A 121,945-nucleotide genomic window follows, 5' to 3' on the forward strand; every position below is an offset into this window, starting at 1 on the left:
TGTGGATAAGTGTGCCATTGGTATTAGAGAAAAGACTCTGCCAGCGAAGCTAACAGTGTTATGTGTGTAGAGTTCCAATATTAGCATATTTAGCTTCAACATGTAATATGTTGAGTTTTAATGCCATGCATATAGAATTCTGGTGTTCAACATGTTAAACAATAAAACTTACCATGTTGAACTACGATATTAACTCGTTAGGGCTTTGGTGCCAATTTGGAATGGATTGATGATCAAAGAGTAGAAGTGAACATAGATAATCATGAGTGGGTAATTGTATTTCTACCCTATGGTATAAAGAGTCCGAACTTTGCGGGTCTCGTTTGCGAGTTACTCCGCGATTTCTCTCCGATGTTCAACAATGATGAATGTCCGAGAGTGTACACTTGTGTGCTTGGCTTATGTCTAAGCCAAGCTCATATCGAGTCCGAGCTGGGAATATCCGGATAGTGTAGATGTTTCTACTTTAGTCGCGAGTCTATGCTAGGATGCATAGGTTATCGTGTGCTAAACCTATTGGCGATCCAAGATGAGAATTCCTTATTGAGAACTGACAACTTGTTCAGTCAACTCAAGAAGCTTCAGTATTCTTGGGAATTGATTTTCTTTCGAGATACTATTGACTATTGGCGCGAAAGAAAATGTGCCAAAGTTAGCGATCCATATATGGTATGACCATTATGAGTTTTTGGTGATGCCATTTGGATTGATAAATACACCGCTAGTATTTATGGACTTGATGAATCAAGTGTTCCATGGGTACCTAGACATATGAGTAGCTGAGTGTACCATTGACATGTTAGTTCATTCAACTAGTCGTGTCGAGCATGGAAAACACTTGGTACCAGTGAGGGAAGTGCTTAGTAAAAGAGATTCTTCTCCAAGCTTATGAGAGGTGAACTTTGGTTGATGAAGTGTTATTCTTGGTTTATGTAATGAACGAGAATGGACACGTAGTCAACACAATAGAACAAGAACATATAGTTGCACCTGTGCTGAAACTACCCTTGAAAATTGTTGGGGATGTGGCTTGCACAAATACACCACAATATGCGGGGATGCACCCTTGTGTAATAACAAGGGTATAACCAATGCTACTTATCAACTGTGGATCAGGAGTAGCGTTGTTCTCCTTATGGTTCGCAGATGATAGCTAATAACTATGCTCTACCATTTTGTGGGCAATGCCTCTATGGTGAAGTGTGTGGAATTTACACTTATCACCCAAGTTTTGATGCACTTTTGTGTTGAGAGACGGAAACGTAAGACAACAATGATGGCTTGTTGTGCTAAGAGATCTTGATAGCAAGATGTCCTAACGTGTAACTTAAGCCACTGTCACGGCTAAAGCACTAAGTGGAAATCTCGTGATGGCGAGATTGTTTCAAAGTGCATTAGGATTGTTAGCTTGACGTACCCTCCGCAAGCAGACTGCTGATCCGACAGATCTATTTAGACATTTGAGGATACGACTAAGTTGTGTGTGTAGGATTTCATAGAGTTGGTTGTCATATCCGTCATTAGTTGTAAACTTGTATCGCACGTAATGTCGTAAGGCTGCAAACGATGAACGCCACTTCATTTGGTATGAAGTTGGAGTGAAACGATTAGCGAGCTTTGAAGTGGTGCATGTTTCTAGGGAAGATTACACTCGTTCAAAGTGAATATTCACTACATAGTGATGGTACACTATGTGGATAAACATCGCCGTAAATATGTGATTCAAATTGGTGATCTTGTGAAATGCAAGGTGTCGCCAATGCAAAACATGTAATGCTTTGGGCAATATGGATGTGCTCAATACATGATATATTGAGTCATCCTTAATGTTAAATGTGAGTCTGTTGTGTAAGGTTTGAAAAGAATGCTCTCGGGTGCTGGGGGGAAAATGGGGCCAAATGAACAGTATGCTATTTTAAAACCGGTCATGTGGCCTATTGGGCCGATGTCGATCGATCGATTATAAAATCGATCGATCACATCTCGATTAATCGAAACAAAAATAGATCGATCGAAACCCCTTTTAATGAAAGAAATAAAAACAGATCAATAAAAAGCATAAAAATAACAAGCATGAAGTATAAACACTCAAACAAAATAAATGGGGTGCCTCCCAGGAGCGCTAAGTTTAAAATTTTCAGCCAGACCCTTCAAAACTCACTGCTAATAAAAGGATTGGTGTTTGGCAATGGTTGGGCAAAATTTATCGTTTCATGCCCATTCCAATTCGGATCCTTAAGACATAGTGGATATGGCACTTCAGGTTTATAGTGGGTCTTAAGGAACGGTGTGGTGGAGTGTGGTGCTTCGGTAAACACTCCCTTACCCCTGGCAAGTTTTGTCTTTCTAATTGCTCTATTGGTTTGGTCTTTGTCTCTCCCACCTTTGGATTAATGACTACCCCTCCACTCCTAGGATTAGTAATTGGAGCACTAGAACACTTCCCTTGCTCTCTCTCGTTAAATGATTTAGCTAGTTGTCCAAGTTGGACTTCTAGCTTTGCTATAGACTGAGAGTGGGAATTTAGAATCTGAGTTTGAGACTCAAATTTACTGAGACTGGTCAACACATTTTCCTCAAATGTAGAATTTCTAGGTGGTGGAAGGGCTGATTGCTATTTTGGGTTGGGAGGACGACTATTAGGTGGCGGCTGATAAAATTGATTGTTGGACTGTTGATATGCTTGGTTTTGCAGTCCATTAAACTATGGAACATTTGGCCGCCACATATTACTATTGTTTCTCAAACCTGGGTTATAAGAATTATTAAAATGATCACTACCCAATCTAGAGAAAGCTGCATTCATCTGCTCAATAGGAGGCTCAAAAAATTGTCCAACAATAGGACAATTTCCGGCCTGATGTGATGGGTCGGAGCAAAATGAACATGCATCATGTGGTGTGTGTATATGAGATGCAGTCGCAGGAACAAAACCAGATGCAAGTAATTGATCTAACTTTCTAGATAAGGCATCCACTTTGGCATTCAAGTCCAAAGGTTGGGATACCTCATAGAGAGTTTGGCTCTTAGCATTTGTCCTACAACCGGATGATGAATGGTGTAAAGAATTTTCAGATAGATTTTCAAAAAGTGTCCACGCATCATCCTCACTCTTCAACTTAAAAGTACCCCCACATGAGGCATCTACCATCTATCTATGAGGCTCAGTCAAGCCATAATAGAAGCATTGTACTAACTGTCACTTGGGAACAGCATGATGTGGACATTTTCGTAAAAGGTCCTTCATCCTCTCCCAAGTCTCATGAAATGGTTCTCCCTCTATTTGCGAAAAACCAGTTATGGATTTTCGTATATGGTTGGTTTTCCCGATGGTAAAATACTTTTTAAGGAATTCGTGTTGCATCTGAGCCCAAGGAGTAATAAAGTTAGTCTCTAATGAAGTCAACCAATACTTAGCTTTTTCTTTCAGAGAGAACGGAAACAGGCTCATCCTTAAAGCATGATCTGAAAAATTCTGCAACCTTATGGTGGAGCAGTTTTTAATAAATTCATCTAAATGCTTATAAGGGTCCTCGGTATTAAGTCCGTAAAACAATGGAAGCATTTGAATGAATCCGGACTTAATTTCAAAATGAGCTGCCGTAATGTCCGGCAACTGAAGGCTTGAAGTAGGTGTGTATGTTGAGGGAAAATAGTGATCCCTCAACAGCACAGGCTTTGGTTCTTCAGCCATTGGTGATTTAGAATGGGCTCTTAGACGTGAGTTCTGTTTGGATCTACTTCGTCTAGAAATCCGCTCTAAGTTTGGGTTGTATGGAAAAATAGACAATGATAATGAACGACAACCAAACATGCACCAACAAAAATTAATCTATATATATACAAGGTATAGAAAAGAAATAAAATGAAAAAGGCAGAAAAACTAACTGATTCTGCAGTGAGGTAGTGTAGCAGCAGCTGGAGTGCTACTGTAGGAGAAGTTGCTCAATCGAACTTTAAGACTAACACCCCATAGATTATAATGTTAGGCGCAAGGCTTGACAACATGATTGAATCAATTTTGTGAGAACATGTCTTATGGTACGTCGAGTCTAGACGACTCCGTACGTGGATTTTTAAATTTATAAGTTTTACCACTTCGCAATAGTACGAATCAATTGTACTATAGTAAAGGTTATCGAACCACAGAGATTAGGAATTGTTTTGCATAACATGATACTTAAAGAGCGTATTTAACTTAAATTAAAAAAAATAAAAATAAAGTAAAGGTTGTAGAATTGAAGCTACAACAAGTAAAGTGAAGAAATAAAAGCGGAAAATGAAAACAAACTTAAAGGAAACGTAGGGTATTGATCTCATCTAATCCTCAACCAATGAATGCTTAAAGTTTATATGGATCTTCCTAACATGCATGATATGAGCGCGTAATGGGCGTCAACCACTACGACGACCTCAACATGAAAATACTTTCGTTAGGATGTAGTTATAAAGCACCTAGTTTTACATCAAACAACTCCACATAAAGATTTAAACTATAATTTAAAAACGTTTACTCTACCAAAGGTGTGGAGTGATTAATACTCCCTAGCTTACTACTCTATAAAACATCCTAATAAGCATACACGATACATGAAAACCCTAATTAGGCCATAATGATAAAGTATCTAGTTTCACACCGATCTATTTCACGTAAAAGTTACACTATAATTGAAAAGCATTTTAGACTACCAAAGGTGTGAAATGACCGGAGTTCTCTAGCATATCCTATAAGGTGACTCTAATAGGCAAACACACATTATGTCAAATAGAACCATTGCAAAAGATATCGTTCTCTTTCAGGAACGTTGATTTTACTCATGAAATCTAAGAAAACTCATAGACAAGCTTAACTCTTTTTCATGAACAAGTAGAGTGGAATCTTAAAAACAAAACCTTTAAGCATGGGTTTTGAGATCCTCTAACCCTTCACAATCATCAAACAAATCTAGAAAATCCTAAGAACATCAAGAACACTTCATGGTTTTTGGAAAAGATTTTGATCAAACCCTAAGAACTAATTTAGCTATGCATAAGCGAATCTAAGCTGAGCATAAAATCTATGAAAAACAGTAAAGAAACAATAAGAAAATGAACTAAAACAGTAGATTAAAGCTTCTAAAATTCGGATTACAAGAAAGACAAGAAAAGAGAATACAAAACTAAACTAGAACATGAAATTTAAAGGAAGAACAACATAAGAATTAAGCTCTCTAGATTTTGGTCAAGAGAGTTGCATCAAAGGAAACTAAAAATACAAGAAATTAAGTTGATACACTTAAGCAAATCCGAAATCCCCAAAAGATGCATACTTAAACCCTAAATCCTAATCTCATATATATAGAGATTTAATTTACAAAGGTAACATCAAAGATCGATTTTTGGCCGCACAAAATAGTGTTGGCATCCTCTGTGAACCGCCTAAATTGGACTAATTTCATCCACACAAAGCATGTCGACATCCAAAGATTTTCTCGGAAAATATCCAGGTTTGATTGATCGACTTCGTGGCTGCATAAATAATAAATCGATCGATGATCGATCGATTTTCTTCGACTAATAATGCGATCGATCGATTTCTTTACTGAAGAAATAATCGATCGATCGATTTGCCTTGTTCAATTTTTCATCTTTTCATGATCAGTCTCAAACTCTGAAAATGACCAAATTGCCCTTGATGTATTTTCAAGTCTAATTCAAGTGTTTTGAACTAGATTTCAACTAAGACCAGAAAATAAGATATAAAACAAAACTACAACAAAACGTTATATATACAACACAAACTAGGTCTAACAAATGAAAATTAAGGGGTCTTGAATCGAATAATTCAAGACTTATCATCTTAGTCTAGGAACGTCTTAGTCTAGGGGTTGAGAACACAATTGTCTGTCATGTAAGGTTTTCACACGTTAGGCTAGGGCAATGGTTTTAAAAAAAAAAAGAGTACTTCCATTTCAGGTTTTCGAACGTCTTGGACTCCCTTGCCTGTCATGTAATTATGTAAGTCATGTATAGACGTGTAGAGGTGTGTGCATGCGTGTAGAGGAAGATTTCTTCTCTCAAAAACAAAATTTTCTCCCTTTCATGAATGAATTTTTTTTTCTTTTTTCTGACTTTTATTTTTTACTAAGATATGTGTCTGTAAGCTTTACTTTTGAGAATTTTTTTTTTTTAATTTTTTATTCTATTACTTTTAAGAAGTTTTACTTGTCTGTCAGCTTGATCAGGACTCCTTTCTTTTTTTTCTTTTTCTTTTTCTTTTTTTTTTTCTTTTTTTTTCTTTTTTTTTTTTTTTTTTTTTTTCTATTACCAACAACTCTCTTGTCTGTCATATTAGGATAAGGACAATTTATTATTATTATTATTTTTTATTTATTTTTATTTATTTTTCACTTTCTTCCATGCATCTTCCATGTTCCCTCTATTTCTTTCTTTGCCATTTTCATTTTCAACTTCATACGCTGGCTATTATACTACAGCTTGCTACATGAGCCATAAGGTGACTATTTCCTGAAGAACAAGAACCAGCCATCTGTTTTTTTTCATTAGCGTCTTTCTCATTTGCGTCTTCCCCATCTGCTCTCTTTCATTTGCATCTTTATTTTTCTCATCAGTCAGACCGATTTGGTCTGAAAACAAAATAACTGCAAATCGCCCGTTAAAAAGAAGTAGGTGAAATTACCGACTTCACCGACAAAATCGGGACGGTAGGCTAAAAAGCCCTTACCGTCCCCGATTCCCTTGATACCCACCGCTACCCATATCTCTTAAGAAGGAAGCAAGAAAGAAAATGAAAGAATCGTGTCTCTCTCCATCTGTTTCGTATCCCTCTGTCTCACTCTCTTTTTTAAATTAGAATTGAATTTTTATTCTATTTGTGAAGTTTGAAGTTTGACTTTTTAGAAAAAAAAAAAAATTAAATTAAATATAATTTGTTTAAAAAAATAATAAAATATAATTTATTTTTTAAAACAATTGAATAAAATATTATTTATTTTCGAAAAAAAAGTAGAATTAAAATTATATTTTGTTTCCAAAATTGAAAATTCTGTTGCCATTAAAGGGAAAATGATTTATATAAGAAGAAGACCAATCAAAAGAGAAATAGAGAGAATAAAAGAATCTGTGAGTCATGATAATAATCATGACTGAGGGTGAGTCACGTAGAGTAGAGAATATATTCCCTGATCTGCTGTAATCCATAGATACAATTAATCTGTGAATATTTTACATTGGGTCCTTTTTATTTAATTTGTCTTACTAAAGTCATTATTTTAAGCCCGTTTTGAATTCAGTTCATTCATTATAAATATTATTATCCCAATAATATTATATTATTGACAATATCATTATACTAAATAATATTGTGTCAATAATAAATATTATATACCAATAATATTATTAATTAACTCACTTAAATAACCAGTCTGTCTATTTAATAACTCAGTAATATTTATTAGAGTCTAATAATATTCTTAGTTGTTGGGTGTGAGTCATTGCATGAGTCATAGCATGCAATGATTAATCATACAACCATTTTAGGACAGGTGGCACGTGCTTATGCTCTCATCAGAGCAATGTCGATCGAGCGACAGAATGTGACTATCGTTCAACATGTCAATCGAGTGACAGTTATTGTTGGTCGAGCGATTGGTCGAGCAAGAAGTCGATTGATCGATAGAAGTGATCGATCGTTCGGTTAAAAGTGGTCGATCGAGCGACTAAAAGTGTGGATTGATCGCCACGAATCTTAAATTCTGTTTAAGACGTTATGTCTTAAAATCTAGAGCGTTACAGTTTCTCCTCCAATGTTGGCAGTGATGGTGTTACTGTTGTTTGTGTTTATTCCCTAGTTTCTTCTATTTTTTACAGTGTGTCTTTGTATTGCACAAATGTTTGCTAGACTAATTTGTAAGAGAGGCTCAAAATGGTGTTCATGTAATATTTGTGTATTGTTTAGGCAGTTGCTTCAAGTCAGACTTTGTTTCTAGCTTAGGATATAGGGGTCTTGTACCTCTTTTCTGTCTCTGTAATGCATTCTGGCTTTGTTTAGTAATAAAAGTAGCTTCGGTATTGTTCAAAAATAAAATAAAATAATGAAGCGACTTTTAAAATTACAATTTGATGTGTGATTGATCAAATAGTGAATTTAATCAAATTGTGATTTTAAAAGCCACATCATTATTTGATGGACACTTGATAAAAATTTATAGCACGTGTAGAATTATTCATATAAACGCATATCACATCACACATTGTTAACAATAGTTATATATTATACTTATATTATAGTTACTTAGTTATATAAAATATATTAGATTTACTACTTGCTCACCAGGGCCGGCTCAATAAATTTTGGGGCTTTAAGCGAAAAATTTAAGTAAAATCTTTTATTTAAAATTAAATACTATTTAATTTAAAAAAATAAAGCTATAAAACTTGATTTGTCAAAGGTCAATTTTTTAAAAGAAAGGAAAAAGAAAGAAGAGAGGGACATGGATTGTCTAAAGCAAGGCTTCTTTCAAAAAGTCACCCTTTTTTTTTTCTTTTTTTCTTTTTTTTTTAAGGAAAGATCATTCTTTCAATTAACAAGATAAGAGTACATAACAATCTAATATATAGGTGTGAATTCAACATCACCATGAAGGTGAATACCCCACCTGAGCCAAACCAGACTCAGACTCTAATAAACAGTTGCTAAACAAAGAAACTAGCCAAAACAGAATGATGCCTACTTCGTGAGATACAGCTACCCCTTGCTCTGGGAGTAGGTCAGCCATTCCGTACTAAACCAATGACTAGGATAATCTGACCTAAGAGCAAACTGTCTAAACTAGAACAAAACAGGGAAACCAGATACAATAGGCTAGACATTACAAGAACACACATTAGGACCTCTCAAAACAATAAAGCACAACCCAACCCAACACAAGATAAGAGGCCTGGTCTAGCAAAAAGCCACTAAACAACCCAAGCAATATCAACCCATTGCAAAGAAACCCTGCAAAAAGACAAGAATATACAAATCCACACAGAAAAATCCAACCACTGCCCTTGCCTAAGTTGGCGCATTCAAGGCACACACCAAGGGAGACCCCAGCAGAACCCGACCACCATGAACCACCACCAACCGCCACAAACCAGGCATGAGAAATGAAGCACAACCCTCATGCACAGATATAGGAAACTTTGCGCGTGCAGGCTTGCGCCGGTCAGGGAATGGAGACGCGACCACAGCTTGAGACGGCTGGACCGAAAAACGGCGGCGAAAGCAGCTAGGGGGCGCGTAACAAGAGATCTCCGGTGAAAACATACAGATCTGGCTCTCAAAAAAACCTTAATCACACTACCATAGAAGACGATAAACACTGGGGACTCGAGAAAACAACCAGATTCAACCCAACAAAGTCACTAGAGATAATCTGACGGAGAAAACAAAAAGAAAACAAAGAAAAACACAATATTCAACTCCACAACTCCGAGGAGTCAGGAGACAAAAACCACCACCTGATCTAGTCAGGGGGGACTAAAACCATCATCCACTGGTTAAGCCAGGGAGGGACAAAATCTCCAAAGCTCTACGAGCTTGGAGGACAAAAGACAGAGAATAGGGAGGCGTGAAACCTCCCTCCCCTGTCAAGCAAACTCTGAAATCACTCTCTCTCTCTCTCTCTCTCTCTCTCTCTATAAAGATGAGAGCTTCTCCCTTCTGGTTAGTGTTTTGTACTTCCACAAACTTATTAATATATCTTGGTTGAAAAAGAGAGGGACGTGGAATCTTTGATTGTCTAAAGCAAGACTTTGTTAAAGGAAGTCACTTTTTTTCAATATATATTGCTTGATGTTGATACGGTTTTTGGTATGGTGATGTGTTGTCTTGTCTTTTGGGAGATCTGTAAAATAATAAATAGCTTGTCAAGGGTGTCGATTGACCCCACTCTGATGCCTAAGTCAGTTTTAATAGTAAACTCAGAGACTATAAAGTAATTTTATACCTAGGTAGCAACTTATTTATAGGCACACAATTATGAGATTATTGGAGTGTTCTGATGTAATTCTATTAGAAGTCTTATGAATGATTGTTTGGTTACATATACTGAGAATGATATATTTAAAACTATCAGCAATGAATAAATTATGCAACGATTTCAAGGTATATATGAAGACTCGTAGAGGAAAACAGAATAAATAAACACTAGGTGTGACAAAATAAATTGTAAGTTACATATTTATTTTTGTTTATTTTTTTGATTAATTTCAGATTTTTTTTTTTTTCATTTATCAAATTGAAAGAAATAAATCTTGACCACCCGTCAACCAAAATCCTAGTTCCGCCACTGCTAGAACCCAAGTCCTATAGTTTATCATTCACCTAATTAAGCTTAAGCATAACCATTGGGTTATAATGTTTAAAGTTATCACTACAATTGTTTTGTTTTATATTTAATTATTGAGAAATGTTATAGCTCTTTTTAGCATTTTTTTTTTATGTCTTTTTAGAATATGTGGATTTAATTTTTTTTTTATTTCAAAAATTTGATTTCATATATCACTTTTTGAGATAATTTTTTTTTTATTAAATTCATATGATTGAGAAGGACATTAAAAAAACGCTAGAATGAGCTATATAATTTATCTTCATTTTTAATGTGTTGACACTGTTGTGCTTTTTTTTTTTTTTTTTTGAACATCCCCTTCACTAGAAGAGAATAGCCCCAAAAGGGGATTACAATGATACAAAGGACATCACAAATACAAGATTAAAAAGAGAAGGCGAAAGCACAGCCCAAAGGCCATCACAGTGACCAAAGATGACGAATCTCCACCCATTAAGTTAGGATAAAACCTGACTTGAAGCAGCTATCAAATACAATAGCTATCAAAGACATGAACTTACATTTAGGCCTCTCAAAAACAATAAAGCACAACCCATCTAAAGATAAGAGGCCTGGTCTAGCTAAAAGCCACCTAAAAGCCCATACAAAATCAGCCCATTGCAATGAAAAGCAAGAATATACAAAAACCAAAAAGAAAAACATCCTCTGCTATCGCCGAAAAAAGAGTCGATCATCGCCTGAGTCGGCGCGTGCTAGCTAGCGAGGGAACTGCATGCATTAGAGTCTCTCTATTTTGTTTTCAATGACTATAAAGCTGGTTTTTGAAACTTTGGTACCATCGATAAGGATATAAACCGAAAGTTCAAGATCCATTTCCATGTGATTACTCACTTTCAACTTGCCTTTACTCTCTCTCTCTCTCTCTCTCTCTCTCACCCTCCCAAGCCGTGGCCATCTCTTTCTTCTTCTTCCTATGTTGCCTCTCTTCTTCTTCTTCCCACCACTTTTTCAATTTCTTTCTAAATAACTCGATTTAAACCCACTGCCCCGACATGCTATATTTGGGTGATGTTGTACCTTCTATTAATGGAGCCATTGAAATGATCAACAAATATAGATATGTATGCCGAGTAGGTTGCGCCATCTATGCTAAGAGGGTGCCGCTCTGGGACTCTGATACAAAAAAGCTCACTAACTTTACTACACATTACTCCTTCAGTATCAACACCCAAGGCGCTCCCTATTATGCCAGTGGGCTAGCATTCTTCTTGGGAGAATACCAGTCTTTTTTATGAAATTGATCTCAGGGAGATTCTTGCTGAGTGGGTCACAAATGGATTTTCAGCCACTAAAAGTCAGTATGGAGAGCTAGTTAAAATTCAATCATGGGAATTCAGTTCAAGTTTAGACATTAAGGAAAAAAAAATGGAAATAATGCAAAAAGAAAGAGATTAGTGGTTGGTTTAACAGTTTCGGGTGGTGTTCTGATAGCAGGGGCAATTACAACATTTGTAATATTGTGGGCATGGAAGGGAAAGAAGAAGGGAATGGCAGATACAGTGAACTTAATATCGATAAACAACGACCTAGAAAGAGGAGCGGGACCAAGAAGGTTCTATTATAACGAGCTTGCTTCAGCTACCTACAACTTCTCAAATGAGAGGAAGTTGGGTGAAGGAGGGTTTGGTGTTGTTTACAAAGGGTATTTAACTGATTTAGACATGCTAATCGCTGTGAAGAAAATTTCAAGGGGGTCTAAATAGGGGAAGAAAGAATACATCACCGAGGTGAAGATCATTAGCCGGCTGAGGCACTGGAATCTTGTGCAACTCATAGGCTGGTGTCATGACAGAGGTGAGTTCCTACTTGTCTACGTGTTTATGCCAAATGGTAGCCTTGATGCTCACCTCTTTGGGAAGAGGAATCCTAACAAAGAGCCTTTTACCATCTATCTATTTGAATCTTATTAACACAATAATTACATAACAATGATGGCTTTACAAAGAATAAGTGACACGAACATCACGAGCTATACTAGACCTATAAAATAGTAGACAACCTTTGGTTTGACAATTACAACTGTCGCGGCGAGCTTCAGTCATAATATCTCAAGTATACTACTACCAAACCATCAACTATACCGAAGTACCTGCAGCCAAAGGAACATCATCTACACAGTTGTGGTGGTATCCACATCCGCATAGGTGGAAGAATGAGTCCACCGCCTCAGTATAAAACATAGGGATGTAAACGAAGTAAAGCTACCCGTGAGCTCGCTCGAGTAGATAGGTAAATTGGGTATCAAGTTACCTTATTATCATTTTTAACTATAAGTCTTATAGTTGTTTATCCATTTGAGCTAAGTGTATTCGGTCCATATATATATATATATATATATGATGCTTATTAATGCCAAGCACAACCCCAATACACTTGGGTATTCCATAATACATGAATAGGTGCATTAATCATTTAATCACGTAACTAAATAAATCGGAACCTATTTATGTGTTTCTATAAGCTTACTAACTTATACTTATCAACTTAAGGCTATTTGGGTAATTTACAACTCTTTGTTATTCTAGTCTTAACCGCTATATTTAATACTCACTCTTTATTAATTACAAACCATCTAAGTAGTTTAGATTATAGGACTTTATCCTTATTTAACATATTGATCTAGCAACTCTTATTAGATTAGATTACGATCACACTTTGAATATATTCTTTTACTAAATCTTGAGACATATACATAGATTTTCTATAAAAATTACATAGACACATACATTTGCAACTTTAACTTCTATCCCTAATTGGTCGTATAACAAAAGACCTACATACATTAAATCCAACATTAAAACTTCAATTCTTCTCTAATAACCAACCTAACCAAGCAAACATCCCCTTCAACGACACTTCCTTACACGGCCAGCCAAGGGATAACAATTCTAAGCCCATCAACAACCAATTAACAAACTACATTCCGATCTCCAAATAAACTCTCAAATTTCTAAGTACCAATAAATCTATTATAGAGTCAATCTTCCAATAAAACAACTCAAGGGTCAATAACACTTAGAAGGCTACCCATCCATTAAAATCCATATTCGTACGGCTGGTAACACCAACATATTACAAATCCAACACTTCCACCTTCAAGTCCAATCACTACCATTTAGCCAAACCATCAAGGAGGTACCAAAATCCCAACAACTAACACACCATATACACTGTCGATCCAGAATAACCCACAAAATTACAACATCAAAACCCACCCATAATCTGCTGAGTGGCAAAAACAGGGGAAGAACACCAAAAATTCATCAATCTCAAAATACCCAGAATATACTAATAATAACTCAACAAGAAATCGTAAAAATAACCTGGAGGATTTTCTCAAAAATCCACCGTAAAATCGGTGAGGTTGGCCAAAGAGTGGATCACCGGATAAACTAGCTCAGCCGGCCGGAAAACGCCTCTGCTTCGCTGGATTTCATGCCCTTAGACGACCCACAGGTGCCTTCTACTTCGACTCGCCGCTGCACTGTCGGGGGATCGGCCCTCTGGTCCCCAATTTCTTTCTCAAGCCTCGCAGGTCATGGTTTCTTCTCCCGACGTCTCAGCCTCTCTCAATCTCCCGATCATCTCTGTCACGGTCTCTCTCCCTCTCAATCTCTCGTGGTGTCTAAGCTGAAGTGAAGAGGAAAGGGAAGGGAAGGTAGCACACGAGGGAAGAGGAAGAGAAGAGGAAGAAGAGAGAAGGGAAAAAGAAAGGGAAAACTTCACAAAAGGGTATCAAACTATTGTGCTTCTTCAATTAAGGGTTTCGATGTAGCAAAACGTTCAATTGAGTACATGCATTTATCAAAACCGTTCAATGCTAGGTATTCCGTCAACCTCCGTTCTAAATCGATGACAAAAGTAGAGTCACGTGACTTCCACGTGATTTTTAAGGGCAAAGTACCCGTTTTGCCCCTCATCTAAAACGCAAGACAAAACACATTAAACGCAACATACTAAACTTAGCTTAAAACGACAAACAACATCGCATGAAACACAACCCATCTCCATGCACCGTTTTAGCCCATCTCCTTCCAAAAACTTCAACTCAAAGCCTACTTCCCGTCTACCTCGTCATTCTCAAGCTTCAACCAAGAGCAACCAAGACTTCAAGACAGGGTTGGCGTCCATCTCAGAGAAGGTCCACCTTAGAGACGCCGGCGTCCATGGCCGTCGTTCTCAGAGGACGCTGGCCAAGCTGTATTTCGGGTCCTCTGTATTTCGAATCTCAGAGGACGCCGGCCAAGGTTCAATCTCCATCTCTCTCGCTCTTCGCTCTCTCCGTTTCTCTTAGATAGTGTGCGAGGTGATCATCATCACAGCAACCCAAACATATCTCAGCCGACACACACACACACACGGTTAGAACATGGGGGATCATCTCCAAAACAGGGGAACAACCCAAAACATCACAGTATCGAAAACTGCACACACCTGAACATCACACGGCTGGAATACAACACACCCAAAACATCATCAACCGAACCCAAAATATTCAATTTCATCAAGCATCACAAAATAATAGAGGATCCCCACAAAAACCAGAATGATCCCTCAAATCAGTAAAATTACCAGAAAACTCCTCAAATCAGTAACAGAGGATCCCCACAAAAATTGTCGGAATCAGCCTCATCCGCCTAAAGTTGGTCTCTAAACCGCCGAGAACCGTATCTCAAGCCACCAGAAACCCATGAATGACGACCACCAGAGACCCACAAAAAATCTAGTCTCTCTCTCATCCTCTGGGTCACTCTCGGGTTGCTAGGCCGAAGAAGACAATGTCTGGGATCCAGGGGGCTATTAATACGGTGTCGTCTTGGGGGCTATTAAAAACCCTTTGTGAAGTTTGATACAATGACGTTTTGAATGTGGGATATCTTTTTGTAGTTTTGTGTATATGAGCATTTTCTTAAGGGGCATAATAGGAAGAACGCTCTTAAAATCACATGGAAGTCACGTGACTCCACTTCCGTTATCGATTTAGAACGGAGGCTGACAGAATACCTAACATTGAATGGTTTTGATAAATGCATACACTCAATTGAACGTTTTGCTACATCGGTACCCTTAATTAAAAAAACAATATAGTTTGATACCCTTTTGTGAAGTTTCCCCAAAAAGAAAGAAAGAGGGGGGAGGGGGGGTGCTGATGCGGGTGTGAGGTTGAGGGGGAGAAATATCTCCCCAAGTAATCCATAGCCACACACGTGGCTATGGATAAGGCCAAGCTTTGGTCTTATTTAATACTAGCCTCTATCCTTTCTAAATTGCACTATTATCCCATCTTATTTTATTCATTTCTCAAATAATTATTACTCAACCTCATTTTGCTCAATATCATTACAACTTAACCCTACAATTAATTACTCACTACATTAGGACTCATTATTGGTATTTCATTTCCTAATGACCCATTAGTAGTATTTTATTATTTTATCTTAAACTCATTTTATTTTAGATAACATAAATATTATCACTTAAAACCTAATTATTAATCTCATCTTATTCAATAAATATAAATCATTAAATGCTAAATACCTTATTTATTTTCTTGGTCTTTACGGAATCAGTATGGGAGAGGAGATCTTCTTTTGGCAATGGATAGGAAGCTGCAAAATGATTTTGACGAAAAACAAGTGGAGTGCTTGATGATTGTTGAACTTTGGTGTGCTCACCCAGATCGAAGTCTTAGGCCCTCCATTAGGCAAGCAATTCACGTTCTTAATTTTGAAGCAACAATGCCAAATCTTCCAACACAGATGCCTGTTCCCATGTTTCATGTACCTACCCCAGCATTCCCTTCTGGTGCACCTTCCATAACTTCAAGCCTTCAACATGGTCGTTGAACAAGTGAACCATCTTGGTTTTTAAAACTAGCATAATCACTTTAGCCTGGCTAGCATTAAGGTAAATGAGATATATCTGTTTTAGTTATGGGATACATCTGTAAGGGTTAATATTTCAAAACTAGCATAATCACATCTGATAAGTAGAGTGTTTCTAGAGCTGCCTACAATTGCTTCTGTATGAGGAATACAATTAAGGATTCATAATTAACAAGAATATTATTTTATATTCTCTTTGATTATTAAATGAATTAAACTTATCAAATATTCTATTTTGGGCAAGAATGTTAGCATTCTATTTCTACAGAAAAGGTGAATCTCACAGTAACAAATTTTTTGTATAAGATTAAAGGTTTAAAGTTTTGAGAGGGTAAGAGATTGTAGAAAATTATAGATTTTTACAAATTCCTTTTTCTGCAAATGAAGTGGATTAAACCTAAACACCAGCAATGTGACAACTTTTTCCTCTCTAGCACTACAATTTCGAACCAGATTTAGTTAATCAAATAAACCCAATATTTACCTAGAAGATTAAACTAAAAACAGGACCACACATCTCTGTATCAGATATACCAAGATTAATAGGTAGTCGATATTACCATTAATAACCAGTTTCTAATTCTTCTTTCAATTATTGGTGATTTGAAAATATCCTGTATTTGAACCTTGAAAAAAATGTCTAGCTTTGATTTAGAGTTTGATGAGCGACTTGTTTAAATATTGGAACTCGGTATGCAATTGAAGGTGCAAATTGCGGTCCCCTGGTTCAACCATCAGGGAGAGAACTTAGAGAAGCCTGTGATTTATTTTCCTTGTGGCTGGTTTGGAGTAGGGCTGTCAATTTTGACACGACCCGACAACACGACCCGAACCCGACACAAAATTATCGGGTTTGGGTCATAAACGAGTCGACCCGTTTATCTTGGTCTGGTGAGTCGGGTCGCGGGTCAACCGCAGACACGATTAACTTTTATTTTTTATTTTTTAATTTTTTTATTATATATATATATATTAAAAAGGGGGGGGGGGGGGGGGGAGGGGGGGAATGAGCATATGTAGGTCATTCAAGAAATCAAGACTCAAGAGTGGACAATTATGATGTAGTTTTTTGTATTTGTAAATTTGTAATGATGATGTAGTGTTTTTTTTTTTTTTTTTGTTATTTGATTAGACAATTAAACGTATTAAGTGATTTGGTGCTAGCTTACTAGGAGACTAGGAGTAGGAGTTTAGAGATGAATTGCTAAAATTATTATTATTTCATTTAAATACCCACAAAATCCCCCCTTCCAAATAATAATAAGGGGAAACTTTACAAAAGGGTATCGAACTATAGGCCGTTTTGACGGAAGGACACTAAACTTAAAAAACTGTCGAACCCGGGTATTCAATTATCCTAAACCCTCACTTTAGGGTATTCCATATGGTTTAGGTGTTAAAACCAGACAGAATTGCAATCACATGACATACACGTGACTTTTTTGGCCGTTTCTACCCGTTTTGCCCCCAACCTAAACGCTACGTTTTGCATATATCATTCGACCGTTTTGTGTATTAAATCCCATTTTAAAATTAGATTTTTCTCCAAATCGTATTCGAACTCTCGTGAAAACTGAATTCCCCCCGTTTGACAATATTTTGAGAAGAACCCTAACAGAGCTGGTTCCCCGTAGTGAGGTTTGGCAATACACACAAGAATCAAGGCATTAAGGTTTTCTTCACAAAAAGGTAATGAAATATTTTGTTACTTTCACTGTAGAAGTTTAGTTATGTAACCCTAATTTGTGTGGTATTCCTTTATTTTGTAAATGTAATTGGGGATTCTAGTTTTTTATTGAAATGTTAAACGTGTTACGTTTCTTTTCTCATACTTTTCCCCGTGGTTGAGTTTGTTTTGGGACCACATTGGTTAAGTCTGTTTCGGGACCATTGTCAACGTTTGGGTCTTTTTGATGTTGCCGAAAGGGTGTGGTCCCATGTTGTCGATATTATCTAGTTTAGGATTTGTTGTGGTTATGATGCATACAAGGTTGATAATTTATATGGTTGTTTTGGTCAGTGGGCGGGTCCTGTTGAGTTTGCCACTGTCGGGATATTGTTTGTATTTGGTTTTTTGGACTCATTTGGACTATTTAATATTGTTGTATTGTATTAGGAATAAAGCTATTTGTGGGCCCAATGTCTTTACTTTGTTTGTTTAAGTCTGCTCACTAGGACTTGTCACTGTATTTTTACTTTTCTAGGACACATCATGTATCCGGAATTGATAATGTTTGAGGTGCATTATGGTGGTCGGTTCAATAGGGAACATAGGGTCAACTATGTAGGTGGGGATGTAGCACATTACCCTGACCCATATGACATAGACGAGGTGTTATTTATTGAGGTAGAAAGAGTAGCTAAGACTTATGGGTATGTTTCCGGTGACCTAATTTATTATAATATACCTATCAGAAGTTTAGATGAAGGGCTATGGTTTTTGTCTTCTGACCATGATGTCCTTCAAATGTTGGAGCACTACATTGGACATGGAATTGTAGAGCTATACTTGGTTGCTTTTGTTGCAGTTGATGTACATGTATATCTAGAAGGAGAAGAGGATGGTGTTGATGAGGAAGGGGAAGAGGAATATGAGCAACAGAATGTATACAGAACTGATGGTTTTTGGGATAAGGTTCTAAGTGATGACTCCGATGCCTCTGAGTCAGATGGTGATGGCCATACAGGAGTTGGATTAGATGCTGATGAAGGAGGAGAAGCTGAATTATGAGGAGATCAAGGGTTTGGAGTAGAAGAAGAAGATGGTGTAGATCTAAAGGTGCGGAGAGCTGAAGTAGGAATAGATTAAGGGTTTGAACATAAGGCTGTCGAGGATGGTAATGAAAGGATGAGGATGGTTCTTATTCATAAAATAAAAGTGGTTTATTGGTCTCTCCTACTCCTAGTGATGAAGAGGATGTGGATAAGGTTGAGTCTAAAAAATGGGTCTGTGTCCAAAAGAGAGTGACATTTAGTGCAGAAGATATGCTAAATCCTACTCTGGTGCCAAGTAACACTTTTAATTCTGTCTATGAGTTTAGAAAAGCCATTAAACAAGCCAATGTACAGAAGGGGAAGGACTTGGCTTACCAAAAGAATTCAAGGAAGAAACTTATTGCAGTGTGTGAAGACAAGAAATGTAAATACAGAGTTTATGGAAGGCAATTGAAGGATGATGCGACATTCATGCTGATTTCAATTAAGCCCAAACATACATGTGCCAGGAGATACAAGAATCATTTGATCACTTCAAACTGGATAACTGAGTGGTGCATGGATAGTTTTAGGGATCAGCCGAATATGCCTATAGATGTCCTCAAGAAAAAGGTGAAGAAGAAGTGGAATGTTGATGTCCACGGTAGTTCTTTGTATAGGGCAAGGAAGAAGGCACAAGAGTCCATATTTGGAAAGTTGGGGGAGCAATACTATCGTCTATGGGATTATTGTGCAACGATAAGAAGCACAAACGTTGGGAGCTGCGTTATTCTGATGGTTGAGAGACCTATGCCCGAGGTGCCTTGTAGATTCAAAAGGATGTATGTATCCCTCGAAGCCATGAAAAAATGATTCAATGATGGATGTAGGCCTATGATAGGTCTAGATGCTTGCTTCTTGAAGGGGGTTTATAAGGGGCAGTTAATGGCAGCTGTCGGAAAGGATGCCAATAATAACATGTATCCAATTTCTATAGCGGTGGTAGAGGCAGAGACCAAGGATAGCTGGATTTGGTTTCTCGAGGCATTATTGGGAGATCTTGGCCATAGTCCACATGGATGGACCTTCTTTTCAGATAGACAGAAGGTAATCTCCTCACCATTGTTTTTTGTATATAATTTTATATGATATTTCAATGAATGTGTATTTGGTTTTAATGTGTATAGGGCCTCGTACCAAGCCATCAGGATGTGTGTCCTAATGCTGAGCATCGTACTTATGTGCGCCACTTGTATGCCAATTTCAGAAATGAAGATCATCGGGGGGTGCTATTGAAGGACATGCTGTGGAGAGCTGCTTCTGCATACACACAGCATGAATTTCATACTGTAATGGAGGAGATTAAGGGCATTAATGCCAAAGCACATGAGTATCTTGCAAAGGTTGACCCTAGAACTTGGTGTAGAGGATGATTCAACACACATGCAAAGTGTGACCTCTTACATAACAATTTGGCTGAATGCTTCAATTCATGGATCACCAAGTACTGTGACAATACCATCTCGACAATGTTGGAAGGAATTAAGGGCAGTTTAATGAGAAAGATACCAAAAAAGAAGAGATCTTATTAATGCAATGGAGGGGAATGTGGGGCCTAAAATAAAGGAGAAGTTGGAAATAGAGGAAGATGAGGCCGGCCATTGTTCGCCATCATATGTTGGTGATGGGTTATTTGAGGTTGACTGCAAGGGTAGAAAGTTTGTGGTGAACTTACCATCAAAGACGTCTGGCTATATAAAGTGGGATGTAACTGGTATCCCATGTGCGCATGCCATCTCATCAATATGGCTTGGTGGAGGCAACCCAGAGGACTACTTGTCTCCATACTTTGGTAAGGAGATGTACTTAAAGGCCTACACACCCATCATTTATCCTGTACCAAGTGAAGAGCAATGGGTGAGGACAGATCAACCCAAAATCGAACCACTTAAGTCAAGGGCAACCATAGGGAGACCAAAAAAAGTGAGAAATAGAGGACAAGAGGAGACATCAAATCCATACATAGTGAGAAGGAGTGGGAACAAGAATTAGTGTGGGAAGTGCAAGAAATATGGTCACAATACACGAACATGCACTGTGAGGAAGAGGCGTGATGAAATACAAGAACGTAGAAGATCTTTCTACAGAGAACATGTAGGAGATATTGATTGCAATCTTGATAGGGTAACTTGTTCATTTGGCTGCATACTTTTACATACCTCTTGTTTATGTAATTAGATGTTATTTAATCCTATTTCGTTTGCCATGTTATTCATTTGTTTTTGTAGTTGGGTGGCTCCTCCAGTGCCCCACCTGTGGTCCATTCTACTGCACCAACCTCCAGTGCCCCACCTGTGGATCATCCCACTGCACCAATACAAAGTGCCCCATCTTTTGATAATCTAACAACTAGTAAGGGTCAAAAGAGGACAAGAGGAGAGGGTTTGATCACTTCATTCACACAACATGGGGGTCAAAGTAGGAAGCAGGGCACTCTAGGTTTGGCCACTAAGACAAGAGCATCTGCAAGATTGAGATCTGGTGCTACACAAGCTAGCAACCCAAACAGTAGAGGCAAGCTTGTAGTTGATCTCACTGGGGACCCCGATGGACCACCCAAAATCCCAGGTAGTGGACCTGCATGCTCATTGGGTCCTCCAAAAGGTGGCATCACTTTTAGAGTTGCCCCTCCTGATTTTGATATTAACAAATTGAAAACATCTACTGACATTCCTCCTCCTGGTTTTGAAGGAGTTGTAGAGATGAACAAGGGCAAGACCATTGGAAGAAAACATGACAAGGGGAAGAAGAAGATTTCGCAAGTCTAATGTGTGTTGTTTGTTGGTTATGGTGGTTATGGTTATGTAATTTGGGGTTAACTTTTTTGAAAGGTCATGAACAGCATGGTTATGATGGTTATGTTCTTCTAGTTTGACTTATGATATTTTTTTGGAAGGTCATGAACATGGGTGTAATTTGATGGTTATGTTATTGTAGTTTGACTTATGATATTTTTTTGGAAGGGCATGAACATGGGTGTAATTTGATGGTTATGTTATTGTAGTTTGAGTTATGTAATTTTTTTGGAAGTTCATGAACAAAGGGTTATGTTATTGTAGTTTTTGGAAGGCCATTTGTTGTTTTATACATTGGTTCATTTGTGTATGGAATGACAGTTGTACATTATGTGGTCTATTTGTGCTATTTGTGCATTAATGCTTATGTTGGTACCATGCCAAAGCAGGCAGCATGAGTTACAAATATAGGTGTAAGATGAGCTCGGCTACTCGTGAACTCGGCTCGGTTCGATTCAGTTAAACTCGATTCGGTCTCGGTTTGAATAATAAATGAGTCGTTCGTAAACATAATAATATATTCGAATATTAAACGAGACATACTCGTATAAACTCGGCTGTACTCGGATAAGCTTGTATAAACTCGTATAACTTCATTGTTGTGAGTTTAATTTTATAGATTTGTGTGTACATAAGTGTGTTTGTGAGTATGTGTGGTTATATGTGTGTGCGCACACATGCAATTTATGTATGTGCATACTAAATTTATATACCTACATATAAACTCGAGATTATATTATTTAAGATTCAAGTTAATTTATTTAATGAACTCAGATAATAAAATTTAAACAAGACTTAATTAATTAATGATTAGTATGGATTTATGAAAATATAAACAATCATGATATTTACTTTATATAAGAAATGAATAAGTCAATTGAGCAGCTCGTGATAAGATCGAGCTCGACTCGTGTTCGAAATAAAATTAAACGAGCCAAGCTTGAACAGAATATTTCATTCGATGATAAGTTCGAGCTCGACTTGTGTTCGGAATAAAATTAAATGAGCTGAGCTTGAACATTCAATACTCGACTCGATTCGGCTCGAATACAGCCCTAATTACAAATGACATGGTACCAACATTTCATGGTTCCTGTTTGGCAGCAACATTGTACATGGATTACACATTACAAATTTGCACATGGATTATATCATTACAAAATTCATACAACGAGTTTTGGAACATTTCAAAGTTAACCAAAATGAGCAATTCTTACAACATCTGCATAACAATTTCTTAATGCTCAATGCAACATCATCCTTGATGTAGGCGAATCTCTATTAAACCAAAGATACAACATAAAAATCATCCATGAATGAAGTAATGCAAATTGGTATTTCCTCTCTACTGCCTGAATCTTCTTCTTCTGTTTATCTACTTTGGACTTGTATTTCTCAGCTTCATTCCTGCATTTATCTGCTTCATTCTTGCTTCTCTCAGCTTCAATCTTGCATCTCTCAGCTTCAATCTTATATTTATTAACTTCAGCCGAGATCTTTGTTCCACTCTGTTCCCGTTCAACCTTCAAGCTGCCGTGCCACTTCCTCAATCTCGACAGAACTTGTTGCCCATACACACACATTTCAGGATCACGCCATACAAAATAATCACATTTCACTTCTGGTTGCTGCATAATTGGACAAAAAGAGATAGAACTCTAAACCCTAAATTAGGGGAAATTACAAAAATAATTCAAAATTAGGGGAAACAACCTAAATACTTCTTACCTTGTAATTTATACAAGAAAAAAAACCTCCTACCAAAATTACTTAGGGTGAAGGATGTCCACGACGATGATTTCAATCCACATTTACACAGTGGACCGTTAGCTCTTGACTCGCTCGATTCACTGTCGGACATTTGCTCCATTTCAGCACTGTCGCTTGATTGCTCAGCTGGGTCTTCTTGTTGAATCGAATATGGGTTCGAAAAAAACTTGGAATTTTTCACGATGGTGGGCAGTATGTAGCTTACGCTAGAACCAGAGGAAGTGTTGGGCTTAGGAGGGAAGAAGGAGTAGTGATGATTTAATATACAAAACGGTCGAATGATATATACAAAATGTAGCGTTTAGGTTTGGGGCAAAACGGGTAGAAACGACTGAAAAAGTCACGTGATTGCAATTCCGTTTGGTTTTAACGCCTAAACCAAAAGGAATACCCTAAAGCGAGGGTTTAGGATAATTGAATACCCGGGTTCGACAGTTTTTGAAGTTTAGTGTCATTCCGTCAAAACGGCCTATAGTTCGATACCCTTTTGTGAAGTTTCCACTAATAATAATAATTTTTTTTTTTTTTTTTTTTTTAAAAAAAAAAAAAAAAAGCACTTATAAGCTAAACGGGTCGTGTCAACCCATTATGTTAAACGGGTTTCACGGGTCGTGTCGGGTGACCCGTAAAATTATTGTGTTTGTGTCGTGTTTGGGTCTAGACTAAATGGGTCGTGGGTCTTAACAGGTCGTGTCGGGTGACCCGTTTTACCAGCCCTAGTTTGGAGGTAAAATACCTGATAGACTACAAGATTTTCGGTTTAATAACGTGGGAGGGAGTACTTAATTAATGTTGTCATTCTCAATTGATCATTTGTTGTAGATGGTCTTGATGGGCCTTTAATTACCTAGAGAAGCCTTCAATTCTACTCAGAATTAACAAATTGGTATCCCAACAATAGGCTCCGAGGTTTTGGTAAAAGGAGAGATAGTTAGAGACGGTAAATGTAGTTTTCCATTCAAATATAATTATTAGTGAAGCTTCATTTTTCATTTCAGTTATGCTTGAACTTATTTTCTCAGTGGCTTAAGGATGGATGAAATTGTAAATTAATAATTTAATTTATATTCTAACACTCTTCCTTATATGTAGGCTCAAACGCTCTCTTAATAGATGAAGTCCAGTACGAAAAATATTTAATTGAAATGAGAGATGAATGACAAAACTAGGATTTGAGAACTCCGGACCTCAATCTGCTCTGATACCATATTAAATCGCTACTTCTTTCAAAATGTTGATTTATTTTCTAAGAACCAACTGCCATTAGTATCATTTATCTATATGATCATACTCCTATATTTCAAATTGTTCTCATAATCATTTTCGTTGTTATCGTCACCATCTTCTTTACTATATATCTTTACCATCACCATTACCGCCATTACTATCCTCCATCTATATACGAACACCATTATCTTCATGCATGCCGGCCACCAGAAATCCCATTGTTGTCACCATGAATAAAAAAGATTTTGACACTTTCACCACCACTATAGCCACAATTTTCACCACATCATTATTGTGCTCTTTATCACTTCGTCATTATTATTATTAATCGTAGTTGTCAAATGAGCTGTTGGAGGTAAAATACCTGATAGACTACAAGATTTTCGGTTTAATAACGTGGGAGGGAGTACTTAATTAATGTTGTCATTCTCAATTGATCATTTGTTGTAGATGGTCTTGATGGGCCTTTAATTACCTAGAGAAGCCTTCAATTCTACTCAGAATTAACAAATTGGTATCCCAACAATAGGCTCCGAGGTTTTGGTAAAAGGAGAGATAGTTAGAGACGATAAATGTAGTTTTCCATTCAAATATAATTATTAGTGAAGCTTCATTTTTCATTTCAGTTATGCTTGAACTTATTTTCTCAGTGGCTTAAGGATGGATGAAATTGTAAATTAATAATTTAATTTATATTCTAACACTCTTCCTTATATGTAGGCTCAAACGCTCTCTTAATAGATGAAATCCAGTACGAAAAATATTTAATTGAAATGAGAGATGAATGACAAAACTAGGATTTGAGAACTCCGGACCTCAATCTGCTCTGATACCATATTAAATCGCTACTTCTTTCAAAATGTTGATTTATTTTCTAAGAACCAACTGCCATTAGTATCATTTATCTATATGATCATACTCCTATATTTCAAATTGTTCTCATAATCATTTTCGTTGTTATCGTCACCATCTTCTTTACTATATATCTTTACCATCACCATTACCGCCATTACTATCCTCCATCTATATACGAACACCATTATCTTCATGCATGCCGGCCACCAGAAATCCCATTGTTGTCACCATGAATAAAAAAGATTTTGACACTTTCACCACCACTATAGCCACAATTTTCACCACATCATTATTGTGCTCTTTATCACTTCGTCATTATTATTATTAATCATAGTTGTCAAATGAGCTGATTTTCATCATTGTTAGGACGCATTCTCACGTCCCTTCCTTTTATTTCCTCTTTTAGAATCATGAATGGGATCCCTCTCCTTTTCCCCAGTTATCGTTTTTTTTTTTTTTTTTTTTTTTTCTAAAAAATAAAATAAAAATAAAAACATTTAACTATCATTATTGCATTGTTGTTAGTGCTACCAATTGTACACTAACTTTTAGATTTTAATATTCTAGAAACTTCTCAAATTCTGTATCCAAATATGTTAGGTTTTTTTATTGGCAGTGTTCAAAGCAAGGAGTACGTTGAACGTAACATTTGGTAGGGTATATATGCATTTTAATTAGGAAAATGCTAAAGGTACTTACAGGCTTTCACAAAGAGAAATTTACAAACTGACTTGGCATCTGATGTGTGATTTTATTAATTGAAAAACAACGTTTAAACTTATTTAAAAAATAAAAAATAAAATAAAATTAGATCCTCTTCGGCACTCTCTCTCTCTCTCTCCCCTCACCGGCCGGCAAGACCAACCAAACCCATTTCCATTTCCATTACCTCACTCACTGCTCCGAGACTACACCCTCTTTGGCCAACCACCTCGTCTCTCTCACCAGTTTCCGGCTCAGCCCACGTTACCTACCACCGAACCGGTCTTCGACAACGTCAAAGACAACAAGAACAACGACGACGACGAGGATGGATCTGGGTTCAAGATGGACGCTCGACGCTTGGCCGGATCTGGAGAGGTCATCAGGGTTTAGGCCGGATTTCTCAAACCCACGCCGGTGTGCGTGGGTTTTCGGCTGGATCTGGGTTCCCGGCCGTATATGGTGAGGTCTTCGGTGTGTGTGGTTTCTGGCTGGATCTGGGTTCCCGGCCGAATATGGCGAGGTCGTCGGTGTGCGTGGTTTTCGGCCACCCCGTGAACTTGTCGCATCTCTCTTTTTCGGTGAACTTCCCGGATCTTTCTTTCCCTTGCCGGTAAACTCTGACGTCAAGTATATGAAAGACGTTTCAAGGCTGTAAACTTTGATGTGGAAGGCCACATCACATTCCACGTCAGTTTGTAAATTTTATTGTAAGCTTCCCTTTGTACCTGTAGCAGCTCTCTTTTAATTAAACCTAAGGGTTGGTTTAAAATGCAATTACTTTGGTGATCGCCCCACACTTTCTTTCTTTCTTTTCTTTTTTTTACTTTTTTTTTTTTTTGCTCATTATGCTATATATATATATATATGCCTTAATCACCATTGTATCAATCCCAATAATTAATGTTGATCATGACGACATGAGACCTTAAAAATTTATGGCAGGACATCCTTTCTAAGTTTTCACAATTATTCTGCAACACTTGGAGTCTGCAACTAATTAATTATTCTGCAAGATTTTTTAATTTTTACTTTTAAATGTGATATAATTTTTTTAAAAAATTATTATTAAATTAAAATACAATAATGATCTATAAAAGGGCCGAATGTGGACAATTTGACGACATTGCTTTCACGCTGAAATGTTTCGATGAATGGATCTATTTCTCGAAATCCACCTCTACCATTCCCATCATGATGCCTTGGCGACCACGCTAATATTTACTTTTCCCTTCCAATTTTGTATGCTTCTCTAATTGTTTGAACGATGAACACCCAAAATCTTCGTGCACTTGGTAGTTGGTATGTCAAATCGACATGGATTATCTGCAGACAGAAATGCATAAGGGCAGAGTGGTGTTGAAAATGGGATCTGGCTTCTGTGCTGTAATTTCCTCTACAGAACAGATGTTGTAAAAATATAGAAAGGCTTAGATTTGATCACATTTCTTTTAACCACACGTCGTCGTTTTTTATCCAAAGTCTTCTCCTTCCCTTAGGACCCTTATAGAGAAGACTGGTTTTGCTCAATCCTCCGTTGCACAATTTCACACATACAGTTATACTCTCGCCCATGAAAATCAAGAGAGAGAGAGAGAGATGAGGCGTTTTTATACATTATGTTGCAGCTTCAGTCCCCCTTTTCTCTCTCTCTCTCTCTCTCTCACACTCACGGCTTCACCTCGATCTATTTCTCTGTCCTCACACCCTCTCTATACTTCTCTATGTTTTTCACTGAAATCTTCAACTTCGCGGCTTCTTTAACAAGTTACAAGCTTGATTTTGTTCCGATGGAACTCAAAATTTTGAACAAATTGAAAGAACTCCTTGTGTCATAGTTTGCCTTGAAAATAGATGGCGTCAATTGCCTCAACTTTTTACCCACATTTTGTTGGGCACCACGACTTCGTATGGATTAAGGATATTGGATTTAAATTTGGACCGTTATTGTTTTTACAGCAGATCTTTCCTCAAAGAGTGCTCAGGTGAGGGAATTTCAGAGAGAAATAGAGAGAGAAAACTACCTCAAACCCATAAAGTCCCTTACTGATTTCTTGCTCTAAAGTTTCCTCTTGAAATTTCATAGAAGCATAATTTTTTTGCTGGAGAAGGAAGGGTAAGTGGCTTCTTGTTTGAGGAGGGAAGGACATTTGAGAGGGGAAGAGTCGGAGAAAAAGACACGTGAAAGAGAGAAGAAGAATGTGTCTTCTCTGTAAGGGCCCTAAAGGAAGAAGAAGACTTTGGGAAAAAAACAAAAGAAGAATACTTTGGATAAAAAACGACAACGTGTGGCTTAAAAGAAATGTGATTAAATCTAAGCCTTCCAATATTTTTACAGCATCTGTGCTGTAGTTTCCACTACAGCACAGAAGCCGGACTCGTATGTTGAAAGTTCCAGTCCTCTTTTTCTTGCCTAATTCTATAGGCTCATAAAGTGACCTGACTCTATATATTTGCCCAATTGTTTTGCAATGTTAACGTCAAAAGGTAACTGTTTTGCAATGTTAACGTTAAAAGGTATTGGAAGCTCCATTCCAAAAAAAAAAAAAAAAAAAAAAAAAGGTATTGGAAGCCATATCTTTTGTTTTTGGAATACTTCACTTAAAGTAATATTTCTTGTATAATAAAACTAATGTAAAAATTATTTTCAATTTTTTTACAAAGTGTGTAATGTTGTGCAACATTAATTTTCACGTTAACTTTGTTGTACAAAGTGTGTACAAATGTTGTACAGCAAACATTACTCATTCACTTATCCCCTTTGATGTGTAACGAGTTTTGCAATGTTAATCTTGGATTATCAAAAGTTGTAACGTGAGTATCCTATTTTTCAATCACTTTTAATTTCACCCCTACCGTGAGGGCTTTTGAATTAATTCAAATGACTAATAAGTAAAATGTCTCATATCCTTATAAAAATTATAAAATACAAATTTATCCTTAAATTTTTATTTTTTTTTTTTTAAAAAAAAAAGTAAACCAGTCCACCCACGGCTGAGGTGACCCATTGCTGGTAGTGGGTCACTAGGGAAGTAAATTTTCACTTTATTTTAAACTAAATTTTCACTTTATTTTAAACTAGGTATTTTGGTCATTTTGGCATCTCCGTTTAGATTTAACAAAAAATCTTAATGGAGGAGTGAAATTGAAAGAGGCTGAAAAATAGGATATCTATATTGCAACACTTTTAATAATTCGAGATTAACATTGAAAACCCATAACATATGAGGAGCTAAGTGTTGAATTCAATAAGAATAATAATAATAATAATTTTTTTTTTTTTTTTAAAAAAAAAGCATATATATTAACAATACCTCAGAAGGGACCCACTCTGAAGATGAAGGGGTTAAAAAAACTCGAAAGAAAAGACAAGGCTCATTGATCATTTAAGGAAAAATACAGTTTACCTCCTTAAGTATTACTACTTTGACATTTTTTATCTTTAAAGTTTAAAATGTGACAATTAAACTCTACAAATTATCAAATTGTGGCACTTTGCACTCTTGATCCATTAAGTTTTTCCGTCTGTGTGGATTGAAATTACATCAAGCGCACAAGACATTTCAGCCCTAAATTAAATGCCCGGAGGTAAAGTGTGTTTTTCATAAACTTTGTGGGGGCAGGGCTAATGCAATTCAATTTTTACACCTAATAATTTTTTTTTAAAAAAAAAAAAAAAAAAAACCCAAAAAAAATGAAAAGAAATTCCTTAGCTAGCTAGGATCCCTTTATCTATTAAAACTGTAAAGAAAGATAGGTTTTGGGATGAAATTGCCTTAGCAAGGGTTGTGTTGCATATATTCTTTTATAGCTAAAATGCAGTGTGATTCTGTTGTGTGTGTTGTGTAAATGTTTATGAGCCTTACTCACTTTTAAAAGACATATTGATAGAGGAGGGGATACTATATCTTATAAAGTGTACATGTTATGTATCTCTTGGCGATGTGGGATATTTTAACACGCTCCCTCATGTATGACAACTTTGGCCAAACAAGTATTCAATATCGGGAGGGAAAAGCTCATCATTGTCCAATGAACCGGCTTTGATACCATGTAAAATTATCACTTATCCTAGAAGCTTAAGCTTATGGCGTCTTTTGAGAGTGAGTAAGACCCATTGACTTTTAGATGGTATCAGAGTCAAAAGTCCTGAGTTTGAACTTTGACTCCATCATTTATCTCCAATTTCGATTAAATATTACACGTATTGGGCCTAGCTTACCTATTAAAAAGAAGTCTGAGCCCACACGTGAGGGAGATTGTTAAAATATTAATGATTAAGTGATTAAATTTAATTATTCCTATAAGCTTAAGCTTTTAGAATAATTGATAATTTAACATATTAACCATAGTATCCTTAACATAAAAAATAAAAAATAAAAAATAACAAAAAAAGAAAAAGAAAATGCATCAACAGTATGATGGGAAAAGTGTTCTCCAAAAGTCAAGGCAAAATCTCCGATGCTTGAATGAAATATTGATCAGTTTGAGAATCTTCGCTGGTTTCTTCCATACGGTGAACATCACCTTCGCTGGTTTCTTCCATACGGTGAACATCACCTCGACCTGATTTATGAGATGCCATAATTTCCATGAAGAACAGTCTTTTCTAATTAATACGAAAGTAACATGTGCAACCACCGTGTAGAAATGGGCATATATATGGTGGAGATATTCAAATGCAATGTCAGTTGTCGTAATTAATGATGTTTGAATTATCGTGAGATTACTGCCACTTTTTGAAACTCACATGTTACAACTTTAGCACCAACGTAACATAGGATCTAAAATTCAGGACTCTAGTCTCTACCCACTGGTGATTGTAAGAACTTGTAAGGGAATGAAATATTTGTTCCATATTATTCACAGTGAAGTATACACTATTTATGCACCAAAGAGACGTCGTTGGGTGTCTGCACACAATGTGTTGTCAATTACAGATTTGTGAACGTGAGAATATGGTTTGTAATACTTTGCCTTCTTGATATGAGAAATTATATTTGTACATGTATTGTACATATTTGGTACATCTGTTTTCTAAATATTTAGATTTGTAAGAATTAAAAAGACTCATACAAATCTAATAGTTGATTTAGAAAAATTGTGTACAAAAGACATACATGTAAAGGCTGACTTGTTCCTTATGTGTTGGCAACGTCTCTACGTGATCTGCCGGATTGATTGGTGGAATATTGTCTAACAGCAACGTACTAGATTGATTGGTGGTGATTGGTGGAGTATATATTGGTGGAATATTGTCTAACAGCAACTTGTCTACGTGATCGATCTGCTAGATTGATTGGTGGAGTATTGTCTAACAGTGATGACTTTGACAACAATATTATTGGTGTTAGGGAAATATTTGTCCCCACTTTGGAGTGGGCCGGGTTGGCCCACTTATGGGATTTTGGATCCCGGAAAAGGTTAGTCCCCGGACGAGAACCTTGGTTGCAGAAAACTTTCAATATTTATGAGACCAATCAAATTAAGTCAGAGAAGATATCAGACGTCTCCATTGGGCCTTGTGCTTGACAGGGATAAAAATGACATATAGCACATCGGGGTATAAAAAGGGAATAAAAAAAATAATGAAAAGGTAATTCATTATTCTCTGAGCTCTCTCTCTCTCTCTCCTCTTCACTTAAATACTGGACTGACTTGATCGTCGGAAGAGGCTCCGTCGGCCAACCCCCGGCGGGTCTTTCCTGTTTTGCAGGCCAAGGCGCGGATGAAGGGGACGTCTCTGATCATGCCACGTCACCGGCCCAAAAAAATCATCAACAATTGGCATGGCAACGTTCACCCATTTTTTGTCTCTCTTCTTTCAAACTTCCGAAAGTTCACTTATTTTTTAGTATTTATCAATTTGGCCATGGGTTTAGACGATGCGGCTCACCGTCTGGTAAAACAAGTTTTTCAATATATTTATGATATTATCCACGTTAAGCATTGTTAGTCTAACAAAAGTTGTGCTCGACTCCAATAAATAAATAATAATAATAAAAAATTACCATGGCGTGTCAAAATACTCTTTTGCATTTTTCTAAGACACTTGTGCATTTTTCTCTTCAAAATATCTTTAAAGTTATTAAAAAATTAAATTTAAAAAAATTAAACAAAAAAAAAAAAAAAAAGGAAAACTAAAAATATCAAAAAGGGGTTGCCCTTTTCAAATTAACCCCTTTAATTTCTTTTTTCAATTTTTTTTCTTAATAACTTCAACTGTATTTTGAAATAAAAATGTAAAAGTATCTAATTTGACATGCGTACTATTATTAGTTTTTAAAATTTTGAGGCATAAATAAAAATATGATAATAATTCAGGAGGCTAAAAGTATATTTTCTTTTACGCTCCTATTATTTAAGGCCTACAGGTTATCATTCACCTAATTAAGCTTAAGACGTAACCATTGGGTTAATTATAATGTTCAAAGTTATTACTACAATTGTTTTGTTTTATATTTCATTTTCAATGGGTTGACGAGGGATCTGCATAAACTGATAAAAGTCTCCCTATTTTGTTTCCAATGACTATAAAGCTGGTGGCTGAAACTTTAGCACCATCGATCAGGATATAAACCGAAAGTTCATGTGTCATTTCCTGTGCGCGATTACTCGCTTCCAACTTGCCTTTACGCTCTCTCTCCCCCTCCCAAGCCGCGGCCATCTCTTTCATGGACATACCTATGTTGCCTCTCTTCTTCTTCCTTCTACTTCTTCCCACCGCTTATTCAGTTTCTTTCCAAATAACTCGATTTGAACCCACTGCCACCGACATACTGTATCTGGGTGATGCTGTACCTTCTGCTGGAGCCATTGAAATGATCAACACAAATAAACTTGATTGCCGAGTAGGTTTGGCCATCTATGCTAAGAGGGTGCCAATCTGGGACTCTGATACGAGAAAGCTCACTGACTTTACTTCACATTACTCCTTCACTATCAACACCCAAGGACATTCTCACTATGCCAGTGGGCTAGCATTCTTCTTGGCTCCTGCTGGGTTTGAAATCCCGCCAAATTCATCTGGTGGATTTCTAGGCCTATTCAACACCACAACCAGTACTGAATCTACTGATTCATCTCGGAACCAAATTGTTCTTGTTGAGTTCGACTCATTCCCGAACTACCCTGGATGGGATCCTCGATTTGAGCAAAGCAGCAAAAAGCCCCTCCAACGGATTCTCTAAACTTAACGCTAGAATACATTCATGAGCATTTGTGAACAGTATCACTCCACATGTGGCGTGATACTGTTCACACATCTATCATTATTTTATTCTTCTTTCTCTCACTTCCTTTGACCTTTTTTCCTCTTTTTCTTGTCATTCTCCGCATCTCTCTCTCGTGCTCTTCTCCTCCTTTTTTTTTTCTCCTTTTCCTTTCCATTGATTTGGCTTTGCTTTCCTGTTCGGTGAATTTTTTGGCAGTCTTGTAGGCTCAACTGGAAGTTGGGTTTTCTCTTTGGATTGTTTCCGCAATAGGTTGGAGGATGGGTATGGGATTTGGTCGGCGTGGACGCAGAACCGGCCTTGGAATACGCCGCCGGGAGGAGTGATTTTCACCGATGGGTCGGCGTGGACGTAAATGCTGTAGAGGTGACAGTTGCCATTGAAGAATTTCTCGAGAAAGGGAGCAAAAGAGAGGTCGGAGTTTGTGAGGAAGAGGAAGGCAATCTTGGGCTTGGGATTGGTGGCGGTGCCCAAGTGGGAGTGCGTGGAGCACGTGCGCACGGGGGAAAGGCGGGTGGCCTTGCGGAAGAGAGCGAGGTCATCGAAGAAGCGTGCCAGCGGGAGGATTTTATGGCCGAAGACAAAGAGAAGGGGTAAGGAGAGGAACAGAGCGAAGCAGAGGACAAATGGGGTTGATGATCAGGTGATGGATGAAGGTACTGTTGAACAGGTCTGGTTCGGTGTGTAGAAGTTTTTGGACGGTGATGTGTTTTACTTGGTGAATATGTGTTTTTAATTAAAATGAATAAAAATTAAAATTGATTATTTTAATAAAATAGAGAGAAGTTTAGATAAGCTGATAAATGAGAGTGTTGAAAAGTGGTTAGCTAAACTAGTAAAAGTGAGATTTGGTTAGCTATTCTAGATAAAATTTTAGATAATCTGCTGGGAGTGCTCTAACATCAACTCAATTGCTTCTGCTATTTCCACCCCTTGGAATGCCAGCTCGCACAGTGGAGACACCGCTGATGTATGGATCACCTACAATGCTTCTACCAAGAATTTGAGTGTCTCTTGGAAGTACCAAACAACCTCTAATACTTCGGAGAATACCAGTCTTTTTTATGAAATTGATCTCAGGGAAATTCTTGCCGAGTGGGTCACTGTTGGATTTTCAGCCACTACATCTGACGTTGGAGAGCTAGTTAAAATTCAATCGTGGGAATTCAGTTCAAGTTTAGACATTAAGGAAAAAAATGGAAATAATGCAAAAAAGAAGAGATTAGTGGTTGGTTTAACAGTTTCGGGTGGTGTTCTGATAGCCGGGGCAATTACAACGTTTGTAATATTGTGGACGTGGAAGGGAAATAAGGGAACTGCAGACACAGTGAACTTAATATCGATAAACGACGACCTAGAAAGAGGAGCGGGACCAAGAAGGTTCTCTTATAACGAGCTTGCATTAGCCACCTACAACTTCTCAAATGAGAGGAAATTGGGTGAAGGAGGGTTCGGCGCCGTTTACAAGGGGTATTTAACTGATTTAGACATTCCAATAGCTGTGAAGAAAATCTCAAGCGGGTCTAAACAGGGGAAGAAAGAATACATCACTGAAGTGAAGATCATTAGCCGGCTGAGGCACCGGAATCTTGTGCAACTCATAGGATGGTGTCATGACAGAGGTGAGTTCCTACTTGTCTACGAGTTTATGCCAAATGGTAGCCTTGATGCTCACCTCTTTGGGAAGAGGAGTCCTCTTCCTTGGGTAGTGAGATACAAGATATCTCTTGGATTGGCCTCCGCGTTGCTCTATCTTCATGAAGAGTGGGAGCAATGTGTGGTGCACCGGGATATCAAATCCAGCAATGTCATGCTAGACTCTAGTTTCGCTGTCAAGCTTGGTGACTTTGGATTGGCTCGACTTACGGATCACGAGCTAGATCCCCAAACAACCGGGTTGGCCGGAACTTTAGGATACATGGCTCCAGAATGCATGGGCACAGGTAGGACTAGTAAAGAGTCGGACGTGTACAGCTTTGGGGTGGTTGCCTTAGAAATTGCTACTGGAAGAAGGTCAGGTTATCCCATGGAAGAGGATTCTGACGTAGGCTTGGTCCAGTGGGTTTGGAATCAGTATGGGAGAGGAGATCTTCTTTTGGCAGTGGATGGGAAGCTGCAAAATGATCTTGACGAAAAACAGGTCGAGTGCTTGATTATTGTTGGACTTTGGTGTGCTCACCCTGATCGAAGTCTCAGGCCCTCCATTAGGCAAGCAATTCAAGTTCTTAATTTTGATGCAACCACACCAAATCTTCCAACACAGATGCCTGCTCCCATGTATCATGTACCGATAGCATCAGTCGGCACCAGTGAACCTTTGATCACTACCAGCCTTCAAGAGGTGGGTCGTTGAATTAACTTTTAAAAACTGTTTATATTGTCTATTAATTAATTGTCTGTTTATCTGTGGGATTCGTTAAGTTCTATGCATATATGCATCACACTCCTTGAAAATGTGTTATACAACTTCTCATTTCCAATACAATATCTTCAAATGCTGAATGAGAAAGACGCTCGATATGCCTTACTGCATAACGGTCTCCTCGGACTGAAGAGAAGTTGCTTTCTAAGATTAGATGGGAAGTGAAAGCCCGGTTGCTCTCTAAGGTGTCTCAAAAGTAGGCTCGTTCCTCTGTTCTGGTCCTCTGTTTTCTTGTTTTTTTTTTTTTTTTTTTTTTTTTTTTTTTTTTTTTTTTCTGCTGGTTGCTATGTGATTCTGAGTGTTGTTTGAGTGTTAGGTTCTGTTGAGAACCGTGATTCCAGTTTCTGGAGTGTGTAGAAGTTGAGTTTGATCAATAAAGATTTTATTCACCCAAAAATTAAAAAAAAAAAGGGTTAACTTCACAGAAGGGTATCGAACTATCCGCGATTCCACAGAAGGGTACTAAACTATCATTTCTCTCGAACCCGGAATTTTAACTATCAAAATGAGTCACAGAAGGGCATTCCGTTTGGTTTCAACGTTAAAACGTGACGGAAGTCGAGTCACGTGACTTCCATATGACTTTTTTAATGCGTTCTACCTGTTTTGCCCCCGCCTAAACAAATAAATTACATCTCTTCCCACCTTCCCCGTTTACTCTCTCTCTCTCTGTTAAACGCACTTAAAAAGTTTCCCTATCCTTTTACTTGCCAAACTCTGATGGCTAGAGCTCTGCTTATATATATATATATCATCGACTGTACGGACACACCTTAACCATCCACCTTGAGAGCCAGAGGCATGGCTTTGTTTTTTTTTTTTTTTGACTTGAAGATATATATAACGTAGAGATATATATATATACATATAGACTAAAAGGCCCCAGTCAATGAGTCAAAGTGAGACCAAGACACAAGACATATATCGATCAGGAAGGTCACACATAATCAACTCGGCCTTACAAATGGGACCCGCAAAGGGAAAATCCCAACGGAAAAAACCCGGGTTAGTCACGCAAAAATACAACGGCCTGAGCTCTGAGGGCCTCTGGGGGAGTACCGGCGTGGCGACAGGTGTCAGATCTATAAATAGAAGCCTCGGTAGTCTGCTGTCCTCTACGCTTGTCGGTGAACGTAAACAGTGTCTGTCATGGAAAGAGCAGGGTTGAGCGAAGCCATCCGCTTCATAAACGAGGTGAGCATCCGCTTCCACCATGAGGAAGGTGTCTACAAGTGCTTCTTGGATTTCGTCAATATGCATCGAAAGGGGTTTGTGGACCTGAACTACGTTCGTGTTAATGTCGGTACTCTTTTTGAGGACCATCCGGATTTGCTTGATCGATTCTTGAGCTTTGCGTCGGATTCCAATAATGGGAAGAAGGAGAAGGAGAACAAGTCTCTTGCCTCTATGGTCGAGGTGCTGGAGAAACATGGCTTAAAGGGTGCGTACGACCGAGGGCGGTTCTTGTTCAAGAAGATCGCCGGCGTTTTGGGTCGATCTGAATACGTCGAGTTCTTGACCCACTGTCGCCGTTACGGTTCTGGAGAGATTGATAGGGGTGACCTGAACCGTCTGGTTGCCAGTGTGCTTGGCGGCCTTCCAGGGCTTTTGGACGAGTTTTATGCTTTCTTGGAAGGTGACAAGTCACTGGGTCTGGGTACAACTACAAAGAAGAGAAAAAGGTCGGAAGATTACTTATCCGACAAGCCAAAGTTCTCAAATTGTCGACGAGGCCGGACACCAAATCTTCAAGATGATTATGAATATCATGTGGATGACAAACATGAAGTAAGGAAGCTAAAACAGAGGAAATACCACATGGCTCTTTTACACTCTGTTTTAGGAAGATAAAACAGAGGAAATTCTTCTGCTTTGACATAAGTCTAGATTCCTGCATAAGATTCTTCTACTTTGACGTTGAGATAGTCTGCAACCCGTAGCATGCATGCAGCACAAGAAATCGCATCCTCTGATCAAGAACACTAATAACGGCTCTGACGAGTTCATTGAGCATTTTTATCCCATGGCCACGCTCGTCTATTTCCACGTTCATTGAGCCTTTTTATCTCAAATTCGTGATGATAACCTCACCGCATAAATAATTGAAGATATGAGTGATAGCTTGTGGGAGCATCCAGAGGTGTGAAATTTATCGGTCTGTTATTACTTCTTGGGATAATATCGAATGTCAAACCTAGTAGTGATAATATATCAGATGCAGGGATCCAGAAATGTCATGCTCTTTTGATTCATGAACTTTGTTAGATGTGACTCGTGAATATTTGCTGTAATCACTTTATTTTTTTAATGATTTCAGTTATTGTTGTATGTAAGTTAAAATGGTCTATGTAAGCTCAAGTCCTGCTTACCAAAGCTTCTCTCCGGCCGGGTTGATGACAACTACTACAATCTTCATGTGTGAGTGGAGAGTGGGTCCAGCTTGAGGAGTTGTGTTTACATGCATGAAAGTGAGGGGTAAAACGGACAAATGGTATTAAAAAAGTCACATGAATGTCACGTGAATCGACTTCCGTCACGTTTTAACACCAAAACCAAACGGAATGCCCTTCTATGACTCATTTTGATAGTTAAAATTCCGGGTTCTAGAGAAATGATAGTTTAGTACCCTTCTGTGGAATCGCGGATAGTTCGATACCCTTCTGTGAAGTTAACCCAAAAAAAAAAAAAATGACGCTCGATCGTAATTGTGCTTGACCAAATTGGATTAGATTAACATGCTTAATCTTAATACTCTCTCTCTCTCTCTCTCTCTCTTTAATTTGTTCTATTAACATATAGTCTTTCTTTTTCTTATATATACGTGCCTTCAAAGGGATCGAGAAATTCGATCTACTATTATCTTCTTCGTTTTTGTATAATGATTTAAAAACTAATATAACTTCTAATTAACTAATTATGTATAAGATGGTGTCTGCCCTTGATCTGTGCATCTCACTAAACGGATTTGATGGGCTGGCTAGCTTTGATTTCCATACAATCATTCATCATAGCTAGAATAATTGAAAGGGAGTATTCATGTGCGACATGAGAGTCAACATCTTCGAATATAGTTTAGAGTGGTCAGATGTTAAATTAGGTTGGAGGTTGGAGCAGCTAGCTAGCTGGTTGCCCTTAACATTGAGCCTGTCTAGCTCGTGACCTATGTGTGAAAAGCCTGGTCCATTTTCACCGCCTACGCCAAAGATGTTGGTTTTTTCAAATTTTTTTTTTTTTTTTTTCCTTAAAATTTTAACCATTAATTTTAATTAATTAATTTTTTTTCTTAATGACGAATCTACTATTATTAAAAGATTCTTAATTTTTTTTATTAGTTGTCACATGTTAAAATAACAAAATCGAAATCATTTAATACATAGCGATTAACACACCACAAAAAAACTTGCAGTTTAGCCATATGGCTACAATACCTGATATTGTTGCCAAGTGGCTATTTTGCTACGGAAAAATGTTAGATTTACAACACCAATACAACAACTGTACAACAATCCCTCACATGAGGGTGGGTCCCACATACTGGGGTCCACCCTCATGTGAGGGATTGTTGTACAGTTGTTGTATTGGTATTGTACAAGAATCAAATCCCTTTGCTATGTGGTAGATTACCGACGTCACGATTTCGCCACGTGGGTAAACCACCACGTAGCAAAATGTTTGCGCAAGTAATTAGTCACATGGATTGTTTTCACGTCGTCAATTAGCCATGTGGTACATAAGCCACGTGGCTAAAAAATTCATATTTTTTCCAACTTTTTTTGGAATTGAAATTTTTACATTTTTTTTTTTATAATTTTAATAAATTAGCCATGTGGTGTATTGTCCACGTCTCCAATTGGCCACGTGGCATATATACGACGTGGCTATTTTTTTTCTTTTTTTTTTTATTTTGACAAATTAAAATTTTAGCCACGTGGCCAATTAGCCACATAACAAATAAGCCATGTCTCTATTTACTTATATAGATTAAAAAAATTAATTAAAAGACAATTGTGAACGATTGGGGCATCTCTACTTACCCTATTGTTCCTGGGTACGCACTTTTCACTTCAATATTCTAAAATCCAGGATCGATTAGATTTGTTTTTCTTTTCTTTTTTTTTTTTAAATAAAAAAAAAAAAAAAAATTATGGGCCTTGCCGTAGTTGCATATATTTAAGTGCAGACAATTCATACAAAAAATTCTTATTGTAAATGCGACCAATATTCAAGTGTTCATGATTTTGAGATAAAATAAACTTATTTTAAATGTCTCAATAATTTTAGTTTTAAGAGTCCACTTAAGTACCATTGTCGTCTTTATTATTAAATGGGAACGCAGTACAAACTTATTTAAGGAAAAATTGTATTATTGATCCTTGTAGTTAGTCTAAATTACAAATCGCTATATCTATTATTAAAATTATTTTGAAAATCTCTTAGTTGACTTAATTTACAAATAGCTCATTGAAGTTAAAATTAATTTTATTTATTTAATTTAGTGAATAAAAATTAAAAAAGTATATTTTAAAAAAATAATAGAAAAAGGGGTGGCTGCCGTTTTTTTCTTTTCATTTTTTTTTTAAAAAAATATAAATTTTTAAGTTTTATTTATTTATATTTTTAAAATATTTATATTATTTATTAAGATTGATATGTGTCGCCATCTTATTGACGCTAATGTGACGCCTAACGGAATATTTTAAAATTTTTAACGAAATTTGATTCTAGAGAGCGATTTCTAAATTAAGCCAATTACAAAAATCTTTAAATTAATTTTGATACCAAATTGAACGATTTGTAATTTAAGCTAACTACAAATACGATACAAATTTTTCCTTATTTAATTCTAATGTTCACGGTCAACCTAGTATACAACCGACCCTTTTATGTTGGACGACCCATAACGGCCGGGTCTCTTTATTATGTCCTTATCTTTTTATTTTATTATTGAAATTAAGCGGACATTTTTATCAAAGAAAAATTACGAGTTTCTTTGCATCTCCGTTAATTAGAAAAAGCTTTTGTTAATTAAAATTTTGACTTGCAGGCACGAAATCGTTGGAGAAGTCACAGAAGTGGGGAGCAAGGTGAAGAAGGTTAAAGTGGGAGAGAAAGTGGGTGTTGGATGCATCGTCGGTGCGTGTCACTCCTGCGAGAACTGCAACAATGACCTTGAAGTTTATTGTTCAGAAATGTTGTTCACCTACAATTCTGTTTACCACGACAAAACAATCACATATGGAGGCTACTCAGACACAATGGTAGCTAACGAGCGCTACATCGTCCGCTTCCCGGAAAACATGCCACTTGACGCCGGAGCTCCACTCCTATGTGCTGGAATCACAGTTTACAGTCCCCTAAAATATTTTGGTCTTGCCGAGCCGGGTAAGCATATTGGGATTGTCGGCCTGGGTGGCCTTGGCCATCTCGCTGTTAAATTTGCCAAGGCTTTTGGGGTCAACGTGACGGTAATTAGCACCTCCATTACCAAGAAGGACGAAGCCTTGGAACATTTTGGTGCTGACTCATTTTTAATTAGCCGTGACCAAGAACAAATGCAGGTAAATTCCTCATGTTTTGCAATTTCTGTGATTGATGCTATTTCCTGTATGCATTTTCACCTTGATTAAATTCGTGTAGGCTGCCATGAACACAATGGATGGTATCATCGATACAGTATCTGCTGTGCACCCAATTTTGCCATTAATCGGTCTATTGAGGTCCCATGGAAAACTTGTTATGCTGGGTGCGCCGGACAAGCCGCTCGAGCTACCAGTGTTTCCTCTGCTTTTGGGTAATTTCATATATAAGACAAATGACAAATTTTGTCATTGTTATATATATATATATTTATGTTGGATTCCTCTTTTATTTTATTGATTTAAAAGTATTTGTGAAAACAGGAAGGAAGATGGTTGTGGAGAGTGCTTTGGGCGGAATGAAGGAGACACAAGAGATGATTGACTTTGCGGCAAAACATAACATCACGGCAGACATTGAGCTTATTTCGATGGAGTACGTGAACACGGCAATGGAGCGTCTTGCTAAGGGTGATGTTCGGTACCGATTTGTAATTGACGTTGGAAACACCTTGGCTGCTACCAAGCCTTGAAGACTAAAAAAAAAAGGTTTTCTCTACTTATGTACTTTCAATTCGAATAACCTTTAGTAAAATGAAAAGTTAATTCTTGCCTCCTTAAATTTTTATTATTTTTCTAATTATTGCCTCAAAATTTAAAAAAATTCAATTTAATATAGCAAAATTCTAATTAAATAAAGAGAAATGCTTGGTTGTACACTCTCATCCCACTCTTATCCCACCCTTGTGTACTTGGATCAATAATGTGAGAGATAATAGAGAGAGTATAGTGGACCCTATTTTTTTAACAACATTATTGGTCTACGTAAACAAGAGTGGGATAGGAGTGGGATAAGAGTGTACAACCAAGCATTTCTCTTAAATAAAAGAGCTTCCACGAGTTAATTGAGTTCCTAGCTATTCAGTCGGTGTGAAAAACAAGGTGGTTAATTCTTGGAGCCATTCTACACATCATGCACCCCTCATCCTCCCTACAACAATTGATAACAACTTTGACTCTTCATACACTCATCAAAAAAGTGAGAAAAGAAAAGAACACGTGGCACTTCGATCATCCTACATTTCTTCAAGGTTGAAGTGAGAGAAACTGACCGACAACTCGACAAGCGTGTTCTGCATGGGCAGAAACTAATTGCGTGTGAGATGGTGCCAACGTCCAGCCGGGAAAAAAGCTGAGACATGGGTATGCTGTGAGCAGTGAGTTTTTAATTTTGAATTAATAAAAAGTTATAAATATGATATAAAGTAAAAAAATTATATTTTGAATAATAATAAAAAAATTATTAATATGACATAAAAAGTAAAAAAAATTATGATATTTTGATGTTCATCGCTACTGAAAAATAAAAAAAAGTACAATTATTACTCTGATCTGTTCATGGTGTTGCCAATAATAATAGCCCATACTGGTAGTATGGTACTATGGAAAAGCAAGAAAAGGACCTGCTAAACATAGCCCATACTGATATTATGGTACTAGGGAAAAGCAAGAAAAGGACCGTGATGTTACGAGTTCCTTTCATTTATTTTTACTTTTTCACAAAAAAAAAATCGCTTCAAAATATTTTAACTTTTACAATTTTTATATCATATTATTAATTTATTATTATTATTTAAATAAAAAAAATTTACTACAATATAATTTTTATTTATTTTTTATAAAAATTCATTTTACTCTAAAGATATAACATATTATCACTTTATTATATGAACAAAATATTTTACTTTATATCGTATCAATCACTTTTTATCATTCAAAAATAAGACAATCGATGTCTGTCCTTTTTTATACCCGTGTCAAAAACTATTATCTTGTACAATTACAAACTATAAGAAGTTCGTGTTTATTGTGCCTTTGCAAAAACTTGTCTTGCAACTGAGTGTTTGAATTCGTTTTGTTATGTGATTATTTTTATTATATTTAAAATTGTGAATATTGAAAATTTTTATTTTTTGAAATTATTTTTGGATAGTTTAAGGAACTTGAGATAAAAAAAATTTAAAAAAAAAAGGATAAAATTTTAGTAGAATTTTAACTCAAAAAAAACAACCCAAACATGTTGAAAAATAATAAAATATAATAAAAAAAACAAGTGTTATCCAAACATGCCCAAACTATTTACTTATTTAGAATGGATAATTGTACCACTGGTCCCTGAGGTTGGCCTAACTTACGAATCATTATCTGTGGTACAAAAAGTTCATAGAAGGTAATTGTGGTAAACTATAATTACGAATCACTCTCTGAACCCGTTTTATGTCCACCAAATTAATATAATCCGTTAATTTGCTTCGTCATATAAATAATGAGACAACCTCTAAATATAATTTGTATTACAATCTACTAACAGACTCTGTTAACTTAGTGAACTGAAAACGTGTTAAGGGAGTGATTTGTAATTATAGTTTACCACAAGGGCCCTCTATAAACTCTTTGTACCACAAGGAATGATTTGTAATTTAAGCCAACCCCAAAAAAACCAATAATGCAATTATCCCTATTTACAATTCAACTATTGTCAATTCATATTTCTTAAATTGATCGCTTTTTATTCTTTCTTCAACTGCAATGGACGCATGCTAGTTAAACAATGGCAACAGAGGAAAACAAATTGTTGAACAATTTTCGGTGGCCAGTCACCGAGCCTGCACTTTCTTGAAGATGACATGGCAACAAATTTATTTTTGGGTTAATTATTATTTAGATCATTTTTTTATAAAACATAAAAAAAATTTGACCGTTATGTTAGATGGAAATTCAAATTTGACAAAAACATTCCTAAAATACTCTTATTTTGACAATTGTAAAACCAAAAATTAGCCTTTTTATTTATTAATTAGTAGAAAAAAAAATATTAACAAATTATTGATTTTTTTAGGAAAAAGTATACATATCGCCATCAAACTACCATTTTATTGTTAATGTCTACTTTTCTTTTTTAAAAAAATATATAAAAAAATGATAATTTTGATTTTTCAATGGTCAAAATTATTGTATTTTTGAAACATTTTGGTCAAATTTGATTTCTCATCGAACATAACGGTCAAGACTAATAGATGAAACTAAATAATAACAGATTAACAGTTTGAACGATCAAATCATGACACTTGTCAGTTCGTAATACTTCATAAAAAATGACGATTAGTTTAGAGAGTTAAATAATATTGAACCCAAATTTTTATATTGATTTTGGTTGGCAATAATGGTTGTTATATCCTTACAATTTGACAGAAAAATGTGGAAATGGAATTGTTAACTAAAGGTCTTTTTGACAACAACATGCACCCACCACAGGGAATTGATTGTTGGGGACGAAAAATCGTCTCCCAACCGGCATTTATAATAAATAAATGTTCTTTTAAAAAAAGAAAAAAAGAAAAAAAAACTTATTTTAATGGAAAGGGGGAAAGGGCACGGTAACCCGCCCCCGCCAATCAGCCCTTCCTACCACAACAGCAAGTTTTGATAGGCAAGAGCCAACAACGAAAAAAGAAAAAGAATATAGATAAAAGTAATTTTCTTTTCTTTTCTTTTTGAAAAAGAATAGGATAAGGGGAAAGGGGAAATCACCCGCAAATAGTTGAAAGGCAAGAGAATTTCAAACGAGAGTAGATTTTTATTGATTTCAAACGAGAATTTCACAAATATTAAATTGGTTTCCATTTAGATTTTTGGGTTAAATATATAAAAGCCCCCCAAACTACCACCCTTTCTCCGGATGGCCCCCCGAACTCGGATGGCCCCCCGAACTACCAACACTGACACTCCGACCCCCCAAACTACCAAACTCTCATTTTTTGGCCCCCTCCGTCAGTTTAAGTCGTCAAATTGGATGGAAAATGCCCACCTGCCGTGCACGTGAGTTTTAAAGCCCCAGAAGCCCGAAATTGCCCCTCTGTACAAGTATGATGGTTCTAATGGTTCTTCTAAAATGACTCGATCACGTCTTTAGATGGAACCAGCCCCCGAAGCCCCCGAAAGTCGCCTCTCCACACGCCGACGACGCTTTCCAAAGCAGCAGCTCGGAGGAGGACACCGGTCGACGCATTCCGGCAGCCCCCGAAGGTCGCCTCTCCACACGCCGGCGACACATTCCAAAGCAGCAGCTCGGAGGAGGACACCGGTGGACGCAATCCGGCAGCCCCCGAAGGTCGACGCATTCCGGCAGCCCCAAAAGGTCGCCGCCGTTTTCGTCACTTTTGACAGAGGCCGACGAGCTTGCCACCCTTGACATCTCGAAACAAGGTCGATTTTAGGTTTTATTTTGTTTCAATTTTAGGGTTTTATTTGATTAATTTGGAACAATTCTTAGGGTGTTCTATTTGAGTGTGAGTTTGATTTTGTGGACGAATGGATGTTTGATGGGGTTTGTTGTTGTTGAGATTTTTGTGATGCACAGTGATTGTTTGATGAAATGCCTAAATGGGTGGGTGTTTGATGGGGTTTGTCTTTGTTGAGATTTTTGTGATAGACATCTCATTTAACTAGAAGAAGGTGGCTATCATCAGAGATGTTTGACACTTCTGATCGAGTTTAATTTCAAAAAGGCTACTAAAAAAATTCTGCTTGTTTAAAGAAAAAAAATAAAAAAGGAGATGTTCTCCAGCACATGATTCATCATTCAACATCATGTCGGTAAATATTATATATGTATCACCTGTCTCTGTCTAAGTAGATTACTTGCTTCAATAGTTACTAAAAAGCATGACTAGAATGTATATGGTGATAACAGAAACATTTACCTATACAATAGTATTGATAGACTTCCAAATTAGGAGCCTTTGTCCTCCCATAGGGAGTTCAACTAGGATTTACTTTTATGATTATTTGCAATCAATTAAAAGTCTAATTGGTTCTGTTGCATGCAATATTTTGTGTAGGCATTACCAAATGTCTACAACCAGTGATTTGTCAAGTGGTCCCCCTTTATGTTACTGTGGTGTTCCTGCACGTGTTAGGAACTCTTGGACTGAGACTAATCCCACTAGAAAGTGGTATGGATGTATTAACTACAAGGTAAATCTTGAAATTAGCTTTGTGTTATATGTTGTTGTTAGTAGTTTGACATATTTACCTTCTTTTCTTTTTTTTCCTGCAGAGAGCCTGTGACTGTGACTTTTTTAAATGGGCTGATAATGCGATGTCTGCTTATGAAAAAGGTTTAATGGAATATCTACGACGAATGGAAGAAGGGAGATACGATGATAATGACAAAGTTGAGAAGATGATTGAAAGAAAATGCAATGAACATTATGCTAAACTACGTCGAGAATTTGGGTTGGGTCAAAATAATGGGAGAACGTTTCGAGCTACGTCTTTAGTAATCATTTTGCTATTAGTATTTTACTTTTGTGGTTATAGTGGACCTAGAGGTACTAACTTGATGTTAAACTGAAATTATGGAAACAGTTCAGTTGTAGTTACAGCAACATGTAATATTTTGTTGAAATGTTATATATCTCTAGTTGTTGTAGTGTTATTTATCAAATGGTTTTTTGAAATGTTATGCACAACCTAACCTCTGTACATTCCAAATTGTTAAAAGTGGTCAACAAACACAACCCCACCTGTGGCGAATCAACATTGTGAAATAAACACAACAACCCCACCTATGTGGAATCGAATAACACAACTTCATCTATATAAAAAAAAAAAAAAAGAATAAACACAACCTCAAATATCATATCTATCACTTAATTAAAAGTCCACAAATAACATATCTATCACTTACTTAAAACCCAACATAGACCATCAATTAAGTCATTAAACAACGAAAGCAACAACATTACAATGCCATCCAACAAAAGCAGCAACAAAAAGCAACAACAAAAGCAACAATCCAACCAAAAGCAACAACACATAAGATTGTTTAACCAATAACAAACAAAAAACTACAGGAATGAGTTAATATTTTTTCCACTCGGGCTTCTTCCTCTTTCTTTGGTTAGCTTCAAAAACTTCAATTGTCTTCTCAACAGTTGGAACAATATTGCGGGCCCTTGTTGCAGGCTTTGATGAAGACCCTACTGGCTGAGAAGAACATACTTCCTGAGAGGACCCTGTTGGCTGAATAGGCCCTACAGGCTGTGAAGACTCTGATCGTCGTGGAGGTGCATACAGTCGTACAGTATTCACAGTACCTTGAATCTGTAATTACAATGTAAAGCAATGTTGTGAGTAAAAAATAAGAATAAAATTAAACACATAAATAACAAATGTTGTGAGTTCTTACAAAAGTATTTGACTGATGCTGCTGAGGTTGTGACTGAGGATGCTCTACTTGCGGCCCATACCACTTTACAGTGTTGACAGTACCAGGGGACTATCAAGACACATTAATTAGCAACTGAACATAATTTATTCATAAACTAGCTAAGTTAAAAAGGTAATGAAATATAAAAGATAAATATTGTGGGTGCTCACAATGACATTGGTTTGGGTCCAAGGTTGCGACCGAGTAGACTGACCTACTGCTTGCGGTCCTACTTGAGGCCCATACCACCTTACGGTGTTGACAGTACCTTGGGACTGTTAAGACACATTAGTTTGTTTACAAATAAATAAACAACACATAAATTATGAGTGTTTTCAGTGCTAACCCAAGCATTGGTTCGACTCCGAGTTTGAGGCTGAGATTGAGGCTGAGTCTGAGGCTGAGTCTGAGTCTGAGGCTGAGACTGAGTTCTACCTCTGCCTGAAACCCTTGAAGCTGTAAGCCCTGGTGGGATTGGTGGACCCATACCCCTGCCCCTACCAATAGCCCTGCTACCCCTACCCCTACCCCTACTCATACCCATCCCCCTACCTCTACCTCTACCTCTAGACGATGCAACAGTGGCTTGTGGGGTACTAGGGGGAATATTAGGGGGAATTGAGGGCTGCAAAATGTAGTTAAGAGTTTTGAGTATTAGTGTCAAAAGTAGTGAAAAATTCCAAAAAAGTAGTGAGAGTATTGAAAGCTACCGGTTCAGTATCAAATGTAGATTGGGGATTCGATTCACTATCAACTGCAGATTGTACCTAGCACATTAGATAAACAATTATCAAGTAAAAAATTAAGCAACACAATTAAAAAGTCCAAAAAATTTTGGGACAAGGTATTTACCTCACTACTAGACTGTCCTCTATAATTCACTGCTTCTGTTCTTATACGGGGGCATGTTCTTACATTGTGTCCAATCACCTTGCATCTTTGACATCTCATGACAACCCCACCCTTCCTTATCCTGTATTGATTCCTGGGCTCGTCTGGTCCTCTAGTCCTTACTGTTCTCGGCCTCCCAGGTTGTATTCTACTCATTGGTGGGTCTACATGCTCGCCGTTTGTTTTTGTCCACTGTTCTTCTCCAGGCATGGGATACACAACAGGTTCATATGCCTTTCTAAGCATATCCACAATGTACCAATCAGAAACATAGTCTACAGGTTCAACACCATCAATCCATATTGCACATATTGCATGTGCACATGGGATACCTGTCATATCCCATTGTCTACATCCGCAAGTTCTTCTCACTAGATTCACTACATATTGATTCTGCTTGTCTGTGATTTCAAAGAACCCATCCCCAGCATACACGCCGTAGCAATGACCAGCATCACGTGAGAGTTCATCTAACAGCACCATAATTTTGGGACAAATCCTTCCTTCCATGTTACTGATGCCTTCCCACTTCTTTTGGTATCTCTTCATCAATTTCGTTCTCAACATTTCAAGCAGCGATATAATTGGCAAGTCACATTGTTTCAAAATCCAAGCATTGAAACATTCTGACAGGTTGTTCACAATTAAGTCACACTTAGGGAAGGTACTGAACCAAGACCTCGCCCACGTGCTTGGGTCAATCTTGGACAAGTAATCGTACGCATCGGGGCTTATCTCATTTAGTTCCTCAATTTCCCTTCTCCATTCAGCCTCTGTGTATGCTGCAGCCGCGCCCCACAGCTTATCCTTCAACGCCAAACCTTTATGACCTGCATCTCTGTAGTTTGCGTATAAATGTCTACAACAAATTCGGTGCTCAGCATTGGAAGCAACCGAATCTAAACTCGGTACCAAACCCTGCACAAAGTAAAAATTAATATGTCAATCAAACATTCACATATACATCATTAATAATATGAAGGAATATTTTTAATTGGTACTTTACCTTCTGGCGATCCGAAATAAATGTCCATCCTTCTGCGGGAGGAGTGCCGAGGTCCGATAGCAAAGCTTCTAAGAACCAGGTCCAACTATTTTTAGTTTCGGCTTCCACAACTGCAAATGCAACTGGATACATCTGGTTGTTTGCATCCCTCGAAATCGCGGCCAATAGTTGGCCCTTATGCGGGCCTTTTAAGAAGCATCCATCCAGGCCAATGATTGGTCTACAACCAGCAAGAAAACCTCTTTTCATGGCCGCTAAAGAGAAGTACAACCTCTGAAATTTTCCTGGAATATCAGGTAACGGCCTCTCTATCTTCATCATTACGCAACTGCTAGCATTTGTTACTCTTATCATCTCTAAATAATCCCACAACTTGTTGTACTGTTCATCCAATTTTCCACGGATCTTGTCTTTTGCAAGTTTTCTAGCCCTGTACAGCCTGTGCTCTTTGACATCCACACCCCACCTACCCTTCACCTCCTCTACAATTGCCTTTACAGGCATGTTTGGTTGTGCTCATGTCTCCTCCTACAACTGTGTTTTGGCTGAAATGATCTTACTTCAAAGGATTCCTCATCCTTGCACTTGCGCCCATAAATCCTATATTTACAATGTTCATCCCTGCATATCACTACACACTTGGCAAGGTAATTCCTCTTGAACTTAACATCCTTTCCCATTTTTACATTACACTCTCTAACCGCCTCTCTAAAAACCTGTATCGACGGGAATTTTGTACCAACCACAAACTCTGGATTACCCATGTCAGTCAGATGGAACTCAGACCGCTTTGTCACATGTTTTCTCCGACTCTGGGAGGCTACCTCGTAATCCTCATCACTCTTGGGAGGAGATGTAAGAATGTCACTGCGTGCCATGTCTGAGTTGGCATCATCATCATCATCATCATCATCATCAGACCCCTCATCAACAACTTGCTCTTCACTCTTATCACCCTCTTCACTATCTTCACCCTCCCTACAACCATCTCTATCTTCACTACCCTCTCTCATGCCTGTGCTAGTAGATGGCCCAGTCACATCATTATTCTGAACAAAAAGATCAGGTTCATTCACCTCATCCCAATATAGATCGTCTCGATCGATCCTAGAACAACCCCCTTCGTCATCCCCATAATCATCATTATCATCATCATCATTGTCAGGAATGGACTCACTGAATGAATTTATGTACAACTCAACAACTGGTAGACCTGCGTGTGCTTCAACCATTTCACGTACATCAAAGTTGGATGTAACTAATTTCAATCTGTTATGCAGTGTACAACCCGGTAATAAGTAATAAATTAGGTCACCAGATTGATATCCATAATTTTTTGCTATACCCAGAATGACTGAAAATGATAACTTATCATGCTCAATGGCCTCCGTGTACACATCTACATCACCCCCGACATAGGTATTCATGAACCGTCTGTCCATGTGACCTCCATAATGCACCTCAAAAACAAACTCTCGTCTAGTCATCTTCACAAAAAAATAGAAAGTGCAAAAAATAAGTAAATAATCCAATGCAAGACATAAGTACAAATAAATATATAAGCAAGAAATAAGTAAATAATCCAATGCAAGAAATAAGTACAAATAAATAAATAAGCAATAAATAAGTAAATAATCCAATGCAAGAAATAAGTACAAATAAATAAATATGCAAGAAATAAGCAAACCTCTAAAAAACAAGTGCATGCTGTGCAGTGCATTATTAGTGTCATGCATGCATGCACAATGACCCACTAACCGTAATAGAATATAGTGCACAACACAATGACCAGCCTGTGGTCCCTCACATAATAGAATATTCATCAACTTCAAAAGGGAACCGGACCAACTTCAAAAAGTCAGAAGCTGCATTATTTAATAGGGGACCACATACCATTTACTCATTTAGACCCCACCCGGCCACTACACAACAAAACCAACAAGAGTAAACAATCAACATCCTGTAAAGGCAGACATTAATCTACTAACCTTTTTCCCAAACATTCCTGTAAAGCCAGACCCTAAACAATCGACATATGGCCCTACCAATAAATCAAACACTAAACAATCAACATCCCAACCAGTAAAAATGCCCTATGACTTTCCCTATTTCGAAATTTTGGCAACAATCAAGATTCAGTACCCTATATAAAAAAACCCAAAACAAGAATCACAATAAAAGCTACACTGTCTATATTACCTCTGGGTGTCTGAAAAACCCAACTCCAAAATGCAGGGCAACACGCAGATCAGCACAACTCTAGCAAGGCAACGCACCTCCGGCAACCGACGTCTGGCGACGCACCTCCAGCAACCCACGTCCGGCGACGCAGTGCCAAGGTCCGAGCAACGCAACTCCCGTGAACCCCGGACGCCCGCGAGCTTTAGATCCAAGAATTTGATTTCGGCCCTACCCCAAAACCGAAGCCCGGCTGATCGGTCGACTGCTTCTTCCTCCAAGCCTTCGATTGCAAACCTGTAGAAACCGGACCAACTTCGACTAACCCTAAAATAAGACAACTCTGTTTTTTTTTTTCCCATTAAAATAAGTATGTTCGTTCAATATGGTGAAAGGTGGCAAAATTGTAATATTTTGCCACTTTTCACCTCAGACGGGCACTAAAGGCAAGCAGGGCATTTTCGTAAATTCGGACTTGTATAGAGGGGCAATTTCGGGCTTTTGGGGCTTCAAAACTCACGTGCACGGCAGGTGGGCATTTTCCATCCAATTTGACGACTTAAACTGACGGAGGGGGCCAAAAAATGAGAGTTTGGTAGTTTGGGGGGTCGGAGTGTCAGTGTTGGTAGTTCGGGGGACCATCCGGAGAAAGGGTGGTAGTTTGGGGGGCTTTTATATATTTAACCCTAGATTTTTATTCCAAGTTGAGTATATTAGCGAAGAGTAATGCTTGTTGTATTCATTTTTTTTTTATTAAAAAAAAAATTGTTTAACAGACACTTTGTATACAACACACGTTATTTATTATAATGTTTCATAACTACCTAGATATCTATTTTCTTTAGTTTTTATGAGTGTTCGGTTGGTCGTGATTCGATTTGCCAATAGTTATTAGGATTAGGGATGTGTTATTTATATATCATATTACCCTACATCAATCCTACACCAAGACACATTGGGTGTAGAGCCTATGTATATAGGACCCACATATATGAGACCTATATTCATGGGTCTCACACCCTATACGTCTTACAATCTTGGTGTAAGATTGATGCAGGGTAATGTGATGTAGAAAAATCATTTCCCTTAGAGTTAATGTCTTACTTTGCATACTCATTTTTTTATATGGACCGAAGGAGAAATAATTGAGGGAGACCTTTAACTGGCCCCCCTCCCCCATTTTAAGTAAATAGTCATTTTATTGCAAAACATGTAAATAAAATGGCATTGTTTACTCAAAAGGGGGGAGGGAGGCCGGTTAAAAGTCTCCCTCAATCATTTCTCATACCAAAGTTAAAAAAAAAAAAAAAAATTAAATTAAATTATACCATTAAAATATTGTAAATAAAATATATTTTTTCTCTCTCACTCTCTGAGAATAATACTTAAGTAACATTTAAATAAAATAAAGAATAAAATAAAAAATCCTCTGAAATTTATATGAAAAAAATAAATAGATAAAATAATAAACAAAACGGTGCTGTTTTAGACTATAACATCTATGTGGTACTAAAAAGTACCGCATAGAAGCCGGATCCCAAGAAATCAACCCCAAAATCTACTGCCCACTTCTCAACTCATCCGGTGTCGTCATTCTCTCAACTGGGTGAATCACAATCGGCCACGTCTCCACATGCCAGAATCATCACATCCTTGTCGGCTCCAGACAAAGGTGAGGATCCCTTTTTGCCACGGATATCTCAGGTCTCCAACACAGTATCATCCCACATTAAATGCCTCTGATGTGTTTTCTACATGCAATTATGGAACTAACCTTTCCTTAATGGACTCAGTCACTCAGTCACTCCACCATCGCAAACATACAAGAAATACCCGAAAATCCGGCCCTCACTCATCCAGCCCCCTTTTTTTTTACCGAGTTTCTTTTCTCTTGAGCCCATATGCTTGCCTCCGGATAATCTAGTCCGTCCCCTATCTCAGCCTTTATCTAACACCATCAGATATCAACCAGGCCATCTCAAACTTTAACAAGCCGTTGGACCATGTTGGACCTTCCCTTCCTTTTCGATATTAAACACGTATTTAGTTAAAAAGATGCTACATGTGAGGAGGCGTGTTAAGAGTCCCACATTGTCAAAGTATGCTTGAATTGTGAACTTTATAAATTTTGAGCAAATCTCTTCTCTTTAGATATCTTTTAGAAATGAATAAGACTCAAATAACTTCAATACTTACATTGATAATTTCTCAAAAATTCATCAGTGGCCGGTTAACATCACCTCGATCTCATTTATGAGATGGCATAATTTCCATGAAGAACAGTACTCTTTTCTAATACAATTAAATGCGACGTACATGCATGTGCAACCACCGTGTAGAAATGGGCATACATATGGTGGAGATATTCAAATGCAATGTCAGTCGTAATTAATGATGTTTGAATTAAAGACATTTATTAATTATCGTGAGAATACTGCCACTTTTTGAAACTCAATGTACGTTACGACGTTAGCACCTACGTAACATAGGATCTAAAAATCAGGACTCTACCCCCTAGTGATTGTAAGAATACACTATTTATACACCAAAGAGACGTTGGGTGTACGTCTGCACACAATGTGTTGTCAATTACAGATTTGTGAACGTTGGAATATGGTTTAGTTTCCTTGTAGGGTACGTGTTGCCATCCTTAACTGCGCGTCATTCTATTGCTGTAATACTTTGCCTTATGAGAAATTATATTTCTACATGTATCGTACAAATTTTGTACATCTCTTTTTTAAATTAATTATTAGATTTGTAAAGTTTAAAAAGACTTATATGAAAGTTATACAAATTCAATAGTTGATCTAAAAAAATATATGCACACAAATATATATATAAAGGCTGACTTATTCCTTATGTGGTGGCAACGCGTCTATGTGATCCGCTGGAGTGATTTGTGGAATATTGTCTAGCAGCAACTTGTCTACGTGATCGATCTGCTAGAGTGATTGGTACGTGGAGTATTGTCTAACAGTGATGACTTTGACAACAATATTATTAGAGGAATGCTACATATCATCCATTTGTTCTCCTTTTGTCCCCTTTTATTATTTAAGGTTGTCTGCCACACACCTACTCTTGAACCCGAGACGGCTATCCATTCACCTTTCTTTTTCTTTTCTATTTTTAACATGTTCATACAAGAAAGAGGAGGAGAGATTCGAATTAGTGATCTTCGCTTCATGAGTTGTAATTTCCAGACGATTGAACTACCCCTTAGGAATAGTTATCCATTCACTACCTAAAAAAGCTTATGACGTAACCAATGGATTATAATGTTTAAAGTTATCACTACAATTGTTTTGTTATATATTTCATTTTCAATGTGTTGACGCTATTGTATGAGAAATGTTATAACTCATTTTAGTGTTTTTTTTATATATATATATTTTTTTTATGTTAACATGGCACTCTGTTTTTAATATAAAAAAACAACAGCTTGCTTTATCTTTTCTATTTTTATTAAAAAATACAAAGTGTCGTATTAGCAAAAAAAAATTTTAAAAAAAAAAATACTAGAAGCAACTGGATCATTCCTGATTCCTGAGTCTCTATTTTGTTTTCGAAGACTGCTATAAATTAAGCTGGTGGCTGAAACTTTAGTACCATCGATCAGGATATAAACCGAAAGTTCAGGATCCATATCCACGCGATTACTCGCTTTCAACTTGCCTTTACTCTCCCTCTCAAAGTCGTGGCCATCTCTTTTGTCATGGGCCTATCAGGGGACTAGCCCATGGGTATCAATCTACCATGGGTTATTACCAATAGACAGCTAAGAAGGAATGACGTAGCAGGAAGGTGTAGACCGTTGCAAGGAGAATTCTAGAAGTATTCCATAATCTGTTATTCTTATTGTTCTTTTACTATTTTACCCTAAGTTTGTTATTGCTTACTGTCAAGGAGAGAGAGAGCAGAAGATTCCTAACCGAGTCTATATAAGAACTATGTAGTAAGGGAATAGAACACACTTGAGAATTATTGTGATCCTTCCTTTGGAGAGACTGAGCCTCTCGAATCGCTCAGAACTATCAATACCAGTATTATTCAGTATCTTCCCTTTCCATTTTCTCTATTAATCACAAATCCCCTTACATTTGGTATCAGAGCCGTCGCTCCTTCACCCACTGCTTCCTCACAAATTTTTTTTTCCATTCTCCATTTTCCTAATCTTTCCTCATGGCCGACGGTACCCGCTTGTTCCAGTTGTCCGAATCCCTGAAAGAGTGTCAGGATGCCCTTCTTCAGCAGCAGACCACCACCAATGCCTTCCAACAGCAACAACTCACCCATAATACCTCCTTTCAGAGCAACTCACTGAAATGTCCGATTTACTGCGCACCCTCGTCACCACTCATGCTCGGCTTCCTCCCGAACCACACCACGTCGCACCTGGCCTTTTTCCTCCTCAGGGAAATGTGGGTCACGACGTTCCTCCTGCTCAGGGCCTGGAAGCTCGTGTTGAGCCTCGACAGGGCAGCGATGATCGTGGTTTCTTTGGCAACCCGGGCTGGCACCATCAAGATGACCGTCGTCTCCAGTTTGACGACCAGCAGGATCTTCAACCAGGCGACCGTTTGATGACAACTCGGGCCTTACGTCTCGATTTTCCCTGTTTTGATGGCACCAATCCTGCGGGCTGGACTTATAAAGTTAATCAGTTTTTTGATTACTATCAAACTCCCCTTCATCAGCGCCTTCGCATGGCCTCATTCCACATGGAGGGCGAGGCCCTCATCTGGTTCCAGGACACAGAGGAGTCAGGGCAGTTTCCGACGTGGGATGCTTTTGTCCATGCCCTGTTAACTCGATTTGGGCCAGCTTATGACGATCCGATGGAAGAGTTGATGCGGCTTCGTCAATCTTCTTCGGTGGCTAAATACACCACTCAGTTCGAGGCTCTATCTAATCGGCTTCGTGGGGTCTCTGATAGGAACCGTTTGACTTGTTTTCTCAGTGGTTTAAAGGATGATATTAGACTTCCTGTCTGTATGTTACATCCTACCAGCCTTATTGCTGCGTTTGGCCTTGCTAAACTCCAGGAAGAATACTTGCAGAGTTTCAGACGTCCTGTCCGTTCTGCTACGTCTTCTTTTTCCTTTGGCCATCAGCAGAGCTGGAACCATGCGGGCACTGTGTCCTCCCCTGTTCCAACCCCTGCATCTGCCCCATTGGCTTTACCGGCCAAACCACATGCTGGACTCCCAATCCATCGTATTTCTCCTGCTCAAATGAAGGAACGCCGGAAGCGGGGCCTCTGTTATTACTGTGACGACAAATGGCAGCCTGGCCATAAATGCAAGTCTCCTAGCCTGTATCTCCTATCTGGCTTAGAGCTACTTTCGGATGAAGCTCCTGAAGATGTTTATTATAATTCCACTGACACAGTTGAGCCTACGCCGGAGTTTGACGTCGTGGAATGCAAAGACCCTGAGATTTCCTTAAATGCTATTTCTGGTTCGCTCGGTGCTAAATCCATGCGACTTTTGGGTTTTCTCCTCCAACACCGAGTAAGCATTTTGGTTGATTCAGGCAGTTCTCATAACTTCCTGGATCAGTCCTTGTTGCTTAAGGTTCCACTCTCCCTTGAACCTACTCACCGTCTTCAGGTTAATATTGCGGATGGCACTTCCATTCCATGTTCAGGGATGGCCTCTTCGGTTTCCCTTTGGATCCAGGGCCACACTATCATCTCAAATTTCTATTTGATCCCTTTAGGGGGCTGTGATGTTGTCCTTGGCGTTGAGTGGCTTCGCACGTTGGGCCCCATCTTGTGGGATTTTACCCAAATGACTATGTCGTTTACACTGCAGGCCCAGAACCTTACGCTCACTGGTGTACCCCCTGGCGAACTTTCAGTGGCTGACGGAGCCCACTTTCTTCAGTCCAACTCTGCCGCTACTAAGGGCCTCCTATTGAAGTTGCTCTCTTGTGATACAGCTCCACCCCCTACGGCCTTACCAGTTCCCATTCAGACACTCCTGGACTCCTTTACAGAGGTTTTTTCCACACCCACTGGTTTGCCGCCTTCTCGTACCCATGATCACAGCATTGTCCTCAAAAGCCCACACCCTGTCAATATTCCCTCCTATCGCTACCCTTATTTCCAAAAGGCTGAGATTGAGAAGATCATACGTGAGCTCTTAAGCACTGGGGTCATTCGCCCCGTCAAAGTCATTTTTCGGCCCCAGTCCTTTTGGTCCGGAAGGCTGATGGCAGTTGGAGGCTCTGCGTGGACTATCGTGCCCTTAACCGTGACACAGTCAAAGACATTCCCAATTCCGGTTATTGACGAATTGTTAAATGAACTCCATGGTGCAACTGTTTTCTCCAAGCTGGACCTTCGTTCCGGTTATCACCAAATCCGGATGAAGCCCGACGATGTTCCTAAGACTGTGTTTCGCACTCACGAAGGCCACTACGAGTTCCTCGTCATGCCATTCGGCTTGACAAACGCTCCAGCCACTTTCCAGGCCCTCATGAACGAAATCTTCAGTCCATTCCTACGCTGTTTCGTTCTTGTCTTTTTTGACGATATATTGATTTACAGCCAGAATTTGGAGGACCATGTGCACCACTTAAAGGCAGTTCTGGAGGTTTTATTGCAGCACCATCTTTTTGCTAAACAATCCAAGTGCACATTTGCTGTGGCTGAGATTGAATACCTTGGCCATTTTATCTCTCATCAAGGAGTTCGAGCGGATTCGGCGAAATTGAAGCCATGCTGAATTGGCCTCTTCCGCAGTCGATTAAAGCCCTACGCGGGTTTTTGGGCCTTACCGGTTATTACCGGAAGTTCATTCGGCACTATGGTATTTTGGCTGCTCCCTTAACGGCTTTATTAAAGAAGAATGCCTTCCACTGGTCTCCAGCTGCGTCGACTGCTTTTGATCAACTTAAGAAGACGATGATGACTCCTCCGGTTCTCAGGCTCCCAGATTTTTCTATTCCCTTTGTGGTAGAATGTGATGCTTGTGGGACGGGCCTCGGCCCAGTTTTAATGCAGCAAGGCCGACCCATTGCTTTTCTCAGCAAGGCCCTTAAGGGCCAGGCACTCCTTCTCTCTACTTATGAGAAAGAGCTGCTTTCCTTAGTCACCGCTGTCCAGCAGTGGCGGCCTTATCTGCTGGGACACTCTTTTACGGTGCGTACGGATCGTCAGGCTCTCAAATTTCTGTTGGAACAACGGGTGGGAACAGTCTTCCAGTAGCGTTGGTTGTCCAAGCTGCTCGGCTACGATTTCCAAATAGAATACAAAAAGGGCCGTGACAATGTGGTTGCTGACGCCTTATCCAGGTTGCCCGAGTCTAACCCTTCTATTTCTCTCATCTCTTTTCCGACTCCTACTTGGATCTCGGATTTAAAGGATTCTTATCTCTTAGATCCATACACTGCTGCCTTGTTACTTACTCTGCAGCAGGGAAAGGCTGCTCCTAAGGGATACTCCTTGCAGCAGGGTTTGATCCTTCGCAAAGGTTGACTTTGGATTGTGAAGGGTTCACCGTTTCAGCAACTACTTTTGGAATTCATCCACGCCAATCCCGCGGCAGGACACTCCGGGTATCACAAGACCATCCAGCGTGCCAAGGCAAATTTTTTTTGGACAGGGATGCGTGCTGATATTAAGAAATTTGTTCGTGAATGTTTGGTGTGCCAAACAAATAAGCATGAGACACTGCCCTCCCCAGGCCTGCTCCAGCCTTTGCCAATACCTTCCCGGATCTGGTCAGACATCTCCATGGACTTCATTGAGGGCCTTCCTTTGGCTCATGGTTTTTCTGTTATCATGGTGGTCATCGATCGTTTTTCCAAATATGGACATTTCATCTCTTTAGCTCACCCGTATACTGCTGCTACCGTTGCTCAAGCCTTTTTGGCCAATATTTTCAAATTACATGGGCTGCCGGCAACAATTGTTTCAGACCGTGACCCGGTGTTTACTAGCTCTTTTTGGCTGGAACTATTCCGTCTCCAGGGCACTACTCTTGCCTTCAGCTCAGCCTACCACCCCCAGTCGGATGGGCAAACAGAGGCTCTCAACAAGTGCCTTGAGACCTACCTTCGGTGTTATGCGGGTGCCAAACCAAAAGAATGGAGTGTGTGGCTTCCTATGGCTGAGTGGTGGTATAATACTAACCACCACTCCTCTACTGGTCTTACACTGTTTGAGGCGGTTTATGGCTATCCACCACCCTCTCTTTTATCCTACGTTCCTGGCACCTCAGCTAATCTCGCAGTCGACTCCTAGTTGAGGGATCGTTCTACTGTCCTTTCTATTCTTAAGGAGCATCTGCACGAGGCCCAGCATCGGATGAAGACTCAAGCTGACAAACATCGCACTGAATGTGAATTTCAGCCTGGTGACTGGGTTTTTCTGCGCCTTCAGCCTTATCGTCAGAAAAACCGTCGCTCTGCGCCGAAACCTGAAGCTCTCTCCTCGCTTCTTCGGACCATTTAAAGTCTTACGTCCCTTGGGTCTGTTGCATATGAACTGGACCTGCCTTCTGACGCTCGTATTCACCCAGTATTCCACGTGTCTTGCTTGAAGAAGAAACTGGGTCTACACATCACACCTCTTTCCACCCTCCCGCCAATCGATGCTGCTGGTGAAATTCGCCCCGAGCCAGAGGAGTTGCTTGCACGCCGAATGGTCAAACGTCGCGGCAAAGCGGCTATAGAGGCCCTTGTTCGCTGGATGGGTGCTTCTTCGGCCGATGCTACCTGGGAGCTTTTATGGGATCTTCAACATCAGTACCCGCACCTTGTGGGCAAGGTGCTCTGATGGGAGAGGCCTTGTCATGGGCCTATCAAGGGACTAGCCCATGGGTATCAATCTACCATGGGTTATTACCAATAGACAGCTAAGAAGGAATGACGTAGCAGGAAGGTGTAGACCGTTGCAAGGAGAATTCTAGAAGTATTCCAGAATCTATTATTCTTATTGTTCTTTTACTATTTTACCCTAAGTTTGTTATTGCTTACTGTCAAGGAGAGAGAGAGCAGAAGATTCCTAACCGAGTCTATATAAGAACTATGTAGTAAGGGAATAGAACACACTTGAGAATTATTGTGATCCTTCCTTTGGAGAGACTGAGCCTCTCGAATCGCTTAGAACTATCAATACCAGTATTATTCAGTATCTTCCCTTTCCATTTTCTCTATTAATCACAAATCCCCTTACATCTTTCATGTATATACCTATGTTGCCTCTCTTCTTCTTCCTTCTACTTCTTCCCACCGCTCATTCAATTTCTTTCCAAATAACTCAATTTAAACCCACTGCCACCGACATACTATATCTGGGTGATGCTGTACCTTTTCTTGGAGCCATTGACATGTTCAACACAAAAACATATCCCTGGCGAGTAGGTTGGGCCATCTATGCTAAGAGGGTGCCGCTCTGGGACTCTGATACGAGAAAGCTCACTAACTTTACGACACATTACTCCTTCACTTACAACACCGGAGCTAACGATAATGCCGATGGGCTAGCATTCTTCTTGGCTCCGGCTGGGTTTGAAATCCCGCCGAATTCATATGGTGGATTTCTAGGCCTATTCAACACCACAACCGATACTGATTCACTTCGGAACCAAATTGTTCATGTTGAGTTCGACTCACTCTCGAACGAATGGGATCCTCCATTTGATCATGTGGGGATTAACAACAACTCAATTGCTTCTGCTATTTACACCCGTTGGAATGCCAGCTCGCACAGTGGAGACACTGCTGATGTATGGATCACCTACAATGCTTCTACCCAGAATTTGAGTGTCTCTTGGAAGTACCAAACAACCTCTAATACTTCGGAGGTTACCAATCTTTCTTATGAAATTGATCTCAGGGAAATTCTTCCCCCGTGGGTCACAGTTGGATTTTCAGCCACTAATGGTATTGGTTTGTCTGGAGAGCAAATTAAAATTCAATCGTGGGAATTCAGTTCAAGTTTAGAAATTAAGGAAAAAAATGGAAATAATGCAAAAAAGAAGAGATTAGTGGTTGGTTTTACAGTTTCGGGTGGTGTTCTGATAGCAGGGGCAATTACAACGTTTGTAATTTTGTGGACATGGAAGGGAAAGAAGAAGGGAACGGTAGATACAAAGAACTTAATATCGATAAACGACGACCTAGAAAGAGGAGGGGGACCAAGAAGGTTCTCTTATAACGAGCTTGCATTAGCCACCTGCAACTTCTCAAATGAGAGGAAATTGGGTGAAGGAGGGTTCGGCGCCGTTTACAAGGGGTATTTAACTGATTTAGACATTCCAATCGCTGTGAAGAAAATCTCAAGCGGGTCTAAACAGGGGAAGAAAGAATACATCACTGAAGTGAAGATCATTAGCCGGCTGAGGCACCGGAATCTTGTGCAACTCATAGGATGTTGTCATGACAGAGGTAAGTTCCTACTTGTCTACGAGTTTATGCCAAATTGTAGCCTTGATGCTCACCTCTTTGGGAAGAGGAGTCCTCTCCCTTGGGTAGTGAGATACAAGATATCTCTTGGATTGGCCTCCGCGTTGCTCTATCTTCATGAAGAGTGGGAGCAATGTGTGGTGCACCGGGATATCAAATCCAGCAATGTCATGCTAGACTCTAGTTTCGCTGTCAAGCTTGGTGACTTTGGATTGGCTCGACTTTCGGATCACGAGCTAGATCCCCAAACAACCGGGTTGGCCGGAACTTTAGGATACATGGCTCCAGAATGCATGAGCACAGGTAGGACTAGTAAAGAGTCGGACGTGTACAGCTTTGGGGTGGTTGCCTTAGAAATTGCTACTGGAAGAAGGTCAGGTTATCCCATGGAAGAGGATTCTGACGTAGGCTTGGTCCAGTGGGTTTGGAATCAGTATGGGAGAGGAGATCTTCTTTTGGCAGTGGATGGGAAGCTGCAAAATGATCTTGACGAAAAACAGGTCGAGTGCTTGATTATTGTTGGACTTTGGTGTGCTCACCCTGATCGAAGTCTTAGGCCCTCCATTAGGCAAGCAATTCAAGTTCTTAATTTTGATGCAACCACACCAAATCTTCCAACACAGATGCCTGCTCCCATGTATCATGTACCGATAGCATCAGTCGGCTCCAGTGAACCTTTGATCACTACAAGCCTTCAAGGGGTGGGTCGTTGAATTAACTTAGAGGCGTTGCTTTCTAAGATTAGATGGGAAGTGAAAGTCCGGTTGCTCTCTAAGGCGTCTCAGAAGTAGGCCAGTTCCACTGTTCGGGTCCTCCGTTTTCTTTCCCTTTTTTTTTTTTTTTTTTTTTATTTTTTTCTGTTGGTTGAGTGTTTGGATCTGTTGAGAACCGTGATTCCAGTTTCTGGAGTGTGTAGGAGTTGAGTTTGATCAATAAAGATTTTATTCACTCAAAAATTAAAAAAAATAAAAATAAAAATGACGCTCGATCGTAATTGTGCTTGACCAAATTGGATTAGATTAACATGTTATCTTAATACTCTCTCTCTCTTTAATTGGTTCTATTAATATAGTCTTTCTTTTTCTTATTTATACGTGCCTTCAAAGGGATCGAGAAATTCGATCTGCTATTATCTTCTTCGTTTTTGTATAATGATTTAAAAACTAATATAACTTCTAATTAACTAATTATGTATAAGATGGTGTCTGCCCTTGATCTGTGCATCTCACTAAACGGATTTGATGGGCTGGCTAGCTTGATTTCCATACAATCATTCACCATAGCTAGAATAATTGAAAGGGTGCATTCATGTGCGACATGAGAGTCCACATCTTCGAATATAGTTTAGAGTGGTCAGATGTTAAATTAGGTTGGAGCAGCTAGCTAGCATGGTTGCCCTTAACATTGAGCCTGTCTAGCTCGTGACCTATGTGTGAAAAGCCTGGTCCATTTTCACCGCCTACACCAATGATGTTGGTTTTTTCAATTTTTTTTTTTTTTTCCCTTCAAATTTTAACCGTTAATTTTAATTAATTAATTAATTTTTTTTCTTAATGACGAATCTACTATTATTAAGAGATTCTTAATTTTTTTTATTAATTATCATAGGTTAAAATAACAAAATCGAAATCATTTAATACAAAATAGTGATTAACACACTAAAAAAAAACTTGCAGTTTAGCTACGATTGTAGCCACGTGGCTATTTTGCTACGTGGTAGATTACCTACGTCGCGATTTTGCCACGTGGGTAAACCACCACATAGCGAAATGTTTGCGCAAGTTATTAGTCACATGGATTATTTCCACGTCGCCAATTAGCCATGTGGTACATAAGCCACGTGGCTAAAATATTCATATTTTTTCCAACTTTTTTAGGAATTGAAATTTTTACATTTTTTTTTTTTGATAATTTTAATAAATTAGTCATGTGGTGTATTGTCCACGTCTCCAATTAGCCACGTGGCATATATACGACGTGGCTATTTTTTTTTATATATATTTTGACAAATTAAAATTTTAGCCACGTGGCCAATTAGCCACATAACAAATAAGCCATGTCTCTATTTACTTATATAGATTAAAAAAATTAATTAAAAGACAATTGTGAACGCACGTCGCTATTTGTTGTTTTGATTTTTCGAATCTAATGTGATTAGGTTTTTTTTATTTTGGGGTTTTATATTTTTGGTTTGATGGGTTCAAATCCGGCAATAGGGCGATTGCCGGTCCCGGCCTGGATGTACGCCGGAAATATTGTATGTATACTATATTGGGAGGAAAAAAAAAAAAAACTAAATAAAGAATTTTAGCAACGTGGCTTTAAGGAAGTAAATAAAAATCAAGTGCATCGGTGTTCAATCTTTTGGAAAGAATTGTGTCTCCTTTTTGCTGCCAGTTCTGTGCGTAGACAAGAATTGAGCCAGGTTTGGAAAGTAATTATTTTCTGCCTTGTGTGTATTAATTCGGTGCTGTTGGCTTGGACAGAAAGCTCGGTTGCCGCTTATCTTGGAGAGAATCTTGTATAAGGAGACGCTGAACCAGCTAAGGAAAGAGAGATCATGTCTTGCTCGGTGCTAAACGGGAAGGAAATCTGTGGCTATACTCGGTGGACAGCTACAGCTCTTTATTCACGCCTCCCCGTCCACGTATGCTCAAGTTCAACACCCGTGTCTTGATGTGCCAGCTGCTTGATTAAGGAAATTAACGTGAGTAAACCGGTCCCTTGCATATCTGATTTGTTATGGAAATAATAACGTGTACAGCTTTTGAACGAATGTTCGTGTTTCTCTCTTGTTCGGTCTTAATGCACTCAAATGGCGCGGCACCCTTCTCGCGTACATGATTTCAAGAGAACAGAAATGGAAAGAATTAATTGGTGCTGTCTCGCGCGTGTTGTTGGGTCAAGGCAGTTTACGGAAAAAAAATCACGCATCCTTCAAGAGTACTGCTGCACCACGTACGTGTTGGTCCTTTTTGGAAAGAAATCTGTCTCTCGGTTGGTGCCCCATCGATGGAAAGAATCAAACTACTGCTGCACCCTTTGAAAATGTGTGTTGAATTTGGTGAAAAAATTAAAGGAGTGTCGTTCAATTTGGTGAAAATCAAGCTGGAGTTCGGGTACGTAATTGGTTTGCGTGTGCGGGCGAGGGAGATTGAAGATAATTAATAATAATAATAATAATAATAACAAAAACATATATAAGATTACTGAGATCAGGGCAGGTTATGCCATAAATCTGACCTATAATTCTTAATTTTATGACGAAGAGAACAAAAGGGCCCAAGGAAATCTTTTTCTTTTGGGTGGAGGGAAAGGCCGAAGACGTTTAAAAGGTATCTTGGGCGAAGGGAAGCAGCCTCTATTTAAAAGGTATCATGAATTTGAAGAAATACGAGTAAACCCTACTACAAGGCTTTCGGTATATAAAGGCCACTCCATTCACAAATATTATTGTTTCATTAATCTCTAGCTAAACCAGCTTTTTTGTTCGCACATTGACGGGAAAGGCCTCATGATACATATACACAAGTTTGACGGTTTCACTTCCAAATTATGTTGAAGCGTTCAAAATTTATATTTTATTGTTCTAATAATTTAGGCAAATACTATTTTTCTAACTCAACTTCTAACTCCACCAATTTTTTTAAAAAATCAATAATTGAATTTGTAGAAATCTACATTTAAGAAAATAGATCCAATATCTCATAAATTTTCCTAGAAATTATAAAAATGTCTAATATTTAAAAAATCATTTTTTATTCACCCTAGAAATTACAAAAACATTCCACCCAAAAAGAAAAGGCAGGGAGAGAGAGGTTTTAAAAAATAGAAAGAAGAAGAAGAAGAAGATGGGAGAGACACCAAGTAGGACAGCGGTATGGGTCTCACCCAGTCCGTGTCAGGGGTAACCCACCCAGCTCAGCAAAACACATTTGACACCCGAGCATCATACACCCATTATTCTCTTCCACTCTGTACCCATCCCCGGCCATCGGCAAACAGGGCCAGCAAAACACTCGCCTGCTTGAACGCGTTCGAACCCAGGTGAACCGGCGCGAACCCGGCTGAGCTGCCGAGCGTGGAGAGGAATCGGAGGGTGGATAGAGGAATCTCGTTGGGGATGGACAGTGGAGATTTGATGGGGGAGAGGAAAAGGGTGGTGGTGGTGGTTCGGAGGAGTTGGGATCTATGATGAGAACGTTTCCCAAAAACAAAGAGAGAGAAAGAAAAACAAAATCAGGTCTGTTTTGCTCTAGAACGGTGTGAAGTGACGGAAAAAATAAAAACTCCATTTGGGCCGTTTAAAACTTTCACTGCATCTGAGCCGTTGAAAACTTCATTAAGCCGGATCCCTTAATGAGTAGGTGGAGACTGGAAAGAAATAACTGAGCCGGTGTTGACATCAATTCGGTCCTATGCCCACACATTCTACTTTTTCTTTATTTTTTAAACTAATTGTTTTTTTATGGATAAAATAAAACAATTCTTTTTTTTTTTTTAACAAATTTACGCGATTTTATATTTTTATTGACTGCGTTACATGGTAGTAAGGTGGAGACCCGACATTCGAGTCCAACTAACATGGCATACTCAGCAGTTTTTTAACTATTTTTCTTAAATATAAAGAACAAAACTTCTTTTTGCTTTCCTCTTAAAATATATCTCACAACAACTTCCATTTAAATGTATTTTTTGGAGCCTTCTTCCCTTGGGGCCTTAGGCGACCACCTAAGTCGCCTAAGGGTAGAGCCGGCACTGCTCTATACGAGCGCGAAACACCAGTATCTTTATGCATGCCACCAGAAACCCCATTGTTGTCACCATGAATAAGAAAGATTTTGGCACTTTCACCACCATTACAGCCACAATTTTCACCATGTACATGCAAAACCATTATTGTGCTCTTTATCACATCATCATTATTATTAACCATAGTTGCCAAATGAGCCGCTTCTCATTATTGTTAAGGACGCATTCCCACATCCCTTCCTTTTATTTCCTCTTTTAGAATCAAGAGTGGGAAAAACTCTCATTGATCCCTTTCCTATTTCCCTGTTATTGCTCATAAAAAAATAAAAATAAAAACTTTAACTTTTATTATTGCATTGTTGTTATTGCTACCAATTGTACTCGAACTTTTGATTTTAATATTCTAGAAATTTCTCAAATTCTTTTTCCAAATATGTTAGGCTTTTTTATTCGCTGAATCGGTGTTCAAAAAAAGTAGGGTTGGACACGGGCCGGATTGGGGCGATTTTACCTAGTTTCCCATACCTGTACTGCAGTGATCAGGTTTGAGACCCAACAGCCCGCTACCTGCAATTTTTAGTCTAAATCCGTAGGATTTCGGGTATCACGGGGTGGGTGGAATTAGTCAATTTTGCAAGTTCACGTTATATTTTAGTTACTAAATAATTAAGTTACAATTTTGCAAGTGTACGTCTCTTCGCAGTTTAGAAATATCCATTTGTAATTATTGGTGTCTTTTAATTCATCTTATTAAATAATTACTACCTTATACTTTGCCTTTAGATTGTGACTTAATGTGTTAATTTATTTTTACTCTTTCTTAATCAATATTTTATCTCTTTACATCCATTTGTTGAATCCAATACAAATATGATTTTTAATACTGTACATTTTCACCTATTCATCTTTACATATGATCATACTCCAACCAGAAAAAAGTAATTAAATAAGAATAGCCCCTGAATACGAAGAAACAACATTACCAAAAAAAGGCCATCTAAATAGCAGAGATCGTTTTATGATCAACTATGTTGTGAAAAAGATCATAATTATATGAAAAAACAATCACGCTCATAAAAGAACACCAAGACTTGCATGGTTTCCTCGATGTGAAGTAGAAGAAACCATATATATATATATATATATCAACTACTTCACGATTATAGTGGGTAAACATGGGCTATAATCGTGAGCCATATATGTATCATTGTATATCATGAAGTAGTGGATCAGTTATCACATAGTAGTGGGTCAATTATCAGTGTTTTATTATTAAGTCAGTAGCCAAGTCATGAGCTACGTACCAGGTCATTTGTATTTAAGCCCAACTGTTGATTGGATCATCTTATTCAGAATATTATCTTTGAATATTTCTTGTAGAATTATTCTATTCTCTTATCTTTTTTTTTTATTATTATTTTTTATTTTTATCTCTACCTTTTCCGCTCTTTTTTTTTTCTTTTTCCCTCAACGTTCTTCCTTTCTTATTTTTCTTTTATAGTGAAGATCTAAAGGAAAGTGTGTAAATTAGTAGAGTTATCAAACGGGACTTATGTGAAAAAAAAAATACTATAATAAAAAAAAATAATATAGAGTTAAAAATAAATAATCAAATGTATGATACATTTTAAAATTCATTAATTAAATTAAATAAATTAAATTTTTACTAACTATTTAAAATTGAGATATGCATAAAGTCATTGTAATTGCTATAAGTATCATATGTGTCTCTCTATCTGTTGATCATGGGGTCCACCCACGACTCCACGAGGTCGGTTTTGTGGGCTCTTCTGAAAAGCCTTACTGTCATGTGTCGTAAAGTGGCAGGAATATTTCTGCATTGATTGAGGAAAGCAAGAGAGAGAAAAAAAGGGTGGACTTGACCTGGACATTTCAGTGTGATTATATGAACTAGTTTTGTGGAGCTTGCTCGTTGGTTTGGAAAAAACGTAGAGTTGTCAGTTGTCAAAATAAATAAAGGAGCTTGCTCGTTGGTTTGGAAAAAACGTAGAGTTGTCAGTTGTCAAAATAAAGGGGATCTGACACAGATTAGTTGGCTACATCTAATTTGATCGTGGAAATTTATATCTATCACATCCCAGCTTGTTTCTACATTTATTTCTTTTCAGCAGTCAAAAACTGGATGTTGTTTTCACACTACTTTCTTTCGTGGCCCGTTTAATAACCTCTTTTCTCTCTCCTCTCTTTGTCTTACGTCGGAAATTTTTTTTATCAGATTAAAAATAAAAAAGTAATTGATGTAATATAAAATAAAAATAATTTATATAAAAAAGTGAAAAAAAAAATTTATATTGTAATAAATTTTTTTATTTAAATAATAATAATTTTTTTATGTGATATAAAAAATAAAAAAAATTAAGAATATTTTAAAATTGATATTTTTTGGAAAAGATAAAAATAAGGGAAGAGAAGAGGTGAGGGTTATTAAACGGATTGTCAAAAGTAACAATTTAAGACCCCGCAAGGGATTAGACTTGGCAATTTCTGTATCTTGACAGGCTGGACATTTCAATATGATTAATTATAAGAAAATGCTTAAATTACAACAAGTGTACTACAAATGTACAACACCAAGACACATTGAGGAGACCCATATATATGGACTCCACCTTAATGTGCCTTAGGGTTATATACTTGTATTACACTTTCTTTTTTTTGAACCTATATTATATTTATTGTGCATGTATCATCTCCCTTAGTTAAATAAACTACTTTTGTGCAAGCAAATTAAAGCTTGCCGTGCTGGCTGGTTTGAAAAAAAACAAAAAGAGTTGATTGTCACTTGTCAAAATAAAGAGGAACCGACATTAACTAACATTAAGGATGACCTCCTAATAAAACAACTGACAATCAACGTACATATACATTAACTGACATTAAGGTAAAGAGGGCTTTCTCTTAGTAGATAGTAGATAAGAAATATGAATAATTTCAAATTATGAGGATATAACATATTTTTCACATTCAATCAAAACTAGGGCCGTAAGCAAGCCGATTGGGCTCGAGGTCCCGCTCGGTACCCGCCTTGTTTAGCCCGATCCAAGCTCGAGCTCGGCACTGTCGAAACCCGCTCGTTACTGTTGAAACCCGCTCAATTAATTAGTGATACCTACCCGACTCGCCCGACATAACTCGACGGGGGCTCGTGAGCTCGACCCGTTCAGGGACCGAACCGCTCAGCTCGTATGAGGCCTCGAGAGCTCGGCTCGTTTAAGACTCGATCGGACCGGCTCGCCCGCCCGACTCGTTATGGCTTGAAATTTTCGACTCGAGTATCGCTTGACCCGACCCGCTTGCCCGACTTGTTTAGGGCTCGAAATTTCAAAAATTCGAATCTTAACAATTTGAATATAAAAAATTATTAGTTATATGATATATCTTATTTCTTATATAGATCATATCCTTTGATCATTATTAGATTCATATGAATACAACTATAAGTTTATAATTATATAACTATATAAGCATATGATCCGTTCAATATAATTATATACATATTATCATTAGATATGTTACACATTATTACTAGATAAATTTATGTAATTCCAATTTAAGTTAATAGTATAAATGTACAATAGACTTAATAGTATTATAAATTATAATTAACAATGTGTAATGTGTTTGTTTATAATTACAAATTAAATAATATCATAGATTCATAATTAAATTAACTTATATACTAATACATTAATACTACTATACTAAGTTACTAACATTAGGTAGTAGCCAATAGGTAATAACTACATCTACATTTAAACCCTAATCCTATAGATTTTAGTATTTAATTAACAAGGAATAAGTAAAAAGTAATAACTATACGGTCTATATGGTCTATACCGAAAAAAAAAAAAACTACATCATAGATTTAAATAAATGTACAATTGTATAAATGTATAATTTAGATAATATGGTATATCGGTATTTAAAAAAATTAGTTAACAAAAAAAATACACGTATAACTCATAAATTATAACTTATCTTATGAAAATGAATTTTATTTTTTTAATATTATTAACTCATTAGACTAGCCTTTGTTAAGCACTTAAGTTGTTTCTTCTTTTGTTTTTACTTTTATTAATTTTAATAACAAATAATTTATTAGACATTTAGACAATATATATATATATATATATATATATATATTAAAGTAACATTTAGAGTCTTAGACAAATGAAAGTAACATTTAAAGTACCATCGACACCCAAGGAAATGAAAACTATGTTTGCATTCTTCCTTGCTCCTGTAGGTTTTCAAATCCCACCGAATTTGGCCGGTGGTTTTCTTGGCCTATTTAACACAACCAATATCTCTTCCAAAAACAAAATTGTTCTTGTTGAGTTTGACTCTTATTCAAATGGCTGGGATCCTCCATATGAGCATGTGGGAATCAACATAAACTCAATTGCCTCTAATCTCTCCACTAGGTGGAATGCTAGCTTACACAGCATAGATCTTGCTGATGTATGGATTACTTATAATGGTACTACTAAGAATCTTACTGTCTTTTGGACCTACCAAAATACCTCTAATACTCGAGAAAATACTGGCCTCTGATGGAGGTTCTACCTGAGTTGACCATGATTGGGTTTTCAGCTGCAACTAGTTGTAATGTAGAGCAACACACACTTCGATCATGGGGGTTCAATTCTAGTTTAGATTATTCAAAGGAAAACAATGGAAAAAATGCCACGAAGATGATAATACGAGTTGTAGCAGTTGTATTTGGTGCCATGATGCTTGTTATAACTTCTGGAACTTTGTGGAGGCTGAAGCAGACGAGGAAGGAAACAACGCTACACAGAATTAATGTTGTATCGATAAGTGATGACTTTGAAAGAGGAGCAGGGCCACGAAGGTTTTCTTATACAGATCTTGTTTCGGCTACAGAAAATTTCTCAAAGGAGAGGAAATTAGGTGAAGGTGGGTTTGGAGAGGTTTATGGGGGTTACCTTACTTGTTCGAAAGTGGCAGTTGCTGTGAAGAAATTTTCAAGGGGTTCTAAACAAGGGATCAAGGAGTATGTTGGTACAGTTTCCAGTACGGTGACATATCGCCTTGTGATTCACCAGTCTTCCTTAACATTCGCTCTTCTCGTAATCTGCAAAATAATAAATGGTTCGTCGGGGGTGCCAACCGTATCCCCACTCCGATGCCTAATTCAGTTACAAACTTATTGACTTTTCAGGAGTACTAAAAATCTCAAAACTTAGAGAGAATATATTTCTTAGTCAAAACCTACACAAACCGTTTGTTTGTACAAGTTTCAAAGGGTACAAGTTTTACAAGTTTTAACTGTCGGGGGTAAAGTTCAAAAACCCTTGGGGGGGTAGAAGTTTAAAAAGTTTGACAAGTTTTAACCCTCGGGGGTAAAGCAAAAACATCTCGGGGGGTACAAGTTTCAAATTCCTCTTAGTAAAAACTTACACAAACTGTTTGTTTGTTCAAGTTTTGGGGGTACCAGTTTAAAAAAATTCCCTCGGCAAAAACTTACACAAACAGATTGTTTGTTCAAGTTTTGGGGGGTAACTCTAGTATAAAAAGTAAAGATACATTTCAAAAAGGAAATAAAAAGATTTTTTCCTCCTACTCACGGAGGACAAAACAAAAGTTTTTTTTTCCCTCCTAATCCCGGAGGTCCAAAAAAAAATAAAGATTTTTCCTCCCAGTCCCGGAGGTCAAAAAAATAGAAAGATTTTTTCCCTCCTAGTCCCGGAGGTCAAAACAAAAGATTTTTTCCCTCATAGTCCTGGAGTTCCAAAAAAAAAAAAAGATTTTTCCTCCTAGTCTCGAAGGTCAAAAAAATAAAAAGATTTTTTCCTCCTAGTCCCGGAGGTCAAAAAAAAAGATTTTTTCCTCCTAGTCTCGGAGGTCAAAAAAATAAAAAGATTTTTTCCCTCCTAGTCCCGGAGGTCGAAACAAAAGATTTTTCCTCCTAGTCACAGAGGTCAAAACAAAAGTTTTTTTTTTTTCCCTCCTCGTCCTGGAGGTCCAAAAATATATATATATATATATATATATATATATATATATATATATATATATATATATATATATATATATATATATATATATATATATATATATATATATATATATATATATATATATATATATATATATATATAAAGATTTTTTCCTCCTAGTCCCGGAAGTTTAAAAAAAAAAAAAAGGATTTTTTTCCCTCCTAGTCCTGGATATCAAAACCAAAGATTTTTTCCTTCCTCGTCCTAGAGGTCAATACAAAAGATTTTTTCCTCCTAGTCTCGGAGGTCAAAACAAAATTTTTTCCTCCTAGTCATGGAGGTCGAAACAAAAGATTTTTCCCTCCTAGTTTCGGAGGTTGAAGCAAAATATTTTTCCCATCCTCCTCAGTCATAACTTACACAAACTGATTGTTTGTTCAAGTTGTTAGAGGATAAGTCAGAATTGATTTGTTATGAAAAATCTTTTTCCATAGCAAAGAATTCAAAAATTAAAAAGTTCAAAAAAGAAAAGAAAAAAAGAAAAGAAAATATTCACAGGTGAAACCAAGCTACATGGTGTTCAGATCACAAGATTTGAGACATCTATGACCTCGGTGCCTGAGCACCTCGAGCTATCTATCACCTCGGTGCCTGAGCACCTCGAGTTATGTATCATCTCGGTGCTTGAGCACCTCGAGACATCTGTAACCTCGGTGCCTGAGCACCTCGAGCTATGTATCACCTCAGTGCCTGAGCACCTTGAGTTATGTATTATCTTGGTACCTGAGCACCTTGAGACATCTATCGCCTCGAGTTATGTATCATCTCGGTGCCTGAGCACCTCGAGACATCTATAACCTCGATGCCTGAGCACCTCGAGCTATGTATCACCTCAGTGCCTGAGCACCTCGAGTTATGTATCATCTCGGTACCTGAGCACCTCGAGACATTTATGACTCGGTGCCCAAGCACCTAGAGCTATGTATCACCTCGGTGCATGAGCACCTCGAGCTATGTTTCATCTCGGTGCCTGAGCACCTCGAGACATGTATCACCACGGTGCCTGAACACCTCAAGCTATGTATCGCCTAGGTGCCTGAGCACCTCGAGCTATGTATCATTTCGGTGCTTGAGCACCTCGAGTTATGTATCATCTCGGTGCCTGAGCACCTACCAACAATGATTTTTGTGGAAGCGGACTTCGAAGCACCACTGGTGCAGAAGCTTCGGGTGTGTTAAGTCATTTTGTTTATGAAAAACCTTGAAAGATGTGGCAATTGCCAGATACAGATTACAAAAGATCTAGATTCAAAAAGTGAGGTATTTAATTCTCTTACTTTCTAAATTCAAATAAGAGAATTGGGGGGTAACTGTTGGAGAAATAAGCAGCATCAAAGACACGTAGGCCTAAAGTAGTATTGGGGGCCGAGCCCATCGGGTCGGTCCATCCAGATCAGACTTAAGTACAGGACCCGTCGTTATCTCCAAAAAGACTCCTATCCCGACTATATCAAGATAGATTCATATCCCATCAAATATGAGATAAGGTATCTAATAATATGGCATCAGATGAAGATGTAGTGTCCTATTTAGTTTGGACTCTACTACCCCAATTCAAATTCTATGAAGATAAAGCTTATGAAGATAAGACAAAAGACTCCTAATCAGATTATGCTCCACGCACTCCAGCAGTTCCATAACTGTGGACTGTGAGCCTATAAGTAAGACGACAACGTTAGGTATTTGACAGATATATTCTCTCTAAGTTCTGAGATTTTTAGGACTCCTGAAAAGTCAATAAGTTTGTAACTGACTTAGGCATCGGAGTGGGGGTACGGTCGGCACCCCCGACGAGCCATTTATTATTTTGCAGATTACGAGAAGAGCGAATGTTAAGGAAGGCTGACGAATCACAAGGCGACACGTCACCGTACTGGAAACTGTACCAACAGAGTACATAATCGAGGTGAAGATCATTAGCCAGCTACGACATTGGAATCTTGTCCAGCTTATTGGTTGGTGCCATGATAATGGTGAGTTTTTACTTGTTTATGAGTTCATGCCAAACGGAACCCTTGACTCCAACCTCTTTGGGAAAAAGAGTCATCTTTCTTGGGGTGTGAGGCACAAAATTGCTCTCGGCTTGGCGTCTGGATTACTCTATCTTCATGAAGAGTGGGAGCAGTGTGTTGTGCACCGGGATATTAAATCAAGCAACATAATGCTAGATTCTGGTTTCAACGTCAAGCTTGGTAACTTTGGGTTAGCTAGACTTGTGGACCACGAGCTAGGTCCCCAGACGACTGGTTTGGCCGGAACTTTGGGCTATTTGGCGCCGGAATGCATAATCACAGGCAAGTCCAACAAAGAGTCAGATGTTTTTAACTTTGGGGTGGTTGTCTTAGAAATTGCTACTGGAAGGAAGTCAGTTGATCCGATTGACAAGAGTAGTTCTGAAATTGGATTGGTAGCGTGGATTTGGGATCTTTTTGGAAGGGGAAAGCTTCTGTGGGTGTGGATGAGATGTTGGATATTGATGTCCATGTGAAGCATGAGAGCGTCTAATGATTGTTGGTTTATGGTGTGCTCATCTTGATCGAAGTTTGAGGCCCTCAATAAGACAAGCAATTCAAGTTCTTAATTCTCAAGCCCCGCTGCCAAAGCTTCCGATGAAAATGCATGTTACCACGTATCATGTACTTGGAGAATCATTTATATCTCCTAATCCCTTCATAACTGATCAGTCAAACCTTGAAGTCGGACGTTAAATAGTAGCATCTCATCAGTTTGTATATTTGCAAATGTTCTATTATGTATCTTGCCGTTTGAGAATTATGTGAAATTTTAAATTTGAGATTTTAAGCTTAGCTTGTACAAATCTTGATTGTGAAAATGGATTAACCAACTTTAAATCACCACTTATTTCAAAAGTTTAAGTTGATAGGAAATGGTAAATTAATAATTCAATTTATATTCTAACACTCTCCCTTACGTATAGGCTCAAACGCTTTCTTAATAGGTGAGGTCTAATGCGAAAAATATTTAATTGAAATGGAAGGTGAATAATGAAAATGGGGTTCGAGAACTCAGGACTTTAATTTGCTCTAATACCATATTAAATCACTACTTATTCCAAAAGTTTAATTTATATTCTAACAACCAACTATATACCACCATTATCATTTATCAATATTATCATATATACTCTTATATTTCAAATTGTTATCATCATCATTTTCGTTGTTATCATCATCATTTTCGTTGTAAAGATAGTAATTGCTATCTTTACCATCACCATTACCACCATTACTATCCCCCATCTCTATACGAACACGAAACACCAGTATCTTCATGCATGCCGCCAAAAACCCCATTGTTGTCACCATGAATAAGAAAGATTTTGGCACTCTCACCACTACTACAGCTACAATTTTCACCACGTACATGTAAAACCATTATTGTGCTCTTTATCACATCATCATTATTATTAACCGTGGTTGTCTAATGAGCCGCTTCCCATTATTGTTATGGACGCATTCCCACATCCCTTCCTTTTATTTCCTCTTTTAGAATCAAGAGTGGGAAAAACTCTCATTGATCCCTCTCCTTTTCCCATGTTATTGCTCATAAAAAAAAAAAAAAAAAGACCATAACATTTAACTTTCATTATTGCATTGTTGTTATTGCTACCAATTGTACTCTAAGTTATAGATTTTAATATTCTAAAAATTTCTCAAATTCTTTTTCCAAATATGTTAGGCTTTTTTATTGGCTGAATCGGTGTTCAAAACAAGTAGGGGTAGGCACGGGCCGGATTGGGGCGGTTTTACCTAGTTTCCCATACCCGTCCTGCAATGATCAGGTTTGAGACCCAACAGCCCACTACCCGCAATTTTTAGTCTCAATTTCGTAGGATTTCAGGTATCACGGGGCTGGTGGAATTAGGGGCGGGCAGGGTACTTCGAAATATGTTTTGAAACGTCCTGCACCTTGAAATTGCAAAGATGTTTGCCTGGTTACGAATCTACGATATCAATATTTAGTGGGACACGCGGCAGTCATTTAGCCTGCCTTGGAAACTTCATGCGCATTGAGAAACACCATGCACCTTAAACCACATGTTATGCCTTTATCATGGAGTAATAAGGCAGAACTGTAAATCCTTTCATCTTCGATTCTTCAGTCTATCCCCTCCTCTTAAGACCATCTTGTGCTTAACAAAAGACCATGAATCCATGATTCAGCGATTCACGCAGCTTGATCTTCACCTCTTCAGGATGCGCGCCGTTAGGGAATGAGAAGTGATTTTTTTTTTTTAATTTTAATTTTTATTATTATTCTTTTGATTAGGTTAAGGTTTGACGTTTTGGGGGGAAAATATGGCTATATACTACCCATTTGAGTGGCCGGAATTGGAAAGAATCACGACCGTTTAAGAAACGAAAGAAAGGGTTGGAATTGGAAAGAATTACGACACAAGATCTTTACTCTTCAGGGATGGCTCGGATGGGGGAATGCGCAGCACTGGAACTTTTTTGATTTTAGGTTTTCACTTTTGGGGGCAATTTGATGGATTGATGGTTACGAACTTACGATGGACGATGATACGCGTATTGGATTGGGACTCAGACTCTTAGGTCAAATGAGTAGTTCGTGGCGGTGCGAGTTTGTGGATTGGGAAATACCCATTTCCGCAATCCACCCCGTAAGTCACGGGTCTACATATGAAGTGCCTGCAGGTTGCAAAAATCACTTGATATCTAAACATTTCGGGGCGGGGCGGGGCAGATTCGAGGGTACGGGCGGGTTCTACCCACCCCTAAAAACAAGTAGTTGAACGTAACATTTGGTGGGGTATATATGTATTTTAAACCTAAGGGTTGGTTTAAAATGCAATTACTTTGGTGATTGCCCCACACTTTTTTTCTTTTTCTTCTCATTATCTAGTATGATGTTAACGTTAAAAGGTATTGGACGGCGCCATATTTTTTCTTTTTGGAATACTTCACTTATCCTCTTTGATGTGTCACAGGTTTTGCAATGTTAATCTTGAATTATCAAAAGTTGTAATGTGGGTATCACTACAAAAAACTCTGCAATTAGTGACTTGTCAACAGTAATATACTTTGTGACACGTCACTAGCTAATTAGTGACAAGTTAAAAAGTAACACATCATTAAAATAATTAGTAGCATGTTAAATTTGACACACCACTAATTTAGTGGCGTGTTAGATTGACATGCCACAATTTAGTGGCCTGCCAAGATTGACACGTCACTAAAAATTGACATGTCACTAAATTAGTGGCGCGGCAGTTCCTGACACGCCACTAAATGGGAATTAGTGACGAACTGATTAGTGGTGTGTCAAAAACACCACTAAAAGTTAGTGACATGTCAGACCACAAAAAACGCCACTAAATGTAGGTCACTAAAAATCAGTTTTCTTTTTTTAGTGATCCCATTTTTCAATCTCGGGAGGCAAATTTTCACTTTATTTTAAACGAGATATTTTGGTCATTTTGGCATTTCCGTTTAGATTTAACAAAAAATCCTAATAGATGGATACTTTTAATAATTTGAGATTAATATTGAAAATCCATAACATATGAGGGGCTAAGTGAAACTTCTCATTTATTTTTTTTATTTCTTAAATAAGTAATTTAGAATTCAATAAAAAGAATAAAAAACAAAGCATACTAACAATACCTTAGAAGAGATCCACTTTGAAGATGAAAGGGTTAAAAAAACTAGAAGGAAAAGACAAGGCTAATTGATACTTTAAAGGAAAAAATACAGTTTACCTCCTTAAGTATATATTACTACTTTGACATTTTTAACTTTAAAGTTTAAAAATGTGACAATTGAACTCTGTAAATGATCAAATTGTGACACTTTACACTCTCGATCCATTAAGTTAATTTTTCCGTCTACTTGGATTGAAATTACGTCAAGCGCACATGACATTTCAGCCCCAAAATGCCAAGGGTAAAGTGTGTTTTTCTCAAACTTTGTGGGGAGCAGTGCTAATGCAATTCAATTTTTACACCTAATACTTAAAAAAAAATAAAAAATTACACCTAATAATTTTTTTTTCAAAAAAAAAAAACAGAAAAATTGAAAAGAAATTCTTTTTAGTTAGCTAGGATCCCTTTATTCATTAAAACATCAACAGTATGATGTGAGAAGTACGTGTTCTCCAAAAGTCAAGGCAGAATCTTCAATGTTTGATGATCTTTAAAAGGAAAAACCAATCCTTACTCATGTTGTTCATCAACCTAAATCCCAAATTTTATTAGATCTAATGAGCAATTCCAAGAAATTAAGCAAAGAGCATTGCATTATTTTTTGTAATCCTAAAAAATTCAAGACAACATCGAGCTTAATATTTAAACAATATCCCTGTAACATTTCAGTACGTGCTTCCAGAAACGTTTTAAAGACATTTTTTTCTTCTTCTTATCTACGCTCCTAAACTTGGCCAAGAACCATCAAACTTTACAATTGTCACTAAGAAATCATTATTATGGTATGCGTCAGTCCAAGTATACTTTTTACTGTTAAGAGTCCCACGTTGCCAAGGTATGTTTGGATTGTAGACTTTATAAGTATTGAGCAAATCTCTTCTTTTGAAGTGCCTTTTGAAAATTAGTAAGGTTCAGGTGACTTTAATATGGTATGTATCTTCGATCCTTCTCATGACAACCACAGAACCAGTTCATCCTTCACTCAGAAACTCTTCTCTGCATCATTTTGTCAAACACCTTAGCCACACCCGCGCGTCCCTCATGTCCTCCTGTACCTGCGTTCTCTATCTACTTTCCGCCTTAGTTCAACGAACTCTTTCCTTGCTCTGTTTCACCAAAAACTCCACCATATATTTCAAGCTCTTCATCATCACTATCATCAAAGTCACCCATTTCATCGTCTCCCATGTCTTCCATGCCACCAAATTTCGAAGCAGTCCATTCCTCCCACATCCAAATACTTACCACACTTATCCTTGTCTTCATCCACACACTTGTCCCAATTTACTTTAATAAAATGTGGAGCCTTGTCATCTTCACGTAGCTTTCCTTTCTTTGCCTCTCCACTTCCACGTGGTCCTCCACATCACTCTCACTCGACCCACCATTCTCATCTTCCTCTTCTGTTAGATTCTCACATCACCTCTTAAATACTTTCCCATCTTCGAAAGGCAAACTCATCTCAGCATCTGTTTTGCCCAACCAAACAGCAAACACCGCTTTCGCCTTCCAAAAAAAAGAAGAAGCAAAGAACAAGAATCAACCCCAAAATCTACTGCCCACTTCTCAACTCATCCGGTGTCGTCATTCTCTCAACTGGGTGAATCACACTCGGCCACGTCTCCACATGCCAGAATCATCACATCCTTGTCGGCTCCAGACAAAGGTAAGGACCCCTTTTTGCCTCTGATGTGTTTTCTACATGCAATTATGGAACTAACCTTTCCTTAATGGACTCAGTCACTCAGTCACTCCACCATCACAAACATACAAGAAATACCCGAAAATCCGGCCCTCACTCATCCAAATAAAATAAAGAATTTTAGCAACATGACTTTAATTGCACGTGGTTAAAAGTGCCAATTTTTTAAAAAATAAAATTGCATTTAGCCACCTGAGGTGGCATGTGGCTAAATAACCACATATATAAAATGCCACATCTCTAAATGTACATTTAGCAACAACTAGATTCACCACACGAAACCCACGTAGTTAACTGCTCGTGGCTAGCAGTTAGCCACGTGGATGACCCTCATCCACGTGGCTAACTGCAGATGGCTAAAAAACAAATTTTTTGTAGTGACATTTTAAGACTATTATCTAAAAGAAAGCTTGACAAAATGCTAAGTCATACATTTAATTTCTCCTTGGTAATAATTCACGTTTGCGTGTCGGATTCGAATTATGTCACGGCATATGTGTAAGACGATATAATGTCAATCTTAATTTGATCAATTTAATTATATAAGTAAAATTCTTCAATTTTAGCCCACTAATTTTGTGTTGAGTTCATATTGAATTATCGAGTTGTGTCAAAATTGTAAACCTTTATAGTGCATAAAGAAGTAATTGGTGTACAACAGTTGTGCACAACCCAAGACATATAGTGTTAGACCCATGTGGTGGGTCCTACTCACATGAGTCACATCTCCATGTGTCTTGTATTGTGCACAACTGTTATGCAAGAATATTTTCCCTATTGCATATCGGGTTTGAATGGTAATGTCAAAAACTAACCGCCCTTTGTTTATGACTGCATTTGGATTTGTGTTCCGCCTGAAAAAAAAAAAAAAAAAAAAAAAAAAAAAAAAGGTGGCTTCCAGGACTACAATGATAAAATTCATTGAACCTTACTCTTCCACAAAAGGCACGTTAAAGAAGGATGTTTGCTTAAGGCTTATAAGGCCCATAACTCAGGCATATTTTGGCAATGTGGGACTCTTAACCCGCCCCCTCACGTATGACACTATTGTCTAAACACGTGTACAACGAGAGGGAAGGCTTAACATTGTCCAAGGCCCTAAAGCTCTGATATATACCATGATAAAGTTCATTGAACCTTACCCTTCCATAAAAAGCAGTTTAATGGAAGATGTTTACTCAAAACTTATGAAGCCACAAGCCAAACATAATTAACTTGCAATGTGTTAACATACAAACCGAGGGAAAGGTTTTGCCCAAAAGCCCAATTTTCAGGTAATGCAGGAGAAGCTCATTTGGATTTTAGAAATGATCACTTCAGCAAGAACTCAAGAGCATTCACATTGAACTGTTCAATTTTTTTAAAAAAAAATCTTAACTTTAAAAATTTTACTTTAATTGATTTAGCTAGCCATTTTCAAAACCACTAAACATCAAATTTTCTAAATATTTCTAGCTTTACTAGTTTAACTATATATATATATATATATATATATATATGAAACCAAATTTTGAATTATTTACATTAAAAATCTACTTTAGTTTAGTGGAAAGATGAAAAAAAAATGAGATAAATAACATTAAAAAAATCTTTAACTTTCACTTTCGGATTTTTTTCCATTTAGAGAGCGATACTGACAAAACAAAATATAACATTGACTAGGAGTAATTTTATAAGTCCCTGTTGTGTCACTCCAATAATTAATTAATAAATAACTTTTAAAATTACTAGTTGATCAAAATTTAATTTAATAATGATCAATTACAAGCTTAATGATGATTTTAAAAGTCATATTATTATTAGAGGAATACAAGAGAGACTTCTAGCAATATTACTCATTGAGTGGAGAGTTTGTTAAATTGTATATTTGTGAGTTTTGTTAATGCTCTAAAATTAAAAACTAGAGAGTTCAATGTGAATGCTCTAAAATTAATTATTGAAAAAAATAGAATTTAGCCTCCCAAACTACCAACATTTCTCCGGATAGCCCCCCAAACTACCAAAGCTTGCACTCTGGCCACCCAAATTACCAAAACATTTAAAAAATGCTCATTTTGGTAAAATATCCCCATAATACCCATGTCACATGTCTAGCTACAAGCGTGCATCGTGCCCAACGATGATGCTGAAAAGTAGTACATACTCCGATCGATCGCAATATTTTTTTAAAAATAAAAAAATAAAATAAAATTTTAGTTTTTCTTTAGTTTTAAATTTTTTTTAATTAAAAAATGACACATGACATGGGTATTATGAGAATATTTTGCCAAACGAGACATTTTTCAAAGTTTTAGTAGTTTGGGGGTCAGAATGTAAATCTTGATAATTTGAAGGGCCATTCAAAGAAATTGTAATAATTTGAAGGACTAAATTATATTATTCCGTTAATTATTCGACCGTGAAAGACAAATTGTCGTTATTGCACATGACGAGAGACTTGGTGGGAGCTTTGATCGATGCAAAACAAGCAAAAAGCAGGTAGCTTAATTTATATGAACTTTGGTTAATTTTCTCGGCCTGAGCATATATAGCTAGGTTGATGTTCTTCGCAAGGCAGTGATCATCGATCAAATTCGGTCTTTTCAAAGACCAAAGAGACAGCTTGTGATTTATTCCAAATGCAAATGCAAGAGAACCAAAGATTATAGTGAAACCCCATTGGTGACGGCAAAATCATCTTATAGATGTTTAAGTTAGTGAGAGAAGTGAAAAAAAAGGAAGAATTTCGGTATAAACAAGATATATATGTCTGTCTTAGGTTGGTGGTAAGCGTGTCGATCAAGTCGGGTAAGTATCGCCGGCTATGTATAAGGAATATTAAGGATTGAAGGCAATTCAGGAGACAACTTTAGCTCCTTGAGCTGATATATCCGGCCAGTCAAGATATGTTAACGACATCAACTCGATCACCATGAGACAACTAATTAGCTCGATCTATGACTCCCGCATCACCTAATGGCTTTAGTACACTTTTCTTCAAGACTTCCTTCAGGTTTGGGAGAGTACTTCTCAAAGAGGTCAACGCTACTACGTACGTACTAATATAAGCCTTCATTTCTTAAAATTCAAAATCTCAAATATTTTCTGACAATTTCAAGAACTAAACAGCTAGCTTTTGATACATAATTAATTCGTTGTTTTTTTTTTTTTTAATAAAAAACAACGTGACCATAATAGTACTTTCTCGCTATGATCGAGCTGCATAGGAAGTGCCTAGACAGTTCATTGATCGTACTTAATTAATTAATTTATGACAATTTCAATCTGATCAATATTACTTTTTTCAACCAATATTCGTGAAACCAGAAACAGATGGACTGAAAAGAGTAGTCTCCTTTTATGTATTCAGAAAGATCTTATTGTGGTGTATCATGTATGGAGCTAGTGGTATTAGAGAATTATATTTAGAACCTATTTTTGGGAGAGGTTAGGATAAGTAACATTGGAAAGAGTGGCTCTAAGGCTCTTTCAAAGAAGCCACGACCTCTTTTATATATATATATATATTAATGAAATATTGTGTGATGATATTATTCAAGAAATACAGGGTTTTACATATATATTAATCCTTACAATATGGTAAACGTTACGTTACATGGAAATCACCTTACCAAAATAGTACTACATATTACTCTAAATATCTCTTAATTAAGAGATATCAGTTTATGTACAAGGTGATCGTTAACATATATTTCATCACGATGATCGAAAGGGAAGGGGCTCAATATATAGCAATGAATCCAATGATATACCTGTACCGTAGGCCGTAGCAATGTGCCTCAAGCTTTTTCGAATTGGCCAAACGAGCTCAAGGACAAATCACGACAAAAGCCACATAGTTAATTTTTCCTTTTGTTTTCCCTTTTCGCAGGGCGGGGATGTAGAGGGCATTCTTAATGAACACAACTAGGCTATATCGTACCTTCGAAAGTTCAGAACAACTAAAGACGGCAACCCTTTATTAATTAATTTGAGATATAACGCATTGTTCTTCCGTTTATCGCACTGGCTTTTGTGAATTGAAAGAGTCAAAGAGCTTCATCGATCCTTTTGTCTTTCTCTAATTGTTAATTTGCTAGAACGCATATTATTATAAGATTTCGATGCCGTCGCAACCTCCGGACCAAGCATCATGACTTGTCTTGTTGATCGTCTGCATCATATATAGTGATTCTGATTCAATATCCAAAGACATTTAATTGGTTGAAACTTTCAATTATGTTCATGATGATACAGCTCGCATTCGACAAGTGCAAGAAACCATAATACGAAAAGATTTTGATAGAAGCCTAAGTTGGAGTAGCTAGCTAGCTAGATCAGACGGAGCAATATAAAATAATAAAAGTGAATAAAGAAACCGTGAATAAAAAACTAAAAAAAAAAACTCACGAGCATAAAATACTGTCCCAACCTGCTGACCAAACGTTGGCAGCTTGTATTGACTGTCATTTGGTCGAAACATTCGTCCATGATTCTGATCATACACTTGCATTTGATCAAGAGCTTAGGATGGTCCCACGGGTGCTAAGCATATATGGGAGCCGGCCGTTTCATCGAATTGATATTAATGTGGTACTAGGATTCATAATTTGGAAGTGCCGGCGAATACTGATGAGGTCAATCGAATCGACCAAGTAAACCAAATAAAGAATTAAAGAAAAGCTATGAAATAGGACAACGCAGCTACTCCTAGCTAGGCCTTGCCATCTACCTGACCTTCATTCATTGATCTCTCTCTGTTCTTCAACCATGAATGTCTCCAACATATGTTCTTTCCTTCTTCAACCTCAAAGAATCCATTCTCTTCATCTCAATCAGCTCTTCATCTTCTTTTTATTGCTGCTTCCCCATGCAAAATCAATTTCCTTCAACTTCCCTAGTTTCCCGACAAATATGAATAACATGACATTGCAGGGTGACGCATTCCCGTCCGGAGAAGTTCTCCAACTTACAAAGAATCAAATCGGCACCGACATCACTTTCAGTGCGGGTCGTGCCTCATATGCTGAACCAGTACGCCTTTGGGATGCCAAGACAGGGAGGCTTACAGACTTCACCACCCACTTCTCCTTTAGCATAACCGCCGTTAATCAGTCGGCGCACGGTGACGGGCTCTCCTTCTTTATTGCGCCATTTCAGTCTGAAATCCCTAAAAATTCAAGCGGCGGGTATCTTGGACTGTTTGGTTCGGCAACCGCGTTCAACAACTCTTTGAATCAAATTGTTGCGGTTGAGTTTGACACTCTCCAAAATGTTTGGGATCCAAGCGATGATCATGTCGGAATCAATGTCAACACCATTGTCTCTGCGGCAAATGTCTCGTGGAAAACTAGCATGAGGACAGGGTCAACAGGATATGCATGGGTAAGTTATAACTCAACCACCAAAAATCTAAGTGTCTTCTTAACGTATGCTAATAATCCAGCCTTCAATGGGGATTCTACCCTTTCATATGTTGTTGATTTGCGGAATGTTTTGCCGGAATGGGTTAGAGTTGGTTTCTCCGCAGCTACAGGTCAGTGGATTGAGTTGCATGCAGTAAGTTCTTGGTCATTCGATTCAACTTTGGAGACCAACGATGGGAGGAAAAACAGAGTGAGGTTGGTGATTGGTTTAGCCGTGGGTTTTGGTGTATTGGGTTGTGGATTAGGTCTACTTTGGTTCATCTGTTGGAGAAAAAGGGCCGGTGGGAAAATTGTAGATTTGGACGGAGATATCGGTATGGATGACGAATTTGAAAAGGGAACCGGCCCAAGGAGGTTCACTTACCGTGAACTTATCCGTGCAACAAAAAACTTTGCCGAAGGAGGGAAGCTTGGAGAGGGAGGATTCGGAGGCGTTTACAAGGGTTTGTTAAGTAAATCCAATACAGACGTTGCTGTTAAGAGGGTCTCAAAGGGATCAAAGCAGGGGAAAAAGGAGTATATAGCAGAAGTGAGAATCATTAGTCGTTTGAGGCACAGGAATTTGGTTCAACTAATTGGTTGGTGCCATGAAAAGGGTGAGTTCCTTCTCGTCTACGAGTACATGCCTAATGGAAGCCTTGATACTCATCTTTTTGGTGGGAAGACTATGCTGACATGGGCAGTAAGGTACAAAGTAGCCCTTGGATTGGCTTCTTCTCTGCTCTACCTTCATGAAGAGTGGGAACAATGTGTTGTCCACAGAGATATCAAGTCAAGCAATGTCATGTTAGATGCAAATTTCAATGCCAAGCTCGGCGATTTTGGTCTTGCAAGGCTTGTAGACCATGAGTTGGGCTCACAGACAACTGTTTTGGCCGGCACCATGGGCTACCTAGCGCCGGAGTGTGTCACCACCGGCAAGGCCAGCAAGGAATCCGATGTCTACAGTTTTGGGGTGGTTTCCCTTGAGATTGCATGCGGAAGAAAACCAGTGGAACCCAGAGCAGAAGAGAGCAAGGTAAGGCTGGTAGAGTATGTATGGGATCTGTATGGAAAAGGCCAGCTCCTTGAAGCTGTTGATAAGGGATTAAGTATGGAATTTGATGAGAAACAAACGGAGTGCTTGATGGTCGTTGGATTATGGTGTTGCCATCCTGATCCAACCATCCGGCCGTCGATAAGGCAGGTGATAAATGTTCTTAATTCTGAAGCTCCCTTGCCAAACCTTCCGTCGAAGTTTCCGGTGCCAATGTATTTTGCACCTCCAATGCATATGTGTAGATTCTCCTATACATCTTCATCTCGTCTCACAGGGTCCTCGAAAGATCAGACGCAGTGTTCGTGTAGCAGTTGCTCTACTACTCATTCATCTGCTTCTGCCGGCTCTAGAACAGCTCTTCTAATAATTAACTCAGGCAAAACTGATGTGTAGTACGTACCATATATTTGTTAGGTTTGGGCTTGTATTGTAGATGTGTACGTACGTAGTTTGCTTCAATAATTTTTTGTCCTACAAATTATTATGAAATTTAATCAAGCAGTTGATGATGCAGTGGTGGGCTCGACCTTGTTTAGTCCGAGGGACACATCATACATTGGTGTTTTGTCGGGGATAGATGTGTATCGGCCGTGTAAACTGTTATCAAACTGAACATCACACGGCTTAAAATGTTAAAGCCCAAGCTTGCCTGTCTCTAAACAAATATGGTTTTACACTTTTACTCTCCTAACTTGTCCCAGACCATCTTAAAATGTTAAAGCCCAAGCCTGTATGATTTTGGAGATGTGACCCTTTTAATATATAAGAGACTCCTAGAGGTTGTCCCTCGGCCATAGGATCCGAACCATTGATTATATTTTATAACATCTAATTATGGTATACATAGTGTTAGATCATTTTAAAATTTTAAATAGTGTGGTAACATAGGCAACATATACAATATTAGATCATGTGAAATTTAATATATACTATGAAATAGTTCTTCTTTATTTGATGCTTGTCCGTGGATGCTTGTCATGTGGCGGGCTTGTAGCCCTTTGATTATTCTTCATGCATGTAGAGGGTGCTTGGGTTGGCGGTTGGCCTATGGTGATTATTTCTATTCTAGTAGTAGCCTCTCATTCCAATGCCCGACCTGTCCAGCTAATTGATCAGCATTAGAAATGTGGTCTTTAATTGCAATTAGAGTTGTCTCTGGCCTTCAATACCGAGGGCAAATCGTCAGCTATTAGCTTCAAAGATCTCATATTCTAAAAGCATAGATTATTTATGTATTATTAATTTAAAAAGGCTAGTCAAATTCTTATTATTAAAAAAAAAAGAAAAAAAAAAGAAAAAAAAAAAGGGCTTATCAAATTATACTTTTAGCTCTCATAATTCACTTATAAAATAGAATTTTACACAATAAAGAATTAATATGATAATTAGCACTAATATAAGAGGGGTGTTAGAAACACACCAGTGTCTAAATAGTGTTTTTTTTAACATTTCTCGTAATATAATATCTTTACAACCCACCTATTTTTAGGATTTAAAGATCTTTATGATAAATATCAAAGGATGAGATGTGTTATTTATACACAAATTGAACACACATTTATATTTGGTGTGCAACCATCTTACAAACCCATATATACATTTGATATGGGTCTAACATGCATTAATCTCAAACCAAATATGAATATGTGTACAATACGTGTAGATACAATGATTGTGTAAATATCTTTAGCCTCCATGGATTGAGCTACCTACATCTCAGAGACTGTCGCCCCCAGGAAATTAACCGGCCACCAATGTAAGGCCGGCTATACCTACATCTGAGAGACAACGCATGCAGCAAAACAATTGATGTCATGTGAGGCATCTTGTCTTTCTTCAGCCGTTTGTATATAGCTCTTGTCATGTACCGAAATCTTACGCCACGTGTTGGGGTTGGAGGATATCGAGCACCAACCACATGACTACAGTACAGAAGCTACCAGATGTGTTCTTGTTGCCCTTCGAGAATCAAGAAACAATAACCTTCTTTACCTGTTCGTTTTTGTTGGATAACAAATGTGTGACTAATGCCACTTTTGACGTATTTTAAATGATTAAAATTTTTAATTTTTTAAGTGATTGATATAGAAAATTACTTCAAATATGTTATATATATAATCTGTGTGAAAATTTAGTGTGAACTAGCTAGCATTACTCGTGTCAAATTCAGTAGGTGAATTAGTTATCAAACAAGTAAAACAGACACCAAGGTCGATCTCTTTTCCAAGATAACGATGTCGCCTGTACTTTCTAAATCTTTGTCAACGTTAGGCCAACTAACGAAGAGGCCTTACAGGAAGACAATATTATTATTAATGAGCCAATGTATTTAAGAAAGAAAAAAAAAGATTTTAAGAAAAAGGTGTAACGTAGCACTTCGACTCTTCGAGTGAATTGGTTTGTTTTGTAAAGAAAAAGACAGCGAATATACAACAAGGGATCAAGTATACCCTGCGATTTTCTTTAATAGCAAGGGCATGCAATTTTGAGAATTCGGGTTATTTATTCAAAATGAACGGCCTGAATTTAACCACATCATTCCTTCCATCTTAAGGGAATAAACAATTTAAGAATGTGGCTGGAGTAGGTTAACCACTCCCTTATCATTTGAGGATGGTGTCCGGCCACTCCAAAAGTGAGGTGCACCACCCCTACAATTTGTGAGGGTCGGAAGGATGATCTTATCCAAACAATTAAGAACTAGAGGTAGTATATATAAGAGAAAGAAAAACTGCCTAAATTAACCAGGAAAGGGAATATTAGATGAGGTTTCGGTCAAAAGGAGACACAAAAATAACCTAAAAGAATGGTTATCTGAGCATCAATTATATAAGATTTGTCAAATGCTTAACATTTTTGTCCTCTTTCGTTGATTAAATTAAAGTTCATTCTATTTGGAAAAGCTCCCCATTTTAAGTGTACTTAAATATTGTACGTTGCGTGTAATACTGTAATCCCTTTATTTTTTCTTGTTTTGGGCAAAGCAGGTTGAGCCCATACTTCACTGTCTTTCGTACAGCATTAGTATTTCTAAACCACAACATAAATGAAGCATGATATTCCATACAGCATTTTCTTTTTGGTATTTAAAAAAATAAAGAAAATAGTATTTAAATGGTTAATAGCTAGCTAGAGAAAGACTGGAAAGCCGGTACTATATATATAGAGTGCATTTGAATAAGAAAACAAAAGGTAGCTTAATTCTTTAAATCTAGATTAAAATTGTTGTAGTTTGTGGGTAAACCTAAATTACAAGTTGTTCAATGTTAGACACCTACGTCTACCACTCTAAATGATTTCAATCTAAGATTACGCTGTGTCTCATTGACTTCATTGTTTACAATACAAATGTATCTATTTATAGAGTAGTGATCGAGTAAGTACAAATGTGATAATCATTTTATTATAATTTAAAATTTTGATTACAATTAACCCATAAATAAAGAATATTTCAATATCAACCAAATATAGAACATACAAAATATATATATATATATTCTAACAAAAATTAAAGAAAATCAGTAGGGTGAGTGCTCTAAACCATAAGAGAGCAAAAGAATTATATTTTTGCTAATTGCTGTCATGCATTCTCGTAGAAGCAGAGAGTAGTGGTTCAAGAGTACTTGAGAGAACTTTATGTGTCGGGAGGCCCTCGTGACAATGTGACACCCATATGTCCTTTTGGTGAAAGGTACTCTTGTTCTTTGTGTGTTTCGCAAGACAATGTAAAGTCACATAGTCACATGATGCCATGGATATATAATTGGGGACCTTCGTAAGTCTTGCGGTGGGGTTTCACAGGTAGCTAGGTTTGTGATTAATTTATCATACATAATTAATACTCTTAATTTCGTCGCTCACGTCTGCAGTGGGTTTAAACCTGAATGTTGAACGTAACATTTTTCCTCCTTAATTATGAGTTTCCTAGATTCAACACGTTCAATAGAAAGACAAAAACGTAATTAATTATTATTGATCAATCCATTATGGAAAAATACATGGAAGTTTTTAAATTACTATTTTAGTTCTACTTTTTTCAAATATTAAAAAATCTCCATCTACTTAATTAATGTTAGTTAATTAAGTTATTCCAAGTTGGTTATCGAATCTATCACAGAGAACCTCCAAATCTAGCTATACGAGGAAGGAAAGTTAATAGATTGTGTATGTTTTTTCTTCTTCTTCTTCTTCTTCTTTTTTTTTTAAAAAAAAAAAATGGATGGACGAGTTAACTCACTTGAGATTTGAGTGAGTTAACTACTGCACCAGATCTCAAATTTGTCAAATAAGGAAGTGGTTGTGCAAAATATAATTCTAGAAGGAGAAGCAGTTACCAAAATATATATTACTTACCATATGGTAATATATATATGTACCGGAATTACAGGAATTTGTTCAAAAAAAAAAAAAGAAAAAAATTGTCAAATAAATTAGGTATATTTATAATATAACGGAAGGCATATAGAGTTGATTCAATGTACATAATTAATCTTTGCGAAATTTGGACAATTTTAGGAAAATTGTTAGATTTTAACAAAACTAGGGTTGAATTTGTCAAAACGTACCCAATAACCCAACACTTTCCTGGCCTGTAACAAATTCCTAGATGAAAAATGATAAATCTCCGTATAATAGACGACAGCAGTTGAAACATTGCATTTGTAAGACACAAATTATGTAACAAATTCCTAAAGTTGTCCAAAGTTGGCACAGACTACATTAAATCAACAACCCCGCCCATGGCTTCCTATGACCACGTGATACTTTTTCTAGGACTAAATTACCCTTTTTCTTCACTTGAACGCATAAGAAAAAAAAAATTAAAAGGGCCAGTAAGAAGATCAGTTAAACATATATAAAAGAAGAAGTTGAAGGCCTTCAAATATTCCTTCAGTAGTAGTCCTGTTATTAGATGTCATTTGCATGGCGTAATATATCGACCTCTGCATGTTCAAGGCTCCAAACATGCAGAATATATAGAGTCGATCAGTAATTAAGACTAGTGAGAAATGCATATACATTTGGCATCTATTACAGGTACACCCCAAGTTCCTAGGAGAATTATTATTCGATGCATGCATAGATTTTTTTTACCATTGACGTCTTCTTTACCATTTCAATCATTTTTTCAATTTATTTCTGTTGTTCTTTCCAAAAGCACTGTTCAGGTTCTCTGTATATATAAGAAAGCCTTTGAGTTTTTTTGTTATTGTGAAAGTGATTTTCAGGTGATCAGTATGGAGAAGGTAACCTGGAGTAGGCAATGGGGTTCGCTTGTTGGGTGGTTAGGAGCGATTTTGCTGGTGTTCTTCTTCTTTGCTGATCATTCTGGTCAGAATACCTCAGCTAGGTTCATCCTCTCATCTTTTGCTAGCTCCCTCTATTTACCACAACGTGCTTTGCCCAAGGCGAGAGAGAGAGAGAGAGAAGGAGAATTGGAGATGTCTGAGAGTGTTAATAAGAAACCTGAAAATGCAACTGTGGCAGCTTAGAAATATACTTTTGTTATTTTATTTTATACTTTTAATTATGTGGGGGCTCCATAAATATTCAGTCCATTATTCTCATTTTTGTCGCTACTGCCTATGTTTGTGATGATTCAGAGCCTTATCTCAGAGCTAGTACTGTTTAGTCTGTCATATTTATGTGGGTGGAATTGTAGAAAAAAGTTGTCCTACATATTCACCCGATCATAAAGAGTTAAAGATCACATGCTTACCTCGAGCAAAGGCCATTCTGTGACTGCACAGTGTCTGGCCCCTTCTCATTTATGTGGCCTGGCATGGCCTCTTTTTTCGTTTACCTTTATCTTTAACCGCACAAGAGGAAGACGATTGGTGATCATGATAATACTCTAAAAGCGAAGGTTTCTTGTTCATTGACATTAATTAGTACGGCACGCTGAATTGATTTCTTGTGTTTTTTAAGATTTATATTTTACATGTTAATAACAGTGGATTCTTTTGGTAACTTTTTTACATATAATGCAGGAGAGTTCTATGGAGCGCCAAAGGCCAAAAATCTCTTGAGGTGAAGCTGTATACCGACAACAATCAGCTGGTAATTAAATGCATTAGTTCTCCCATTTTTCATATGTTGTCGATAGGTAGAAAACAACATAATTTTCGTAATTAACTATAACAAGGCTAGCTGCATGCCATTGAAATTGAATCAATCCATTGTATTTGTTAGAACAGTTTTGGAAATACAGGCTGAATCCCACTTCGATTCTTATAAAGTCAGCATATATTTAGAAATAAAAATATAGCAACAAACTAAGGTTTTGAAAAGATTATCTCTCCGTTTTTCCACGTTTATGTGGCGGTTGAAACTAATCTTAACTACAGTATTTCAAATATTCAAATTTTAATATCTTGAAATTTGTATCCCTCTTTATGAGCTATTATGATGGATAGTTGTTGTTATCCATCTAACAATTTATTTAAATGAAATTTAGTGGAATTTTATCCCCAACAGTATTTATGTCTCTACTGATCAGTAAATCTTTTCATCAGGTGATGTTGGATAATGGCCTCGTCCAAATCAATTTGTCAATACCGGATGGTCACGTCCTGGGGATAAACTCCAATGGTATCCCTGACCTACTTGACGATCATAATGGAAGAGAAGATAGAGGGTACGTACCTACATGAATTCACTTCCTTTTTAAAATCTAGCTAGCTTCTATATTTTTGCATGCTATAATCTTTTTCTTTGACAAAATCTAGGTATTGGGACGTAGTTTGGAATGAGCCAGGAGGTCCAAGTATCTTTGAGAGGTAACTAATTAATTAAATTCTCTCCCCTAATTAATCAACATTTGCATGTGTTAATTTGTATTAATCTAGGTAGGAAAATTACTTACGCTTTTCCCAAACTGAAATTATGTACACCAATTATTTCCAGAACAGTAGGAGCAAACTTCACAGTTTTAACCCAGAATGAAGACCAAATAGAGCTTTCTTTTAGTAAGATATGGGATATTTCGCTTCGTGGAAAAAGTGTTCCCTTAAATATAGACAAAAGGTGCATTTTCTATCAAGTCTTTTTTCCTTGAACATTAATTGATAATCGATCTTAGTCTAAAATTATAAACCTTAATATATATATATATATATATATATATATATATATATATATATATATATATACATGTAACATAATACGTACAGGTACATATTGCGGCGGGGGATTTCGGGATATTATTCATACGCAGTGTTTGAGCGGCTTGAAGGATGGCCGGAGGTGGAGATTGATCAAATTAGGATTGTCTACAAGCTCCGAAGTGACAAGTAATTAAAATATATAGTGAAATAATTTTAAATTTCCAATTTTGTTATCCACGTGGCAACAATGGAAGTTCGTGATGAACATGGTATTTGAAATCAATTGGTCAGATTTCGCTACATGGCGCTATCGGATGAGAGGCAGAGGATCATGCCAACAATGGAAGACCGTGAACATGGTCAGCCCCTCGCCTACCCTGAGGCCGTTCTTTTGACCGATCCAAGCGACCCTAAACTTAGAGGAGAGGTACCCTTAAATCCATTATTATATGTTAATAATAATAATAATAATTTATTTTTGGCATTGCCTTGATCGACCTGCGAGAGCATTCCTAGTAGCCTCACCAAATTTTACTCACCAAAATAACTAAAAATTACTTTTTTCTATTCTGGTGAGCCACTTTATTAAAATTCCCCTAACAGCCTCACCATTTTAACTAGTCAATATTCACTATTCTATTTAAATAATAATTTTTTCATATTTATTTATTTTTTTCTATATAATCTTTTTACAAAAAATCATTCATATCCATGAAATAAGGACATTATCGTGTGGGAGATGGGAGATGGGAGAAGAAAATGAGAGAAAAAAGGAAAAAAGTGTGCTAATCATGTGAGAGAGAAATGTGAAACAAAATTTGGTGAGTGAGTTGTTGAGTGAAAATGCCTCATCTAATTTGGTTAGTGATTTCAGTTATCAAATTTTTTTGGTTAAAAATGGTGAGGTTGCTGGGAGTGGTTTTTTAGGATTTTCATCAAATTGACTCACTAAAATAGTTAAAAAACTATTTTGATGAGGCTACTAAGAATGCTCTGATACTGCAGGCGCAGGTGGATGACAAGTACCAGTACTCTTTAGAGAACGAGGATAATAAGGTTCACGGATGGATATCCGCCGACGCACCTGTTGGATTCTGGATCATAACACCCAGCAATGAGTTCCGTACAGGGGGGCCCATCAAGCAAGACCTCACCTCCCATGCCGGGCCCATTGCCCTCTCTGTAAGTCCCCCCACACCTGTCATATCTCACGAGTCACGACCACATATTTGTCTTCTTGTTTTGTTCTGTTTTACAACAGTAGAGACAGAGTCCTTGATCATCTGAATTTGGGTGTTTGTGTGTAGATGTTTGTGAGCACTCACTATGCTGGGAAGGACTTAGGGATGAGCTTTGAAGAGGGAGAGCCATGGAAGAAAGTTTTTGGTCCCATATTTGTGTATCTTAACTCACTTTCCAGTCCTCCAAACAATCCCCAACAACTATGGGCAAACGCTAAAGAGCAGGTATAAATTAAGTCAGGGGTGTCGTTTTCCTTCGAATTTTTAACTGAATTATTACTAACTAACCAGCGCTTGATTTTCACCAGATGTGGAGCGAAGTGGATAGCTGGCCATACAATTTCACCCAATCGGAAGACTTCCTTTCTTCTGATCAACGTGGAACGGTTGCGGGTCAATTGCTAGTCCTTGACCGGTACGTCACTTATAGTAGGTGCTTGCATAATTTCTCCGGTATACTCACGATGAGAAATCAATATTTTAGGTACATCAATGAGAAACTAATGTGGGCGCAATCTGCTTACGTGGGCTTGGCGGCTCCCGGAGAAGTCGGTTCATGGCAAAGAGAAAGCAAGGTAATTTTTGGTTGTCATTTCTTATTGACTAAAGTTTTGAGATAATAAATAATTTGACTATATTTTTCCCTTGAAATGACGAAGAGAGATGAGATCAGACACTAATTAGCTCTAAATTATATTTCTTTATTAATTTGTTTCAGGGTTCTCAATTCTGGACCCAGGCTGACGAGAAGGGATATTTTATAATAAAAAACGTGCTACCCGGGGAGTATAATTTGTATGCATGGGTCCCTGGTTTTATTGGTGATTATAAGAATGATACCATGATTACTATTAAACCAGGTTAGTACGTATATGCAGATCAGGATCCTCTCCCTTTCAAATGTTTAAGATTAAATTTATATATTATCAAATTATTTATAATTTTAAATGACGAGATATTATGTATATTATTAAATGTGCAATAAATTAAAATCTTGACAGGTGGGGAGGTCCAAATGGATGTCCTTGTGTATGAGCCTCCAAGACATGGTCCTACTTTGTGGGAAATTGGAATCCCTGAGTCCTGACCGCACCGCTGGAGAGTTCTATGTACCCGACCCATACCCAACGCTCATGAACAGATTGTACAACAATCAACCAGCTCAAAAGTTAGTCGCCACACGTTAATTGCTGTTGCATGTAATTCTAAAAGAAATTTTAATCGTACGTTGCTTACTATTAAATAATTTTGAGTCGCGCGCAGGTTCAGGCAATATGGTTTGTGGGAACGGTATGCAGACTTGTACCGTTATCAGGATCTCATATACACAATTGATGTTAGCGATTATGGTAAGGATTGGTTCTTCGCCCATGTTACTAGGTATATATATTTGCTTTGGACTCGAATCTTCTCTAATTATTTGCTGTCCGAATTACAATCAATTCCGTTAAGCCGAACAGGTTTCGAACTATTCGATTAGACAAATGGGTCTCATCGGAGTGCCCGGTGCTACGTTTGTTGTAATTCTTGGTTTGAATATTGCATTGCAGGCGAATAAATAATGGGACGTATGGAGCAGCAACATGGCAAATCGTGTTTGAACTTGAAAGTGTGAACGACGGAAATTACACACTCCAGTTGGCCTTGGCGTCGGCCAATGAAGCTGATTTGGAGGTATATATATATATTTTATTTGTGGTTAGTATATATTTTGCTTAATTATGGATTTTTCTGGTGATTAATTGCATGGGTTGTTGAAAGGTTCGGTTCAACGATGCGACTGCCAAGCCTTCACACTTTTCAACGGGACTTATAGGAAGAGAAAATGCCATCGCGAGGCACGGCATTCATGGATTATATTGGTTGGCCAGCGTCGACGTAGCAAGTAATGTATTGCAACAAGGAAACAACACAATATATCTAACACAATCGAAGAGCAGATCTCCTTTCCAAGGAGTCATGTACGACTACCTTCGTTTAGAAGGGCCTCCGGCCTCCTGAAGGACCGGTGAACTGATCGATCATAAACAAGATTTTAGATAATCTCACTTAATTGCCCTCTTGGAAACACACACAGACACCATGACATAATAACTATCTTGTATATTGTAGCTATAAAAATGAATATTAATTGTTGGTTATATTTTAAGGCTGGCTAATTAATTAAGCATCATTGATCTTGGCATCTTGCCCCTTGAGTCCCAAAATAAAAATAATTTCCATGTAATGAAAGTATAATAGATGGATTACTTATTGTTTTGTGCTTTGCGATTGAGCCTTGAAGTCTTAATCCTATTTTTCCTTCATATTTTCCCTTTTTACAATTCATATTTTCCAACAAATTTGGATCTTAAATAACAAAAATAAATTATAAAATTAAGATTTCAAAATCGAAATGAAATAAAGAACAAGGGATCCTTGATATAAAATTTGTGTCTTAAATGTGAAATTAACAATTCATATTGTTCTCCTGTTCGGAAACAGGGGAGTTTCCAAAGAGGGCACCGTTACAACAAATATGCTATAAAAGATGTCATATATACACCTAATAAAAATGGGACTTTTGTTTCCTTTTACACACTGCATAATTTGCCTTCTTAAAGTTATTTTCTCTTTAAGTTATACTGATTATCTTTTTTTTTTTTAACGAAAGATCTGAGTATTTCATTAATCAAAGATCACGAGCAGAGAGCTCTTAGATCACAAAACATAAAACCCTGCAAAAACATATATAGCCACATGCTATGAGGTTACAAAGTCATAGATACAAACAAAATTCTTACAATAGATTGCTATCTATAACTTTCATTTTCCACTAACCCATGTACAAAAATAAATAAAGAGCAGATCTGCTCCGAGCAGACTAAATCTAAAACAAAAGTAGCCAAATATCTAAAAAAAATAAGTATTTAAACCGGTTGTAAGAGACAACTCCTTACACCGAACTATCAAAGCCATGGGATAACCTTTCATACTGACCTATCCATACAGTGAGGAATAACCCCTCACACTTGACTAATATTCATCTCATATATCGTCCATGATGACAGATTTATGGAGAAGAAAACTCTTATTCAAAGCAAAAACATAATCAGCAAATACCAGCAGCGGCCATGAATAAGATGAATGACACAACACGGAGTTAGATGGACGAATGCATAGCGAAGATACCAAAACTGCTGATATGGTTGGAGAATACCTACAACCAAAAGAAAAAATCAGAATGTGATCGGAAGAGCATGAGCGGGGAGTAGAAAGAGAAAGAAAAATGACTTAGATCTGTTTTATGAGAGATTTTTTTTTTTTTTTTTTTAAGCTAATTGTAAAGTAAACAAACCACGTTGATTAGTTATACTAATTACTTAAACATCAACGTTACTTCTACCTGCCCACTGCGACAAACTCTTCTCACTGCATGTACGTAACCTCCACACATGCATGGTCAACCGTTGTAACAAATATTTCTTTCAAGTCAATAAAACTGATCATTTTTAAGAATATATATATAGAAAATTGGCATTTAATGAAAATACGTAAGGCATCTAATTAATTAATGCATGGCGTGCCTAACCCAGATGGCCGGGGTCATAGAAGCGTAATATTTTACTGACAATCATGGTTATAAGTATTGGCTGTTTGCTCTATTTTAATTAGTGAACCAATGCTCTTAACTATGGGAATATAGAAGATGATATTCGTACCTTCTATATATATATATATATATATATTGGCTGTTACCTCATTGATCACATCAGCCGAACAGAGGAGACACCATATGCGCGCATCTCCCTCTTTCTTTCTATATAAACTAACCAAAGCTTGGTGTTGGCAAATATCACTCCTTAATTACTTGAATTAACCAACATACTGATCAGCACTCTAATTCGATCTAGCCTATAAATATGGACAAGGCACCAGAAGAAGAACACCCCGTGAAGTTTAGCTCATTTATGAGAAGAGGTTTACTCAAAGCTTATAAAGCCTACAACCCAAACATACTTTAATAATATAGGACCATCTTTAGATGTCTTTTAGAAATGAATAAGACTCACGTAACTCCAATACTTACCTTGATAATTTCTCAAAAATTCATCAGTGGCCGGTTAACATCACCTCGATCTCATTTATGAGATGGCATAATTTCCATGAAGAACAGTACTCTTTTCTAATAATTAAATGCGACGTACATGCATGTGCAACCACTGTGTAGAAATAGGCATACATACGGTGGAGATATTCAAATGCAATGTCAGTCGTAATTAATGATATTTGAATTAAAGACATTTAGAAGATTAATTATCGTGAGAATACTGCCACTTTTTGAAACTCAATGTACGTTACGACTTTAGCACCAATGCAATGTCTCGTGTTCGCCACGTTCCATCTTTTCTGGCCGTGCACGATGTTAGATAGGGTTTACGGTGGTCGATCCTCTGCTGGGTGGTATCGGTGATGGCGCGTGTCTTCCACGCACCGCCGTCTCCGGCGGATTCCGCCACTGTCTCACTGCCAGCAGCTGCTTTGGGTTTTCTCTGCTTCTGTGTACATTCTCATGTGTCTACTATGGATCACAGTTTGTCTATTTGTAATACACAAATGTTCTTGGGCTTATTTGGTGTCTAGGGTAGACTAGGCCAATCCTCTTATGTTGATTGTATGAGCTTTAACTGTAAAGATGTGATTTATTTGGGGTCCTTGTAATATTTGTGAATTGTATTTAGATAACTGCTTCAAGTCAGACTTGTTTCTGACTTAAGATTTAGAGGGGTCTTGTACCTCTATCTTTGTACTCGCCCTTAGGGCGTTCAGTAATATATGGTATATATATATATATATATATATATATATATATATATATATATATATATATATATATATATATATATATAATTGTTCGTTTTATTTTAAAAAAATAATAATAAAAAACATATAGAGACGTGTATTAGTATACACGTCTCTAATTGGCCGCGTGGTGTTACGCCACGCGGCCAATTTTTGGCCAGGTGACCTGCGCGGGACAATTCTCGCTCGCCACCTGGCCTATTTTTTAAATAAAAAAATTGTAAATAAAAAAAAAAAGGGTAGCTTCCTCTGGAAGCTACCCTCTCACTCCACTCTCTCACTCAGCTCGATCTCTCACTCAGCTCTCTCACTCCACGCTCTCGATCAAATCTCTCACTCAACTCTCTTACTCTCTCTCTCTCCCTCTCCGTCTCCGTCACGCACGTCCGCACCGACCACCGGCCTCCGCTGTCTTCTCCGGCCAGCTCCCTCTCCGGCCGTCACTGCACCACGCGTGCACCAACCCAAGGTTTTATATGCTCTCTCTCTCTCTCTGTCTCTCTCTATCTCTCTCTAGCTCTCTCTCTCTATCTCTCTCTCTCTATCTCTCTGTCTAGCTCTCTCTCTCTATCTCTCTAGCTCTCTCTCTCTCTCTCTCTCTCTCTCTCTCTATCTCTCTCTCTACATCTCTCTCTCTCTCTCTCTCTCTCTATCTCTCTGTCTCTGTCTCTCTCTCTCTCTCTCTCTGTCTCTGTCTGTCTCTCTCTCTCTCTCTCTCTCTCTCTCTCTCTCTCTCTCTCTCTCTAACCGAACCACAGTAGGAACCCTAACCCTAAGTCCGAACCTCTCTCTCTCTCTACATCCGTCTCTCTGTCTCTATCTCTCTCTACATCTCTCTCTCTCTCTCTCTGCCTTGTACGTGATTGCTAATTTGGTACTTTTTTTGGGATATTGTTTTGGGACTAATATGTTTTAATGCAAGTACATTTTGGCTAAGGAGCATAAAATACACCCCAAAATAATATTTGTGAGTAATTTTGGCCTTAATTTTTTTTCTTTCTTTTTTGCTATAATGAACTTGGTGCATTTAATTTAATTTGTATAAAATCTGTTTATAATTGTTTTAATAGTTTCATATAATAATTGTGGATTTAGCAATTAATAATGATCCATGCAATGATGTTAATTTTGTTGGGTTTGAATATTTATTGTTGTGTAATTTTATGTGTTTTGATGTGGTTGGTCGTTATGCATGGAAAATATTCGTACAGTTGTGTTATTTTTCTTTTTTGTAATATGTTTTACTGTACTACAAATTGGTGTGGCAATTATTATTTTTGGCAATTTATGCTAAAACATTTGAACAGATTAACCAATCTCGCCATTATTTTATTAACTTCATCATAAAATCAATGACGCAAACCAATAAAACATAAATAAGTATGCCGTACTATTTCAACAATTTTTGGGTTTTTTAAGAACAAAAAAAAAAAAAAAAAGGTGTAATTGTCCATTTTCAGGTAATTTTTTTACAAAAAAAATTAAATAAAAAAATTTCAAAGCAAACTCGCCATCATTTTATAATAAAATGATCGTATCCAACAATTATTGGATAGATACAGAAAATTAAATTTGGTCACCGTCTACCATTTATAATAATTTATTTTATTATTCAATTTATAACAACCTAACCTTAAAACCCTAACCCTAAAAACTAAACCCTTAAAACCTAAACCCTAACCTTAAAACCCTAAAACCTAAACTAAACCCTAAAAATCTAAACCCTAACTTTAAAACCCTAAACCCTAAAAATAGAAAGAAGAATATTAAAAAACATAAAAGACAAAAGAGACATATCTTTTTTTTTTTTTTTTTTTATAATTTTTTTATGGTGAGGTAAACCCTAAACCCTAACTTTAAAACCCTAACCTTAAAAACTAAACCCTAACAACCTAAACCCTAACCTTATAACCATAACCTTAAAACCCTAAACCCTAAAAATAGAAAGAAAAATATTAAAAAACATAAAAGACAAAAGAGACATATCTTCTTTTTTTTTTTATAATTTTTTTATGGTGAGGTAAACCCTAAACCTTAACCTTAAAACCCTAACCTTAAAAACTAAACCCTAACCTTAAAACCCTAACCCTAAAAACTAAACCCTAAACCCTAAACCCTAACCTTAAAACCCTAACCCTAAAAACCTAAACCCTAACCTTTTTAACCCTAACCCTAAAAACTAAACCTTCAAAACCTAAACCCTAACCCTAAAAACTAAGGCCCCGTTTAGTAATCTCCTCCCCTTCCCTTTGTGAGAATATTTTTGTTGTGTGAAAATAGAAAGTGATTGATGTGATATAAAGTAGAAAGAATTTATATAGAAAAGTGGAAAAAATTTGTATTGTAGTAGATTTTTTTAATTAAATAATAATAAAAAATTATTGATGTGATATAAAAAGTAAAAAAGAAAAGAATGTTTTGAATTTGATGTTTTTTGGGAAAGGTAAAAGTAAGGGGAGGGAAGGGAAGGGGAAGGGGAGGGAGTTAGTAAACGGGGCCTAAATCCTAACCTTTTTAACCCTAACCCTAAAAACTAAACCCTAACAACCTAAACCCTAACATTAAAACCCAAACCCTAAAAACCTAAACCCTAACCTTTTTAACCCTAACCCTAAAAACTAAACCCTAACAACCTAAACCCTAACCTTAAAACCCTAACCCTAAAAACCTAAACCCTAACCTTAAAACCCTAAACCCTAAAAATAGAAAGAATAATATTAAAAAACATAAAAGAAAAAAGAGACAGATCTTTTTTTTTTTTTTTTTTATAACTTTTTCATGGTGAGGTAAACCCTAAATCCTAACCTTAAAACCCTAACCCTAAAAACTAAACCCTTAAAACCTAAACCCTAACATTAAAACCCTAAAACCTAAACTAAACCCTAAAAACCTAAACCCTAACCTTAAAACCCTAAACCCTAAAAATAGAAAGAAGAATATTAAAAAACATAAAAGAAAAAAGAGACAGATCCTTTTTTTTTTTAATAACTTTTTTATGGTGAGGTAAACCCTAAACCCTAAACTTAAAACCCTAACCCTAAAAACTAAACCCTTAAAACCTAAACCCTAACCTTAGAACCCTAAAACTTAAACTAAACCCTATAAACCTAAACCCTAACCTTAGAACCCTAAAACTTAAACTAAACCCTATAAACCTAAACCCTAACCTTAAAACCCTAAACCCTAAAAATAGAAAGAAGAATATTAAAAAACATAAAAGACAAAAGAGACATATATATCTTTCTTTTTTCTTTTTTTTTTTTATAATTTTTTTATGGTGAGGTAAACCCTAAACCCTAACCTTAAAAACTAAACCCTAACAACCTAAACCCTAACCTTAAAACCCAAACCCTAAAAACTAGAACTCTAAAAACCTAAACCCTAACATTTTTAACCCTAACCCTAAAAACTAAACCCTAACCTTAAAACCCTAACCCTAAAAACTAAACCTTAAAAACTTAAACCCTAACCTTTTTAACCCTAAACCCTAAAAATAGAAACCTTAAAACCCTAAACCCTAAATAAAGAAAGAAGAATATTAAAAAAGAAAAAAATAAAAATGAGAGAGATCTCTTTTTTTGTAATTACTTTTTTATGCTGAGGTAAACCCAAACCCTAACCATAAAAACTAAACCCTAAAAACCTAAAACCCTAAACCCTAAAATAAAATTAAAAAAAAAAAAAAAAAAAACCCTAAACCCTAAAAAAAGAAAGAAGAATATTAAAAAATATAAAAGAAAAAGGTTCGAGATCTCTTTTTTTTCTTTTTTTTATTACTATTTTATTTTAGTTAAACCCTAAACCCTAAAAACCTACACCCTAAAAACCCTAAACCCTACAAATATTAAAACCTAAACCCTAAACCCTAACCCTAAAAACTAAACCCTTAAAACCTAAACCCTAACCTTAAAACCCTAGAACCTAAACTAAACCCTAAAAACCTAAACCCTAAACCCTAAAAATAGAAAGAAGAATATTAAAAAACATAAAAGACAAAAGAGACATATCTTTTTTTTTTTTTTTATAATTTTTTTATGGTGAGGTAAACCCTAAACCCTAACCTTAAAACCCTAACCTTAAAAACTAAACCCTAACAACCTAAACCCTAACCTTAAAACCCAAACCCTAAAAACTAGAACCCTAAAAACCTAAACCCTAACCTTTTTAACCCTAACCCTAAAAACTAAACCCTAACAACCTAAACCCTAACCTTAAAACCCTAACCCTAAAAACTAAACCTTAAAAACCTAAACCCTAACCTTTTTAACCCTAAACCCTAAAAATAGAAACCTTAAAACACTAAACCCTAAATAAATAAAGAAGAATATTAAAAAAGAAAAAAATAAAAATGAGAGAGATCTCTTTTTTTGTAATTACTTTTTTATGCTAAGGTAAACCCAAACCCTAACCCTAAAAACTAAACCCTAAAAACCTAAAACCCTAAACCCTAAAAAAAAAAAAACAAAAACCCTAAACCCTAAAAAAAGAAAGAAGAATATTAAAAAATATAAAAGAAAAAGGTTCAAGATCTCTTTTTCTTTTTTTTTTTCTTTTTTTTTATTACTATTTTATTTTAGTTAAACCCTAAACCCTAAAACCCTACACCTTAAAAACCCTAAACCCTACAAATATTAAAACCTAAACCCTAACCCTAAAAACTAAACCCTTAAAAACCTAAACCCTAACCTTAAAACCTAAAAAGAAATAACCCTAAACCCTAAAAAAAATATGAAAAAACGATACTTTGAGTTAACTGTTTAAAACAAACATTAAACAAACAAGCACTTTATTTGCTGTAATCAAATAACATATTTCGTTTCAGACTGTTAACTCACGTACAGAGGAATATGGACAAGTCGTGGATGTCAGCACCTAGGGGTACGACACAGTATAACGACGGGTGTAGAGCGTTCGTGGCATTCGCCGTTCATAACTGTAGGGCTGCTGATGGCAAAATTTACTGCCCATGTAAGTACTGCCGGAATAACCAGCGGCACCCCTCAGATTACGTTCTTGCCCACCTGACAGGGGGGAAGGGAATGTCCACGAGATACGGTTTCTGGTATATGCACGGTGAGACTACCCTAAACCCTGCTGCTCCTGTTCGGGGTCACGACCATCTCAGTGTCACAGATACGGCTGCCCGTGGCATTGAACATGTAGAAGTCACAGAACAAGGCGGAGACCTGGAACAAGGTGGTGATATGCACGCCATGTTGCGTGACGCCTTCAGCGTGCACGAAGTAGGTGAAACCGATCATGTTGGCCAGCCCGGAGAAGTAAATGAAGGAACCTCTGCAAGGGACACATTGAAGTACGTTGAGTTGTTGAAGACTGCCGACAAGCCACTTCACCCCGGTACAAAGCACAGTAAATTGAGTGCAACTGTACATTTCTACAACTTGAAGTGCATTGGAGGTATTAGTAACAAGATTTTTTCTGATATTCTTGAGCTTGTCAGTCAGTTATTGCCTCCTTGCGATGAGGCCTTGCCGGTTAATACGTACGAGACGAAGAAATTCCTCAGTTCCATGGGTCTCGGGTATGAGAAGATTCCGGCGTGCCGTAATGATTGTATGTTATTCTGGAAAGACAATAAAGACCTAGATACCTGCACCGTATGTGGAGAATCTAAGTGGGTGGCTGATATACATTTAGATCAGGATGGTGAGGTAATATCGTCGAGGAAAAAACGTCCAGTGAAGGTGTTGAGATGGTTTCCACTCATCCCACGGCTATAGAGGTTATTCATGTCGGAGCACACTGCGCACAATATGAGATGGCATGCAGAAGGCCGCACTAGGGACGGCGTATTGAGGCACCCCGCAGACGGTGAGGCATGGAGATCGTTCGACACTCTACATCCGGATTTTATGGCAGACAGTAGGAACGTGCGGCTTGGACTGACAGCAGATGGATTCAATCCATTTGGGAACATGAGTACATCCCACAGCACATGGCCCGTATTGCTTGTACCGTACAATTTGCCCCCTTGGATGTGCATGAAACAGACGTCGTTCATCCTGTCACTGGTTATCCCCGGACCGACCTCACTTGGTATGGATATCGACGTCTACCTTCAGCCACTGATTGATGAGCTGTTGGAGCTGTGGGATGTAGGGGTACGAACACTAGATGCTGCGAAGATGGAGAATTTCAATATGCGAGCTCAGTTGATGTGGACAATAAACGACTTTCCAGCGTATGCAGATTTATCCGGTTGGCCTAACAAAGGTGTGAAGGCATGTCCTTGTTGCATGTATTCGACACGTTCTAAACATTTGAAGAACGGTTGTAAATTTTGTTACATAGGACACAGGAGGTACTTGCCAACTGAACATCTGTGGCGGCTGAACAGAAGAACGTTTGATGGGACTGAGGAGTTAGAATGTGCTCCTGATGTGCCTTGCGGGGACGAGATCCTCCAACAGTTGGACGGAGTTGCATTTGGGGATGAGAACGCGGGTAAGACGAGACGGAAGAAGCGGAAGATGGGTGCACGGGGTGCTGATGATGTTGTGTGGAAGAAGAAAAGTATTTTCTTCAGATTGCCGTACTGGAAGGACAATTTGCTTCAGCACAATCTTGATGTCATGCACATAGAGAAAAATGTCATGGACAATATACTTGGCACTATTTTGGACATCAAAGGGAAAACGAAGGACAACTTGGCAGCTCGGCTGGATTTGCAGGAGATGGGGTTGAGACCTAAATTGCATCCGTTCACCGCCGCAAATGGTAAAACATATATACCCGCGGCTTGTTACACGATGTCCAAGGAGGATAAAGAAAGCTTTTTAAAGGTTCTTTGAAATGTGAGAGTTCCAGACGGATATGCCTTGAACATTTCACGGTGTGTTCAGATGAAGGACCGTACAATTTCAGGGTTAAAAAGTCATGACAGCCACATACTGATGCAGCAGCTTCTACCAATTGCATTGCGTCAGTCACTGCCAGACAAAGTGGTCAGACCTATCGTTGAGATGTCAGCATTTTTCAGAGGCATATGCTCGACCAAGCTAACTCAAGCTGAGATGGACCAACTGCAGGGTGACGTCTGTATCACACTATGCAAGCTGGAACAGGTATTTCCTCCTGGGTTTTTTACTAGCATGGTCCACTTGGTCGTACATCTTGTGCGTGAGTGTAGACTCAGCGGACCCGTTCAATATAGGTGGATGTACCCGGCAGAGAGGTAAAATTTCGCAGAAAAAAAAAAATATATATATATATATATATATATTTTCATGTAACTCGTGGCATTAAACGGGGACAAGCCCTTAATGTTTATGTGTGTGCACCAGGAGTCTTGGGGGTTTCAAGTCGAATGTCCGCAACAAAGCGGCTCCTGAGGGGTGCATTGCAGAAGGTTACATAGCGACTGAGCTAGTAACGTTCTGTTTGAGATATCTAGAAAATGCACCAACCTTTCATAATAGACCTTTGAGAAATCCGGATGGTTCCAAGGGGGCGGGAACGCGAGTTAGGTTGAACCGGTTGACGATGCATCAGATTCATCGTTATATTGTGTTCAACTCTGAAGAGTTTCTCAATTTGCGGATGTAAGTAGTGTTTACATATTGAACCGGATTCAAATGATATAATTGATAATAATTAGTTTTTTAATTATATCCGCTGAATGTAGGATGCACAAAGACGCTATTAGGCGATCATGCGTTAGGGGTCGCATCACGGACGCTCTAATTGAATCCCAACATCATGAGCAGTTCTGCGAGTGGTACCGCGCATATGTAAGGAAATAGTGGTATTTTGGTATATAATATTTACCTATGTTCAGTGTCATTTTAAGATAGGGTTCGACAATATGCCGCTATTAACCGATGTATTCTTTTAATATATGAAATGATAACATAGGTTGATGGCCTTGACAATCAACGTAGGGAGGAATTGGGGCAGAAATTGGTTATGCGCAGTAGAAGGTTGAAGGAGACAGCAGTGAAGTATAACAGGTACGTGGTAAACAGGAAACTGTTCCGCACGCTAGCCCATGATGTGGGAAGGAGGACTCAGAACAGCGGCGTATGTGTGCCAACCGTTGAATACGAAACCTACTACAGGCAATTAACCGATGTAGTTGAGGTCGAGTACTACGATAGGACTACGTACGTCCTATTTAAGTGCAATTGGGCAGACCCCACGATGGACAGAGGATTCAGAGTCGACGATTATGGCCTAGCGTTTGTCAACTTCACTCACCTCGTCCACAGGGGAGAACTGCTTACTGACGAGCCTTACATGCTTACATCTCAGGTAGACCAAGTGTTTTATGTCGAGGATGGAAGGAACCCAAACTGGGTTTGTGCCGTGAGGACTAAACCGCAACATGTACGATGTTGGTCAGGGGGAAGGGAGTAGTGATGCAGATAATGCATATCACGAGTGTGTACCGCTCGTACTACCCACTGATGACCTGCATGATATGAATGATGAATTCGATCACGATAGGCCCGACATTGATCTGATTGAAGCTTCTGTTATACAATGATTGCTATATTTATTGTTGGTACAATTCGTTTAAACTCAAAATACTTTCTTATTTTGCATAGAGCTCATTGTATAATATGCATATTCTTTTTTAATATCAAAACTAATACGAATTTCAAATAATTTGTCTACATTTTTGTTCGCAGGTTTCGATGGACCAGAGACCCCCTACTTGCGCACATCGTGCACCACGCCTACCCCGTGCCTTGCACGACTACATCCACACCGGTGATGTCAGCGGCACTACATACCACACCCTGGCCACACCACCCGGACGCCGTTTATAGACCATTGCCCCCGGGTACGGCGGGGATGAGCTCGTCAGATCCCGGGCAGACGAGCGCAGCTGGATATTCTCCTTCTCCATACCCGCCTACGTCCACACCGGCGATGTCAGCGGCACTACATACTACACCGTGGCCACACCACCTGGACGCCATTTATAGACCATTGCCCCCGGGTACGGCGGGGATGAGCAGGTCAGATTCCGGCCAGATGAGCTCAGCTGGATATTCTCCTTCTCCATACACGACGTTCTCGCAGTTGGGGATCACCACACCGGGTCATATTGATCGATGGTGGGCGCGAGAGTGTCATGATCTGAGCAGATTCCCGTTATACTATCCATACCCCCTTACACCAGCTATGCCAGTCAACCCTGATAGTGAGACTCAAGATGACAGATTCTCGCTGTCACAGCGGGGGGAGATGCCTATGCCGGCTATGCGGTCGGGACAGATGTCGGCACCGGCGGGGTGCCAGGGCCTGGCACCTGGGGAGAGTCAGGTGCCTGTTTATGGACAGAGCCAGTTGCCGCTTTCTGGGGAGAGTCAGGACCCAGATGTGGGGGAGAGCCAGATGCCCCATGAGGGGGACGATATGATGCTGGGTCTTGATCAGTTGGCCCATGATGTCCCCCAGGATATGTCTTCGGATGACGATCATCATGATGAGCCTCACCCGGCAGATGAGGTAGGCGAGGAGCATGCTGGCGACCCAGCGACCGAGCTCATAGCGACCGATCATATTCGGCTGATGGGTAAGTACATTTTTATACATCATTATATCTTAATTTAGTAAGTTCGTATAATATTTAAATTGAATTTTTAATTTTTTAATATATTAATATAATTAAGTTATTTAGTGTTAATATATTAACGTTTTATATTTATTGACTAGGGTATAACCCAGACGGGAGCATCTATTTTGAGGTGATTAAGGACCCAGAGAGAAATTGGGTGCTCCCGAGGGGGAAGAAAGTTGTGTTGCAGTACAATGCTGCAACACAACCCGTGGGACGCGCATGCAATCGTTATAGACGGGTTGCGGGCAAGCTTTTACAGAGCGGGTCCCACATTCACTTGCGGGACGAATGGGAAAGGTAGATAAGCAGATTAAGCGGGCAATGTGGGATGCCATAATGGTATGTGTATGAAACTAATATATGTATTTAGTGAAATTAAAGTTAAGATTAAGGTTTTGTTGAACTGCTAAAATTAATCCTTAAATTGAATGTGCAGCAAGAATTTTTTGTACCCGTATCCGTCGACCAGCGTCTCGCACAGAACGAATTCTGGGGTGATATGGGCCGTAAGCACCGTTCGTGGAAGTCGAAGTTGAGGACCCAGCTAAATATTCGAGACGGTGACACGCCATTGACAATACGTGCGAGAATGCCAGATACGTTTTTTGATAAGTATGACCGAACAGATGTGGAGGACGTACTGCACGAGTGGTGCACAAAAAGAAATCAGGTATGTAGGTCTTTGAATGTATTACTATAATGTTGTATTTTTTTAATAAACAGTTCATTTAATCATAGCACATAAGTAATTAAGTGTGTCAATTCTTACATTTTTTTTCGGAATGTTCAATGCAAAGGCGAGGTCTGAACGAATGAAGCGGCTGCGGAAGCAGAATGACATCCCCCATAGTCTGGGGTCCAAAAGTTATGCCAGATTTAATCACGATGATGTATGAAACAATATGCAAATATTTTAATTCTTATTTGTGCGTAATTGTTCTTTTTTAACATTAAATGAATATCCAATGTTTGTTATATATTTATACTGTATGGCGACAAACATCTACATCTGGCACGCCCCCCACTCGCGCCGAGTCGTTTGTGAAGACGCACATAAGGAAAGACGGCACTTATCTGAACGAGCGGACACGGGACTTATGCGTATGCTACTGTTCTATGTTATTAATATTTATTAGTTATGCGTGTGATAAAGTATTTATTAATTACCAGTGTATTGTATTTTGACGACGTACAGGAGCGGATGACACAGAGTTTGTCCACTGATCCTGCTGCCACGGATTCCGTTTCATCAGATACGGTGCGTTGGGCACCTGGCGACGCGTACGAGCAGGCACTTGGGCGACCCGAGTATGGAGGTAGGGTTCGGCAGGTTGGGCCGAACGTTACTCCTGTTCGCGGGACTTGTTTCTCGTATAGGGCCCATACACGGGGGGGACCGGCCGAGGGCACGTCTCAGGATTGGGCTGCCCACAAAATTGCGGAGATGGATATCATGTTATGGGCCGAGAGAGAGAGGAATGACGGGTTACAGGGTATAGTGCCGGCCGAGAGAGAGCGGGCTGACAGCATGGAGCAGCGCCTACGACAGTTTGATGCTATGGAGCAGCGCATGCGACAGGTTGAGGCCTTCATGTCCTCTACAGGATTATCGTTCGTATGCCCTGGTGCTCAGCAGTCTTCACCTGCACACGTAGGTAGTACGTCGTCTGTTAGTAGTGCGCCTGCAGGTATGGTTCATATTATGTATACACTTAGGTTTATTTTTAATTTGTTCTCATTACTTGTTTAAATTTGCATATAATATTATATAGGTTAATTATTTTTATTACTTGCAGGTAATGCGACAACGATTGGTCCGGTGTCGCCTGTTGGACAATTGCTGAGCCAACAATCCCTTCTCGGGACTCCATCGCCCGTTACACCATCTCTTGCGGGACAATCGCTGGTTGGCGAGTTCACGCCCGGAACTGCACCTCGTGATCCGCAGCGACGTCCTCCAGATTTGTAGATATTTTGTGTATTTTTTTTTTTGTTAGTAACAAATAACTTTATTAGATCAAGATTTTCAAATTTGTTGATATTGTTGTGTAAGTATTTATTGTTAGTAATGAATACATTTATTAGTACATGGTATTCAAATTTTTAAATATTGTTGTTTTGATTAATTTGTGCAATTTGATTTTGTGATATTTTTGGATAAAATAAATTTGGAGAATTTTAGTATATATATATATATATATATATATATATATATATATATATATATATATATATATATATATATATATATTAAATAAAAAGAAATTAAAAAACAGAATTAAATATTAACAAAAAAATTTCACAGTTAGCCGCGTGTATTAATGTACGCTCGGCCAACAGTTGGCCGCGTGTATATTAATACGCGCGGCCAGATGTTGGCCGCGTGTATTTTAATACATGCGGCCAACTGGCCGCGTGTATTAATGTACACGCGGCCAATTGTGCAATTAGTGTTAACCAGATCCACCGCGTGTATGTACGTGGCTACTTGTACGCGGCCAACAGTTCGCCACGTGTACAGTGACCGTACACGCGGCGAACTACAAGTGGCGAAAATCAGATTTTTTTGTAGTGATTGTGTTCTTTCGTTCTGAGTCTTCAACCAGATTCAATGGAACCAATTAGGTTAGGTTTTTCTGAAGTTTTTTTTTTTTTAACATTTTCATTGTTCTGGGTTCGATTTGGTTTTTCTACAATCAATGATTTGGTTTTTTTTTTTTTTTTTTTTTTTTTTGTTTGTTCTGGGTTCTAGTCAAAATATGGGTCTTTAGGAGAAAATTTTTGTTTTCTCTAGTTTTCAGCTAGGGTCAGAATGATGGGTTTGTTGATGTTAGGCATTGCTCTATGTTTATGAAAAGTTTGGGTTTTGGTGATGCCTATTTAGTTTTTGTGGTTGGTTTTGTTAATATTTTTTAGAGTATTGAAAATTTGTGAAATTTTGGTGAAAATGGCGTACGTAGTGATGTATTTGTTTCTTCTTTACTTCCATAAAAAATTTGTAAATTTTGTGATACGCACGTCATTTTTTGGGGGGAGGGGGCGTTGGTGAGTGATTGTTTAACTACTTAAGACATCTTTTTTCATATTTTCGGATTAAGTTGAAAATGTGGTTATTATTTGGGTTGTGTTTTTTTTATTAAAATTTCACAATATGATTTAGGATTAATTACAACATAGCATATTTATACACAACCCTAATTGTACGGATGTATTTGAAAAATCCCAAAATACCTATATCGTATTAGAAATATATCATCTTTCCGCCAATGGTAAAATATATCATCTTCATTTCACTTGAAATGGAGATGATCTTAACCCAATGATCAGAAGAGTTAATAATTAATATACGAGTAATGCTCTATATAACACATTATTATCCTATAATGCTGACGTGACAGTCTCAACTATGAAATTTTTGTTTTTTAATAAAAACCGTTATGAGAGTTAGTTGGAACTGACATGTACACTAACATTATGGGATAAAAATATGATTAATAACATTACTCTTAATATAATAATTGGAACTTAAACTTTTAGATTAAGGTCATGTTTCAAATCCAGGTATATATTATCTCTGATTCTCTATCACATGCTTGCATATTGGAAAATTATTAAAATCAATGTGCCCAGTGATGACGAATCTGTTTAAACATTTTCTTGTTGCTAATTAGTTGTATGATACAAAAATAAAACCTGACCATTAGCTTAAGCTTTCTTAATCACGTATACGTATATGACACATAATTTGGACTTAATTAGGATATATCTAATAATCAATTTATAACTGTATTCTCTTGTTTCTTTTATATTCATGTCATCGTTGACCCTTTTTTGCCGGCAATAGATGAGCATCGAATTTGCCAGATAATTCTCTTCCAAAATTGAATCCTGGGCACCATAAGATAAAAGAATTGATATTGTATAAGCCTTGACGTATGAATTCAAGTGCCTCGATCTTCAATGCGCGCAGGCAGTTGCTTTCCAACTTGTCTCCCATTTGATCTCTTCTCCTTCTCTCTCTTAATTTCCCAAGCCATGGCCACCATTTTCTTCAGCTTATTCAAGCTACCACTCTTCTTTTTGCTTTTTATTCTTCCCTCTGCAAATTCAGTTTCTTTCAAAATATCTCGCTTTGAATCCAACGCGTCCAACATACTGTATCATGGAGATGCTGTACCTTCTGTTGGAGCCGTTGAGATGAACAAAGTCAACTATCTATGCCGTGTTGGTTGGGCCACCTTTGTGGAGAGGGTGCCACACTCGGACTCCAATACTGGAAACCTCTCCGACTTCACAACTCATTTCTCCTTCATTATTGACACCACAGGCAGTTCTAGTTATGGTCATGGGCTTGTCTTCTTCATGGCTCCTGTTGGGTTTGAAATCCCACCGAATTCAGCAGGTGGCTTTCTAGGCCTATTCAACACCACAACCAGCGATTCATCTCAGAACCAAATTGTTCTGGTGGAGTTCGATTCTTACGTTAACACTGAATGGGATCCTCCGGTTGAGCATGTGGGGATTAACAACAACTCCATTTCTTCTGCCGTTTACACCTCTTGGAATGCTAGTTTACACAGTGGAGATACAGTAGATGCATCGATTGTCTATAACGCTACTACCAAGAATTTGAGCGTCTCTTGGTCCTACGAAAGGACTTCTAATTCAAAGGAAAATACTAGTCTTTCCTACAATATTGATCTCTCCAAGGTTCTTCCTGACTGGGTCACAATTGGATTTTCAGCTGCTACTGGTTCGTTTGTAGAGCGACATACGCTTCTGTCATGGGAATTCAGCTCAAGCTTGGAAATAAAAGAGACAAGTGGAAAGAAAGCAAAAAATATAAGATTAATCGTGGGTCTGACAGTTTCTGGTGGTGTTTTGATAGCTGGGTTGATTGTAGCATTTGCAATATTCTGGAGGCATAAGCAAAAGAAAAGAACAACAGAAGAGACAGCGAACTTAACATCGATAAACGACGACCTAGAAAGAGGAGCGGGACCGAGAAGGTTTTCTTATAACGAGCTTGCTTTAGCCACCTACAACTTCTCAAATGAGAGGAAATTGGGTGAAGGAGGGTTCGGCGCCGTATACAAGGGGTATTTAACTGATTTAGACATTCCAATCGCAGTGAAGAAAATCTCAAGAGGGTCTAAACAGGGGAAGAAAGAATACATCACCGAGGTGAAGATCATTAGCCGGCTGAGGCACCGGAATCTTGTGCAACTCATAGGATGGTGTCATGACAAAGGTGAGTTCCTACTTGTATACGAGTTTATGCCAAATGGTAGCCTTGATGCTCACCTCTTTGGGAAGAGGAGTCCTCTCCCTTGGGTAGTGAGATACAAGATATCTCTTGGGTTGGCCTCCGCGTTGCTCTATCTCCATGAAGAGTGGGAGCAATGTGTGGTGCACCGGGATATCAAATCCAGCAATGTCATTCTAGACTCTAGTTTCGCTGTCAAGGTTGGTGACTTTGGGTTAGCTCGGCTTATGGATCACGAGCTAGGTCCCCAAACAACCGGATTGGCCGGAACTTTAGGATACATGGCTCCAGAATACATAAGCACTGGTAGGGCTAGTAAAGAGTCGGACGTGTATAGCTTTGGGGTGGTTGCATTAGAGATTGCTACTGGAAGAAGGTCAGGTTATCCTATGGAAGAGGACTCTGACGTAGGGTTGGTTCAGTGGGTTTGGAATCATTATGGGAGAGGAGATCTTCTTTTGGCAGTGGATGCGAAGCTGCATAATGATCTTGACGAAAAACAGGTCGAGTGCTTGATTATTGTTGGACTTTGGTGTGCTCACCCTGATCGAAGTCTTAGGCCCTCCATTAGGCAAGCAATTCACGTTCTTAATTTTGATGCAACAACACCAAATCTTCCAACACAGATGCCTGCTCCCATGTATCATGTACCGATAACATCAGTCGGCTCCAGTGAACCTTTGATCACTACAAGCCTTCAAGGGGTAGGTCGTTGAATTAACTTTTAAAAACTGTTTATATTGTCTATTAATTAATTGTCTGTTTATCTGTGGGATCGTTAAGTTCTATGCATATATGCATCACACTCCTTGAAAATGTGTTATACAACTTCTCATTTCCAATACAATATCTTCAAATGCTGAATGAGAAAGACGCTCGATATGCCTTACTGCATAACGGTCTCCTCGGACTGCAGAAGAAATTGCTTTCTAAGATTAGATGGGAAGTGAAAGCCTGGTTGCGCTCTAAGGCGTCTCAGAAGTAGGCCCGTTCCTATGTTCTGGTCCTCTATTTTCTTGTTTTTCTTTTTCTTTTTCTTTTTTTTTTTCTTGTTTTTTTTCTTGTTTTTTTTTTTTTTTTTTTTTTTTTTCTGTTGGTTGCTATGTGATTCTAAGTGTTGTTTGAGAACTGTGATTCCAGTTTCTGGAGTGTGTAGAAGTTGAGTTTGATCAATAAAGATTTAATTTATTCACCCAAAAAAAAATGACGCACGATCATAATTGTGCTTGACCAAATTGGATTAGATTAACATGTTATCTTAATACTTTTTTTTCTCTCTCTCTCTCTCTCTCTTTAATTTGTTATATTAATATAGTCTTTCTTTTTCTTATTTTTACGTGCCTTCAATGGGATCTAGAAACTCGATCTGCTATTATCTTCTTCGTTTTTGTATAATGATTTAAAAACTAATATATATAACTTATAATTAACTAATTATAAGATGGTGTCTGCCCTAGCCTTGATCTGTGCATCTCACTAATCGGATTTGATGGGCTAGCTTGATTTCCATACAATCATTCATCATAGCTAGAATAATTGAAATGGTGCATTCATGTGCAACATGAGATCGAGTCAACATCTTCGAATATAGTTTAGAGTGGGGCCAAATGTTAAATTAGGTTGGAGCAGCCATGGGAACACAGAAGCCAGCTAGCTGGTTGCCCTTAACATTGAGCCTGTCTAGCTCGTGACCTAGCTGTGTGTGAAAAGCCTGGTCCATTTTCACCTACGCCAATGATGTTGGTTTTTTCAATTTTTTTTTTTCCTTAAAACCTTAACCATTAATTTTAATTAAATTTTTTTTTTTAATGAAGAATCTACTATTATTAAAAGATTCTTAATTTTTTTTTATTAATTGTCATAGGTTAAAATAACAAAATCGAAATTATTTAATACAAAATAGTGATTAACATTTCAAGACTATTATCTAAAAGAAAGCTTGACAAAATGCTAATTCATGCATTTAATTTCTCCTTGGTAGTAATTCACGTTTGCGTGTCATATTCGAATTATGTTGAGGCATATGTGTAAGACTATATAATGTTAATCTTAATTCGATTCATTTAATTATATAAGTAAAATTTTTCAATTTTAACCCATTAATTTTGTGTTGAATTCATATTGAATTCTCGAATTGTGTCAAAATTGTAAACCTTTATATTGCATGGAAAAGTGATTGGTGTATAACAGTTGTGCACCATACAAGACACATAGTGTTAGACCCATGTGGTGGGTCCCACTCACATGAGCCTCACCCCATGTGTCTAATGTTATGTAAGAATATTTTCCTTATTGCATACAGTTGTGAATGGTACTGTCAAACACTAACCGCCCTTTGTTTATGACCGCATTTGGATTTGTGTTCCGTCTAAAAAAAAAATGGCTTTTGGGACTACAATGATAAAGTCCATTGAGCCTTACTCTTTCATAAAATGCACGTTAAGGGAGGATGTTTGTTTAAGGCTTATAAAGCTCACAACCCAGGCATACTTTGGCAATGTGGGACTGATGCAGGAGAAAATCAGACACTATTTGAAGATTATTTCTTGAATAAGATCAGCCCGAGAATGGAAATGATTGTACAAAATATTTGAAGAATATTTTTAGAATAATATATTTCATGGGAAGAATCGTACAAAATATTTGAAGAATATTTTTAAAATAATATATTTTATTTTTTGTATTTCGTTTTATTAGGGTTTTGCTATTTTTGGTAAAATCTTACTAATTGTCGAATTTTCAGCTATATTAGCCTGGCTTGTGGGCGTTTTCCAGCAGTTGTTGATTATTAATAATTTTATCAAATTCAGAGTTTGTCTCTGTTTTTGGGGTAGTTTTCCTGTTTTCTTCCTTGCAAATTACTTGTTGATTAGCCTACAGAATAATCGCTATTCTATTCCGGCGTCAATTGGTATCAGAGCTTCAACACTTTCCTGAGACAAGTTCTTCATCAGTTTTGATGGCTGGTGGTCGCGATCGTAGTGGTCGTCGTGGGCAGGTTCCAAATGAGGAAGCTCCGCACTATGATCATAATGTTCAGGATGTGATGATTAAGGATTTGCAGAGGCAAGTTGCAAAGTTAACCCAGCGCCTAGCGGCACAAGAAGTTGGCAATCATGAGATGGAGAACTTCGATTCCAATTCCACCTTCGATAACCCGTATCACAATCTTGCTCCATACAGGGTGTCCGGGATGAAGAATTTGTTGATGAAGAGTTTCAAGAAGACGAGTTCGTTGATGAGGAGTTCATACATGGAGATGTTCGATCATGATGATGTTGAACATGAAGATGTTGAAGATCCTACACAAGGATTAGTGGATTGGGATTCTCCACCAATTTATGATATTGATATCAAGGATGAAGATCTTGTGGGAGATTCTTTGTCGTATGATCAAGAAAAAAAATATGTAGTAGATTTAGATTGGGTCTCTCCAAAAATTTATAACGACATCTATCCTGATGAAAAGGATTTATTGAATGAGGTAAGTTTTATGGTTTATGAAATAAAATTTATTGAAGAAAATAATGATTACCATATGTTTGATGAAAGTCCACGTAACGAGGGATTTCAGTTGAGTAATGAGAAAATTAGTTATGTTGATTTCATTGGGATTGAAAGATTTCTATCAAATTAACATAGTAATAAGTTGGATGTTGGTTTCGACGTGTTAGCTGACAATTTTAATTTTTGTGGTCAAGAAAGAATTGATAATTGTTTGAAGAATTTTATGGAGTGTGAATTGGAGAAAATAAATAAAAGACGAGAGAAGATTGATTTATTTCAATTTAGTGTGAGGCTAGTTGTTGTGATGGGTTGCAACTTGTTTATCTTCTGGTTTCAAGTCAATTTGGTATTGAGAAATACGGGATGTAATGAATTGATCGGCCATCCAAAAGATCGAGGAAAAGAAGAATTGAATTCGAGGACGAATTCTTTCCAACCTGGTGAGACTGATGCATGAGAAAATCAAACACAATATTTGAAAATTATTTCTTGAATAAGATCAGCCCGAGAATGGAAATGATCGTACAAAATATTTTTAGAATAATATATTTCATGGGAAGAATCGTACAAAATATTTGAAGAATATTTTTAGAATAATATATTTTATTTGTTGTATTTCGTTTTATTAGGGTTTTGCTATTTTTGGTAAAATCTTTCTAATTGTCGAATTTTCAGCTATATTAGCCGGCTTGTGGGCGTTTTCCAGCAGTTATTGATTATTAATAATTTTATCAAATTCAGAGTTTGTCTTTGTTTTTGGGGTAATTTTCCTGTTTTCTTCCTTGCAAATTACCTGTTGATTAGCTTACAGAATAATCGCTATTATATTCCGGCGTCAGGGACTCTTAACGCGCCCCCTCATGTGTGGTACTAGTGTCTAAATACGTGTACAACAAGTGGGAAGGTTCAACATTGTCCAAGGCCCTGAAGCTCTGATATATACCATGATAAAATCCATTGAACCTTACCCTTCCACAAAAGATACTTTAAGAGAAATTGTTTGCTTAAAACTAATAAAGCCTACAAGCCAAACATAATTAACTTGCAATGTGTGACTCCTAACATACAAACCGAGGGAAAGGTTTTGCCCAAAAGCCCAGTTTTCAGGTAATGCAGGGGAAGCTCATTGGGATTTAAGAAATGATCCCTTCAGCAAGAACTCAAGAGCATTCACATTGAACTTTTCAAATTTTTTTTTTTAAAAAAACTTAACTTTAAAAATTTACTTAATTAGTTGATTTAGCTAGCCATTTTCAAAACCACTAAACATCAAATTTTCTAAATATTTCTAGCTCTACTAGTTAAACTATATATATAGATATTTATGAAACCAAATTTTGAATTATTTACATTAAAAATCTACTTTAGTTTAGAGGAAAGATGAAAAAAAAAATGAGATAAATAACATTAAAAAATCTTTAACTTTCATTTTTTTTTTTTTTTTTTTCCATTTAGAGAGCGATACTGACAAAAAAAAAATATATAACATTGAGTAGGAGTAATTCTACAAGTCCCTGTTGTGTTACTCCAATAATTAATTAATAAGGTAACTTTTAAAATTACTAGTTGATCAAAATTTAATTTAATAATGATCACTTACAAACTTAATGATGATTTTAAAAGTCATATTATTATTAGAGGAACACAAGAGAGAGGAACATAAGAGAGACTTCTAGCAATATTACTCATTGAGTGGAGAGTTTGTTAAATTGTATATTTTGTGAGTTTTGTTAATGCTCTAAAATTAAAACTAGAGAGTTCAATGTGAATGCTCTAAAATTAATTATTGGAAAAAAAAAAAAAAAACAATTTAGCCCCCCAAATTACAATCATTTCTCCGGATAGTCTCCCAAACTACCAAGGTTTGCACTCTGGCCATCCAAACTACCAAAACCTTTAAAAGATGCCCCTTTTAGTGAAATATCCCCATAATACCAATGCCACGTGTTTAGCTGCAGGCGTGCATCGTGCCCAACGATGATGCAGGAAAGTAGTACATCCTCCGATCAATCGCAATATTTTTTTAAAAATAAAATTTTAGTTTTTCTATAGTTTTAAAATTTTATTATTATTTTTTTGATTTTTTTTTGAATTTTTTAATTAAAAAATGACACATAGCATGGGTATTATATGGATATTTCTCCAAAAGATACATTTTTCAAAGGTTTTAGTAATTTGAAAGGCTAGAATGTACGTCTTGATAATTTTGGGGGCTATATGAAGAAATTGTGGTAATTTGAAGGGTTAAATTATATTTTTTTTCCTTAATTATTTGACCGTGAAAGACAAATTGTCGTTATTGCCCATGACGAGGGACGTGGAGGGAGCTTTGATCGATGGAAAACAAGGAAAAAGCAGGTAGCTTAATCTATATGAACTTTGGTTTTCTCGGCCAGAGCATAGCTAGGTTGATATTCTTCGCAAGATAGTGATCATCGATCAAATTCGGTCTTTTCAAAGACCAAAGAGACAGACATCTTTTTATTCCAAATGCAGATGCAAGAGAACCAAAGATTATAGTGACACCCCAATGGTGACGGCAAAATCATCTTAGAGGTTTAAGTTAGTGAGAGAATATAAGAAGTGAAAAAAAAAAAAAAAAAAAAAAGAGGAAGAATTTCGGTATAAACAAGATATATATCTGTCTTAGGTTGGTGGTAAGCGATCGTCGGCTATGCATAAGGATTAAGGATTGAAGGCAATTCAGGAGACAACTTAGCTCCTTGAGCTGATATATATATCCGGCCAGTCAAGATACGTTAACGACATCAACTCGATCACCATGAGACAACTTAGCTCGAACTATGACTCCCGCATCACCTAATTAATGGCTTTAGTGCACTTTTCTTCAAGACTACCTTCAGGTTTGGGAGAGTACTTCTCAAAGAGGTCAACGCTACTACGTACGTAATATAAGCCTTAATTTCTTTAAATTCAAAATCTCAAATTCTGACCATTTCAAGAACTAAACAGCTAGCTTTTGATACATAATTCATTTTTTTTTTTTTAATAAAAAACAACGTGACCATAATAGCATGCACTTTCTTGCTATGATCAAGCTGCATAGGAGGTGCCTAGACGGTTCATTGATCGTACTTAATTAATTAATTTATGACAATTTCAATCTGATCAATATTACTTTTTTCAACCAATATTCGTGAAACCAGAAACAGATCGACTGAAAAGAGTAGTCTCCTTTTATGTATTCAGAAAGATCTTATTGTGGTATATATATATATATATATATATGGAGCTAGTGGTATTAGAGAATTATATTTAGAACCTATTTTTGGGAGAGGTTAGGATAAGTAACATTGGAAAGAGTGGCTCTAATTAGGCTCTTTCAAAGAAGCCACGACCTCTTATATATATATATATATATATAT

General features: G+C 37.6%; 10 protein-coding genes, 1 long non-coding RNA gene and 4 pseudogenes across 11 annotated transcripts; 12 read left to right on the plus strand and 3 right to left on the minus strand.

Annotated features, from left to right (window-relative positions):
- Positions 1-11,386: 11,386 nt before the first annotated feature.
- On the plus strand, positions 11,387-12,304 carry LOC133852691 (L-type lectin-domain containing receptor kinase IX.1-like; annotated as a pseudogene).
- Positions 12,305-19,264: 6,960 nt separating this feature from the next.
- LOC133852692 (uncharacterized) lies at positions 19,265-20,406 on the plus strand. The gene is made up of 3 exons (XM_062289451.1): positions 19,265-19,792; positions 19,898-20,080; positions 20,161-20,406. Exons 1-3 carry the CDS (start codon positions 19,265-19,267, stop codon positions 20,404-20,406), a joined length of 957 nt encoding a protein of 318 aa, XP_062145435.1.
- A 12,650-nt stretch (positions 20,407-33,056) lies between these two features.
- Positions 33,057-34,211, plus strand: LOC133852693 (lectin 7-like). The gene is made up of 2 exons (XM_062289452.1): positions 33,057-33,479; positions 33,867-34,211. The coding sequence occupies exons 1-2, from the start codon at positions 33,057-33,059 to the stop codon at positions 34,209-34,211; spliced, it is 768 nt and encodes a 255-aa protein (XP_062145436.1).
- A 49-nt stretch (positions 34,212-34,260) lies between these two features.
- LOC133852694 (L-type lectin-domain containing receptor kinase IX.1-like) lies at positions 34,261-36,427 on the plus strand. The gene is made up of 2 exons (XM_062289453.1): positions 34,261-34,284; positions 34,492-36,427. The coding sequence occupies exons 1-2, from the start codon at positions 34,261-34,263 to the stop codon at positions 35,965-35,967; spliced, it is 1,500 nt and encodes a 499-aa protein (XP_062145437.1). The 3' UTR covers positions 35,968-36,427.
- Positions 36,428-37,185: 758 nt separating this feature from the next.
- Positions 37,186-42,160, plus strand: LOC133852695 (probable mannitol dehydrogenase). Its single transcript, XM_062289454.1, has 5 exons — positions 37,186-37,824; positions 38,354-38,361; positions 41,081-41,594; positions 41,674-41,827; positions 41,937-42,160. Exons 1-5 carry the CDS (start codon positions 37,186-37,188, stop codon positions 42,143-42,145), a joined length of 1,524 nt encoding a protein of 507 aa, XP_062145438.1. The 3' UTR covers positions 42,146-42,160.
- Positions 42,161-47,871: 5,711 nt separating this feature from the next.
- On the minus strand, positions 47,872-48,298 carry LOC133851284 (uncharacterized). Its single transcript, XR_009895791.1, has 3 exons — positions 48,233-48,298; positions 48,057-48,161; positions 47,872-47,955 (listed from the first exon to the last, which is right to left on the minus strand). It is a non-coding gene; the product is annotated as an uncharacterized LOC133851284 (long non-coding RNA).
- Positions 48,299-48,327: 29 nt separating this feature from the next.
- On the minus strand, positions 48,328-49,000 carry LOC133851158 (uncharacterized). The gene is made up of 2 exons (XM_062287471.1): positions 48,739-49,000; positions 48,328-48,653 (listed from the first exon to the last, which is right to left on the minus strand). The coding sequence occupies exons 1-2, from the start codon at positions 48,985-48,987 to the stop codon at positions 48,525-48,527; spliced, it is 378 nt and encodes a 125-aa protein (XP_062143455.1). The 5' UTR covers positions 48,988-49,000; the 3' UTR covers positions 48,328-48,524.
- A 3-nt stretch (positions 49,001-49,003) lies between these two features.
- LOC133852696 (uncharacterized) lies at positions 49,004-50,288 on the minus strand. Its single transcript, XM_062289455.1, has 3 exons — positions 49,784-50,288; positions 49,150-49,695; positions 49,004-49,015 (listed from the first exon to the last, which is right to left on the minus strand). The coding sequence occupies exons 1-3, from the start codon at positions 50,285-50,287 to the stop codon at positions 49,004-49,006; spliced, it is 1,062 nt and encodes a 353-aa protein (XP_062145439.1). The 5' UTR covers position 50,288.
- A 6,001-nt stretch (positions 50,289-56,289) lies between these two features.
- On the plus strand, positions 56,290-59,177 carry LOC133852697 (uncharacterized). Its single transcript, XM_062289456.1, has 2 exons — positions 56,290-58,563; positions 58,713-59,177. The coding sequence occupies exons 1-2, from the start codon at positions 56,290-56,292 to the stop codon at positions 59,175-59,177; spliced, it is 2,739 nt and encodes a 912-aa protein (XP_062145440.1).
- Positions 59,178-61,155: 1,978 nt separating this feature from the next.
- On the plus strand, positions 61,156-63,214 carry LOC133852098 (L-type lectin-domain containing receptor kinase IX.1-like). Its single transcript, XM_062288772.1, has one exon. The coding sequence runs from the start codon at positions 61,156-61,158 to the stop codon at positions 63,091-63,093; it is 1,938 nt and encodes a 645-aa protein (XP_062144756.1). The 3' UTR covers positions 63,094-63,214.
- Positions 63,215-71,323: 8,109 nt separating this feature from the next.
- On the plus strand, positions 71,324-72,330 carry LOC133852699 (L-type lectin-domain containing receptor kinase IX.1-like; annotated as a pseudogene).
- Positions 72,331-75,080: 2,750 nt separating this feature from the next.
- On the plus strand, positions 75,081-75,887 carry LOC133852139 (L-type lectin-domain containing receptor kinase IX.1-like; annotated as a pseudogene).
- Positions 75,888-85,093: 9,206 nt separating this feature from the next.
- Positions 85,094-87,690, plus strand: LOC133851132 (L-type lectin-domain containing receptor kinase IX.1-like). Its single transcript, XM_062287440.1, has one exon. The coding sequence runs from the start codon at positions 85,314-85,316 to the stop codon at positions 87,399-87,401; it is 2,088 nt and encodes a 695-aa protein (XP_062143424.1). The 5' UTR covers positions 85,094-85,313; the 3' UTR covers positions 87,402-87,690.
- A 4,222-nt stretch (positions 87,691-91,912) lies between these two features.
- Positions 91,913-97,552, plus strand: LOC133851739 (probable rhamnogalacturonate lyase B; annotated as a pseudogene).
- A 16,182-nt stretch (positions 97,553-113,734) lies between these two features.
- On the plus strand, positions 113,735-116,141 carry LOC133852236 (L-type lectin-domain containing receptor kinase IX.1-like). The gene has a single exon (XM_062288945.1). It carries the CDS (start codon positions 113,747-113,749, stop codon positions 115,766-115,768), a length of 2,022 nt encoding a protein of 673 aa, XP_062144929.1. The 5' UTR covers positions 113,735-113,746; the 3' UTR covers positions 115,769-116,141.
- The last annotated feature ends 5,804 nt before the right edge of the window (positions 116,142-121,945 follow it).

The sequence above is a fragment of the Alnus glutinosa genome, chromosome 12 (genome assembly GCF_958979055.1).
Source record: "Alnus glutinosa chromosome 12, dhAlnGlut1.1, whole genome shotgun sequence".
NCBI lineage: Eukaryota > Viridiplantae > Streptophyta > Magnoliopsida > Fagales > Betulaceae > Alnus > Alnus glutinosa.

What these genes read in the sequence shown, in the direction of transcription:
- LOC133852695 (XM_062289454.1), top strand. Translation starts at nt 37,186, where the DNA reads ATGGAAAGAGCAGGGTTGAGCGAAGCCATCCGCTTCATAAACGAGGTG. An exon ending in GTGACCAAGAACAAATGCAG is followed by an intron (nt 41,595 to 41,673) that starts GTAAATTCCTCA and finishes AAATTCGTGTAG; the next exon opens with GCTGCCATGAACACAATGGA. An exon ending in AGTGTTTCCTCTGCTTTTGG is followed by an intron (nt 41,828 to 41,936) that starts GTAATTTCATAT and finishes TTGTGAAAACAG; the next exon opens with GAAGGAAGATGGTTGTGGAG.
- LOC133852098 (XM_062288772.1), top strand. Translation starts at nt 61,156, where the DNA reads ATGTATATACCTATGTTGCCTCTCTTCTTCTTCCTTCTACTTCTTCCC.
- LOC133852692 (XM_062289451.1), top strand. Translation starts at nt 19,265, where the DNA reads ATGCTAAATCCTACTCTGGTGCCAAGTAACACTTTTAATTCTGTCTAT. An exon ending in TTGAGAGACCTATGCCCGAG is followed by an intron (nt 19,793 to 19,897) that starts GTGCCTTGTAGA and finishes TGCTTCTTGAAG; the next exon opens with GGGGTTTATAAGGGGCAGTT. An exon ending in TCTTTTCAGATAGACAGAAG is followed by an intron (nt 20,081 to 20,160) that starts GTAATCTCCTCA and finishes TAATGTGTATAG; the next exon opens with GGCCTCGTACCAAGCCATCA.
- LOC133852696 (XM_062289455.1), bottom strand. Translation starts at nt 50,287, where the DNA reads ATGCCTGTAAAGGCAATTGTAGAGGAGGTGAAGGGTAGGTGGGGTGTG. An exon ending in TTATTTCGGATCGCCAGAAG is followed by an intron (nt 49,696 to 49,783) that starts GTAAAGTACCAA and finishes TACTTTGTGCAG; the next exon opens with GGTTTGGTACCGAGTTTAGA.
- LOC133852693 (XM_062289452.1), top strand. Translation starts at nt 33,057, where the DNA reads ATGGACATACCTATGTTGCCTCTCTTCTTCTTCCTTCTACTTCTTCCC. An exon ending in ATTCATCTCGGAACCAAATT is followed by an intron (nt 33,480 to 33,866) that starts GTTCTTGTTGAG and finishes TTTCCGCAATAG; the next exon opens with GTTGGAGGATGGGTATGGGA.
- LOC133852697 (XM_062289456.1), top strand. Translation starts at nt 56,290, where the DNA reads ATGTCCGATTTACTGCGCACCCTCGTCACCACTCATGCTCGGCTTCCT. An exon ending in ACTTAAAGGCAGTTCTGGAG is followed by an intron (nt 58,564 to 58,712) that starts GTTTTATTGCAG and finishes CCTCTTCCGCAG; the next exon opens with TCGATTAAAGCCCTACGCGG.
- LOC133852236 (XM_062288945.1), top strand. Translation starts at nt 113,747, where the DNA reads ATGCGCGCAGGCAGTTGCTTTCCAACTTGTCTCCCATTTGATCTCTTC.
- LOC133852694 (XM_062289453.1), top strand. Translation starts at nt 34,261, where the DNA reads ATGGATGAAGGTACTGTTGAACAG. An exon ending in ATGAAGGTACTGTTGAACAG is followed by an intron (nt 34,285 to 34,491) that starts GTCTGGTTCGGT and finishes ATAAAATTTTAG; the next exon opens with ATAATCTGCTGGGAGTGCTC.
- LOC133851158 (XM_062287471.1), bottom strand. Translation starts at nt 48,987, where the DNA reads ATGCCTGGAGAAGAACAGTGGACAAAAACAAACGGCGAGCATGTAGAC. An exon ending in GAGGACAGTCTAGTAGTGAG is followed by an intron (nt 48,654 to 48,738) that starts GTAAATACCTTG and finishes CTAATGTGCTAG; the next exon opens with GTACAATCTGCAGTTGATAG.
- LOC133851132 (XM_062287440.1), top strand. Translation starts at nt 85,314, where the DNA reads ATGAATGTCTCCAACATATGTTCTTTCCTTCTTCAACCTCAAAGAATC.